Source organism: Myotis myotis, unplaced genomic scaffold, assembly GCF_014108235.1.
Source record: "Myotis myotis isolate mMyoMyo1 unplaced genomic scaffold, mMyoMyo1.p scaffold_m19_p_2, whole genome shotgun sequence".
Lineage (NCBI taxonomy): Eukaryota > Metazoa > Chordata > Mammalia > Chiroptera > Vespertilionidae > Myotis > Myotis myotis.
Genome location: NW_023416324.1, coordinates 139,388,161 through 139,532,339, shown reverse-complemented (window position 1 = coordinate 139,532,339; position 144,179 = coordinate 139,388,161). Strand labels below are relative to the sequence as shown.

Genomic DNA, 144,179 nt, shown 5'->3' with positions numbered 1-144,179 from the left:
CGACCAGGTCAGCAGGGGAGTGGTTAGGAGCCAGCAGTCTTGGATTGTGAAAGGGATGTCCCCCGAGGAGTCCCAGATTAGAGAAGGTGCAGGTCAGGCTGAGGGATACACACCCCGCTCCCCTGCACAAATTTTGTGCACTGGGCCTCTAGTGTATAATAAAAGCCTTAATGGTCATTCAAATAAATTCATGGACAAAATCCATGGCAATTGTTCTTTTCAAAGTAAATTCTCCCCTAAAATTATTTTCTGCTTCACTTGGTATATAAAAATTTAAACCTCAAAATAAGGGCCTCTGGAGAACTTTATATAGATAAATATGATCGGTGAAAGAGTGATGTCTCAAAACAGTTTTCTATGAAATGCTAAAGTAATCATACTGTTTGAGAAGACCACATCCCCAATGGCCATAAGCCTTCCCAGAAACAGTCAAGAATTACTGTTAACATCACTTCAAAAGGAAAATAAAAAATACTCTGCTTCATTTAAATGTTTAAATATGCATTCTATTTGGTTGAACGATATGACACTGCCATTGTTCCAATCAAATATGGTTGAGTACTCACTCCGTGGAAGACAGCCACCATGTTATGAGGACGCTGGAAAAGTCCACTGAGAATGACAACCAGGACCAACTGGCCAACCATGTGAGGGAACCATGTTGAGAGTAGCTCCATTAGGCCTTTAGATGACTGCAGCACTGACCAACATCTTGACTATAGTCTCATGAGCAACCTTGAACTAGAACCCCCCAAACCACTCCCAGATTCCTGACCACAGAAATTATAATAAAAAATGGAGGCCTTGAAAATTTGCCCAAGGTCACACTGTTCATCATAGATGGAGAAGAGATTAAATTTTCATCTGTCTGACCCTGGAGCCTGATCTCATTTGCTTTAAAAAGAGAGGTTATTTGGTAGTCACAAAACAGCAATGGATATGTAGAACACAGCACAGGGAACATAGTCAGTAATATTATAATGACTGTGTATGGGGACAGGTGGGTACTTGAAATAACAGGGGTAACAGCGGGGAGACCACTTTGTAAAGTATATGATTGTCTAACCATCTTGCTGTACACTTGAAACTAATACAAAATAATATTGAGTGTAAACTGTAATGGAAAAAATAAAACATAAAAATAAATAAGTGGAAACTTACAGAAGTAAAAACATCATAAGTTGGTTGGTTGGTTGTTTTTTTTTAAAGGGAGATCAGAAGACTCATTTTCCTCAAGGTTCAGATGCACTATCTGCATCTAACAATACAGAAACGGATGAAAGTGACATGTCAGAGTTCCCTGAGTCATGGAAGGGATAAATGTATACTAAAGTAACTAGAAGAAACTATAAGTAAGGAATAAAATTATGATGCTGCCAGCATTCGCTTGGCTTTATAGACATTAATCATTTACTTTACTGCATCTTATACAATGGAACATTGTTGAATTAATTGTATTTTGGTGCCAGTTAAGTAAAATGTACTGAATTTTTCAATGTAGATGTAATGAACTTTTGAAAAACCAAAAACTATTTTGTGCAGCTTTTCAAACTTAAAATGAAGAAGTCAATGAAGTATCTTGCAAAGTAAGTTATTGTACTGCATTGGCTGAAGACATGAACATTGCACATAAGTGACCAATAAAGCCTGATAGATTTTATTTTGCAGAATGCCTTCTAGATAAAAAGTCAGCTAAAGAAATCCTAGCACTGCCACTTCCCAATGATATGGTAAGTCATCCAATTGAATATTTAACTGAAAACATGAACACTTATCTTGTCTGCAAAATTGCATTTTTACCTTAGAAATGGACAGATCTGCAGACTGTCAAGACTTGCTATTTTGGCTGTCTTTATCAAGTATCAGCACCAGCTAATCAATGAAGCTATTTTATAAGAATGCCTGACAACAAACATAAGAGGTGATGAAATATTCAAAGTGTACAATAATTTTTAAAAAATATCACCCTTTATCCAGGAACAATTGTGTTAATTTGCACTAATGGTACAAAAGCAATAGGTAAAACCACTGGTGCCTTAACAACAAATCAAGGCAGTGGCAATAAAATAAACTTGTAGCCATTGTATTTCTCACCACCACCCGCTTGCAGGAAAAGAAGAAAAAAAAGAGTGGGAATAAAGGTCAGTTTTACTTAAGAAAGTAGTCCTCAATGAAACAGTAACGATCATTAATTTTATTAAATTTTGACCCTTGAAATATACATGTTTTAGAGAGAGTGGGAGGAGGAGAGACAGAGAGAGAGAAACATCCATGTGAGACAGACACATCTATTGGTTGCCTCCCACACACGCCCCAACCAGGGCCAAGGATTGAGCCTGAAACCAAGGTACGTGCCCCTGACCAGAATTGAACCATGGGCCGATGCTCTATCCACTGAGCCAAACCAGCAAGGGTGAAATATGCTTATTTTATTCTCTGATCAGTGTCTGGAAAAGTACTTGGTCTGTATGGTTGACATTTGTTCTAATCAAATAATGTTTTGAGTTGTGAGCTAAACTAGTCACTGTTTTCCATAAAACACCAACTTTACTTCCCACACAAAATGTGGTTATTCAGACTTGGATATTTGTCAGATTTATTTATTTTTTTTAATGACCAAAGTAAGCCTGTCATACCTAGGGACAACTGACAGTGTTTGTTGCTAATGATAAAATTCAAGCCTTCAAATGAAAATTAGAATTTGGGGATCTTAAGACTGACAACCTAAGCTTGATAGGTTCCAACTATTTAAAGACATTTTTGACAAGGTTAGTGATGATGTGTTATTAACAAATGTGATTTTTAAAAATTATATAGTGAACTGTGGCAACACTTGAAAAATGTATATAACTCATTCTTCTCAATTGCACATAGAACATTTTCTAGGATAGATCACATGTTTGGATACAAAACAAGTCTCAGTAAATTTAAGATCACATCAAGCATTTTCTCTAACTATCCTATATAATAAAAGCCTAATATGCAAATTGTCCCCTCGACTGGAGTTCCGCTGGGAGTTCGACCTCTCGGCCAGTTGCCATGATGCACACTGACCACCAGAGGGCAGATGCTCCAACTGATAGGTTAGCTTGTTGTGGGTGCTGGTGGGCTGGACTGGAAAGTGAGGTGTGAGGTGAGAGCCATCAGGAAGCTCCCAGGGTTTGGCCCGAGCCTGGGCAGAGGTGGGCGGGGACGGGAACCAGGAGGACCAGGTGGCACGCTGTGTAGCCCTCTGCAGCTGTGGCGTTCTCAGTGTGCAATTTATAATCTTCAGAGCTGCTTCTTTTTATTTGTTAAGTTTCACTAACTACTCCAGGGCAGTGGGTAGCACCATTGGGAGTGGGGGGAGGGGAAGAGGGAGAGACGGGCCAGGTGTGCCTGCCTGAGGCCAAGGGGCAGGCCTCGGGCTCCCGGAACACAGCAGAGAGGGGGGTGGGGCTGAGTCAGAGAAACCAAGTCCAAAACTTGAAAGGAAGCAGGAGGCAGCGAGGGGTGGAGGGTGACAGCTGCGCAGGGGCCTAGAAAAGCTGCTGGGTGGGGGCAGCCGAGGAGCCTGGTGCCTCTCCCATGGGACAGGCTCCACATCCCTCCCTCCTCCTCCCCATGACCCGTCACCCCAGCTCTCCTATGAAGCCCCTCCTGGGCTCACCCTGCACAGCCCCATCCACACAGCCTTTGGGGAGCTCAACCCCTGGAGGAGAAAGGGGAAGGCTGCAAACAGAAGGTCACAGGAGGAGGGGGCAGAGCAGGGCCCACCAAGTTAGATGGAGGGGAGGGAGGGAGAGACCCCACAGGACTGGGGACAGAGATGGGTGGAGAAGGAGGGCCATGCAGAAGTGTCCTCCTTGGTTGAAGTAGAAATCCTGACCCCATTTTACAGACCCCAGAAGAGTGTGTGTGTTGCGGGGGCAGGGAGGCAAAGAAAAGAGAGGGTGTGAGGGGACTGGATGGATGGAGAGCAGTGACATTTGATTCATAGCCTATTTAGGGGCTGGACACGCCCTGGAACCCTCCTGTGGCCCCTCCCGCAATCCCTCCCCAGCCACCTTCCCCAATCAGCCCTGATCAGGACTGGGCCAGATGGCCCTCATCGGCCCGGATTGCCAGCCAGGTGGAGGGCCGCACCCATGCATGAATTTCATGCACTGGGCCTCTAGTAATGATATAAAAGGAGAAATCAATTACAAGAGGGGGAAAAAAAGAAAAACACATATACATACAGGCTAAATAACATGTTACTAAACAATGAATGGGTTAATGATGAGATGAGATGAAAGAATAAATCAAAAGATATCTTGAAACAAATGAAAATAAGAACACAAGAACCCAAAATCTATGGAACACACTAAAAGCAGTCCTAAGAGGAAAATTCATAGCATTACAGGCCTACCTCAAGAAACAAGAAAAATCTCAAATAATCTAACTTCACACTTAAAGGAACTAGAAAAAGAACAACAAACAAAATTCAAAGTGAGTAGAAGAAAGGAAATAAAAAAGATCAGAGCAGAAATAAAAGAAATACGGTCTAAAAAAACAATACAAAATATAAATGAAACCAAGAGCTAGTTATTTAAAACAAACAAACAAACAAACCAAGATTGACCAACCTTTAACCAGACTCATTAAGAAAAAAAGAGAAAACCCAAGTAAATAAAATCAGAAACGAAATAGAAGTAACAACTGCCACCACAGAAATATAAAGGACTGCAAGAAAATATTACAAACAGCTATATGCCAAAAATCTGAACAATCTGGATGAAATAGACAAATTCCCAGAAACACAATCTTCCAAAACTAAATCAGGCAGAATTTAAAAATTAGACCTATTACAACTAATGAAATTGAAGCAATAATTTAAAAAACTCCCAGCAAACAAAAGTCCTGGACCAGGTGGCTTCACAGGTGATTTTTTTCCCCAAACATTCAAAGAAGAACTGACACCTACCCTTCTCAATCTATTCTCAAAAAATCCAAGAGGAGACAAGGCACCCAAACTCATTTTATGAGGTTAGCATTATCCTAATTCAAAAACTGGATAAAGACACTACAAAGAAAGAAAATTATAGGCCCCTCCCTGATGAACAAAAAGACTAAATTCCTCAACAAAATATTAGCAAACCAGATCCAGCAATACATTGAAAACATCATACACCATAATCAAGTGGGATTCTGGGGGTGCAAGGTTGGTACAATATTTGCAAATCAATAAATGTGATAAATCACATTAAAAAAATAAAGGATAAAAAAATCACATGATCACATCAATAGATACAGAAGATGCATTTGATAAAATCCAGCACCCATTTATGATTTAAAATATAAAACTCTCAGCAAAATGGAAATAGAGGGTTCATACCTCAAAATAATAATGGCCATATATGACAAACCAGCAGCCAACATCATACTCAATGGGCAAAAACTAAAAGTGGTCCCCTTAACATCAGGAACAAGACATGTCCCCTTTCACCACTCTTATTCAACATAATACTGAATGTTCTACCCTGAAGATTCCACATGAAAAACTAGAACGAATAAATGAATTTAGGAGAGGAGCAAGATACAAAATAAATATCCAGATTTTGCATTTTTATTCACCAATAACAAACTATCAGAATGGGAAACTAAGAAAATCCCATTTACAACTGCATCAAAAAATAAAATATGTAAGAATAGATTTAAACAAGGATGTAAAAGACCTATACTTGGAAAATTATAGGATACTGAAGAAATTGAAGAAGACAAATAAGTGGAAGCATATACTGTATTCATGGATAGTAAGAACTAACAGCATTAAAAATGTCCATACTATCTAAAACAATCTATACATTGTACTGTACATAGAAAACCCTAAAGACTCCATCAAAAAATTATTAGACTTAATAAATGAATTTGGCAATGTAGCAGAGTACAAAATTAATGCCAAGAAATCTATGGCATTTCTATACACCAATAATGAACCTACAGAAAGAGAGACTAAAAAAGCAATCCCATTTACCATCGCACCAAAAAAATTAAGATACCTAGGAATAAACTTAACTAAGGAGGTAAAAGACCTATATGCAGAAAACTATAGGACACTAAAAAAAGAGATAGAGGAAGACATAAATAGATGGAAGAACATACTGTGTTCATGGATTGGTAGAATCAACGTCATCAAAATGTCATCCATACTATCCAAAGCAATCTATAGTTTCAATGCACTCCCCATTAAAATACCAACGGCATATTTCACAGACCTAGAACAAACTCTCCAAAAATTCATCTGGAATAAAAAAATACCCCAAATAGCTGCAGCGATCCTGAGAAAGAAGAACAAAGTAGGTGGGATCTCAATACCAGATATCAAGCTGTATTACAAAGCCACTGTTCTCAAAACTTCCTGGTACTGGCACAAGAACAGACATATAGATCAATGGAATAGAATAGACAGTCTCTTCAGCCAAAACCGGTTTGGCTCAGTGGATGGAGCATCGGCCTGCGGACTGAAGGGTCCCGGGTTCGGTTCCGGTCAAGGGCATGTACCTGGGTTGCGGGCACATCCCCAGTGGGAGATGTGCAGGAGGCAGCTGGTCGATGTTTCTCTCTCATCGATGTTTCTGACTCTCTCTCTCTCTCCCTTCCTCTCTGTAAAAAATCAATAAAATATATTAAAAAAAAAAAAAAAAAAAAAAGACAGTCTCTTCAATAAATGGTGTTGGGAAAATTGGACAGATACATGAAAAAAAAAAAGAAAAGAAAAGAAACTAGACCACCAACTTACACCATTCACAAAAATAAACTCAAAATGGATAAAGGACTTAAACATAAGATGAGAAACCATAAAAATACTAGAGGAATCCACAGGCAGATATATGCCGAAGCAATTTCTTCACTGATACTGCTCCTAGGGCAATGGAAACTAAAGAGAATATAAACAAATGGGATTACATCAAAATAAAAAGCTTCTGCACAGCAAAAGAAACCATCAACAAAACAAGAATGTCCACTGCAGGGGAGAACATATTGGCCAATGTTATCACCGATAAGGGTTTAATCTCCAGTATTTACAGGGAACTCATCCAACTAAACAAAAAGAAGATAAACAACCCAATCAAAAAATGGGCAATGGACCTAAATAGAAACTTTTCAAAAGAAAACAAAGGAAGGCCAGGAGACATATGAAAACATGCTCAAAGTCACTAATCATCCGAGAGATGCGAATCAAAACGACAATGAGGTACCATTTCACACCTGTCAGAATGGCTATCATCAACAAATCAACAAACGACAAATGCTACTGAGGATGTGGAGAAAAAGGAACACTCGTGCACTGTTGGTGGGAATGCAGACTGGTGCAGCCACTGTGGAGAACAGTATGGAGTTTCCTCAAGAAAACCAAAAATGGAACTCCCATTTGACCCAGTGATCCCACTCCTAGGAATATACCCTGAGAAACTAGAAACACCAATTAGAAAGGATATATGCACCCCTATGTTCATAGCAGCACAATTCATCATAGCTAAGATTTGGAAACAGCGTAAGTGCCCATCAGTAGATGAGTGGATTAAAAAACTGTGGTACATCTACACAATGGAATACTACACTGCAGTAAAAAAGAAGGCGTTCTTACTATTTGCAACATCATGGATGGAACTGGAGAGCATTATGCTAAGTGAAATAAGCCAGTCAGAGAAGGATAAATACCACATGATCTCACTTATTTGTGGAATATAATGAACAACATATACTGATGAAAAAGGACAGATTCAGAGACGGAGAGGCATCGATTGGACTGTCGGGCCTTGGAGGGAAGGTAGGGGAGGGTGGGGGTAAGGGGGAGAGATCAACCAAAGGACTTGTATGCAAGCATAGAGGCCTAACCAATGGACACGGACAACAGGGGGGTGAAGGCATGAGTGGGGAGGGATAGGGGGTAATGTGGGGATAAGGACACATATGTAATAACTTAATCAATAAAAAATTTAAAAAAATAAATAAAGCAATCTATAGATTCAACACAATTCCTATCAAGATACTAATAGTGTATTTCACAGAACTAAAACAAATATTTCAAAAATTTTTATGAAACAACAAAAAAAACAAATAGCCATAACAATCTTGAAAAAGAAGAATAAAGTTGGGAGCTGATATCTCCAGCTGCCTAATATCAAACTATACTACAAGGCCATAGTAATCAAAACAGCATGGTATTGGCATTAAACCAGACATAACTATCAATGGAACAGAATAGAAAGCCCAGAAATAAACCCACGCCTTTATGGCCAATTAGCATTTAACAAAGGAGGCAAGAGCATACAACAGGGTAGACAGTATATTCAATAAATGGTGTTGGTAAATTTGGACAGATATGTGCAAAAAAAAAAAATGAAACTAAACCACCTTCTAAAACCACACACAAAAACTCAAAATGGATTAAAGACTTAAATGTAAGACTTGAAACCATACATATCCTAAAAGAACACATAGGCAGTAAAATCTCAGACATTTCTCATAGTGATATTTTTTCTGACATGTCTCCTCAGACCAGGCAAAGAAAAAAAAATAAACAAATGGGACTACATCAAACAAAAACGTTTTTGCAGAGCAAAGAAAACCATCAACAAAATAAAAAGGCAACCCAGTGAGTGGGAGAATATACTGGTATTCACCAATGATACATCTGATAAGGGGATAATATTCAAAATTTATAAAAAACTTATGGAACCCAACACACACACACACACACACACACACACACACACACAACTTAAAAATGGGCACTGGACCTAAGTGGACATTTCTCCAAAGAAGACATACAGATGGCCAATAGACATATTAAAAGATGCTCAATGTCAGTAATCATCAGAGAAATGCAAATTAAAACCTCACACCTGTCAGAATGGTTATATCAAGAAATCATCAAGTAACAAGTGCTGGCAAGGATGTGGAGAAAAGGCAACACTCGTGCACTGCTGGTGGGAATGCAGACTGGTGCAGCCACTATGGAGAACAGTATGGAGTTTCCTCAAAATACTAAAAATGGAACTGCCTCCTGACTTAGCAATTCCACTTCTGGGAATATATCTGAAAAAACCTAAAACTCTAATGTGAAAGAATATCGACACCTCTATGTTCATTGCAGTGTTATTTACAATAGCCAAGATTTGGAAGCAGCCCAAGTGCCCATCAGTAGATGAGTAGATTAAAAAAAAGCTGTGGTACATTTACACAATTGAATATTACTCAGCTGTACAATGAAAAAGAAAAAAAGAAGAAGGAAATCTTACCTTTTGAGCACAATGGATGGACCTGAAGAGTTATGTTAAGTGAAATAAGCCAGTCAGAGAAAGGCAAGTACCATATGATTTCACTTATATGTGGAATCTAATGAACAAAATAAACAAACATTCAAAATAGAATCAGACTCATAGAGACAGAGACCAGACTGATGGTTGCGATAGAGGAAGGGGGTGAGGAGGACTTGATGAAAAAGGTGAAGTGATTAAGTCAGTGGTTCTCAACCTGTGGGTCGTGACCCCTTTGTGGGTCAAATGACCTTTTCACAGAGGTCACCTAAGACCATCGGAAAACATATATATAATTACATATTGTTTTGTGATTAATCACTATGCTTTAATTATGTTCAATTTGTAACAATGAAAATACATGACAGAAGGAGATTTTTGACTTTGGGTGGTGAACACACAATACAATACACAGATGATGTATTATAGAATTATATACTTGAAACCTATATAATTTTATTGACCAATGCCATCCCAATACATTCAATGAAAATTTAAAAAATAAAATAAAAAGAAGCCCTGGCCGGTGTGGCTCAGTTGGTTGGAGCATTGTCGCATACACCAAAAGGTGGTGCATTCAATTCCCAGTCAGAATATATATCTGAGTTGTGGGTTCGATTCCACACATGGGAAGCAACCAACCAATGTTTCTCTCTCACATTGATATTTCTCTCTCTCTCTCTCTCTCTCTCTCTCTCTCTCTCTCTCTCTCTCTCTCTCTCCCCCCCCCTCTAAAATCAATATTTTAGAAAAAGAAAAATGTGTATAACTCAATTAACTAATATTTTCCAAAAGAACAATGCAATGCAAGATGTTCAAAAAATCGCACATTCTTTTCAAGGTACAAGAGAAACCAATGGGTATTAATATATGAGCGTAAAAACAGGTCATTGATATGGTTTCAGATTCCATACTGCATTTATCCTTAAGGAACGACCACTGATTTGGGCATAATACTAAAGAAAAATATCCACAATTATCTGAAAAGAATATTAAAACAACATTTCTTCCCTTTCCAACTACACATCTGTATAAGGCCAAATTTTCTTCATACACATCAAACAAAACAACATATGGCGACAAATTAAATGTAGAAATAGATATAAAAATGTGTCTTCCATAATGTCAGACATTAAGAGATTTGCAAAAAAATGTAAAATAATACTTTTCTTCTCAACAAATGTGCTTTTTTTTCAATTTAGAGAGTATAGTTTTAAAAATAGACTAGTAAAGATTTAAAAAAATTATTGATAGAATGTAGACAATATCAAATCATTTAAACTAATAATTCCAGATTGGGCTAATAATTGTTGAATACCTGGTTCTGGAACTTTCCTTTCCCCTTCATCTCAACTCAAACTTCTCTGAGACAGGCCTTCATCTCTCACCTGGGCCAAATGATTGCCCATCCAGCCTTGCCCACCTAAAACCATCCTCCAGACTACCATCAGCATGCCCATCTACAACAAATCTAAGAATTCTCTATTTAGGGATCCTTCGATGGCTCCCTACCGTATTTAGCATCGAGTTCAATCTGAGAATGGCAGCTGCAGCTGTCCAAGCCCTGCCTTCCCCACAGGCCTCATCTTCCTCATTGCCTGCAGTGATACCAAACTGAATTTAGTTCCCAAAGCTCTGGGACTTCGCTACTGTCTCTGCATTGAATGTGCTCCCCTTCCTCACCTGGTCAACTCATGTTCATCATCGCGAGGACTCGGCTTAACACCCAACACCCCTGAAGCCTACCCTGACCCTCACACCTCCCCACCTTCACTCGCACCCCCAATTTGGATTAAGGGCCCCTCTTCTGTGTCTCCATGCAGACTTCTAGCATGGCTCTTAACTGTGTTGAAATTATCCACTTATGAGTCTGTCTCTACTACACTATAATCTCCCAGGATCTGTATCCCTTGTAAGTAGCCAAGTACCTGCTACTTAGTGCCTATTTAATTGAATGATGGAAACAAATGTAAATGCTTCCAAACTTAGTCTATGTGCCCTACCACACAGAACAGACACTTTGGCCCCTTGAATTAGAATCCCTTTATTCTCAGCACCTGGATTGCTTACCCAACTTTTTTTATATCTCTTATAAAGATTAAAAAATCAGCTATCTTTTGCCCAGGATTATTTGGTTACTATCAACTTTATAAATAATGTAAAATGTTTTCAAGAGCTTTGAAAACAGATATTATGTAATATATTCATTTGTTTGATGCTTTCCCTCCCTGAAAAATAGTAATTTTTTTATCTCTGTAGCAATGTAAAACACTTTTTGAACTCTCAAGAAACATTTAATTTTCTGAGATTTTTTTAATGCAGAGAAACAAAGGAGACCATATATTTTCAAATTCATTTATTCTTCAATATGTTAGTAACTTCTAAATGACAGGTATTTTCTAAGCCCTGGGTCACAGCAAAATACCACAGAAACAAAACGCCCTGTCTTCATGGAGCTTATATCCAGAAGTATGAACATTCTGGTCATTTACGCAGATACTGTTACTATGACTGAAATACACCTGGTCAGTACTATCAGGAATAATATACTTCCCAAGAACACCTACAACATCTGGCCTCCCAGGCTCTGGCACAGGCAGCTGTAGCTAGAAAGAGTCATAACCTGCTTCCTTACAAATGCATATACATTATTTTCTATGTGTTAGCCTAGAAAGACCAAAAAGTTGTCTTTGCAAATAATTTCCTAGGTCCTGTTTGCAGCAAATTATTAACATCTGAGGAAATTTCTCAAAGCTGGTAAGCAGACCTGACTAGTAGCCTACTCATCATACTGATGAATGAACAAAGGGTTTCCACATCTTGGAATCTTTTCCTCAGTGTGGACAGAATGAACTTGAAAACACTTCTAAGTACGGTATGTGCCGTATGTACAACCTTACAGATCATGGACTGATTGTGTCAAGGCAAAGGTGACGCTGGAGCGTCCCTAGGACACCTCTCTGGAGCTTTCTCTTGCTGAAAGTATCTATAAAGAGGTGCCCTGTGCCCTAGCCAGTTTGGCTCAGTGGATAGTGTCGGCCTGCGGACCCAAGAGTCCCGGGTTTGATTCTGGGTCAAGGGCATGTACCTCGGTTGCAGGTTCCTCCCTGGCCCGGGTCCTGGGCCTTGTGCAGGAGGCAAGCAATCGATGTGTTTCTTTCACATTGATATTTCTCTTGGTCTTTCCCTCTCTCTTCCACTCTCTCTAAAAAGCAAAGGGAAAATATCCTCAAGTGAGGATTTTAAAAAAAGAGGTGCCATGTACCACTTTGTCCCATAATATTTTCTGAACCCCGTTGATGTGCCAGGGGAGGCATCCACTAGGTAAAGTACTCCCACCGCTTTCCAGTAGGTGCACAAGGCCTGCCTGCTGATGGGTGGGCAGAAGAGGTTCTGTGTCCAAGGCCGGGTCACACAGCTAAACATCCCCAATCATATGATATGATGGAGTAACGTTCGATGTTGGTCTGAAGGGCTACCTAGTGTCCCCTGCTCTCTAACAAAACATCCACATGAAAGCAGTCACTTCCCTAAAATTCACCCTAAATCGTTCTGAGCTCCAAGAGGTGCTTCCTGGTTTCTGTGTAATGATAAACTTTATCCGTAGAAGACACAGAGAGTAATATGAATGATGTAGGTGAGCTTCATCCAAAAGGGCAGAGCGTTACAAGTTCCGTGGCTGCTTCTGCTCTCTCTGCCTGTTGACAATGCAGAGGTTTCATTTCCACATACATGAATGAAACCAGCGTCATGAACACCGACTGTGGGGATGGCACCAGCTCTTGCCTCCTTTAAAGGACACTAAAATCTGAACTGCTTGAAACAGAATGGTGAAGAAAGAAAAGTATCTTCCCCCAACTCCCCTGTTCCTCCCTTTCCTCCACTCCATTCTCTTTTTTGTCACTTTCCCACACAAACCTTCAGATTCCAGACAGTTAAACACAGTCCAAAATTACTCTTCCCTACATATCCTTCGACAAAAAACTCGCATCCTCTGGGAAATTAGCTCAGCTTTCAGGAGAAAACTCTGATAAGCTGCTTCACATTGTAACGTAGATAAATAACTTCATTACCTTCCATGGGAATATTTACTTTTTAAGGAAAATAAATTTTTGAAGGCAATAACTCAAGCTCAAAGGACTGAATGTCTCATAGTTGAATTTGGGGATGTGAAGTAATTAAGCAAAGAAGATTTTTGACAGAAAGACCCTTCACTCTTCCTTTGGGTTGGACATTGGTACATGCATCATTTAGGTATTGATTAAACGTGCTTTTTTTTTTTCTAAAAGAAAAAGTTAAGTTTGAAAGGTGGGTTAATTTGAGCAAAACACCTTTTTAACATGGAAATAAGATACTATACTTATAAATGCTCAGTATATAGTTGCTTAATAAACATGATGATTGAAAAAACAAACAACATGATGACTGGATTGACTCATACACTGACTTATCTTTTTTAAAACTTCCAGATTCATAATCTCCTTTCCCCTTCCCCCTTAAACACAGATAACGTATTTTGTCAAATTAGATTAGGGACAAGAATATAATTTCATGCCTTACATGAATTCATGAATGCATTTTATCAAGAAGAATTTTGCTTCTAAAACTTTTAATTCAGACTTCTAAACTTGAGCTTTGGGGGCTTTGGGTTTTTTGGAGGGAAGGGAAGGTACTTTTTCACATATTCTATGGGGATTTATTTTGAGTTTCTATAAACAAGGACAGTAGCATGTGCAAGAGAGAAAGAGCTGAGGAAAAATGAGCTCAGATCGTGTGCAGAACAGACACACCCAAAATAATAAAATATGATAGACCCACAGTATAATAATATTTTGATATACTGATAAGCTTAATAACTACTACTATCCACCACGTACTGAATACTATGTCAGGTACTTTATGTATACTTTATTTCTAATGTAACTGATGCCTGAAAGAATGGCCAAAGATTAAGGTGAAATACACAATTATGAAATATTGCCAATTACAACCAACATTAGCAGACAAAATACAACAAACATGTATATCTATAAAAAGAATTCTGTAATTGAATGGATAATTTAACATTGGAATTAATGAGGAACTGAACTCTCATTTACTAAAAGACTGTAAATTTCACACATTAATGACGATTACTGGTTGAAACAATCACCTCACCTCCCTCAAAATTGCTTTTGTTTACATTTGCTGAATACTTTAGGCCAGGAGTTGGCTTGCATACTAAATCTGGCCTACTGCATAACCTGTCACCTAAGACTGGTTTTTACAGTTTTAAGTAATTATATTTTTAAATGATTATTTAAGTGTCTACATAATATCCTCCATCTTGTCTTAGTCCACAAAACCTAAAATGTATTTGGCCCATTATAGAAAAAGTTTGCCAACCCCTGCTTCAAGCAAAAGGCCCTGTAGTGTCATGTCTTTGAAGCCTGCAAACTCAGCTCTAGCACTTTCCAGCTATGTGACCTGGGCAAGTCCCCTAACCTCTGAGCCTCAGTTTACTCACACATGAGCTGTGATACTAGAATCTAAATCAAGTTGCTAAAATCATATGAGATAACGTACAAGGTATATAAAGTATCTGACATATCTTAGATGCGAAATGTTAGTTCTCTACCCATTTCCATAAGTTATTATGACCATTGAGTAAATCTCCACCCTATTTGTATATGTGAGTGGCTGGGAGAACCAGGGAAGGATGGGTTACATATTGGACAAAAAACCTGTCTAGTCGTGAGATAGAATAGTTAGAAGTGAGGAACATTCCTTGGCAAGTAGAATGGAGAAACTGAGACAGATGGCTGAACAAACTCACCAAGCAGTTTACAGCCAGATAATAAATCGCAAGGACTTATCTTCCCTAACCAAGGACACTTAGGAGCAAATGGTTTATACTTTCCAGATGGTGCTGGGAAAGACCCACATCAGTGACACTCTTTGAAGGTTAAACTGACCAGAGAATGTCCTTGAACCCTCTAGCTGTTCATTTTGATGAGTCAGCATATTAAAGGACACACCTGGAAAGCTGATGGATATTCTATTCTCCTTGGAGACCTCCCCTAAAATTCCTGGCTTTATAAAAAAGATAAACACTCTCAAGATAAAGGAAGGCAAAGCTCTGTCCTTGGAGCAGGCCCATGCCCCTCCTTCTCCCAGGGGTGTACTTTTGCTCTCTTTCTCCTAAACTCTAAGGGTCCTCACAGACTTGCAGCCATGGGAGCAGCAGTCACTGGCAGCTCATCCAGGGCTAACCCCCTGAAACTGTCTCCCAAGCCCCCTTTTTTCTGACTTTCCAGTGAGCTGAAGCAGCCCCTCCTTGGCCCACCCCTGTCACTGTGACTTTTACTTCTCAGTGAGTCCACGCAACCCCACCAAGTCTAGCTCACTTCTTTCCTATAACTTTTCTACAGAGTCAAAGCAGCCCCACTGAGGCTCCCTCCTGTTGCTTCTTCTACCCTAAATCCTTCCTTGTTTCACTATCTGCAGCTTTAATAAACATACTCTCAAAATCACCTGACTCGTGTTGTGAAATCTTTCCTGCAGGAAGTCAAGAACCCACATACTACCGGCCAGCCTGAGGCGCACCTACTCTGGGCACGGTCCTCTTCCGGGGATAGGCATACCTTGCTGTCTGCCTAGCATTTTTCTCTCAGAGCACTTTCACATTTGTGCAATCAAACTGGTTAGGAAGGAGCTCAATGCATTTTTTTAAAAATCATAATTGAAGAATTTGTAAGTCAGAAAACATTATCCTCCTATATAATAAAAAGCTAATATGCAAATGGTCATCACACCCTCATGCCATCACACCTTAATGGCTCAGGCACTCAATACCAGGGAGAGAGGAATGGGGACCAGTCAGGCTGCAGCCCGGGAGAGGGACAAGCCACCCACCCCACAGTCCTGGGCAACAGTGCCTGCGGCTGGAGCCTGGGTGAAGCCACCCACCCACAGTCCCCTGTGGCTGTGGCTAGCCCCGGTGAAGCCAGCCTGGGTCCTGGGTGCCTGCGGCTGGCCAGAGGAGGAAATCCTGGGTCCCGGGTGCAGGGTGAGGCAGAGGAAGTTAGGGGCAATCAGGCCAGCAGGGGAGCAGTTAGGGACGATCAGACAGGCAGGCAGAGGTGGTTAGGGGCAATCAGGCAGGCAGGCAGAGGGGTTAGAGGCGCTCAGGAAGGCAGGCAGGCGAGCTGTTAGGAGCCAGCGGTCCCGGATTGCGAGAGGCAGTCAGACATCCCCGGAGGGGTCCTGGATTGGAGAGGGTGCAGGCTGGGCTGAGGGACTTCCCCCCCGCCACTGTGCATGAATTTCGTGCACTGGGCCTCAAGTAATGAACTAATCCTAAAGATGCACTAAACAGGTCATAAGGTTCAGTAACCAGGTTTTCTTGTTAGCAACCTTGCATTTTTCTCTATTTCCAACAAGCATGCTCAGATTTCACCTCTTAACCTCATGCTGGGTTTTACAGACTTGCCCTGTTGCCCTGCAGGGTCCTCTTCCCATCAGCCTGCATCATCCTCTACAGTTTTAAAGTCCCCAAAGTTCTAACAAACTGTCTGGGGGACCAAAAGAGAAGGTAGATAGAAACAAAGGCACCTTTTAGTTTCAGGTGTTCTGTTCACTTGGGCCCTCAGGATCTGTGACCAGCAATTCTCAACCCTTTTCTTTTCCTGGCACAGCTGAGAGGTCTGACACACGTCATCAGCAAGGTGCTCTCTGGCTAGTACAACCTTCTTGGTGTTGTGTGGCCCTTGAAAACACTTCCCCCGTGATTTCAATAATCTTTTAAGGAGGAACTTCCCACCTGTTAGAGAATTATTGCTTTTAATTACTTTACCCAGTAATTCTAGTACCATTTATACCACTCAGGCTATCTGAGACAGAGAGGCTAGATTTCATAAGGTCTTTTCCTGTGAGAAATAGAAACAGATTCAGATTTACCTTTGATTATGATTCCTTAGAATAAAGAGAAAGGGGTGGATTTGGTTTAAATGCCTACCTTATCTATACCTGATTTTATGAGACACCATACAAGAGCCAGCAGTCTTCTTGGAGAAAATTACAGAGAAAGGGGACAGACATGTTTGTATGGACTGCTGGACCTAAACAGATACAATGAGATGGGAATCTTTAAAGACGGGTATTGTGACTAACATGACAGAAATCAAGGACTTTGAAAATAACCTTCTATAAAAATTACAAAAAAAAAAAAAGTATATGCAAACAGATAATCTGATAAGAGTGACCAGACTGTTGAAATGCCTGGCTTTTTAAAGAAAGTCACACCTACTTTCTCATAAAGAAATGCTGTTGCAGAGAAGGGACTAGGGTATCTTGATTTCAGGGAGCACAATTTAAGGGAAAACAAAACTAAGTTTTTAGGTTGTATATTTCAAGATTCTCAAGTATATGTGTCTGTGTGTTCACTTATCTAAAGGTATTTGTTAAAGAACAACATTTGATTTTAAGAAAAGATAAAAAGGCAATATCCAGCAATCATCAATTAAGTTCTATTGATCATAAAAATTAAACTAATCATAGATTCATTCAGCAAATATTGATTGAGCAGCTACAATGTTCTGCACTCTCTCCCAGGTATGGGACATACAGTACTGAACAAAGAGGCAGGTTGTGTTGTTGTGAAGCTTACATTCTACTAGGAAAGATAGACAATAATCAAATAGCTATGATGTAATTTCAAGTGGTGATAATGTGCTATGAAAAAAAAAAACACAAAAAAACAAAGCAAGGCAAAGGGAGAGAGCCCCAGGTGCTATTTTAGCTAGAGAGGTCCTGGAAAACCTCCATACTGTCTTCCAAATTTATGTGACAGCAATGCCTTTTGAGCCCAGAGAATTCCTGCTTCCTGTCTTATTTGAACTCTGAGCAAGCTTTCCTAGTCCCACAAGTTCAACCCCGACTCCTGATTCCTATCTCCTGCTCTGACCTTATCTCTGAGTTCTAATTCCATGGTGCCAAGAGGATAACCTACAGGTTGAAAACCAAACTTGCCATATTCTCCCTTTGTTCCTCTACCCCCACCAACACACTATCTTCATTTTCTAGAAATTTCTAGAGGACTTAAAGGTTTGACTCTTCCTGCTCCTTTATTCCACTGTAGAAAAGTCCTAATAGTTCCTTCTCCAAAATGCTTCCCACCTCCCCCATAGCCCTCATTCTCACTACCATCACAAGAGCAGCTAGCTGGAAGTTTCAGAGAGCCAAGACATTCATCTTTTCTCCTGCTTGACCATAACTAGACCCCCCCGACCTCCCACATCAAAGTTAAATTCCTATGTCTGCTTTTCACATCCTCTAAAATATGTCTGCATCAACTCTCACTGTTATCCACTGAACTGTGACCCTCCCACAAAACTCATAAATTAAAACCCTAACTCCCAGTACCTCAGGATGTGTCTGTATTTGGAGACAGGGCCTTTACAGAGGTAATTAAAGTAAAACGAGGCCATTGGGATGTGCTGTAATGCAATCTGACTGGAGTCCTTAGAAGAGAGACATCAGAGATGCACATGCAGAGAAAAGGCCGTATGTGGACATGGGAGAAGGCAGCTATCTGCAAGCCAAGGAGGCTTCAGGAGAAACCAACCCTGCTGGCACTTTGATCTTGGACTTCCAGCCTCCAGAACTGTGAGGAAATAAACTTCTGTTACTTAAGCCACCCACACTGTGCTGTTGTGTTATGGCAGCCCTACCAAATGAATGCCCTATCAGATCATACCTCTACTTCCTAATCAACATGAAGTCCTCATGAATTCTGGAAAATAGCACACTAATTCTTGTCCCAAACATTTATCCAAGACGGAATTATTGCCTGTAATATATATATATATATATATATATATATATATATATATATATATATATATAGTCTTCATCTCTTATATAAAAGCATAGGGCTTTGAAGTCAAACAAACCTAGCTCCATTCACTTAATAGCCATGTGACTTTAATTAACTTCTTTAAGACTGTTTTCTCACCCATAAAATGGGTGCATAAACTCATTCAATGAGAATGTGGGTTAAGCCCGGCCAGCGCGGCTCAGTGATTGAGCATTGACCTATGAACCAGGAGGTCATGGTTCAGTCACAGCTTAATCCTGGTCAGGGCACATGCCGGGATTGTGTGCTCAATCCCCAGTGTAGGGTGTGCAGGAGGCAACTGATCAATGATTCTCTCTCATCATTGATGTTTCTAACTCTCTCTCCAAAATCAATATATATAGATATAGATATAGATATAGATATAGATATAGATATAGATATAGATATAGATATAGATATAGATATGGTATAGAATGTGGGTTAAATGCTAACCCACATAAAGAACAACAACTGGTATACCGTATACACGCAATGATGGTAGTTAAAATTATTATCCATTTATCAAAGTGCCCTTTGATATTTGATTGCTAAGCATTCTAGCCTCTTTGGACCACCAGCCCAACTTGAAGAGAATGTAGAGGAAGGGGAGTGTCATGTTGATGCCACCTGAGAATGCTGGGGTTAAGGTAATAAGCCATGGGAATCCATTCAGGGTTTTTGAACTAAGTAAAGGCATGATCAAAACCTTGCTTTAGGAAGGAAAGTGGCAGCTGTGAGTAGGTGATCTGCAATAGCCAAGATGACAGGTCATGAGGACTGAACTAGAGCAGGGTCTTATGGGAATAGAAAGGGGGGAAGTGTTTAGAAATGTTACAAATATACCCCCTATAATCTATAGGATTGGCAACAGACTGAACACAGAAAGAGAGGAGTGTAACTCCAAGGCCTTCAGATCCATAGAGTGGTAACACCATGGGCAGAAACATAAAAGCCAGCTGAAGGAGATGGGGAGGCACAGTGATTGATTTTAACCTTCACATTCCATTCGCAGGGCTGCTCCTGCCACTGCACGGCACCCCATTATCTGCAGTCTGACCAGGGCAGCCTCTGCTAAAACTTCAAGAAGGCATTTCAACTAATTCACATAGAGACACAAACAGTAACCTTTCCCAAAGGCTTGCAATTTAAGAGAGGCCCCCCAGAATGAACCACCATGAAATCTGGATAACTGACAAACAGGTGGAGAGAGCCTGTTCTTTAACATTATCCCCGCACATTCCCCCTCCTGTCTGCTGCCAACATTTCGTCTGGCTACAATCTGGCACCATCCCCAGATTTTAACATTAATGCTGTGTTAAGAACCTCTTCCCATCCTAACGCTGGGTGCTATTCTACACCACAGATAAACAAACAAAACCCGTTTTCACTGGCTGTTTAAAATACATGAAACATCAGCAGAGGACAACAGGGCTGAGAAGGTCCATGAAATATCAGCAAGTGCCATCCTTCAGAAGTCCCCCTTCCTCTCTGATGACACTAGAGATGCCAAGGGTACATGCAGCCCTGTCTTCCACCCCCAATTAAACCCACCTCCTTTACCCTTGACAGAGGTATAACACAGAAAAGTCTTACAGTCTTCAGAACAGTTTTTCACAGATTAGAAAAAAAAATAATTCTTTCACCCTCTTCCCCCTTCTTGGTTATCTCGGTTACTTGTTCAACCAAAACTCCCATAGTGACCAGGTGCTTACACTGCAGAGGTGAGGAAGAGGTGGAAGAAAGGAAGAGAAGGGTGACAATCTGAACTCAGACAGCTCTACTCAAGGTGTTCGGGGCTCTTCATTCACATCTGTGGTCCACCTATGTGGCTCTGACCCTTTAAACCTCCCGCAAACCTCTCTGGGTTCCTTTTAACTGTGGGATTGCATGGCAAGCGGTCCACATTTTCAAAAGGACCTGATCCATATATTCTAAGTTCATTACCTCAGTGATTCTAAGAGGACTTACTCCCAGCCATGCACTTGTTTGTAAGTGTGCACACTGTAGTATGTGGACACACAAGGGGGAGTGTCTCCGGGAGGTTAACCTGTTTTAATAGTCATGGTGCTGAATCATTCAGCAGGCTGTTTACTCTAACTTCAGATCACTTTCGGTCATATTTTCATGGTGTACACACTTTTTCACGGCAATCTGTCAAACACTCTACAAAAAATGAGTAAATAAATCATGGTGCAGCTGCCATAGAAAATGGTATAGAAGTTTCTCAAAATATTAAACATAGAATTACTATCTGATCCAGCAATTCCACTTCCAGGCATACATCTAAAAGAACTGGAAGCAGGGACTCAAACAGATACTGTACACCCGTGTCAATAGCAGCACTATTCATAATAGCGAAAAGGTGAAAGCAACCCAAATGTCCATCGAGGGATTAGAGGATAAACAAAATGGGGTGTGTACATAGACAATGGGATATCATTCAGCCTTAAAAAGGAAGAAATTTCTGTCACATGCATCTGCATGGATGGACCTTGAGGATACTATGCGAGTGAAATAAACCAGTCACAAAAGGACAAATATTGTATGATCCACGTATAGGAAGTACCTAGAGTCATCAAATACATAAAGATAGAAAGTAGAAGGTGGTTGCCCAGGGCAGGGAGAGGGAGGAGTGGGGGATGACTGTTTCCTGGGTATGGAGTTTCAGTTTGAGAAGATGAAGAACGTCAGGGGATGACTAGTAGTGACAGTTGCGCATCATTGCGAATGTACTTCATGCCACTGAACTGTACACTTAAAAATGGTTAAGATGACACATTTTTATGCATATTTTATCACAATTTCTTAAAATATTCAACACATAGGAAAAAATGTTTCTGAAAAAAAATCATCCCTCCTTTGGAAGCAAGTATTTTAAAAATCCATAACAACAATGGAGACATAAAGCAAAACACTAAGACACACAGGCCAGGGAAAAAGCTTTTCAGCCTCAATCGAGTAAGTTATGTGTAGAGCACTTACAGCTGTGTCTCAACCTGGCTCTCGTCCCTCCCCCGAAGGAGACTTTCAGACATTTTTTTCCCCCCAATTGCACCTTGATGAAATTTTAAAAACACAGATAGCCTATGTATCAGTGGTTCTCAACCTTCCTAATGCCGCAACCCTTTAATACAGTTCCTCATGTTGTGGTGACCCCCAATTTCATTGTTACAAATTGAACATAATTACAGCATAGTGATTAATCACAAAAACAATATGTAATTATGTATGTTTTCCGATGGTCTTAGGAGACCCCTGTGAAAGGGTCGTTCGACCCTCAAAGGGGTCGCGACCCACAGGTTGAGAACCGCTGCTATATATGTTAATGTACTGTAGTCCTTCAGACAGCCAGGCAGCCACAAACCATTGTAATATCTAAGATATTTCCAACTAAGAACCAATTTTGCCCTCAGGGACAATAGCACCCTCTTGGACAAGGCATGATTTACAGGATTATCCACTCCGGTGCCATGACAAATAGTAATTTCGACTGAAATAATCAGAGGACTGGGGATGCTCACATACTAATCAATGGTAAAATGTGTCCAAAAGTCTTATGCCAATATTAAAAATACCTACACACTGCTAAGCATCTAAGCAAAAAGTGAGAACTTTATTTTTAATGTCTTCAAATATCTGGAAATGGCCATTGTATGAAAATACCATCTACATGATTAACAACATTTTTGGAAGTATTTGGTGTTATGTATCATAGCATTACCATTGCTGTTTAACATAACCATAACAATTATTTTCCTATATCAGTGATTTTTAAACATTTTCTTTTTTTGTTAATCCTTACCCAAGGATATTTTTCCATTCATTTTTAGAGATAGTGGAAAGGAGGGGGAGAGACAGAGCGAGAGAAACATCTATGTGAAGAGACACACTGGTTGTCTCCTGCACACTCCCCAACCAGGGATGGGGATCCAGCCTGCAAGTGAGGTACATGCCCTTGACCAGAATCGAACCCAGGACCCTTCAGTCCACAAGCTGACACTCTATCCACTGACCCAAATCAGCTATGGCAATTTTCAACCTTGTTCATCTCATGGCACACGTAAACTGATTACTAAAATTCTGGGGCACACCAAAAAATATGTTTTGCCTATCTGACCAAAAAAGGGTATAATTTTAATTCATCCACCCGGGATGAGTATTGTTGTGTTGGCTGCTGTCTTTTTTTTTTTTTTTTAATTTGACAATCTAAGGGAAAAGAGGTCAGTGCCCTGACTAAATTAGTCAGGTATTGCATATTTTAAAATTTTTTGTAGCCCTACCAGTGTGGTTCAGTGGTTAGAGTGGTGGCCCGTGCAACAAACCATCTCAGGTTTGGTTCTCTCTCTATCTATCTATCTATCTCTCTATCTCTATCTCTATCTCTCTTTCCCCCAGCCCTTCAACTCTCTCTAAAAAAATCAATGGAGCCCTAACTGGTTTGGCTCAGTGGATAGAGCATCGGCCTGGGGACTGAAGGGTCCCAAGTTTAATTCTGGTCAAAAGCACATGCCCGGGTTGCAGGTTTGATCCCCAGTAGGGGGCATGCAGGAGACAGCCAATCAATGATTCTCTCTTATCATTAAAGTTTCTATCTCTCTCTCCCTCTCTGAAGTCAATAAAAGTATATATTTTTAAAAATCAATGGATAAAAACATCCTTGGGTGAGGATTAACAAAAACTTTTTGCAATACACCAGTTGAAAATCACTACCCTACAAGGTCAAATGACATGCAGATTTCATAGAAAAACTACATAATTTTTCTTACTAACTAGAACTTAAGGAGCCTTATAATTTTGCAACTTAAAGGGTGGACTTTAGGTCAACAACATCAGCATCACGTGGGAGTCTGCTAACAGTGCAGAATGACAAGCTCCACCCCAGACCTACTGAAACATCTGTAGTTCAACAAGATCTGCAGGTAATTCTGATGCACATTTAAGTTTGAGAAGCACAGCCTTAAAAAACAAATATCTAAGTTATTCCTTAACTCTTCAGAGAATTTTATTTTTTAATCATCCAAGTAGATGTATTACTCCACTAATGGGCCTATGGAAAAGGCAACCTAGAAAAGAATCATGTAAAATAAAACCTTTTTTAAAAAAAAACAACACCGGATATAAAACACACAAATTCCTATTGTGACGGGGGGAACTGCCTCTGAAAGAAGTTAATTCATATAATTAACTCACTCTGCAACAGCAGGGAGGATAGAGCAGTGAATGGTTGGCCAAGTGCCCACAGCTCCTCTCTCCAGAAGCAGCAACAGGGGCCCTGCACCGAGGTGAGACTAGGAATGCTCTTCCAAGCCTCAGCCTTCCAGCACAGAAGGAAATGTCCCGAGAGGAGCAAGGTGAACAAGCAGCACGGTTCCTCTTTATTTATAATCCCAGCTATTGTGTCCAAAACTGGTTTAATAAGAGGCTGCCTCTCCCCAAACATTTGCCCAACCACTCCCATCAACTCCACCATATAGCCTCTCTTTTTGAGGAATGAAAATTTTCCTGCAGTCTTTTTAAATATAAAGGGTTATGTGGGTATCACCTGCAACTTCATGGATTAAATCTGAACAGGGAGTCAGTGGTAACCAGGTGTGAGCTAGGGAAAGGGAGAGACCCTCGGGCAAGCATGTCAAACTCACAGGCCACATGCCTTGTTTAAGCTGCCTGGAGTTTGACATGCTTGCCCAAGGGAGTTTAGAGCCCTGGCTAAAGGCTGGCCTCTCCTCATTGTACCTCTGCTGACATACCAGTGGCCTGGTGGGGAGGGCACTGGCTGTGGCGACAAGCCCTCTCATTCAAATTCAAGCTCTGTCACTTCCTATCTGGGGGACCTTGAACCAACTGACCAATCCCTCTAAGCCTCCAATCCTCACCTGTAAAAGAAGGCTAATTATGTCTACTTTAGATGCTATTACAAGGGCTAAATGAGATCTTGCTGGTCAACTCCCAAAATAAGTGTTTAATAAATATAAATTCCCCATGCACTAACTTCCCCAAGGAGCATAAAATATTTTCATCCACTAAGTCTGGAAGGAAACTGTTTTACCTCACAGAAGGTCCCAAATTAAAGGAACAGGAAGTGCTTTCATCAGAAACCACACACGCTAGCTTTAATGGCACCTTCACAAAAACTGTAGGGGTCATGAGGCTCTCTGAGTCCTTTCAAGATTACATAACCCTGAAACTGTCAGTCAGCAAAGAGTTGAATTCCCCTCTAAGATGTATTTTTCATGTGTCCTCTCATGGAAAGTAGTGGAAATTCAAATTGGTTTAAAAGATACTAAATCACACACACACAAAAATCTTAGTTCACAAGAAATCACAGTAAAATGCCTATAAGTGATTGAGAAGCTCTAAGAATCATAGAAATTTTAGTAACCAACCCACTGCCCATTTTGACATGACTATATCAGCCAAGGCCCAGGTAACATCTGGAAATATCCTCCTTACCCTTGAGAGTTCAGCATTAGGCCAAGAAAGCCAAAAGGTGACGTTCTGCCTCCTGATCTTCCTGTTAACCTGGGGGGCAGGGGTGGGGTCAAGAGACAGATGGATCAGTATCAGCTATGAGCCAAAAGGAAATGGTTTTCTCAGGAGCAATTCATTGTGGATCTCAGAACAATTCTAAAGTCTTTCCCCTTGGTAGCTCTCTGTTGCTCTTTAACCTCTGAGAGGATTTCTTTTGTGTTCTGAGAGCAGGATGGATGGATTTCAGGACAAAATAGAATGAGACAGGTTTGCCTCCATGTCCTCAGAAAAAGCCTGTATCTGGTCAACTAAATTATGCTGCCCATGGTCATCACTTCCATGCTGCGGAGGATGCCACCAGATGTTTCACATAATGTGTGCCATGCTCTGATTTCTTATGCTAACTCACCCCAGACGGACTCTTCTGTTGGCCCAGGGCTCCTCGCCTGAAGCCTGCCCACCTGTGTCTTTAGTCCACACAACATGTTGTATTGGAGAGAGATGGTGGATCGTTCACTGTCCTCTGAAGCCACATAAAAAGATGTCAGTGTTAAACAGCATATTTAGATGATCTGTGTGGCCAATCCCCTCCTCTATCGGGGATTACTAAGGGCAGTGAATAAACTTTGGAAAATGTTCTCTCCTTTTACTGTCTAAAAACGTAGCATCTAAGAGAAGAAGAAGAAAAAAATCCACCTGACCAGATAATGTATTTCTTCAGATGCCAGATTTAAATTGGGGGAATATATATTACCAAGAGCTTAAAATTTACATATTAAATGTCATCCTCTTTGGGACACCCCCACCCCACAGCAGCCAGCTCACTAATCCATCTCACCTAGCAATGTGCTTTTATGTGCATAAAATCCCTTAACATACTTTATACAGATTTTTATAAATCTGGGGGCCCACCAAGTCATTAAATTTCAGATCTTCCTCATTCTCAGTGAGGTCTTGTAATATCTGTCTTTAATATTACAGAAGTAATATAAGAATTAATAAAAGCGTGATAGAAAACATTTCCATCTAGCTCAGCCGGTGTGGCTCAGTGGTTGAGCATCGACCTTGAATCAGGAGGTCACAGTTCAATTCCCGGTTGCGGGCTCGATCCCCAGGATGGGGTGTGCAGGAGGCAGCCAATCAATGATGTTGTCCCATCATTGATGTTTCTATCTCTCCCTCTCCCTTCCTCTCTGAAATCAATAAAAATATTTAAAAAATAAAACATTTCCACCTTCTCGGGTATATTTTCCCATAAAGGAATAGTTTTATGCCTACCCTTGGTGAGAAAGTATATCTCTAAACCCACACTCAAACTTGGAGACTCCTGCCGTGGGGTATCACTGTTCTTTCTCACTGACTAGATAAATTGTTACATTAGATTTATGCTCCTTTCATCACTCTCCCATCCATCTCCTCCAACAGCATCTCAGTCCTTCCTGAGCCTTCAAGGCAAACAGAAATGATTCATAACCACTACCAAATTACAAACACATCCCAGATTTTCTCTCCCCCCAAAAACTGCCCCCCCAATATTTTGCCCCAAAACAAAGATGCTTATCCAGATATCAGAAAGTGATTCCAAAGGAAAGACTGAAAATGGAAAAAGGAAAAAAAAAAAAAAAAGGCTTAGCATTTAAGATTCTTTTCATACTAGATATCAAATAATAAAAATATACCTTTGAAGAGTCAAGCCATACAAATACGTAAAGGCAAATCAATAGTTTCCAGCTGTAATCAGCGATAATAACCCAAGTACGTGAGAGCATGAGAAAGACGACCAGTTAGTTTCCTTTTGAGGTTACATGATAAGCAGCAGCAGTCAGGCAGCCCTTTTCTCTAAGAACTGGGTGCCCGACCTCATGGCAAGAGGCCAGTCCCTCTCCTGCTCCCCTTTATAGGGCTCTAGAGCGGGGTCGGGGTCGTGGTGGGGGGGCGGGGGCGGGGGCGGAGCCGGGGAAGCGCAGGAGCTGTTCTCTGAAATACAGAAAACGGGCAAACCCTCCTCCGAAAGGAGCTGCGTGGGCACGGGGGGGGGGGGGGGGGGGGGGGGGGGGGCGAGGGGGCGGGAGGGGCAGCGAGGGCTGGGTTTGTGGATTTTTTCTGCATATTGGAAATTCCCAGGCCGAGAAGGTACCGGCTCGCGTCCCGGACATTCCCCTCGAGGGCGGGCTCCAAGACCTGGCCTGGAACCACGCAGAGGAATCAGAAACAAATCTATCAAAACATTTTTTTTAGGGACGCCTTTAAAAATATCTCAGTGAATTCACTGTCAGGCATCCGCGTTGCCTCATTAGATTCGCCTTCTCTTATTTCAGTTTTTCTGTTTGGCCTCTGAATGTGTGTGTGTGGGGGGGGGGAGACTTTCTACAACACAGCTTTTTAAATATGGCAATCAAAAAAGGACTTCACTGACAAATGAAAGGACAAGGAATCTGCGACAAAGTAGTGGTCCTGTAACATGAAGATGACGTTATTGGAGGGGGGGGAGGGGCGGGGGGGAGCAGAGTGGGTGAATTTAAAAAGAATGAACCACAGCACAATACCGAAAGGATTTCTTCTATGACATTTGGTTTCTTTTCCTCCTGGGACACTTTCTACCGTAATCTCTGTGCTGCTTTCTCCCCAGCTCCCGTCCCCCACACCGACCCCACCCACAAGTGGCACAATCCAGCTTTATAATTAGACAGGAAATGCCTGGTCCTCCAGTAGGAATGGGCATTTAGAGTTATATACCAGCAGGTACTTAAAACTAGCCCAACACAAGGTCCTTCTTAAAAGAAGCCTAACTTTCATTGAATGCAGAATACCTAAAAGCAAAATATAATACACTTAAGTTCACACTTTTTTGAAGTTAAAATGTAAGTGGACTTTGAAGAAAAGGTTAGACTGCAGTTGGTGAGGTGCACCTTGTGCTTCTACCTTCTGTATCCTATAAAGCTCTGTCCTCAAAACCATCTTTTCTTCCACGCCCTGCCCCACTGCCCCAAGATTCCTAGGTGCCCCTAGCACTCAGGGAGTGGGTCTCATTTCCAAAGAGAAAAAGAGCACACTGAGGGTCAGGCATTCTAAGTGCACCAAGAAGGTACTGCAGACATAAACACTTGGGAGAATAATGCTTAACACAAGAGCATAAGTATAGTGAAAGTGGCATAAGTGACTGTTAAAAAGCTGAATCTACCAAGACCCACAAAGATAATGTTCAGCACCTGTGTTTTTTATTGGGGGGGGGGGGGGGAGAGCTTGTTTTTGTTGTTTGCTTTGGATGTTTATTTCCCTGTACCTCTCTCAGTAATAGCTATTTCCTTCAACAGGGCCCAGAAGCAGACTAATCTCTGGCATATAACATATGAATATGTAAAGGCTCACCATATGTAGTCTTGTCAAGAACCCAAATGTATCGATCTGAATTTTAACACAGTACCTGAAGCCAGGAACTGTCAGTCAATTGGTTTTTAATAAGAAAATGGCTGTTTAGAATGGTAAAATGGATCATATTGGAACACCAAAGGTCTTTTTTATATATTTGCTAAAGAAAGGTTACTCTTAATAGGATGACATCTTTAAAATATAATTTGCATAGAAGCGTCTTATGGATTTTCCCTTTCACAAGTAGCACCAAATCAATCATCTGAATTCTAGAATATGAGGAGATCCACTAAATGATAGTCATGCTGTCTGATTCCAAAATAAAAATCCATAATTTAACTCAATTAAATTGTATATAAATCACTGTTTCAATATTTTATTAGAAGCTTCAATGTCCAATCATAATGGCCAACTTGTATAAATAACATCATTTGCTGAACTTTTGGTAAGACTTTTATAATTAAGTTATGAAGATTATTTAACATAGAAAAATATTTGTATGGTAAAAAACCAAAAATTACATATTCTGTGATTACTGCTATGTGGTTAAAAAAAAAAAAAAAAAACAACTGTAAGAAAATATACCTGAGTGGGGGCGATGGGGGGAGGCAATGGGGTGGATAAGAACACATATTCAGTACCTTAATCAATAAAGAATAAAAATTCTAAAAAAAGAAAATATACCAAAATGGTAATGGTCATTGCATTCAGATCATAGAATTATGGATTCTATGTGTAGACTTTCTTCCAGATTTTAAAAATTATGATGAAAACAGTCATGGGATGTAAAGTACAGCATAGGGAATACAGCCAGTAATACTGTAATAACTGTATGTGGTATCAGTTATTGGAATTATTGGAATGATCACTTTGTGAATTACATAAATGTCTAATCACTATGTTGTATACCTAAAACTAATTTAATACTGTATGTCAACTGTAATTGAAAAACAGAAAATTATTTTAAAAAAAGATGTTTACCTTTATAATGGAAAATATGTATTTAAAAGCAACTATATTATTTGGATGGCATGTTAATATTCACAACCATGTGGTACTGACCTACAAAGCTTTTCAGAAGAAATTAAAATATATTTAATTGTTCTGGAAAAGATTTAGATAACATTTCAAATTCTACACTTATGCATTTTTTTAAACTTCCACACCAGAGATTAGAAAGACAAATTAGAAGAGGGACTGAGAATACTTCAAGAAACTGTATCATCAAATCTTTAGGACCTTATGTCGGTCACTAAATAAAAAATAACAGAAACTGGACAAGATCACAAGAAATCATTTGCACAACAAGTAGCATCACTCCAAAGCCCTAGAGAGACTGTGTCCTCTCTCTCCATGAAATTCTCCTAGGGAGATGATGACTTAGCCATCTCTAGCAATCCTTGAGAAAATGCTCAAAACTTCTTTCATGAAAAAGAAAACTTCTCTTTACCAAAGTCCAACAAGTTGTAGCCGAGAAGGGTTATGGACTCTCATATGCCTTAGTTCAAATCCCAAACTCCAGTTCTCATCTCTAAAATGAAGTTAATATCACCCACATGATTAGATCATGGTCAGAATTGTTATGGGTAAAGCCCCTTAAATAACAGACAAGGAACATTATTTCCTGTTCTATCTTCCCTCTTCTCTGTCAGTATTTCTCAAAGTGTAGCATACCACTACTGAATCTGTATTAACTGGGCACTTGTCACCAAAGTTGATTCCATAATTCCCAGGAGGCATAGCCTCTAATTCTGCATTTTTATCAAGTATTCCATGTGATCCTTAGACATTCTAAAACTTAAATACCATTAAAATTAAGCTACTGTAACTTATTAAATACTTGGTCCTCTTCAAACTCAGAAGATAATTTAACAGTCTTTTCCCGTAGATATATATTTTATAAACTTGAAGGTGGACCTCAAGGCTAGGAAAGGAAGACCTTAGACTTTCTGTTTTAAGTATTAAAAATTTTATTTGACCCAATCTTCTAAGAGTGTATTTTTCCATGCTTTACGCACCTGCTTCAGCTCTAAAGGCTCCGCAGTTTCTTCCCGTGTCCATTTAGGGTAACCAGAACTGAACTATAATCTATGGTGGCTCAAAAAGAAAAGAGTACTTACTAAATGGTCCCAAATTAACTTAAACTCATTTAAATTTAGTCAAGTACCATTTATTTTAAGATAGCCAGTAAAAACAGCAGCTTTTGACTTCCAAGCATGAGAGAATTATCTGTATATTATGCCCAAATCAAGAAAAACCTGTCATAGGATTCAATATCTAACCTTAATTTCTAATTAATTTTGATTTCTAATTCTGGTATCCAGTTGAAAATGATATAGTAGGCAGTTAGACAGGCATGAGCAAAGCAGGTCAGGTATAGAAGGTCATCAGGGCAGAAAGCCTGGGTACCTAGCAATGGGCAAAACTGGGAGGACAAGTATTACATGATGGGATTTTGCCCCCAGAGTTCCCTTTCCTTCCCTGGGATATGGATGGTCATGGGGTGTAGACCCCCTGACCTTCATATTTCTGGTCATGTGGTTCAGACCCTCCTCGATCTCTCCTTCCCTGGCACGCGGCTAGTCATGTGGTAGACACGTTAGAGGAGGCACAAGGCAGGGCCAAAGAATAGCCTCATAGGCCTCCCATACAAACCCTTGCACGACCACTTCCGTAAGCATTAGGCCCCCAAGACAATGAGCTTCTGACCTGCATCAAATAATCTTAGGAGCAAAGCCACAGAGACAGAGTTTCTGTCAAACTAGAGATAACATGTAGGCCTCAGTTGTGTTTCAGCTCCAGGCCTAGAAAAGCAGCAAAGCCAGGCAGGATTGATGCCATGGCTGACGTCAGGACCAGCTGCAATGACTAATGACCCCCTGCACTGGCACCAACCATGACCTTGAAAGGACACATCTGGAAAGCTGATATATATTCTATTGAGATCCTCCCTTGAGCCCTCCAGATTAAAACCCTTAAGACAAAGGATTCAAATGATGTTATAAATACCCAAATGCGCCTTGACAGAAGAAAGGTTCCCACTCCTCCCCTCTCCCCCCAACTCTACTGCATGCCTGTGCCTTTCCCTACCCCCTTCTTTCCCCAGGTGGGCTCTCTTGGGAGCACACCTGAGCCTTTCCCTCCTTCTCCCATGCATATTTTCTTTGCCTTTTTTTTTCTCCTAAAATTCAAGGGCCCTTCTTTTCTTTTACCTGGGTAACTTGTTTACTGAGTCCACATAGGCCAGCTGGCTCACTTCTTCTATGACTCACTTATTCAACCCCTGTTACTTTCTAAATAAATTTTTGCTTGTATTTGAGTTTCTTGGGTCTGATTTCTTTCCTTAGCCACACTCAAGGACCAAAGTCTAACATCTGGAACAAAAATACCAAGAACAACAACAAAAAAAAAACCCCACTTGAAATAGATGGAAATACTTTTCACAACTTTATAATAAACAATAGCACTCTATACATAAAAGTCAATTCTTGAAACCCTCAAATTTCAGAACAGAAAAATTCGTTTCTGTTTACAGTCTTCACTTTTCCGGTTCCAAAAGTAGTTATTTTAGAGTAAGTATTCATAATGTAAAGTTTAGCTGAATTAAATAAGTTAACAATCACCCCATGCAAATATCAACTGAACACAAAGATTTTATGCATACTGTTTTCATAGCTCCCTTTTGATTTTTTTTCTAGATAAAAGCAGGACATTGTAAATATTTCACTAAAAATTCTGAGCAAGGACACTGGTCATTTCAAGTAATTCAGAAAAAGTAGATTATCAAGAGAAACTCTGAGACACGGGCGTCTTCAGTGTGTTACAGGAGCCACTGATTATAAGCCTGGTTAGTTGGCCCCGTTGAAGAGGGACCAACGGTGCCGCTCGTGCTGATGTGCTCAATCGCTTTTGCCGGATAAGCTACAAACACTCCACTGTCCCTTCCATTTAGATCGGAACATTTCCCACACTGTTTAGCACAGTAATCTCCTCTCCCAGGAGAACCTAGTTGAAACACACTTATTTGCGTCTTTGGTTAAAAGGGCAATCAGTGTGTGGATGCTGTTAATGGTTCTCCGTAACTAAGTCAAGCCTGGAAAATATCCTATACATAGATACAATGTAACCTGTGTTTTCTAAACTCTTCACAAGTCGTTATCTAAAGTCCAGCTCTTAAAATTTTTTTTACACATCAACGATGGCCGTTATCTCCACAGGGACATCCATTAACTTTCTGTAATGCAGGTGATGGAAAAGGTCACTGAAAGTAATTCCTTCAGTCCTCTTCACGGCAGGCTAGGTCTCCAAGGGGCACACAAAGGACAAGAACATGTCTAGTTGGTTCTTCACAATAACTTCATCCGGATGTAGCTTATGCGGTAGATAATGGGCTAGGGTCATCTCCCAGGCATCAACGAGATATACTCCAATCCCTGAGAACATCTTCCGAAGGACGGTGTCCAGCTGAAAGTTGTACCAGTCACTGCTGAAAAGGCTCGCCTCAGGCCCCAGCTCTTGGACGTTGGCTGTCCGGATAACTACCACGGTCTTAGGGCTTCGATCCAAGAGCTGGACCACTGCTCGACGGATGTTCCTGAGCCTCCGGATATACACTTCCAAGGGGAAGGTGCTGAAATGAGACCACACAGCGATGGCCACCACGGTGTTCTTCCCTCCCACAATACCATTCAGCTCATTGGCCACATAATGGAGCTCACTGCTGAAGACAGTGGTGAAGCGGATGGGTGGACCGTGGCAGCGGTACTTGAGCAGGATGTTGTGCTTTTGGTCCACCGCAAGGAAGGGACCCACTTTCTTGGGGCTACCCAAGTTAAACTCCACTAAATCTGAAATGAGGAAAACTCAAATTCAGAAAAATGTTCAAACCAAGCATATATATTTTTATTATTCTTTACTTGGTGTGCTTCAGAACAGTTTTTAAAGTAAAAGTACAACAAAAAGGTACAATACAAATGTAAAGGGAATGCCTACTTCACTGCACTTTGGCCTTCTTTACCTCAATGGACCTTAATACTAACATAGTTATTATCATTTAAGTCACTCCATAAACATGATATTACAAATAATATCAGTGATAGATTCTATGCCTATGTCTATAACTCAAAAGCAAAATAATCAGCTTACCTCTATTAGGTCAAGAAATCTACCTGTTTGCACTGATTGTTGAATATCTAAAAATCAACTTAACATTTACATATTATTATTCTAACAGATAAATATTTCTTCCAGAGCAAGGGCTATAATTTCTGCTTTTTAAAGAACACATAATAGTAACCAAATACCTCTTATTGTTATAGGCCAAAGAAAGGAGGTAGTCCACCCTACAGATGGACAATCATGTTAATATCTTAGAGAACTTCTATCTCTGTCATAAGAATAACAAAGACTACAACACAAGTTCTGATTCCCTTCTCTTCCTCCCCTGGATCTAAGTTGTGTTTCAAAGTCCAGCTCCTCTAAGATCTTCTGAAGAGCCCAGGAATCACTGATACCTTGTTACTCCTAAAAAACTATACAATAATCACTTAATATGCCCCATGAGGAAAGAAGGCCAGTCTCATATTCCTAAATATTCTTATAGAAAACAGACTAAGTAACTTCTGGCAACCCAATTCAATGAACATTACCTAAGTACATATTCAGTGAGCCACTACAGGGCTAGAAGCCAGCAATGCTCAGAAGAATTCATAGGCCTCGCCCTCAAGGAGCTTCCAATCAATCTGAAGAAGTACATCAAACTAAAATCCTATATAATAAAAGCCCAATATGCTAAGTGTCCAGTCATCCGTTCAACCAATCAAAGCGTAATATGCTAATGATATGCTAAGGCCGCCTAACTGCTCGCTATGATGTGCACTGACCACCAGGGGGCAGATGCTCTGACCAGTAGGTTAGCTTGCTGCTGGGACTGAGTGTGGTCCCTCCCCGGCTGGCCAACCTCCCGCATCCCTCCCCGGCCCCGAATGTGCACCAGTGGGGTCCCTTGGCCTGACCTGTGTCCTCTCGCAATCCGGGACCCCTTGGGGGAAGGCAGAGAGAGCTGGTTTCAGCCCAATCCCTCAGGCCAGGCTGAGGGACCCCACAGGCCAGGCCGAGGGCCTCTAGTTGTACTATATTACTCTTGAGGGTTAAAGGCTTCATTCTCCCCACCCTGAATCCCAGGCTCCTCTTCTAGATTTTTCTACCTAATTCACTACTATTTAGTATTTAACCCCATTTAAATTGAATACTAGTAAAAACTCAATCTACCATTCTTTCTTTAGATTAAGATCAAGCACCATTACAGAGCTTTATCAGGTGAAAATCTCTGCAAAGGGTATGGTAGAAAATGACCAAGACAATGTGATTACTGATATGAAAGGAAATACCAAACTACATCATTAGAATTAAAAATCAAGCAACACATGGAAGGCCTTGCCCGGTCAACATCAAGCCCTCATGCCACGTGAATTACTTCCTTTCTTTTGATTTTTAATTTATTCTTTATTGACTAGAACTCAGCTATGTCTGTTTCAATAAAAAAAATATATATACAAGCAAAACAAAAACTGGAATTAACTTTTCACTCTTTGGAGTCACATCTATTTCCTCCTTTCCTTCTAAAAATTAAATCTGAAGCCCCTTTGAGAAGCAAATGAATTGTCCAGGGTCACACAGCTAATCAGTGGTAAAACTTCAACAAGAACCCAGTACTTCCATCAATACATCACAACCCCAATATTGATAAAAAAAAAAAAAAAAAAAAAGCTATCACACAGCTTTCCAGGGTTAGGATACCTCTTTAGCCTGACAAGAAATAACTTTTTTTTTACTTGATGCTTTCCTTCAGGTACCCAAGTAAGTCTGCATAAAAGCTGATTTCATGCATGTCTAAAGGTTATGAAACAGAAAGCAAAGTACCAACCTGGAACAAAGGTAGTTAGGTATTCAAACCACTGCCTGATTGTTGAGTCACCAAATAAATAGACCACTTTCCTTTGCAAGCATTCTGTAACATTGTCAGGGTCATTAAACTGGCGTATCTTAAAGTTTCTAGGCTTCCACTGATCTCTGTAATAATGCCCCGAAGGAAAAGTTCCTGAGCCTTGAGATAGATCTAGGTTGTTAGATTCTGAAAAGAAAAAAGAAAAAATTGAGATAGATATTTTGAGATTCTCCTCCAATAAACCATAATGTTCCAAGAAACACAATTATGCCCCAATATTTGTTAGCCTGATACCATATGGGTACATTTCCTGCCATCACATCTCAAAGAAATCCCAAACTTCCCCCTTATTACAAATTGTTCTCCTTTGTACAGAAATAGGAAGATCTGAAATGGCTGTGAGGGTGTTGGTGTACAGAAGGGGAAAGGGAATTTTTCTTTTTTTGAGCATTCTCTCTGATTATGCATGTTTTTATCAAAGCCAAAAATAAAGGCAGGCAAATACCAAGGAAATGTGTAGATATAAGCATTGTCCAGCATATCCCAGGATAGGAGAAGAGCTTCTCATCCAAATGCCTGTGAGGCAAGTAACAATTTAAATTCACATTCTATGTATGCATACTAATAGTACACTATTTCTCAGTCCATTCAAAGGAAAGTTTTAACCCATGGGTCCTACAATCAAATATTAATTCAGGAAACCACCGGAGAATCAAGCCAATGACATACAGTCTAAATAATTATTCCCCACAATACAAAAGGTTCAGGAGGTCTCTATGCACAATGAACAATATTAAAAGTACATGAGCAGTGAGTATTTGTGATTGCAGCCCAGCTACACATGATGACGCAGTGCCAAGACACCTTTCAGAGGAAGAGTCAACATCCTTCTGCCCTAACATCTCCTTTGGAAAATGCCACTGTGGAAACAACAAGCTTTTCTTGCTTCAAAACAGACAGGAACTATTAATATTTCTTACAAGTTTACTTTGCAGCAGACACTGTTGTAGGCAACTAAATGTATTATCTCACAAGATGCTCATGGTAGGTCCTATCATTATCCCTACCTTTCAGAACAGTTAAGCAACATGACCTAGGCCACAGAGCAGGCAAGTAGCAAAGCCAGGAAGAGATGATCCAAGCAGGTGAGCCCCAAAGCCCATGTTCTTAACCACTGTGCTACATCACCTCTCAAAATGTGATGCTTATAGCCCTGGCTCGGTAGCTCAGCTGCTTGGAGTGCCAACCTAAAAGGTTGCGGGTTCAATTCCCGGTCAGGGCACATATCTAGATTGAGGGTTCAATCCTCAGTCAGGGCATGTACATGAGGCAACTGGTCAGTGTTGATCAACGTCTCTCTCTCTCAATGTTGATCAATGTTTTTCTCTCTCTGCCGGGAGCCAGTCCATCCTTGCTGTTTCAAAGGACCTGGCATATATGGCATACTGTTCTTAATATGTTTGCTCACCTTCTTGGCACTATGTGTTTTAACCAAGGTCACCTCTCTGAGAAAGGTTGTTTCCCCAGGTAGGGATTTTCCCCTGAAGTTAGGGAGGGAATAAAACCTCTTAACTAAGTGCCAGGCGGGTAATTAATCACTTTAACTATGAACAATGATGCTTAAGCTACATAATCTTTACTCCCTGGAATGGAGATAAGAAACGCCCTAACCTTTATAATAGAGATTGATAGGATTGAATCAACTGGTATAAATACAGATGTAATGAGACAGAAAGAGACAGAACTTAGAACACAGGACTAAGAAGACAGAACCTACACAGAACCCAGAGACAGAAGAACTTCGCTGGAGAAAACATGGCAAAAGATCCTGGACTGAACCTGACTACAGAAATTGGCAAGAGAACCTGACTAGAACCTGGTGACTGAACCTGGCTGGAGAACCTGGAGAACCTGGCTGGAGAACCTAGCAAGAGAACATGGACACAGAACCTGGCTGGAGATCCGAACCAGAACTTCGCTGGAGATCCTGACCAGAACCTGGCTAGAGATCCTGGCTAGGCTGCTGATCAACTGAATGCTGTCTCTGTGTCATTCCTTCTTCGCTGACTCCGTCTACGCCTTTGGGGACCCCTGGACCCGCTGGGGCTGGACCCCGGCATCTCTCTCTCTTACTTTCTCTCTTTTCCTCTCTCTCTAAAATCAATGAAACATATTTTCCAGTGAGGATTAAAAAAAAAGAGGATGTTTGTAGATGTCAACCATTTTCATTTTGGCCTTTTCCTGAAGGCCAATATTCATTTCTAACACTTATTCAAACATACAATCTTCAAAAAATCACCAATTATTTTATAACACTTCCTTGCACACCCCAAGATTCAAACATTGATCATAATCTAATAATTCTATTGTCTCATCTGTTAAACCAAAACTCAAAATCCAAATGCTTATAGGACTCAAAAATTTTAGTCCCCTACTTATGACTATTTTCACTAATTTGATTTCTTGATATTATTCATATTACTAAAAATTATTTTGGTTTTATTCACTTCAAGAAAGATGCCCTGTTTGACTGATAGTGCATATTTAATCTTTTTTCTAAGGCATCTGCTAATTTTTTTGAGAGAGGAAAGGAGAGAGATAGAGATAGAGAGAAAAACATAGATGTGTGAGAGAAACATTAATCAGTGGCCTCCTGCACACCCTCCGACCAGGGAAAGAACCACAACCTGGGTATGTGCCCTGACCAAGACTCAAACCTGCCACCTTTTGGTATACAGGACAATAACCCAACCAACTGAGCCACGCCGACCAGGGCAATTTAAATTTTTTAATCCTCACCCAAGGACACATTTCCATTCATTTTAGAGAAAGAGAAACATCAATGTGAGAAACATCCATCAGTTGCCTCCCATAGGTGCCCTACTAGGGACTGAACCTACAACCTAGGTATGTGCCCTGATCGGGAAATCAAACCCACAACCTTTTGGTGTACTGGAGGATGCTCCAACCAACTGAGCCACACCTTCTAGGGCTGCATCTGCTAATTTTTTGCAGGTTCAGGGCCTAAATTAAAAAGTAAATAGGTTTTCTAAAAGTTTTATTTGGCAAATGTCATTATCAAAAACAAATAACAACAAAAGAATATATTCTACCTCCCATTTAGTTGTTATCAGAATTGAGGGGATCAAAACTGCCAATATGCCTGAGAGGTCTATGAATCATGTGCTGTGGAAGTTTATACTTCAGAATTGAGTTCTCATTCAGTACAATCCCTATCAACACAGACAGTGGCAGAAGGGAGAGTGGCCAGATACAGCTTGGACCGGGCTCCATCCAGATGGTTCTGCTCACACAGGAAATCTATAATTTCCTGACCCCTTTGTTGCCCTAAGATTTTTCAAACTGTGGAACTTTGAATGAATGATAAAGCATAGCAATTGCCAGACCTTGGTAGGTACATGGATATTTATTAAATAAACTAGCGGCCGGGTGCATGAAATTCATGCACATTAAAAGGGGATTAATTAGGAATTCCAGTGGCGCAATCGGTTAGCATGCGGTACTTATAAAAGGGGATTAATTAGAGGAAATATTTTAATATTGCTATTTGCCCTTTCTCTATAATAGAAGTGTCAGAGATGAAAGAAAATTAGTAAAATGTATATGAAAATCTTCCTCCTATCAGAGTCTGGAGCACACCACAGGATCCAACAACAAGTCCCCGCCCACCCACAGCACCTCAAAATCACGTGAGACCCAGCCGGCCCCACCCCATTGGGCATGATCCAGACCCGGCTGGCCCCACCCCTGTCAAGCCCCAACAGGCAGGGGGCACAGTCTCAGGTCCCCAGACCCAGCACCAGGTGGGGGGCGCAGCCTCAGGTCCTCCAACACACCCTCAGGTCCCCCCACCAAGTGCCGTGGTGGGGGGCGCAGCCTGAGGTCCCTTGGCCTGACGCCAGGGTGGGCAGCCAGGCACCAAGGTGGGCGGCACACATTGAGGTCTCCTATCAAGCCCTGATGGGCGGGGGGGCACAGTCTGAGGCCACCCGGCCTGGCACGGAGGTGGGGTATGTAGCCTGAGGTCCCCCAGGCTGGGCCGGGGCAGGAGGTGTGCCTTGAGGTCCCCCGTCAAGCCCCACCAGGTAGGGGGCATGGCCTGAGGTCTCCCATCAAGCCCTGCCAGGTGGGGGGTGTGGCCTGAGGTCCCCTCCCCCGGGCCAGCACCACGAAGCCTCAGGTCCCTGCTGATTGCTCGTTAAGGCTCATTACGGGAACCTGGCCTCTGCCATGGGAGCTGCCATCTTGTGTTACGGAATTCCCACCTCCACTGTGGGCACAGCCATCTTATGTTACAGAAACCCTGCCTCTGCTGTGGGCGCCACCATCTTTGTGATGGTATGACGGTCAATTTGCATATTCCCTCTTTATTAGATAGGATGAGAGGATGGATGAATGAAGGGATAAAGATGAACCAAGTTGATGGCTAAAGAAGAAGCTCTCTTTATTGAAATACATATTTGGCTTATTCAAAACCAATTTCTCAACATGTACCAAGTGTGGCTTTACCATATTACCACACCTTACTCAAAGCACACCTTATCTGCAGGTCAAGGCTACACAGGCCAGAGAGCACCAGCGCAGACACCCGGAGCCCATGAAAACATTTAGTAGGATAGGAATTAAAAGTGATTTTGGCCCAGCCGGTGAACAAAGACAGTGGTTTGATTCCCAGTCAGGGCACATGCCCAGGTTTCAGGCTCAATCCCTAGTAGGGGGCATGTAGGAGACAGCCGATTGATGTATCTCTCTCTCATCGATGTTTCTATCTCTCTATTCCTCTCCCTTCCTCTAAAATCAATAAAAACATTTTTTATAAAGTGATTTTGAAGTTATAATTTTTACCAAGGTTAACTCAGTACACTCAGCTCTTCTATGTCAAATATATGTTATAAAGAAAAGCGTATATCACACAGAAAACAATGACCATTTCTATTCAAATGTTAATTATACTTACTATCAGAGTTAAGACAAGCAAAGCAAATCAATTACTAAATCTGACCTTAATTCTTTAGACTTGCAGCTCTAGATAATAGAATGTATTTTTAAGTGAAATGTATGTACCTACATTGCCCTCTTATGGTCAGCTTGGACAACAACATTTCTTGACTGACAGAATTTTAATAAGCAGTCAAAAGTTATTTACAAAGTCAGCCTTTCTTGGAATTCAAAATGCATTTTCACTTAAGATAACTGAGATATGAAAATCTATTAAATCAATAATATAACCCTTAGTGCACTATACATGTGGGATAAAAATAATTTCAAAAATAAAACAGTTTACACAGAAGTGGTTGTAAAGGCAGAAATAAAGATCTTTATGCAAAACAGAAGGGATAGTTTTGATTATTCACATGTAAGGTCCCTGCTTCTCTAAATGCCTTGGCTTCTCTCTCAAAACCACAGCTTAAATTTTCCTCAAAGGGTGTCATCCCATGTCATTCATTAGCCATAATGAGGGCCATGTGGGCCACAAATGGGACAAAATGAGAGAGAGAAAAGCAGAGAGATAAGTTTCCCTAAGTTATCTAGAAAGAGCCGGAGAGAGATACAGTGCAAATTAAAGATGGGGTATATTTATGTGTACATACACCCCTTAATTTCCTGGCCTGGAATTATCCATAGGAGAAAGAACAGTAAAGACATGCCACAGGGGAGCGCATGGTCCATAACAGGAAAGAAAGCCAAGACAGAGAAGAAACAGAATCAAATAACTCCTTGACAAGGGAACACAATGAGCACAGGCATGCTTGGGTGCCATCTCAGGGAGAAAAGGAATTAGGACTGTGTGTCAAGCTGCTTAGGTACAAACAGTCAAGTGCAGGGGATATAGAAGGTCCTAGCTACACAGTAGCCATAATAGCTTGAATTTGAATTTACCTTGAATCCCTCTATAAAACCTTGGGAATTTGTGGGGGTTTTTTCTTTATATTTTAGTCCCCTAAAGGCTGATAAGCATTTTACGGAGGAAAGCTAAAAATACTGTATAGGAAGAAATATCTGCAGATACAGAGCATGTTGAAAGGGACCTCAAAGAATAGCTAGTCCAAATATCTTTTAAAGGTGAAAAAAGCAAAGTATAAAAGGCAGAGACCACATAGAGACTGGTAGGAAGGTCAGAGGCATGAAAGGGCTGGCCAGGCTCCCACAGGCAATAGCTGAAGTTCCAGAGGGATATCTCACCTGTGGGGGATTCCAATGAGAACTCTGGGGTCTAAACCCCAAGCTTGGCCCCACAGCCCAGAGCACCAGAACTGAGAAGGTGCCCACACAACATCTGGCTGTGAAAAGCAGCAGGGTTGCTATCTGCCAGGGAGAGACTGCTGAAAACACAGGCACCCTCTCAAGGAACAATGCACAAAATTTCGTGTACAGCCACTCACCTTGAGCTCAGACAGAGAGAGGGTAAAGTGGACTAGAGCTGTGTAAACAGAAGCAAGGGTTTGGGGCTCTGGGGTTAGAGCTCAGAAGACAGACACTCCAGTTTCCTGTGCTTACTAGTAGTCATTCCCTCATACTCCAGACCCTTCCAGCCAATAAGGTGGGGAGCGGGCCTAAGTCATCAGTCAGACATCACCCAAGGGCTCCCGGACTGCAAAAGGGCACAGGCCGGGCTGATGGACTAACCTCCCCCACATCCCCCACTCCCGAGTGCACGAATGTCGTGCACTGGGTCTCTAGTATAATACTAAAGGTAATGATCCAATAAGAGAATATAACCCTGGTAAAACATATATGCATCCAATATCGGAGCACCTAAAATATAAAAACACTTCTGGAGGACTTTAAGGGAGAGATCAACAGCAATACAGTCCTAGTAGAGCAGTGGTTCTCAACCTTGGCTGCACATTAGAATCACCTGGGAATCTTTTTAAAATCCTGATTCCTGGGCCTCATCCTCCGGAAATTCTGTTTCTTTGTTATGGGGTGGGGCCACAACATTAGTAACAAAGAAACAGAATTTTCGGAGAATGAGGCCCAGAAATCAGGATTTTAAAAATATTCCCAGATGATTCTAATGCGCAGCCAAGGTTGAGAACCACTGTAGTAGAGGAATTTAACACCCTGCTGACTTCAATGGAGAGATCTTACAAACAAAATTTAACAAGGTGCCGAAACCGGTTTGGCTCAGTGGATGGAGGATTGGCCTGCGGACTGAAGGGTCCCAGGTTCGATTCCGGTCAAGGGCATGTACCTGGGTTGCGGGCATATCCCCAGTGGGAGATGTGCAGGAGGCAGCTGATCGATGTTTCTCTCTCATCGATGTTTCTAACTCTCTATCTCTCTCCCTTTCTCTCTGTAAAAATTCAATAAAATATATTTTAAAAAAAAATTTAACAAGGAAACAGTGACTCTAAATGACACACTGGATCAGATGGATTTAATTGACATTTATAGAACATTTCACCCCAAATCTGCAAAATATACATTTTTCTCAAGTGCATATAGGTCATTGTCAGAGACAGACCACATGTTAGGACACCAAAAAAGTCTCTACAAGTTCAAGAAGAATGAAATCATATCAAACATCTTCTCAGATCACAATGGAATAAAATTAGAAATCAACTACAGTAAAAACACTCAAAACAATGAGTGGGTTACCAATGATATAAAGAAAGAAATAAAAAAAACTTCCTGGAAACAAATGAAAATGAACATTCATCACAAAATCTCTAGGACACAGCAAAGGCAGCCCTTAAGAGGGAAGTTAATAGCACTACAGGCCTATCCTAAAAAACAAGAAAAACTAATAAAAAACTATTTAACCATACAACTTAAAGAATTAGAAGGAGAACACCAAGAAAAGCCCAGAGTAAGTATGAGGGAGAAAATAATAAAGACTCGAGCAGAAGTAAATGGCACGGAGGCTGAAAAAACAATACAAAATACAATGAAACCAAGAGCTGGTTCTTTGAAAAGATCAACAAGATTGATGAACCCTTAGCCAGACTCATCAAGAAACAAAGAGGACTCAAATAAATAAAATTAGAAAGTGGTGAAGTAAACTCTGACACTACAGAAATACAAAGGATTGTACGAAAATAAATACTATGAACAACTATATGCCAACAAGACAATGTGGATGAAATGGACAAATTCCTAGAAAATTACAATCTCCCAAAACTGAATTAGGAAGAATCAGAAAACCAGAATAGGCCAATAACAACTGGTGAAATTGAAGCAGGAATAAAAACCTCCCAGCAAACAAAAGCCCTGGTTCACGGATTAGTAAAATTAAAACATCCATACTACCCAAAGCAATCTATAGATTCAATGAAATCCCTATTAATATACCAACGGCATATTTCAAGAACTACAACAAACACTCCAAAAATATATATGGAATCAAAAAAGACCCCAAATAGCTGTAGCAATGTTGAGAAGGAACAACAAAGTTGGAGGGATCTCAATAACAGATATGAAGTTATACTACAAAGCGAATGCAATCAAAATAGCCTGGTGCTGGCACAAGAACAGACATATAGGTTAATGGAACAGAACAGAGAACCCAGAAATTGACCAAAGACATTATGCTCAATTAATATTTGACAAAGGAGGCAAGAACATACAATGAAGTAAAGACAGTCTCTTCAATAAATTGTGTTGGCAAAATTGGACAGATACTTGCAAAAAAATGAAACTAGACCACCAACTTACACCATACACAAAAATAAACTAAAAATGGATAAAAGACTTAAATATAAGTCATGAAACCATAAAAATCCTAGAACAAGCCATAGGCAGCAAAATCTCAGACATCTCTCGTAGCAATATGCTTGGGGATACATCTCCTAGGGCAAAGGAAACTAAGGAGAAAATAAACAAATGGGGCTACATCAAAATAAAAAGCTTCTGCACAGCAAAAGAAACCATCAACATAATTAAAAGGGAGCCCCACTGTATGGGAGAACATATCTGGCAAGATACATCTGATAAAGAGTTAATATCCAAATATAAAAGGAACTCACACAACTTAACAAAAGGAAGACACACAATCCAATTTAAAAATGGGCAAAGGACCTAAATAGTGTGACACTTCTCCAAAGTGGACATACAGATGGCCAAGAGATATGAAAAAATGCTCAAAATCACTGATCACCAGAGAGATGCAAATTAAAATGGCAATGAGGTAACATCTCACACCTGTCAGAATGGCTATCATCCCCAAAACGGGATGTTAGTTGGATTTTGTATGTAGGATATGAGCCCTTTGATGTCCTAAGTTGATTGGACCTGCACCTTGGTTTCATTATCTATAAAGTGAGTAAGCTCCTAGTTATTTTAAAGGGTTGTGAAAATCCAATACTATAATAGTGTGGTGGCACATTTTTTAATAGTAAAAGGCTCTACTGGAGTGCGGGAAATATTCTCTATATTCTAAACATTCTTTATCTTATTAGTTTTCTATTGCTGTGCAACACAGCAGCACCAATTTAGTGGTTTAAAAACAAGGGGCACTTATTACCCCACAGTCCTGTAGGTCAAGGGTGGGGTGTGGTATAGTTGGGTTCCCTGCTCGGCCTCACAGACTGCCCTCAGGGTATCAGCAGGGCTGTGCTCCTGTCTGAAGCCTCCGGAAAAGAGCCAGCTTCCAAGCTCATTCACGTCGGCCTAACTCAGTTCTTTGAGGTTATAAGGAATTTACTTGCTCTTACTTTCCCTGTGACTGAGTTTCTCCTTTCCTGCTCTGCCATTCCTTCTCAGCCAGGAATGCCCTTCCGCTCCTAGGAGCTGCCCACATTCCTTGCCACGTGGCCTCCTTCATCTTTAAAGACAGAAACCAAGAATCTCTCTCACATGGAATCCTCACACTTTCAATCTTTTATCAGGAAAAAACTGGTCCCTGTTTAGGGCTTATCTGATTAGGTCAGATTTACCCAGGATTATCTCTTTTGAAAGTCAATTTTGTCATATAATCGAAGGGATTAATAAGAGCATGGATCACCGGGAGTCACTTCAGAATTTGGCCAGGTTACAAAGATATGTACAAATGCAAAACTATATGATGTGTGTGTGCTCTATTATGTATAAGGTATATTTCAATAGATAAAGAAAAACAGTAAAGAGCTATAAAGATGTTAATATTTATTCTGCGACTATTAGATCTAGTCCTATCCTAAACCATCAGTAAACTGCTCAAAAACTATGAGCTCCAGTTTAGTTGTTGGTAAAGTTAGAAGCCATCAAGGTTCCTAAGCCATGAGCGTATGATAGTCTGGGGACCTCAGGCGGTTCTTATTAAAATTCAACAGTAATCGGGACCCTGGGAAAGCCTGTCAGAAACCAGATGCTTGCCCTTGATAAGGCAGTAGTCTAATTAAAAGGTGTGCTGCTTTGCTTTTGCCTGGAGTTATACCCATGCATGGGGCTAGCACTGGCAATCTCAAATAATCCACCAAACTCTAAGTGTGCACATTAGAATAATTTTACCTTGTAGGAAAATCATTTAACTAATTTTAATATATAAAGAGGTGATATGCAAATTAGGCCGGGACACCGTAGGGACAGGAGGTTGTGTGCACAGGTGAAGCCTGGAGCGGCAGCTCCAGCGGCCCGGAGCGGACACAGGCGGGGGGGCCATGGCGGAAGTCAGGCGCGGGTCCCAGGCGCAGGGTGCCTCCTCACATGGGGGGCGGGGAGGTGGGGCACCTCCGTGTGAGCGATTTCAATCGTGCACTGGGCCTCTAGTACATAAATAACAAAATTTCAAAGGGGAAAAGAACCCTTCCAAAATATTGGGTTCATAAGTGAAATAATAAAAGGAGAAACTCTTTTTGTGAACTCTTCTAAGATCAGGACAAAAAAAAATACAAGATGGGCCTGAAATATCTTGTTGTACCTGGGAAGGAAATCATCAAAAAACAAACAAAAAAATGATAAGAGCATGTCAAAAGGACACAGAAGCCAAACCAAAAAAGTTCCCGATTGCCAAAATATTTTGAACAAAAAAATATTGAACTGAATTATAACCCAAAGAGTGAAATAAATAATCATGAGTTTATATTGACAAATCAATGGGAAAGAAGGAAAAATACCAATTAACAAATGTCTTAAGAATGAGATATATAGCACTCATTAGAACACCACAGAAATAACTGCCACATGCAAGATCTACTGATGAATCTAAAGTCAGTGGGTGAAAGTGTAGGCAGAAACAGAATGTGTATGTAGTCTCTGCATTAGTTTCCTGTGGCTGCTGTAACAAATTACCACAAATTCAGTGGCTTAAAACACCATAAGTTATTCTCTTTCAGTTTTGGAGGCCAGATGTTCAAAATCAGTTACCACTGGGCCAAAACCAAGGTGTCAGCAGAGTCACACTCTCTCTGGAAGATGTGGCTATTGAGCATGTGTGACTCAGGAATTAATTTTTTTTTTTAAAGAACTCATGGACATGGACAAGTGTGGTGAGTGTGTGTTGGGGGGAGGTGGAGGAGAGTATAGAGGGGATAAGTGGAAAAAAATAAAATTAAGTAAAAAATTAAATTTAAAAAGAATTAATTTTAAATTTTTATTTAATTTTAATTAATTTACATTTAAATAGCCACATATGGCTAATACCTACCATAATGGACAGAACAGTTCTAAAGGCTCTTAAGAAGCCAAAGAGAGAGGGAGTGGGGAAAAGACAACTTTTACATGAGTATAAATAGCAAAAGCCAAGATTATGCACATAAGGTCTAACTGATTTACTTGAATCTAACAGCTCTTTCAGTATTTTCTATTATGCTCAGAAGTAACCATGTCACATTTAAAGGGAGGGAAGGGCTTTGTAACATCAGTGAAACTACAGAGCTTCAACCCACTTAGCAAGAAAAGCAACAAATCATAGAGCTCATTCCTTTTTACCTTTTATTCTCCTGGGAACTACAGTCACCCAATCAGGTCCGCTGGAGTTGATTGGCATTTTTATATTGACACCACTTTAAGAGGAATAAAAAGAGTACAGACTTAGATTCAGGAATAGTTTATTTTCCAATATGTATCTTTATTTACAAATAAAAAATGGATATGATTTCATAGAGGCTCAGTAAGGTGAAATAGTCTCATAAATATTAATCAACACAATTAATCATCAGTAACTAGGTCTCCAGCAATAAACAGGTCTTATAATCTGGATAGGAATTAAATAGATTAATTTTTCACTGCTTAGCTCTTAACCCAAACTTCCAAAATGACAAATTCTGGTCTGAATTGCTTACTACCCTCAGACTCAGAGAAGGCTCACACTGGTGAGAATATCTATATTGTCACTACCTAGTCCCTAGTTCTCAGGCTGCAAGCCTGTGCAGCAGTTAAATCACATGCCAGATTCCTTCGGCCTTGCCCAGAACTGAGATGAGTCCTACTGTAGACTCTTGGCCCCAGACATGTGCTCATGCAGTACTTTGTTCATCATTACTATGGTTTTTCAGGGTCTGTTCCCCCTACTAAAACATGAGCTCTTTGAAGACACGGATTGTGTCTCCCTAACCTTTTGTTTTCAGTACCTACTAGCACAGGCCCTGGACTAGAGTCTGTGCTTAGAAAATATTTGATGGAGGGCTGTGTGAAAAGTGGGAGAGACTAGAGCCCAAGAGAAAAATATTGAAAACCAGGTGAATTCTTCCAGAAACTTGGTCACAATAATTAGGTCTTTTACACTTAAGCCAAAAACAAATTTAAAAAAATAAAATGCTGCCTTGACCGGTTTGGCTCAGTGGATAGAGCATCAGCCTGCGGACCGAAGGATCCAGGTTCAATTCTGGTCAAGGGCATGAAGCTTGGTGGCGGGCATGTACCTTGGTGGCGGGCACATCCCCAGTGAGGGGTGTGCAGGAGGCAGCTGATCGATGCTTCTCTCTCATGGATGTTTCTAACTCTCTATCCCTCTCCCTTCCTCTCTATAAAAAAAATCAATAAAGTATATTTAAAATAAAATAAAATGCTAACTTTCCAAACTCTTGATATGGGAACTTGCAGTAATGATTTTTTGTTTCATCAAAAGTCAATTCAAAAGAGATCTGTTCTTCCATAATGCCTAAACTTTACTATATGCCAGGCACTCCTAGATGTCAGGTACAGTGGGGCCTTGACTTACGAGTTTAATTCGTTCCGTGAAGGAGCTCGTAACTCAAATTACTCGTATGTCAAATCATAAAGTGAACGAGTGAGACACATGATGCTGGGCTGATGTTGTGGCGTTCACTGTGACGTTCGCTGCACCAACTAGCGGTGGGTTATCTGAAGCTGGCTTGTAACCCGAATTTTAGCTCGCAACTCAAAGCAAAAAATCGGCCGAGGGACGCTCGTATCTCGAAAGACTCGTTAGTCGGGACACTCGTAAGTCAAGGCCCCACTGTATATAATAGTAAACAAACTCCACAGCATCTCCTCCTTTATGGAAATGACATTTAATGGGGGAGAGAGGCAAAATAACAATTAAGGAAGTATAGGGGGTTACATTAGAGAATAACAAAATTTCATAGGTTAAATAACTGACACTTAAGAGAGCACACAACTTTTAAAAGGGCACACATAAACTGCGCTCATGAATTTAGAAGTTTAAGGGAAGGAAACAAAGAAAACTTTACCTCTGCAATTTTCCTGTAAAAATGTTTAACTCACTCTAGTCATGGAGAAACAATAAAGCAGCAAATCCAAATTAAGGGACATTCTACAAAATAGTGAGATCAAAATTCTTAACACTGTAAAAAACAAATAAACTGGAGACCTCTTCTGGACTAAAGGAGATTAAAGAGATAATTAAACACATTGTGTGTAAACATTGACTCAGTTAGTTAAAATAAAAAAGGTAGCTATGAAGCATATTATTGGGACAACTACAGAAACTTGGATATGGGCTACATATTAAATAATATCATATCAATGCTAAATGTCCAAAGTATGATAACTGTGTTATGGTTATATGTTGGAGAAAGTCCATGTTCCTAGAGATGCATACTCATGGGGTTCAGTGCCATGATGTTTTCCACTTACTCTCAAATGGTCTGGGTGGAAAAATTATACACAGACACACACATATACACACACATACAGAGGGAAAGAGATGGATAGCATTTGTGGTAAAACATTAACAATGGTGAATCTAAGTTAAAGATATAAGGGTGCTCATTGTTATTATTCTTGCAGAGTTTTTAAAGATTTGAAGTTTTTTTTAATACAAAGTAAAAAAGAAATATAAATCATGCTAAAATAAAGGGAAGCTTTGTATGTGATAATTTCATTTTTTCAAAAGGTTTTCCCTTGTATTAATAGTATCTTCTAAGCAAAGTATTGTTGTTTTCCAAAACCAATACTTCTTTTTCCTTAAGAGTGAAAAACAAGCATTAGATCACCTTATTTATGCATTATTTAAGAACCCTGAGAACAAGATTAAGCTTCTTAATCCTTTCTGAATTAAGCAACATTATGAGCCACCAAGAAAAGAAGTAAAAATGGGTATCAGCTCACCATATTCAGGCCATAAGTTCAAAACAGTATACACAAAGATCTTTCAAGTGATCAATTTCAATCTTTCTCTTTCAGTTAGCCTGGTGCAAAGTTTCAGAATTTTAACAGAGTAAACAATGCAAAACATAAAATTGGTATCAGGACTCTGTCAAATATTCGGCTTCTATGTCACCTCAAATAGTTTTTCCAGCAAAATCCCAGGTAAGTAGAATTTCTCTTTTTCTAAAATATATTTTTATTGATTTCAGAGAGGAAGGGAGAGGGAGAGAGACAGGAACATCAATGATGAGAAAGAATCATTGATCGGCTGTCTCCTGCATACCCCCACTGGGGATCGAGCCTGCAACCCAGGCATATGCCCTTGACCGGAATCGAACCCTCGACCCTTCAGTCCACAGGCTGATGCTCTAACCACTGAGCCAAATCCGCTAGGGCAAGTAGAATTTCTTAATAATTCTACTACAAAGTGCCATTAGCCAGCCTCATCCAGGATTTGCAAGAAAGGGCAGGGACAGAAATTATTTTATCCTGCTAGAGTCACAGCTGTTTTTGTGTTTGTTTGTTTGTCTTAGTGGTAGGATTTATGTTAGACATATTTTAAATTTGACACTAATTTCATTCTCTAACCTTTCTCTCACCTGGAATCCAAGTAAATTATTAGCTATGCTTTCTCCTCTGTTAGGCCACTAAGTAGACTGACAACACAACTCATAAATGAGCAGTTTTCATTCATAGACGAAAAGTGCACAGAAATAAAATAATTTGTTCATAGTCATCAATAAATAGCATGCCTGAGATCGAACACAGGATTAGAACTAAAGCTAAAGTCCTTCTGCACATCTCAAAGCCAGTACAATAAATACATTGAGTAGTGCTCCCTCTGCTGGCCTTCTAAAAGCATAGCATGAGTCCATCAACTGCGTGGATAAACTGTTAGGAGCAGAGCGACTCCAGAAGAAGCTCCTGTAGACCATATCCCTTACGGTAGGAAATTTTACCACATTAAGTAATGACTGGACATAAAATATATTTTTCAGGGTGCCCAATGTAATCAACAAAAATCTCTCTCTACCAAAGAATGTTTAAAAAGTATGTTTCATTAAAAATTAAAAAAACATGGGAGCATGAGTGTGTGGGGGGGGAGGTTGGGGGTTAATGGGGGGGATGAGGACACATTTGTAATACCTTAACTAATAAAAAAAAAAAAAAATTAAACATTTTGTTCTTTCAAATAATTGTACTTTTGACCATGTAGCTTTTATTAACTTTTTATATCTTAGAAATATTATTTTTTTTCAGCACTACATGGAATGTTGAAGAAAATAGAAAGTTTAATTCATACTAACGTGGATTCCATTCTGCACATTAGTACATATATTGATCATTATGCTAAAAGAGTTTTATACTTACATTCAAGAATATAAAACTGTTAACTTAAAATATATAGTTTGCTGTGGTATTTCCTGGCTTCCCATGCTCATCATTAAATTAACCCAGCAATGTTGCTATATTCATAGTCTTCTTCCTATTAATAAATGTTTATATGATTTTAACCACTGATATGTCGCTTAAAATTATTTTTTAGCTCTGGCCAGTGGCTCAGTTGGTTGGAGCATCATCCCATACACTGAAAGGTTGCGGGTTCGATTCCTGGTCAGAACACATTTCTAAGTTGCAGGTTCGATCCAGGTAGGGGAGCCTGTGGGAGGCAACTGATTAATGTTTCCCTCTCACATTGATGTTTCTCTCTCTTTCTCTCTCTCCCCCCTTCCTCTCTCTAAAAATCAATTTATAAAGAACGCATATCCTTGGGTGCAGATTTTTAAAAAGCTTAAAAAAGTTATTTGAGTTATTTTAGTTTACCAGACAATGAAGCTAAAACACTGGCCTGACTATAAGACCTCTTATCAGCCCTGTGGGGTGATTTGTATATGTTGTTAATTAATGATCTTGCTTATAGAGCTACAGATGTGCTACATAGTTCTGAAATGAAACACAGATATGAGGGTAAAAAAAATGAAAATTCAAGGGTAAAAGGTCTTTAATTTGAACCGAAATAAACGCTAAGCTTCACTTTTAAAAAAACAATCACAAAGCATAAATCTGTGTTTACTTTCTTATTCACCACCTCTCCTGAACTGGGCCAAGTCTAGAGGATGTAAGTAGCACATAATCAAAGCAAGAGAGCCTCCCAGGTGTGACAATGTCTCCTAAGTGGGACACAGACAGTAAAAAAAGACTGTAGATCCTCTCCCTGCACCCCCCCCCCCCCCCCCCCCCCCGCCAGATGCATGTACCTCTGGAAGAAAGCGCTCTCGGCAGCGGTCAGGAGGCCCTTCTGGTAGCCGCCTTTGAAATGGTTGATTCTGCTGCTGCAAGGAAGCTTCTTTGGTTTGAAGCAGAACCAGGGCTCGCCCGTGTACAGATCTGTAAAGTTACACAGGGGCAAGAGCCGAGGAAGACACACGTTGCACTCAGTAGTTTCAGAAATTCTTCCTGAACGAAAGAGACTCTTGAAATAGACCCTGTCTGGTTTCTCTTCCTGTAGGTGCTGAAGAACTCTGATCCCTTCACTGGGGTGGACCAGAGAGACGGACACTGTAACTTTGCCGGGCCAGAGCAAAGTAAAGAAGACCTTGTAAAAGCCATTCTGGTAGTCCACCACCCTGCCCACAGCCCCTGCCTGCAGCTTCGGGGAGTGGATTCTGGCCTGCAGGTAGTCTCCACCATACTTCTTGGGCTGTCTCTGAAAATCCTGTACGTGAACCAGCACCTCTAGCTGGCTTCCCACCTTGAAGAAGTCTGCAGAGTTCAAGATGACAAAGTAGCTGGAAGAAGGGTCACTGCTCTTCACAAAGGGGACAGGGCCCACGTCAGGGATCTGCCTCTGTAAGGCGGTCAGCAAGGAGTCCTCCTCCGCGCGCTCCTGGCTGGAGAGAGTCTGATGTTCGTAGCCGCAGTACGGGTTCCAGCTAGTCCCTATCACCTGAGAGGAAACAAACTGTCCGCTGCTGTCAATGAATGTGGCCGAGACAGTCTCACGGTCCAAATACTGAAAAGAAAAACACAAAATCAGAAACCATCACTGCAATAAATCTCCTTATATTCAACCAAATAAATCTCTACTTCTGTTAGAATTTTAATAAACCTACGTGGGAGGACACTGTTTCAAAAAGCAAAGCTCACTAGCTTTACAGGGCTATGTTATTGTAACATAGTGAAATCAAAAAGGAAGAGTCGTAGAGGGATCCCCACACTTTTGTGCGATTTTACCTCCAGGAGCTCAATCAGGTTCCAAAGTAAATACTGGAGAAAAATCCCCCCAGTTCTTCCAATAGACGTGAATAGGTATCATTCTGAAATGTACCGGAGCACTCTGTTCTTAGCAAGGCCTGACCTCCAGAGAAACTATTTTACCAGAGGCTAACCCACTGGGGTTTTATCAGAGCCTAACCGAACCCGGATGAGGGACGTACCCAACTGCAGACCATTCTAACCATTCTGTCCAACTTAAGGCGCGTGGGGAGGGCTAAGAAGCACTTTTAAGTTCACAGTCCAGAGGCACAGGCTCACTAACTGACTGAGACTTAGTCACAGGGTTCGAAAATGGTTCATCTCCCCCACACCTTACCACCACTCCACTAAAAGCCTATTTGTAGGAGCTTCCCCAGTACATCCTGTCCAGCTTTCAATAAAAAAATTATGAGATATACTAAAAGGCAAAAAAAACACAGATTGGAAAGACATATCAAGCATGAGAAACAGATTCAGATACAGAAGGGATGCTGGAATAATCAGATCAGATACTCAAAGCAACAATGATTCATATGCTAAGGCAAGCATGTCAAACTTGGAGCCCCTGGGCCGCATGCCTTGTTTATTTGGCCCGTGTTAGCCTTTGAGTTTGACCTGCTTGTGCTAGGGGCTCTACTGGAAAAAGCAGACAACATGCAAAAACAGATGGGCAATGTAAAAAGAAAAATGTACATTCCAAGAAAGTCAAAAAGAAATACTAGACAGAGCAGAGAGGATTTTTAGGGCAGGCAAAATACTCTGTATGACATTATAATGGATGATGCATGTCATTATCAGTTGTCCAAACTCACAGAATGTATAATACCAGGAGTGAACTCTAAGGTAAACAATAGACTTTGGATGATTATAATGTATCAATGTAGGTTCATTCTTGGTAAAAAAAAAAAAAAAAAAAATGATGATAATAATGGGGGAGGCTATGCATGTATGGGGGCAGGGAGCGTATGGGAAATATCTGTAATCTTTCTGTTGGGTAAACCCTGCCAGTTGGTTTTTCCTTTTTTGTAATACAAGAGCCTAACTTCAACTTTAATTGACCAGGCATTTTAAAGAGGCATCCACTTCAAAGATGGCTATCTAAACACACACACACACACACACACACACACACACACACACACACAACTAGATAAAGAGCCAGGCAGCCCTGCCTCTCCCCGCCCCAGTCTTTGATTTAGATAACTGACTATTTAGGCCACTTCTTTTCCTCTTTCCACACTTTCAATTCTCACTCTTATGTTTTGCATTCACCAATAAAAAGTGCTAGACGCCAGGTCCCACCCTTAACACCAATAAAAGTAGAACTCCAGGTCCACAGTCCCTCTCTTTCTCTACTCACAGCCTCATGGTAGGGGGCCTGACATACAATGTATCCCTCTCTCCTGGGACTTATGAGTAATAAACCTTGTTCTTTTTTCTAAGTTTCATGATGGTTATTGCTGTGTCCTGCAATCATAAGAACCACAAGGGCCAGTCCAGCCACAACACTGATTATCAAAAACTGAGACTGGCACAAAACACTTCCTCTCTATTTTGTTGCAAGCATAAAACTTCCCCAAGATATAATGTCTTTAAAATAAAAATTAAAAGAAATGCCAGAGCTCAAAAACACTATAAAGGGCTCAGCTGAAGAAAGAACCTCTGAGCTTGAGGCTATGTCCACAGAAACTTCTAAAACTAAAAAGCAAAGAGGAAAAAAGAATAAAAAATGGGAACACAATATTCAAAAGCTGTAGGACAAATCTCCCACACATATACATTTCAAATTGCTGCATAACCTTTTTAGTACTTAACCCATGAAACAGCTGAGTTAAATTGCAAGGGGGGGGGGGGAAGACCAAAAAACCCCCAAAAAACAGTAACAACAAAGCAAAACCAAAAATTACTCTCCTCAACAGCTAATATTACCTGTTACAAAACACTTAAATAAGACCTGGGCTCCCCATCCATGTCAAACCACTTCAAAGTACTTTATAAATTAAAAATAATCCCACACAAGCTAAAATTACTCCCAAACACAAGAGAATTTTTAATGATCTTCTTGGACTCTGTATTATCTTAACTCTCATTTTCTCCCACAAAACTTTTACTTTTGAAATTCAAAATATAATAATAACTGAACACAATTTTTAATACAGGTCTAATGGAATTCTTTGCAGGGCAATACTTCAAGGTTAATGTTCCTTTTCTATTGCAAATGTTCATCTTTATAAATCACTAGAGGCCTGGTGCACAAATTTGTGCACGGGTGGGGTCCCTCAGCATGGCCGGCAATCAGGGCTGATCAGGGCATCTCACCCAGTCCCAATTGGGGCCAATTGGGGCCAATTGGGGCCGGCTGGTTGGGGGGGTAAGGGCCACAGGAGGCTGGCCAGCCAGGGGGAGGGGCCATGGGAGGCTCTGATCTGGGCGATCGGGGCTGGCCAGCCAGGGTAAGGGACCGTGGGAGGTTGGCCAGCCACAGGAGGTTGGCCAGCCACGGGAGGTTGTCTATGGGAGTGCACTGACCACCAGGGGGAAGTTCCTGCATTGAGCGTCTTCCCCCAGGTGGTCAGTGCACATCATAGCAACTGGTCGACCGGTCGTTCTGGTCGTTCGGTCATAATGGTTGCTTAGAGTTTTATATATATAGATTCTTACCTCTTGGGCTATATCAAAACAGGTGATGGACCAGATTTTACACTTACATGCAGATATTTTCAACTGGAAGGATTTCACTATTTCATGCAAATAGGAATGAGAAAAAAAAAAAGCTAGAGTACCAATACTCATATCAAACACAATAGACTTTTAAACAAAGGTTATAAGAGACAAAGGACATTTTTTTTTACAAAGGACATTTTATAGTGATAAAGAGATCAATCCAACAAGGGGATATAACCCTTATAAACATTTATGTACCCAACATAGGAGCACCTAAAAATATAAATTAAAAATTGGACAATAATACAGTTATTGTAGGGAACTTTAACACCCCATTGCTATCAAAAGATAGATCTTCCAGACAGAAAATAAACAAAGAATCAGTGGCCTTAAATTACACATTCGACAAGATGAACTTAATTGATATTTTTAGAGCTTTTTAGCCCAAAGCAACAGAATATGCATTCTGTCCAAGCACAGAGGGAACATTTTCCAGGATAGACTACGTATTAGGCCACAAAACAAACATCAATACATTTCAAAAGACTGAAATCGTATCAAGCATTTTCCCAACCACAATGGTAATAAAACTAGAAATCAATTACAAGAAGAAAACTGAAAAACACACAAAGACATGGAGACTAAATAACATTTTACTGAACAATGAATGGGTTAACAATAAGATCAAGGAAGAAATCAAAAGATACCTCGAGACAAATGAAAATAAAAACACAACAATCCAAAATCTATGAGACACAGCTAAGCAATCCTAAGAGAAAAATTTATAGCAATACAAGCCTGCCTCAAAAAAAAAAAAGAAAATTTTCCAATAATAACCTAACCTTACACCTAAAGGGATGAGAAAAAGAACAACAAACAAAGCCCAAAGTGAACAGAAGTAAGGAAATAATAAAGATTAGAGCAGAAATAAACAAAATAGTCTAAAAAAATACAAAAGATCAATGAAATCAAGAGCTGGTCAAACAGATTAAAGCTCTTGGGAATCTCACAAGAGGGGTTACCATCTGAATTAGATGTTTCAGTGACCCCGGAAGGCATGGGCTGGGCATTCTGACACCAACAGCAAAAGGAGCAAATGCCCCTTGGATTTTGGTCCCAACTATACAATGGGGCAGAGATCAGTTCCACCTCAGAAAGCAGCCATTTACTTTTAAGAACATCACTCCCAATTAAGGGGTGGAGAGAAAAATTATTTACAAGACCCACTTCAGCTGTTGTCCCAGCCTATACCCGCAGAAATGGCATGCATATTTGCAACAGCACAGAGCTCTCTCCACAAGTTCCTTGGGCAATGTGTTACATGCCATTCTAGGATCAATTTTTACAAGACCACTGCAGCCCCTACTGTAGAGCCCCCACAAGAGATGCCCCATGAATGAAAGAAGGTATTGTCCCCGTGCCCAAAAAAGCATGGTATTTTAAAAGCATAGCTACATGCCCTTTTGCCATCTTCCACCTGACACAAGTGGGCAAAGGTCATTGCCAAGGCAGTTAGGAAAATAAATTTGGCAGATGCCAGCATGGGGTTCTCTCCCTACCAGTGCTTGGGAACTGTTACACGAGATGTTCCACTGATCACATCCATTAGAAAGCTACGGCCTGATGCCTTAACACCAGAGCTGAAAAGGGGCCACGTCCACTACTATTCAGAGCTCCTGGAGACATTGAACCAAGGGAGGGGACACTTGAATGCGGGTTGGCTGGCAACTTCCCCCAGGTTGGATACAGTATTTCTTGCCAGTCAATCAGGTACATGGTCCCCACTGACGCTGCTGGAATCTGAGGCTAAACGTTGTGTATGACCACAATGGACTGGCTGTGTTTGCTCCATTGGATGAACCACGCCACACACAGACACATATGGTGGCTCCCATCCATTACCTGTCAAATAACGCACAAGGTTTTAGATACTGAGTGGACAGAAAAAGAAAACAAATCTTTAAAGGCTGGTGCCCCTCTGACTCCCAAAGAAGGTATCTGGATATGTGGCACACATATATGGCCTTATCTCCCTTATGGATAGACTGGTCACTGCACATGGGGCTTCCCTACCTTACCAAGGAAAATTTATGAGACTTTACCAGAACCCCCCCAAAACTTAAGCTGCTTTCAAGTCCCAGGGGACTCATAGTCTGTCTTGGAAGGAGTGGCTTGTTTGCATTGTCTCACCCCAATATACCAGTGTTAGTACAAAGCTAGAAATTCAAGCCTTGCCTAAGTTCACAGCAACTGCCTGAAATGATTCTAGACAGAGCATTTTCTTGCAGAACCAACCAAGAAACAGGGCAAAGGAAAAATGAGGTTTTGAAAAGTAGAATGGCTTTACATATTCTCACTATAGCACAAGCAGGACCTGTGCGCTCATTAAACAAGAATGTACCTATATACTTTCTTAGGAATCTAACACTACTGACCTCTTATCCCATATGAAAAATGCTATCAATAAGGCTGATCAGATTGCCTTCGTGGACTCATTTAGTCGCTGGCTTGCTTCTCTCCCTGGGGATTGTCTTATGCCTAGTAGGCTTACTCTGCTCCTATTGCTGCTTGTATTACTGCTGTGCTTTAAGCACGCAGACCACCTCCTGATATCTGGCCCTAGGGACTCCGAGGAAGACAGGCAGATAAGATTGTGTGGGCCGCAAAGATGTCAGAGGTGGAATGATTGATGTCGATGTGAACAAAACTAACTTCATTTCATTTCATTTTTTTAAGTTTCATTCTGAGTCCTTTGACCAACCTCACTGTCCTTAGCCAGCTTCCTTGTTGATGATTATTCTGATTTTCCAAGTTCCTGAAAATGCAGCCATAAATATTTTTGTTAGCAATACCCAGGGTCCACAGTTGACATTCAGCATTCGTTAAAAATTGAATGCCCTGACAATCGAAATAAATATCAAACTGGTAACCAGTAACGTGTTTTCAGATTTCAGCAGTTTACAAATGAAATGCTTTGCATTCTAAGTGGCCAATAAAAATAAATCCTGAATTTATTTGAAGGTACTTTCCCCAATCAGAACCTGTAACTTGAGCTTTCAGGCAAACATCGAGTCTTCTCTCTAGGTTCACAGAACCAGCCACTTATTAAAAAATTGAAAAATATTTAACATACAATATTGTGTGAGTTTAAGGTGAACAGATATTGATTTGATCCACTTATATGACGGTTATCATCTATCACAAGACCACCAGGGGGTATGTCCCCTGGTGCTACTGCATTCTTTGTCTTGTCAGTCATTAGCACCCAAGTTAGTACAGTGGGGCCTTGACTTACGAGTGTCCCAACTAACGAATTTTTCGAGATACGCGCCGTCTCTGGGCCGATTTTTTGCTTTGAGTTGCGAGCTAAAATTCGGGTTACAAGCCAGCTGCAGATACCCCACCGCTAGCTGGCGCAGTGAACGTCACAGTGAACGCCACATCAGCCCAGCATTCAATTCACTGTAATGGTGAAAATTGATTTGACATACGAGTAATTTGAGTTACGGGCTCCGTCATGGAACGAATTAATAAACTCGTAAGTCAAGGCCCCACTGTACTATGTTTAAGTACTGTTAACAGGGGTCTGCTAGCAGAGAATATCTGCACAGACTGCTCAGTCATTTATTGTGCTCCAACCCAATATAAATGACCCTATCATAATCCTGTTATAATATATGGACTCGTCTGCTTCGTTTGTAGGTCTTAAGATACCTTCTCCTTATGGTGGCCATCACATCTTTCTCCACCATCGCACAACCCTTGGCTGCCCGCCTCCACCTTGTCTCCCAGGCCATCCAGCGTCCTAGCACAGTCCGGTGATAACAGAATTACACAAGGAAAAGCAGCTTCCTGTCCTGGACAAACCAAGTTCCTTGTGCCTGATCCTGTCCACCTGGGTGAGTTCATCAGGGTCATCAGCAGCACTTACAGCCTTCGTCCTGACTGTGAAGACACAGCATGGTGCTCGTGTCCACACCAATTTCGGAAGTGTGTGAAGGTGAGGAGAGTGAGGATGGAGTCCCATGTGTGGTAAGTGCCTTTCAGGAGACATCTGGAACCAGAATGTTGATGTGAGACTAGAAAAAGGCAGCTATTCTACAATTTCTGTAAACCCTGACCGAGAAAATAACAAGAGATGTAACGGAGGTTGAACAGTTCATCAAACCACAGATCAGTAGTGTTCCTTCCTAGAGTCTTAGAAAATTGTTTTTGTACATCAAGCAGAAAAATCGAGCTTGAAATGAGCACACACAGCCTTGGGAGACTATCTTATTTAGCCTGGGTTATCATGTTTTCAGGTTTCAGCAGTTTACAAATGAAATGCTTTGCATTCTAAGTGGCCAATAAAAATAAATCCTGAATTTATTTGAAGGTACTTTCCCTAATCAGAACCTGTAACTTGAGCTTTCAGGCAAACATCAAGTCTTCTCTCTAGGTTCACAGAACCGGCCACTTCTTTAAAAATTGAAAAATATTTGACATACAATATTGTGTGTGAGTTTAAGGTGAACATATATTGACTTCATGCATTTATATGACAGTATGACTGCCACTGTAGTGTGGCGAACCCGTCTGACAGTGGGTGTTTGGCTGGAGCCCAGGAGGCCAGGCTGGGCTCAGTGCCTGCAGAGCTGGCTGGGGACAGGCATATGATGGGAAATGACACAGCTTCCAGAAAGTTTGGGCACAGAGAAGAGAACAAGCCTGCGGGCAGATGGAAGACGTGGGACCAAGTGAAGGACAGAAGCATGTTGAGTCATTGCTTCCAGAAAGAGTCCACTGAGAAGCAGGGCTGCAGTATGGGGCGTGAACAGCCTGGGTCTCTGAGAAGGCAGGGTGGCTCCGGATGTGGGAGAGGCACTTCTTACCATGAGGGGACCTGGGCTTCTCCAACCCATCCTCTCAGCTTGACCCTGGCATCCACAGTTGGCATATGGCATTGGTTAAAAATTGAAGAAACATCATGGTTGTTGCACAAATACTAATATGCTACCTTAAAACATTCCCAATGATGTAGATACTACAGAAAAAGTAGTTAAGCCCCTAACAATGTAACTTCAAAATGTCAAAATGAGGATTTAATTTGTGGTGAAATAATAAAATATGAGTGAACAATAATTTTTATTAAAAATGTGTGAATATGGTGTCTTGCTAGTTCACACTATCTCCACCCCAGGAGGTAACCCACATTCCATGCAGCTCCCTTTCTGTGTTGTTCTAGGGTGGGAGTGCCCAGGGATGTCACCCCTGCCTGTTTAGGCCTGTCCAAAATCTTCCAGGAGCCCCTGCACCTGCCCATACAAGTTCTCAAGAACAGCGGTCGCCAACCTTTCGGACCTCAGGGACCACCAGTGGTCCTCAGACCACCAGTTAGCAACTGCTGCTCCAGAGCATGGACCTCGGCCTGCCGCCCACACCACTGCGAGGCCAGCTATTGTAATGTCTCCCCCTCCTGCTCCAGGGCACAGGGCCTGTCTGTGCTCAGGGCCTGGGTTTCCTTCAGATCTTGCTCCCAGTCCCCCGCCTCAACTAGTGGCATGTCCAGGAAGGCCTGGTCCTTATCAAAGGCCCCCCAGGTGATATGCCACTAGGACATTAGGCTCAAGTGGGTCCCAGGAAGTTGGGCAGCAGGAGTCATCGACTGCCCTCGGTGGGGGGGCGGGGGGGGGACATCCAGGTGGGACACCTTGCTCTTAAGGTTCTTAAGTGCACCGGGTCACAGGACCCTGTGAGTGCTGTTCTGCAGGGGCCCTCAACTGGGTGTTGAGTCTACTGAGAGGTCATATAGAGGTGAGCTGAGGTCCAGGGCACTCTCATTGTTGTAAGTGGCTGCATTCTGTGGAACAAAACACCAAGGAGGAATCCAAGGGGCAGCCCTTGAAGGTTCCCAGGTGAACCTGGGCACATGAAGCTTTGACTGCAGTTCTGGGGTTGCCCTGGACTGGGTTGAGTACACTGAGTCCCTGGAGGTGGGCAGGGATCCAGGAGACTCTCAGCGGCTACCCTTGGTGGAAATGGAAGTCCAAGGAGATCTCGGATTTGAGGTCTGGAAGCAGTCCAAGGTTGAGACGAGTTGCAGGTGTAGTGCCAAGCTACCCTCTGCTGAGTGTGGTGTAAGGGGCAGGGCATTGGGTTGGAGGTCTCAGGGGGCCTCTCCTGTTTGGTAAAGGTCCACCGGCACTCCTGCATCCGCCCCCTCCGGACCAATGGGAGTGCCAGGGTAAATAGCCTAGCCAGGCTGGCCGCAGAATGGGATGAAGCTCAGACTTGGACCAGGGAGGAGCAGGAAGGTGGGTGCCAACATGAAGGTATAGCACAAGGGAGTGAGCAAGTGGTATGCCATCCAGGGAGGCACGTGACAAGGGGAAGATCGAGGTGACCAGCAGGAGGACCTGCAGCGGGCACGCCATCTCTCTGCTCATTATGGCCTTGGGCCTTTACCTGGGGCTTTTATAGCCACGACACCCTGAGTCAGAGGGCCTGCTCCACATCCCCTCACACCCCCCATGCACAGGTGCCAGCAGCTAGAGACCAGCTGCCAGGTTTTGCCCCCTGCAGCACCTGAACTTCTCTCTCTCAATGTAGTCTCTCTTTTTTTCATTGTCTAAAGTTTTACATATGTCTCCTTTTCCCCTAATTAACACCCCCCTCCCCAAGCCATTCCCAACCCAGGCAAGCCCCCACCTCCCCAGTGTCTGTGTCCATTGGTTATGCTAATATGCATTCATACATATTTGGTTGCTCTCTAAACCGCCCCCCCCCCCCACTCCCCTACCATTTGTCTCTGGATCTATTCTTGTTCATCTCAATGTAATCTTTATTTCACAAGTGGAGCATGGAGTAAGAGGGTCCCAGAGCAAGCAAGGGACAGGCTCTTGGTTATGTGGTGTAGGTCCTTAGTTCAGGTGTTTCCATGGTGATACTACAGGCTCCCTGGATGCTGATGTTACAGCTGCTCCTTTTGCTACTCGATGTCACTATGGAGGTTGAGTGCTGGGTAGACAGGCTGCAGGTGGCCTAGGGCAAGGACAGAGGAGGGGAGACTCCAAGAGGAAGGGTCATCATATTGAAGGTCCAGGGAGTGGGCTGCCAATCTGAGATGGAAATGCTGTACCTAGACAGCACCCCATCACCCCTCTTAGGCAGTTGTCTGCCTCCTCCCCATCACTGTGGTCTTCATTGAAGATTTTAGTCCCACTCACTGCTGGTACCACTACATCCCTGTCATCATTTTCAATGACTTTCACATCCACAAATGCACATGTGATGGCCACACCCCCTCAGGTGTCGCCTGGAGAGGTGGAGCCACAGGAGGGCGATGGAGCAGAAAGATGGCAACAGGGCCCTCCCTAATCACAGATAATCCAGACTTCTTTACATGAGAGAAAACTGCCCAGTCGTTACTATGCTGGCATTTTGTGCTATGCAGACACAATGACTCAAGGCTGCTTCCCCATTCCATAGCCCCCTGGGGAAGGGATCTACTGGACCTGCATCTCCCCACCAGCTTCTTCAGTGCCAGGCATGGGGTTCCTCACCTGTCTAGAGTCACAACTTCTAAAGGCTATAGAAACTTTTTCATTCTCCAACTGTCCCACCTCCTTCACTCCACTGGGCCTCGGCACGTGCTCTTCCTCATCCTGGAGTGTTGGCACCTGGCTAGTCCTACCCATCACTGCACTCTCAGTCATTTCCTTTGGAGTGTCCTCCGGAGCCCCCAGGAGGGCTTACCACTTGCTCACTCCCTTGTATGTGTGGGACTGCCTGATGCATGGCTTCTTTCCTCATGACACCGATCAACCTGAAAGCAAGCAGCCCTGTTTAGATTCCCCTCTGTACATCTCCCCCACCCCTGCCTCAGCACAGTCCCAGCACAAAGAAGGTGCTCACACCTGCAGAGATGTGGTGCATGAGTCTTCACGTTTCTGCTTCTGTGGGGTCAAGACCTCAGTCACAAGGTCCTTGCATAGATTTTCCACCCAGGCCTTTCCTCACTATAATTTCTGGCAGGTGACCACTGCAACCTAGAAACTGGGCATGACGAGAGAGCCAGCTCCTGGGGCTATGGGGAGAACCCCATGAAGAGCACATAAAATGCTCCGCTCCTTGCCTGCCACAGACCACCTCCTCATCTATCACAGCCCCTAACCAGATACACAGTACTCCAGATTCCCTTTGCCCAGGTCCTTGCTAGCTTGAGGAAATTCTTCCACTTTCCATTCACAGAGGTGGCTGATGAAGGAGGTTCCAGGACAATACACAGCTAGTACAGTGTCCAGCAGTGCTGGAAGCAACCCATTGTCTACATTATCAGGAATGTGTAAACAAGGAACCCAGAAGACTGATGGACCTTGAGCTTTGGCAAGGGCCAAAGCTATGCACCAATTGTTTAGTCAAGACAACGATGGCTCAAGAAATTTCCTGACCTAATAGTCTCAAAGTAAGTCTTTACTAATATTTACTGACCTTTAAGATAGTCTGTCTGCTACCAGAATTGTTGGCCTGACTAAGGGCAATATGTGTATCTAAAATTGAATAAAAGGCTGGCAGAGCCTGGGCACCAGTGAAGCCTTTCCTCTTGAGAAAGACTCTCCGCCTGGCCCCTTGTAATTTCAAATTCATATTTCTTGTCCAGTCTCTTCATTTGTGCACGGCCCTTCTCCAGGTCCCGGACCCAAGCCACACAGCAGAAAATAGGGAAATACACAGCAACTGTATCCCACCTTCCTGTCTTCTAGATGGAGATACCCTTCTCTTCCTCAAGAAGATACAGGTTAGATCCTGTGGTGCTGGATCCCCAGGGCAAGTGAAGTTATTAGGGGTGATCAGGGTAGATGATAAGAGCCTGAAGGCCAGTGGGGAGGATAGCCTATAGAGAAAGAAGATCCTGAATGAGACAAACTGTGGGCACAGTCTGAAGAGATGCAGACCCAGGAACACCAGAAGGATCTGAGCTCTGCCCCAGTTGGCTTGACCACAGCTAGACAATGGGTAGGGGAGACATCAGGGATTGGTGAGTGGACTGTAGGTGCTGCTGGTGAAGTGGACCCTAGGAGAGAGATTGGGGGTCATTGAGCAGCACTGGAGGGGTTGAGGTGAGAGCCCTGGGGTTCAATTGGGACTGGTCAAAAGGCAGAAGAGGCATGGGTGGGAGAATCATGGGCCTTCCTATGCTTGGTCCAGTAAGAACTCCTGCTGATCTTTCAGGGCTCAGTGCAAGTAGCCCTCCTCCCTGCTCTCCCAAGCATGTCAGTCCAGCTGGGCCTTGCCGGGCCAAGTCACGGCACTCCCTCCACTACTGCCACTCCCTGGGTATATGAGGAGAGGCAAGGTCATCATCTCCATTGTCCATCAAACCTCCATGCGGTGGCACTACTATAACCTACACTTTCCATCAACCCTTTTACCTTCCCAACTCCCCATTGGGAAGAGTTTGTCAGGTTTTCCATTTTTCATCAACCCATTTCACCCTTCAAGCCAATCAGGAAGAAGTCACTGCTCAATATTCTCCCAACTCCCATCATCCTCCCAACAACTCTCAGAGAGTTACATCATAATCTCCATTTTCCATCAAGGTACAGCAAATCATAACTTCATTATACCACAATCGAATTCAACCTGCCAACCACACATAGGGCAGGTATACTATCATCTCAATTATACCTCAACCACTTCTTCCACAGAAGCATATGCAAACTCAATGTGCTATCAACTCAATTTACTGTCCAGGTCCCCCATGAGGAGCCACTGTAATCTTCTCATTTTCCATCAATTCAATTCACTCTCACAATAACCTGTGGGAAACAGACTGTCATAATCTCCATTTTCAGTGAACTGGTTTCACCTTCCTAATCACCCCTGAGGAAGGCAGAGCATAATCTCAATTTAAATCAATACTATCCCTCCTCTCAGAGCATAATTTCCATCTTACATCAATTTTCTTCATTTCCATCTACTAATGGGGGAGGTGCTATCACAGTCTCCATTTCCCGAGGGAGGAAAGCAGGCACTCAGAAGATGAACTCCTTCACACAGGCACCCAGCTGGTAAGTGGAGGCTGCAGAACAAAAACTTGGCATTGGGCTCTGGCAACCATCCTCTACAGCCTGCTGGTGACATGAGTGTTCCATAGCAACCTTAAAAAATGTATATAGATGTGCTGCCAAAAATGCCTAAAAATATCTGAAAAGGAAATTGGAAATTATCTGAGCAGAGCCCAGCAATTGGGGATGGGAGCAGAGATGGGAAGAAACAATTTTAAAGGCCTCATGGCAAAGTGAGGAGCATGTGGAGGAGGAGGAGCTTCCCAAGGATTTCAACCGGATGCAGGTTCTGATGGGAGAGGCTCATACTTGGATCCCAGCTCATCTGTTGAAGGTGGTTAGCTATGTCCCCATCCACCCCAGACCCTGAAGTTTACCCAAGGAAGACACCTGTTTACTCAGGAGCCACACTGTTCAAGGGTGGCCACGTTCTTACAAGACCATTCTTTGAAAATTCTGGCATGATCAGCACTCCCTGAGTTATAAGCATCCTTTTTGGTCAAATGGATATTCACTGCTGCACAGAAATCTCAGATATTATCTCACTTAACAGTCTAAGCTAGAAATGGGCAACTGAGGGTTTAAGGGACCCAGGGAAACTTCCTCAACACGCCCAGCAAGTGTTCACAAGCTGCAGACATCATCTCTCCTGAGTCTGTGGATTCACTTCTTTGTCTCATGTCAGGGGACCCAGTGGCTCTCTGCTTCCTGCTCAGACCTGTAATCACTTTTTGCATGCACTGCCTCCCCCTAGTGCTGTATGGAGGATGAGACCATTCTGGCTCAGTGAGAAAGGCTTCTACCTACCCCACTACCCTCTAACCAGACCAACCTCCATGGCACCCAGAAGCTCTGGAGGCCCCTTCACCCCTTCCATCTTGATCAAGGTCTGCCCTGCCATCCGCCGACCTCCATAAGGTGTTCCTCCACTAGTCAATGCCACTGTGTCACCAGCCCCATTTTCTTTGGCCTGTCTGGACCCCCCACTGTATATACTGTGGCAGAAAACAGAATGGGCCATTTTCTGTAAAACACCAAATAACTCCAGGAACCCAAAAGTAGATTTAGGGAGGCAAAACTCAAGGTAAGCATGATCAAATAGGCTAAAACAATGGGGCAGCTCAGAGAGTATCTGTGCTGGAGTGGGTGAAGGTAGAGCCTAGAGTAAGAAGGTCCTGAGGAATGGCAGGAGCTTTGACCAAGAGCCAGGCCAGCTGATCTCTGTGCCCCCTCCCCACCAGCCAAGACTAGCAATGAAGAGGGTCTTCCTTCAAGTGGGCCATGGGAAGCTGGGGCTGGAGAAACAGTGAGAATACAATAGCTGGGGACCTGTGGGGCTAACCTACACCATCCCCCACCCCACACCGTGCAAGGAGGAGGAGTTACATCCTCAAGCCAAGAGCAGGTTGACATAGTAAAGAACTTGTTGTCTATAAAAAGTAATTTTTTGAAAAGAGCTTGGCTGATTGGAGAATGTAGTTGAAGGACAGATTAGTGAGCTGGACAATCACACTGAGAAATATTTCTAGAACCCAATACACAAGGATAAAGAGATAGGTCATAAAAAAAGACAAATTTAAGTGGCTCCAGCATCCACACACTAGGCATGATGCATGGTGCTGGGTAGCACAAAGGGGCAGGACCCAAAGGAACAGGATTTTCTGAGATTCCCAAGCCCAGGTAGGCAGGTTGAAAGGACCTGCCAACTGTGCAGGGCTAATTGAAACAGGGCAAAGGGAACAGGAACAAGCTCTCACATGGTGCCAAAAGCCCTCCCTCAAGGAGCTTTGTTAGCTTTTGAAAGGCTCCATCACTCACCTCATTCAGGGCTCTCCTCAGAGAGACCTTCCTGCATAACCCTGGCACCTTTCTCTACTGTCTTTCTTTATGGCAGTTGTCACTGCCTGGCATTATATGATTTATTGGTTTGGCTCACTTGTTTGTGCCCCATGGCTTATCATGTTCACAGTTACATGCCCAGCACTACTAGAGCAGTCCCACCACAAACTAGAAGTCCAATAGATATTTTTTTATAAACAAACAGAGGCTATATATTCATCTAAAAAAGCCATTAGAGACAAAAACTGCACTACCTACAAATTAGCAACACTGAATATGGCAAGGGAGCAATATTTCCAAGTGCTGAGGGAAAAGATCATGAGCTAGAATTTTATAGCCAGCCAAATGTTCATTCAAGAGTAACTGGGAGATAAATCTATTTCCTGACATACAAGGATTTCAAAAGTTTATATTCATGGTTTCTATAAGAACTGTTAAAGGATACACTCAGAAGAAGAAAACTGAATCTGGGATGCAAGAAGCAACGGTGAACAAAGAAACTACTAACATTTACAATTAAGTTTAAGGGCATATTAGTAAGGTACATGAGTTTAGTAATAAGGATTTTTTTAAACAACGATTTGTAACTTTAATAATCATGATTTCATTTTAATAATGATAATAGTTTTAAATGATATCTACATGGATGAGGCATGTGAGCTAAAGTCATTGGGGGCAACCTCTCTTTAGCACAGAAAAAGCTTAACAGCAATGTATCTTATTTAACATCCCCTACAGTGGCAAGTGCTCATCCTCAGATTTCTACACATGACATAATGCAGACTGGGGGCCTTGGTAATCTCCAGCAGCACAAATGGAGAGCTGTGGAGGAAGGTGGGTGAGCTGAAAAAGCACCAAACCAGGTGTTGGAAATTGATTGTGTCCTCCAATAAGATATATTGATATGCTCACCTTTAGGATCTCAGAAAGTGACCTTAACTGGAGAGAGAGATCTTGCAGATATAATTAGTTAAGATGAGGTCATGCTATAATAGGTTGAGTCCTAAATCCAATATGAATGGTGGCCTTATAAGAAAAGGAGAGAATGCCTTGGGCTACCAGAAATGGAAGAGGCACATCCTCCCAGAGAGCTTCCAGAGGGAGCCCAGCCCTGCAGACACCTTAAAAAGAACTTATACAACTCAGTAATAACAACAAAATCCAGTTTAAAAATGAACAGAGCCCTAAGAGCTGGCTGATGGAGTAGCTGTAAATCAGGAGATCCATGATGCCTCTAAGTGCTGGACCTAAGTGATGCCTCTCCCAGGGCTGGACCTAAATGGACACAGACCTCAGGTCCTGCCCTTCATCTCTTTCCCATTACACATTACCACACAACCTAGCTGCTGCCCCCTGGAGCAAGAGCACACAGATCCACAGAATTAGACAGTGATGGAGTAAGACCACTGTAAAACATGGGTAACAAATTGAACCCATATACTAATGCTGAATTGTGACAAAGATGAGCCAAAACCTGAAAATAAGATGGTAAACACACTAAACAAGGTAATAGAAATACTCACAACATAAAGCAAAACCAACACTTCATAAAAATAAAGAGATATTAGATATTAAAACTAGAATAATATAAATGACAACTACTATAGATGGATGGAGCTGAACGGTGATTTGTGAGGTGGAAGGTGAGATGAGGGAGGTCCACTGAAAACAGAAAAGAGAGGTCAGCAACATGGCAAATAGAAATAGAAGTGTTGACATTTGGATGACGACAAGTCTCTCAATGAGAGAAAAAGAGAAAAATAAATATAAATATTTGAGAAGACAATGAGTAATAAATTTACCAATATTACAGAAAGATGAAAGACCTCAGAATAAAGGGTTGAAGGAGTACCAAACAGGAATGGTAAGAAAAACTCCATACTAAGGCTCATTATAATGAGACAAAGAAATATGCAAAAAGCTCACAGAAAGAACAATTTGCCTACAACAGAGTAACAATCAGGTTGACATCAGACTTTCAGCAGAATTGAAGGGTTCAAAAATAATATAAAATAATGGTTTATAGTAGTGAAGGAAAATAAGCTTGAACCTAGAACTTTATATATGTCTAAGTTGCTGTTCAAGTGAGACGGCAAAGTAGATATTCTTAGGCACACAAAATCTTAGCATACAAAGACCCATATTGAAAACAATCTTGGAGGAAATACTCAAATATGAAGAGAGTCAAATCAAGGACATTACAACAAGGAATATAGGAATAAAGGTGCTTTGCCAACAAATTCAGAACCATATTAAAGAAAAGGGTGTGTGTGTGCGTGTCCAGATTTAAAAATCTAGACATATCTGCTTGGTGGGAGGAAGTGACAATAAAAAAAATGGGAAAAGGAACTAAATAGACATTTTTCCAAAGAAGACATCCAAATGGCCAACAGGTACATGAAAAGATGCTCAACATCACTAATCCTCAGAGAAATGCAAGTCAATTACCACAATGAGATAACACCTCACACTTGTTGGAACAGCTATCATCAAGAAGATAGATGCATCGGCAAGGATGTGGGCAAAAGGGAACCCTTGTACACAGTTGGTGGGAATGTAAATGAGCTCCTATGGAAAATAGTATGGAGGTCCTTCAACAAATCAAAATAGAATTACTACCATATGATCCAGCAATCCCACTTCTGGGTATACATCCAAAAGAAATGAAAAAACGTTTCTAAAAGATACCTGTACACGCGTTTATTGTAGCATTACTCACAACAGCCAAGATATGGAAACAACCTAGTGTTTACTGATGAATAAAGAAAATGCGGGCGGACGAATGGCGACCCGTGCGCGTCCTCTGCGTCCTTGTGCGTTTGCCAGCGCCTGGCTGCCCCGCGCCTCCAAGGTCCAGTGTTGCTCGGGGCCCGGAAGCCCGCGGACGTGTCACGATGAGCCTGACCCAGAACCTGCGGGAGGTGATGAAGGCCATCAGCGGGGTCCCCGGTTTTGACAAAGTTTTGGAAAAGGTGACGCTGGTCTCGGTGGCTCCTGGGAAGGTGACCTGTGAGCTGAGAGTCGAGGAGGAGCACACCAACAAGCTGGGCACGCTCCACGGGGGGCTGACGGCCACCCTGGTGGACAGCATCTCCACCATGGCCCTGCTCTGCACGGAGAGGGCCCTGCCGGGCGTCAGCGTGGACATGAACATCACGTACATGTCACCGGCGAAAATAGGCGAAGTGGTGGTGATCACAGCACAGATCCTGAAGCAAGGGAGGACGCTGGCCTTTGCCTCCGTGGACCTGACCAACAAGACGACCGGGAAGCTGGTAGCTCAGGGCAGACACACCAAGCACCTGGGGAGCTGAGGACGAAGGCCTCCCCACCCGGCGGGGGGAGTGGGACAGCTTCTTGTGCCTCCCTAATAAATCAGCACAACCAGCAGCAGCGAGAAATAGTGTTTTTAGGGGAAAGAGCAGAGACCATGTGGGATAGTGGGTGGCTCCTTTTTTTTTTTTTTTTTTTTTTTTCTTAAATGATAAGCCTCTTCAGTGTTAGCTTCTAACCATATGTATGCTACTGGGATGAAAAATTCTTAGCTCAGTGTTTTGAAAACGTAGGCAAAGAAATGAACAGGGCCACTTTGAGATAGGATTGCCTTAAAACTGACTTCTAATATTAATCTAGAGAAACAGAAATTAATGGTTAATCCTTAATGGTTAATCCTTCTCAGCTTTAAAATGCCATCTTACATTTCATTTTTTAATTTCAGTTTCAAGATTATGGAATTTCAGCCCTGGCCCGGTAGCTCATTTAGTTAGAGCATCGTTTCAACACGCCAAGGTTGTGGGTTCGATTTCGGTCAGGGCACATACAAGAATCACCAATGAATGCGTAAGTGTGTGGGACCAGTCAGTCTCTCCCTTCCTCTCACTCTAAAAATAAAGATTATGGAACTTCAAAGCAGACTGAGTGATGAGGCCTAGACTATCCCCAAGAAAGCTGGAGGCAAAGCACAGATGATATAAGAGCGTGGTGTGCTGCCCTTCCGATGACGTGTCAGGGGGCTGGCTTATTTCCCATTGGGGACGGGCATCCGTTAGAAATGTGATACATCACATAAACAAATTGAAAGAAAAAAACCACATGGTCATATCAATTCATGCAGAAAAAGCATTTGACAAAATTCAACACCCATTTTTGATAAAAACTCTCAGCAAGGTGGGAGTAGAAGGATCATACCTCAACATAATAAAAGCCATATATGACAGGCCCACAGCCAACATCATACTCAATGGACAAAAACTAACACCATTTCCCCTAAGAACAGGAACAAGACAGGGATGTCCCCTCTCACCACTCCTGTTCAACACAGTACTGGAAGTGTTAGCCATTGCAATTCGGCAAGAAGAAGAAATAAAAGGCATCCAAATTGGAAAAGAGGAAGTAAAACTGTCCTTATTTACAGACGACATGATATTATACATACAAAACCCTAGAGACTCCATCAAAAAGCTACTAGACTTAATACATGAATTTGGCAATGAAGCAGGATACAAAGTTAACCCCAAGAAATCTGAGGCATTTCTATACACCAATAGTGAACTTTCAGAAAGAGAGATTATAAAAACAATCCCGTTTACCATCGCACCAAAAAAATTAAGCTACCTAGGAATAAACTTAACTAAAGAGGTAAAAGACCTCTACTCAGAAAACTACAGGATGTTGAAAAAAGATATAGAGGAAGACATAAACAGATGGAAGAACATACCGTGTTCATGGATTGGTAGAATCAACATCATTAAAATGTCCATACTACCCAAAGCAATCTATAAATTCAACGCACTTCCCATTAAAATACCAACGGCATACTTCAGAGATCTAGAACGAACTCTCCAAAAATTCATCTGGAATAAAAAAAAGACCCCGAATAGCTGCAGCAATCCTGAAAAAGAACAAAGTAGGTGGGATCTCAATACCAGATATCAAGTTGTATTACAAAGCCACTGTTCTCAAAACTGCCTGGTACTGGCACAAGAATAGGCATATAGATCAATGGAATAGAATAGAGAGCCCAGAAATTGGCCCGAACCAATATGTTCAATTAATATTTGACAAAGGAGGCAAGACCATACAATGGAGCCAAGATAGTCTCTTCAATAAATGGTGTTGGGAAAATTGGACAGATATATGCAAGAAAATGAAACTAGACCACCAACTTACACCATACACAAAAATAAACTCAAAATGGATAAAGGACTTAAATGTACGACAGGAAACCATAAAAATTCTAGAAGAATCCAAAGGCAACAAAATCTCAGACATATGCTGAAGCAATTTCTTCACTGATACAGCTCCTAGGGCACTGGAAACTAAAGAAAAAATGAACAAATGGGACTACATCAAAATAAAAAGCTTCTGCACAGCAAAAGAAACCATCAACAAAACAATGAGAAAACCCACTGTGTGGGAAAATATATTTGCCAATGTCATATCTGATAAGGGCCTAATCTCCAAAATTTATAGGGAACTCATACAACTTAACAAAAGGAAGATAAACAATCCAATCAAAAAATGGGCAAAGGACCTAAATAGACACCTTTCAAAAGAGGACATTCAGAAAGCCAAGAGACATATGAAAACATGCTCAAAGTCACTAATCATCCGAGAGATGCAAATCAAAACAACAATGAGGTACCATCTCACACCTGTCAGACTGGCTATCATCAACAAATCAACAAACGACAAGTGCTGGAGAGGATGTGGAGAAAAAGGAACACTTGTGCACTGCTGGTGGGAATGCAGACTGGTGCAGCCACTATGGAAGACAGTATGGAGTTTCCTTAAAAAACTGAAAATGGAACTCCCATTTGACCCTGTGATCCCACTTCTAGGAATATATCCCAAGAAACCAGAAACACCAATCAGAAAGGATATACGCACCCCTATGTTCATAGCAGCACAATTCACCATAGCTAAGATCTGGAAACAGCCTAAGTGCCCATCAGTAGATGAATGGATTAGAAAACTGTGGTACATCTACACGATGGAATACTATGCTGCTCTAAAAAGGAAGGAACTCTTACCATTTGCAACGTCATGGATGGAACTGGAGAGCATTATGCTAAGTGAAATAAGCCAGTCAATGAAGGAAAAATACCACATGATCTCACTCATTCATGGATAATAGAGACCATTATAAACTTTTGAACAATAATAGATACAGAGGCAGAGCTGCCTCAAACAGATTGTCAAACTGCAGCGGGAAGGCCGGGGAGGGGTGGGGAGCAGGAGGTAGGGAGGTAAGAGATCAACTAAAGGACTTGTATGCATGCATATAAGCATAACCAATGGACATAAGACACTGGGGGATAGGGGAGGCTGGGGGACTGTCTAGGGCGGGGGGATAAAATGGACACATATGTAATACCCTTTGTAATACTTTAAGCAATAAAAAAAAAAAAGAAAGAAAATGCGGCGTGTGTGTGCGTGCGTGTGCGTGTGTGTGTGTGTGTGTGTGTGTAATGGAAGATTATTGGGTCATAACAGAGGACATCCTGCAGCTTGTGACAACATGGATGAACCTGGATCGTGAGGGCACTGTGCTAAGTGAGATGAATCAGACAGAGAAAGACGAATAATGTATGACATCACTTATATTTGGAATCTAAAAAGGCTGAACTAGTAAGAACTGGGGCTGGAGGGTGGGGGAATTTGGGAGATGTTGATCAACTAGATCAGTAAGTCCTAGAGATTTAATGCATAGTGATTACAGTCAACAATACTGTGTTATAACTGCAAAGTTGCTAAGAGACAAGATCTTAATGGTTTATACCAGAGAAAAGAAATAATTTTGTGATATGATAGAGGTGTTAGCTAACATGGTAGTAATCATACTGTAATATATCAATATATCAAGTCAACACACTGTACACCTTAAACCTACACATTTATATGTCAATTATATCTCAATTTAAATTTTGCCTTACCTACTACCTAGGAAATATCCCAGCCTCCCTTTCGTTTTTAGTTGTTATGAGGATATAATCATTGATGTAAACCATTAAGGACCAAACTGTACACAATGCACTCACACATACCCCCTCTCCTTCCTACCCTATTCCTCTCTTCCTTTCCCACTCTCACTCTTATTCCTTCGGTATCTCCACTGACCCATGCAGTCACCCAAGAATCTCCAGACACTTGGTGCTAAGCCACCTGAATTTTACTCACAAATGAAAAGGAATGCAAAAAGGTCAATTTGCTTAATTTTCCTAAAAGACAACTCTATCCCACGCCAGTGATAAGGGCAACTTCAGGGCCTGCGATCTTTTTAGATGCAGAGCCAAGAGGAAACACCAGTGGTCCCTCCTGGAGCCACTGTAAGCTGTGGACTAGGTTGTCAGTCCCACATCTGTTTCACTCTTTGTCTACTGAAAAACAGCACTGCTGTTTGCTGGTATGCAGCTCTGACTGACTGATCAAGGGATAATCCCAAATGACTGTTTCAGGAATGGGCATGACGCAACTTGAGAATATAAAGATGTTGTTCAAGGTTTCTCATGGATGCATGCAGCCCAATCCAGATACCACCAGTGCTCTGCAAATGAAAAGATGCAGGTAATCTCTTAAAGAAGGGTTTTGCGGGAATAAATTGTTTCTTAAGATGGGGATATACAGCCGAAACCGGTTTGGCTCAGTGGATAGAGCGTCGGCCTGCGGACTGAAAGGTCCCAGGTTCGATTCCGGTCAAGGGCATGTACCTGGATTGTGGGCACATCCCCAGCAGGAGATGTGCAGGAGACAGCTGATCGATGTTTCTCTCTCATCGATGTTTCTAACTCTCTATCTCTCTCCCTTTCTCTCTGTAAAAAAAATCAATAAAATATATTAAAAAAAAAAAAAAAAAAGATGGGGATATACAAGAAAGCAGCCACCTCTTAATATAGCTGCATCCTACAATCCAACCACAAGAGAGATAAAAGCCACAGATAAAAACTAACAAAGGAGGGCACAGCTGAGAAACTTATGGAGAAACAGCCTAAACTACACCCAACTATGCCCAATCTACCTCCTGACTTCCATTCTAAATGAATAACATTTCTCAATATTATACTAGTACTGTTTCTATAATCAGCTATGTTCATAGCAGCACAATTCACCATAGTTAAGATCTGGAAACAGCCTAAGTGCCCATCAGTAGATGAGTGGATTAAAAAACTGTGGTACATCTACACGATGGAATACTACGCTGCGGTAAAAAAAAAGGAGTTCTTACCATTTGCAACAGCATGGATGGAGCTGGATAGCATTATGCTAAGTGAAATAAGCCAGTCAGAGAAAGATAAATATCACATGATCTCACTCATTTGTGGAATATAATGAACAACATAAACTGATTTAAAAAAAAAAGATCCAGAGACAGAGAAGCATCGATCAGACCGTCAAACCTCAGAGGGAAGGTAGGGGAGGGTGGGGGTAAGGGGGAGAGATCAACCAAAGAGCTTATATGCAAGCATATAGGCCTAACCAATGGACACAGACAACAGGGGGGTGAGGGCATGAGTGGGGGGGATGGGGGTAATATGGGGATAAGGACACCTATGTAATAACTTAATCAATAAAAAAATTTTTAAAAAAAGAAATATATATATATATATATATTTAAAATATCAATGAGTAAGGGGAAAAAACACAAATAAAATACAGGCCATGTTCAATGAGAGCTTATCCCTGAAATACTAGACAATTCTCCCTATAATCTTTTGCTGGATATCCTATCTAATAAAAGAGTAATATGCAAATTAACCATCACTCTGCAACAAAGATGGCAGTACCCATAGCGGTGGAGGGGTGGATGCTGACGGCATTGCCCTGGTGATGCAGGCCCAGCGTCCTGCACCATGGCCCCGCGGAGGGAGGGGCCTCTGGCCATGTGGAGGGAGGGGCCAGGGTCCCAGCATCCTGCGCCCCAGCTGCACTGAGGGAGGGGCCTCTGGCCAGAGGCCAGGGCACAGGACGCTGGGCTCATGGTTGCCCTCAGCTATGAGCCCAGCATCCTGCACCTGGCCACACAGAGGGAAGGCCTCTGGCCAGAGGCTGGGGAACAGGATGCTGGCATCATTGCAGGCCGGGCTGAGGGACCCCCCGTCCTGTGCACGAATTTCATGCACTGGGCCTCTGGTCTATAATAATAAAAGTGTAATATGCTAATTAGACTGGACGTCCTTTCGGACTAAGCCAGGGCTGCAACCATCATGGCTGCAAGGGAGGGATCCAGACAGCCGCAGGAGAGAGGGATCCAGACAGTTGCCTGCGGCTGTGAGGGTCTACTCTTGCATGAATTTCGTGCCTTGGGCCTCTAGTTGGTACATAACCTCCTCCTCATATGATGTGATATTTTTAATTAAAATTTAGTCCGTGGCCCTATCCGGTTTGGCTCAGTGGATAGAGCATCAGCCTATGGACTGAAGGATCCCAGGTTTGATTCCAGTCAAGGGTACATGCCTGGGCTGTGGGCTCAATTCCCAGTGTGGGGCATGCAGGAGGCAGCCAATCAATGAGTTTCTTGCATCATTGATGTTTCTATCTGTCTCTCCCTCTCCCTTCCTCTTTGAAATCAATAAAAATATATTTTAAAACTGAGCCAGTGCTTTTTATAGAATGCTCAGATACTCTAACACAAGAAGAATATTATAATAAGGATCAGAAACATAGAATGGAAAGGGGATAAGGGAGGAGAGACTGCCAAATTTCAGAGCCTTTCCCTCTCCCCTCCACCAAGCTTCTTTATAAAAAATCAATTATAATCACAGTAATATACTGAACAGTTTAAAAGTCATGATAATATCCTCAACCTGGACAAGATGACCTCTTAGGCAAGGGAAAATATTTTATCTCACTCCACTAAATGAGCTACTTATTATTTTTGGTATCAGAATTGTCCTAATCATTTACTACAGCTGCCTCACTTCTCCATTGTTGTTCAGTTTGTGCAGATAATTAGAGCTGACAATGTTAGCTGACATGAGGTCCAGAAGTTTCCAAGAACTAACACAGGAATATTAGGGGAATTTGATAACATTCTTTACTGACTCTAACACTAATGATGTGAAACTCTGGCCTACCCTCTCGAGTTTTTCTTTCTCCCTTTTCCTATGTCGAAAAACCAATGATAATAACAACACACAATGCACCATGCCCCTCATCCCACATAGACTTGTATGATCCATTTGTGCTCTAGATCCCATCCCCTCCTCCTCCCCTTGGTCTATTAGTCCTTCTCCTCTCCAGCTTCTCTATTATCTCCTTTCCTCAAGATTAAGTCCCTCAGACTTCTACATCTAGTCAAGACAGAGAAACAGTGAGATTGGCCTCTCCATCTGAGACAAATTTTTTAAAAAAAGAATATGTATAAAACAATGGTTGTCCTCACATTGGACATCAGACAACAAAAGACAATTATGCCTGAAAGGAAATGAAGGAGATGATAATTGTAACGGCCATTTGCTTACAGCCTTGAGAGCGGTTCTAAGCTGCTGCACAAGATGGGGAGCCCAGGTGCAGCCTGGTAAACTACTTCAGTTGAGGCGATGGAACTGAGAGTCTTAAAAGACCAAGCTGATCAGAGTCCACAGGACAGTTGCACAGAGAGGAAACTCAAGGGATCTCCAGAGAGTCCCACTCAAGTACTCAGCAGAGTTCTTAAGGGCCTGTGTATAATTGTAACAGGAACCCAAGTTTGGCTGCCTGCCACCACAAAAACCAAACTCATGAGACAGATGCTGCTGAAAAAGGAAGTGATTTTATTCAAGTGCCAGTCACCTGAGGAGATGGGACTCTTGTCCCAAAATCCATCTCAACATCTCAATGCAGGCAGAGGGTTTTACAAGGAGGGAGAGGCTCACGCATTTGTGGATTATAATGAACAACGTAAACCGATGAACAAAAACAGATGTAGAGACAGGGAAGCATCAATCAGATGCTCAAAACTCAGAGGGAAAGCAGGGGAGGATGGGGGTGAGGGGGAAAGATCAACCAAAGGACTTGTATGTATGCATATAAGCATAAGTGATGGATGTGGACAACAGGGGGTGAGGGTGAGGGCAGGATTGGGGGGATGAGAGGACATTGGGGGGATAAGGACACATTTGTAATATCTTATTAAATAAAGGGAAAAAAATTAAAAAAATAAAGTACAGATGAATTTTTAAAAAATGTATAGGGGGTGGGGAGAGGTAGGAGGGAGTACAGGGGTGATAAATGGTGATGGAAGGAGATTTGACTTGGGGTGGTGGTGAACACACAATACAATATACAGAATGGTACACCTGAAAGCTATATAATTTTATTAACCAATGTCACCCCAATAAATTCAATAAAAAAACTTAATGAGCCTCAAAAAAAAAAAAAAAAAAAAAAGAGGCAAAACAGAACAAATAAATCAAGGGGAGGGGATTGAAAAGTTCTCTATGTGCAGGCCAGCACAGTCCATTCCAGTAAGGACCTCGAATCTGGTCAAGTGATGATCTAGTGTGTGACATCCTGGTCTTCATCATCCTCGTTCTACAACATCCTAGTTCTATGGCTGAAGGTCAGCAGATCTTCTGGAACTGGTACAATTGAAGGTCAGAGTCTGCATCTTCAACTAAAAGGTCCCCTCCTTGAAAAGGCTTTCCTCCATCACCCTAACGCTACTCTAGAGTAGTAGCCTGCTTTCCTTTCTTTATAGAATTTTTTACAATTTCTAATTATCCTTTATTATATGATTATAATTACTTAGTACTGTTATTTTTCTCACATGCGTATTTAGAACATGAGTTCCACAAGTGAAGAAATCATGTCTGTTGTCTTTACCACTATACCCTTGGTGACTAGCACAGTTTATAACTATTGTGGGCTCTCAAATACTTAATGAATTAATGTAAACAAGAACTGTGACTAGGATAAGTTTCCTGATGATCAACATTTCCCAAGGTAGTTACTAGTAGTCCCCAAATCCCATGATTTGGTTCCCCTTAGTTATAAAGAGTATACTGAGTACTCACCTCTACCTGAGTAACATTGATGACCAGCACCACCACCGTCAACACTGCAAGCAGACAGCAGAAAAGCCGTAGTTTATAGAAACTGATCCACATTATCTGGCTGTGCCTTGATCGCCCATGGCTAACACCATGCTACCCTCACTTCTCAAAACTCCATGTCTTTATTTTTCTGAGCTGCAGGTGAGCTTTCAGTTTCACTTGCTTCTTCTCTGCTAGCGTCCTTAAGAGTTCTTGGTATAAAGGAGGAGCTGGGATTCATTTAAGCAGCACATTTTTCTTCAGAGGACTCCTGCAAACAGGGAAGATCAGAAAACAGGGTAAGAGGAAAGATACCATATTTCCTGTTCTTTAACCTTACAAAAGCCCAAAGTCATGCGGGGAAAGAAAACAGCCAGGGCACAGTAACATCTATTCCATATCCAGACAATTTACTGAAACCCAACCCCAGTCTACTGTATAAATACAATGATATTGGTCCTACTACCTATTTAGGTCTTAACTTTTAAGAGAGCAAAGTAACTGTTGAATTTCTACAGAAGTCTAAGTTAAAAAAATCACTTCAATTCTATTATAGTGCAAGTCATATAACACTACTGGAGTAATTATATTTAAAAAGCATTAAGAGCCCTAACCGGTTTGGCTCAATGGATAGAGCGTCGGCCTGCGGACTCAAGGGTCCCAGGTTTGATTCCGGTCAAGGGCATGTACCTTGGTTGCAGACACATAGCCAGTAGGGAGTGTGCAGGGGGTAGCTGATTGATGTTTCTCTCTCATCGATGTTTCTCTCTATCCCTCTCCCTTCTTCTCTGTAAGAAATCAATAAAATATTTTTTTAAAAAAAAGCATTAAGAGGAAACATTTGTGATTTTATGTGGAGTTCTGGAATACTGTGCAAGCCCCCTGACATACTCTAAAAAACAAGAGTGCTGCCCCTCTGTATGGCAGAAATCAGGAAACACCCTTTGGGTCTCCAGCTCCTCCAACACATATGTGGTCCCTATGTTCCTTCAGCTGAGTAACAAGCAACAGAAGTAAAGACACCGGCCCTGAAGATACAGGGGAGGAAAGCTAAGCTTGCAGAGGGACAGGACATCCAAATCCTTCATCACATCTGTTGGTGGAAGAGGACTTCAGAGTCTGCCGCTCCTGTTCGCCATGTAATGAATGCAAAATGCTCTTCCCAGTTGCTATTTTGATATAGGTAAGCAGATAAAGTGCTGGCATTTTACTCCCAGTGAGGCTTTCCTGGAGGGCAGGATGGAGAGGTAAAGGAGAAAAGGGTGAACAATCAGAATGCAGATCTCAGAATACCTCAGCTGCACCATCACTCCCTGCAGCTTTGTGTTGGAACTGGTAAGCCCCCTATTTCCTCACTCACCTACGCCCCCTGTGTAATTCATTCCCATACCACAAGGACCATAACAACCCTTCCTCACCCCAGCTTCATAAAGGAGACAAGGCTAAGCTATTGCAACATACTCTCCATCCTCAAAATTCCCACAGCACTTACTATTTTCACTTCTCAGCTGATCTTTCTATTTTTATTGTCTATTTTTATTGTATTTCTTGTCTCCCCAATTAGACTATACCATTTATAGCTATATTTTTAAAAAATCAAAATATCGTTAAAAAAAACTTAATGATAACAGTGTATCATACTTTTTGACTCTCTCACAGTACTTAGCTCTTTCCATGATATAAGTTGATTCAATACTCTGTATTGCACACTGTACTAAGTACCAGAAATTCCCCTGGAAAAGCTTATACTCGTATTAGGCAATTAAACAGGAATAAATTAAGCACTCAAAGCCACTTCCAGAGGGATGCCAAATGCTGTGAAAGGCTGCACTTAACCATTTCATAATCCCCCAACAGTGCCTCACTCCAAAACCCAGGTACCCACCATAAAGTGCCCCTAAATTCTGGAAAGGAAATGGCTGTGAAACAGGAAAAACACTGTCACCAGGGCCGCAACTGCTCCTCTGTAGAAACCCTTCTCAAGAAGTTGGCCCAAACAATCTGGTTTCCCTGATGGCCAGAGAGGAAGAAGACCAGAGATGAGACTCCACAGGAATAAGCTGCACCACAGTAGGCATGGCCATGTGCTGTGTGACCACCATCGGAATGGCAGTGTAATTCAGAGCCAGTCAGCAGCACAGCAGTGGTCAGTGGTGCAGAAGGATGGCAAGGGCAGCAGACCCCAGATCTAAAGGAACTGCAAGGTCACAGGCAGCAATGCAAATATGCAAGAAGCCCCTCATGGCCAGACTTTTACTGAACATCATTATGGAAGATAATGTCAGGGAAAGATCTGACTTCCTGCTACAAGCAAGTAGAGCATAAAGATAAGAGAGACCATTTGTGCTTCTAACTAGATGTAGCCTGAGGAGACCTCTCCTTGAGAACACATATACTAAAATGTTGACAGTTGCCACATTTGGGCAGTTTTCATTTTTCTCCTTCAACTTTATCTTTATGTCCTCATCTTTCACCAAGAAATAAAAAATCACAAATATTAAAAATAAAGCTGGTTTCTAAAAGTAAAGATAAGACAGAAAGAGAAACAAGGCATTAAATATGATATGGGAAAACAATTCAATTTAAAATAAAAGATTTAAAACTTTAAAACAAAGGCTATATAAGAAACAAAGAAGGACACTGTATAATAAGGGGATCAATCCAACAAAAGGCTACAACCTTTATAAACATTTATGCACTCAATATAGGAGCACCTAAACATATGTCAAATCTTGATGGACATGAAGAAACAGATCAACAATAATACAGATCATAAATATATCAGTGGATATATCTTTCCGACAGGAAATAAGGAAACAGTTTATTTATAAACTAAAGGCCCGGTGCACAATATCCGTGCACTGGGGGGCGGGGGGAAGGGGTGTCCCTCAACCCAGACTGCACCCTCTCCAATCAGGGACCCCTTGGGGGATGTCCAACTGTCTAAATCAGCAGTCGGATATCTCTCTCACAATCCAGGACTGCTGGCTCCCAACCGCTCACCTGCCTGCCTGCCTGATTGCCCCAACCGCTTTTGCCTGCCAGTCTGATCACCACCTAACCACTCCCCTGCCAGCCCGATCGACACCTAACTGCTCCCCTGCTGGCCTGATTGACCACAGCTACCCTCCCCTGCCAGCCCGATTGCCTCCAACTGCCCTCCCCTGCCGGCCCGGTCACCCCAAACTGCCCTCCCCTGCCAGCCCGGTAGCCCCCAACTGCCCTCCCCTGCCAGCCTGGTCACCCCTAACTGCCCTCCCTGCCAGCCATCTTGTGGCGGCCATCTTATGCCTACATGGGGGTGGCCATCTTGTGCGAGGGTGTGATGGTCAATTTGCATATTACCTCTTTATTATATAGGATTATACAATAGACCAGATGAATTGAATTGACATATTCTGAAGATTTCAACCCAAAGTAGCAGAATACACATTCTTTTCAAATGTACATGAAACATTTTATAGGATAGATCACATGTTAGGAGACAAAATTAATGTCAATGGCCTGGCTAGTGTGGCTCAGTGGTTGAACGTCAAACTATGAACCAGGAGGTCACAGTTCAATTCCCAATCAGGGAACATCTCAGGTGGGTTACTGGTTCAATCCCCAGTACATGATTCTCCCTCATCACTGATGATTCTATCTCTCTCTTCCTCTCCCTTCCTCTCTTTGGAATCAATAAAAACATTTAAAAAGAACTAATCTCAATAAATTTCAAAAGACTGAAATCATGTCAACCATCTTCTCTGACTACAATGGTATAAAACTATAAATCAATTACAAGGAAAAAAAAACTTAAAAGACAAACACATAAAGGCTAGCTCTAACCGGTTTGACTCAGTGGATAGAACGTCAGCCTGCAGACTAAAGGGTCCCATGTTCGATTCCGGTCAAGGGCATGTACCTTGGTTGCGGGCACATCCCCTGTAGGAGATGTGCAAGAGGCAGCTGATCGATGTTTCTCTCTCATCGATGTTTCTAACTCTCTATCCCTCTCCCTTCCTCTCTGTGAAAAAATCAATAAAATATATTTTAAAAAATACACACACATAAAGGCTAAATAATGTTACTAAACAATGAATGGATTAACGAAATCAAGGAAGACATAAAAAGATACCTTGAGACAAATGAAAATGAAAAAACAACAATGCAAAATCATGGGACACAGTGAAAGCAGTCTCAATAGGGAAATTCATACCAATTCAGGTCTACCTCAAGAAACAATAAAACTCTCAAATAAATTATCTAACCTTGTACCTAAGGAACCAGATAAAGATACTATAAAGGCCGAAACCGGTTTGGCTCAGTGGATAGAGCATCGGCCTGCGGACTGAAAGGTCCCAGGTTCGATTCCGGTCAAGGGCATGTACCTGGGTTGCGGGCACATCCCCAGTGGGAGATGTGCGGGAGGCAGCTGATCGACGTTTCTCTCTCATCGATGTTTCTAGCTCTCTATTTCTCTCCCTTCCTCTCTGTAAAAAATCAATAAAATATATTTAAAAAAAAAAAAAAGATACTATAAAGAAAGAAAACTATAGTCCAATATCCCCAATGAACACAGATGCAAAAATCCTCAACAAAATATTTTAAAAACAAATTCAGCAATACAGTAAAAAGATCATTCACCACGATCAAGTCAGATTTATTCCTGGGATGCAAGGTTTGTACAGTATCTTCAAATAAATTAATGTGATACAGCACATAAACAAAATGAAGAATAAAAATTATATGATCATATCAATCAATAAATACAGAAAAAGCACTTTTAAAAGTGCAGAAACCATTTATGATAAAAATTCTCAACAAAGTGGGACTAGAGGGAACATACCTCAAAATAATAAAGGCTATATATGAAAAACAGCTAACATCATACTCAATGGGGAAAACTAGAAGTGTCACCGTTAAGATCAGGAATAAGACAGGAATGTCCATTTTCACCACTCTTATTCAACATAATACTGGAAGACCTAGTCATAGCAATCAGATAAGAAGAAGAAATTAAAGGCATCCAAATTGGAAAGAAAGAAGTAAAGCTGTCATTATATGTGAAAGACATAATTGTAAATAGAGAACCCTAAATACCCCACCAAAATACTACTGGAACTGATAAATGAATTCAGTAAAGTAACAGGATACAAAAATAAATATTCAGAAATCAGTTGCATTTTTATACACCAACTAGAGGCCCGGTGCATAAATTTGTGAACGGGTGGGGTCCGGCCAGCCCGTCCCAATCAGGGCCAATCGGGCTGGCCCTTCCCCCGATCAGGGTCGGGGGGACCAATCGGGGGTGGGGCCAGCTTGGGGGAGGGTGCCACAGGTGGTTGGCAGGCCGGCCCTGCCCCCGATTGAGATAATGGGGGGCTGATTGGGGGCGGGGGAAGGGCCAGCCAGGGGAAAGGGCCTGGAGAAGACCCACTGAGCTGGAGCTGAGCATGGGCCCCAGGCTTCTCAGGGAGGACGGCCTCAGCAAGGAAACAGAAACCACCAGAAGGCTCTGCAAACAGGCCCTGAGCTCCCTTTGGCCAGGTGGACTCAGAGCTGGTGTCTCTGTGTGTACATTAGACACAGCCCAGCACTCGCCTTTGTCTCTTGCTCAAATCCATTGCATCAAAAAACTTGTTCCCCTTCTTCTCTTTGGGCCCTTACAACAAACACAGGCCAATTGGAGGACACAGGCCCCAGTGGCAGAGCCAGGCCCCAGAATCACCTGCAATTTAGGCCTAAGACAACTGGGTAGCAATCTCCACGGAACAGAACATACTGTTTTAGAGTCTTAATTCTCCCCTAAAATGTGCCCAGCTGCTCCTCTTTAGCCGGGATAGACTGAACTAAGGAACCAAAGACCGAGTTTCCGAGAAACACCGACGAGGAGAACCAAGATGGCGGCATAGGTTAACGCCGGAGTTTGCTGCTTTGAACAACTACTTCAAAAGTGAAACTAAAAGACGGAAGGGACATCACCCAGAACCACAGGAACGCTGGCTGAGTGGAAGTCCTACAACTAGGAGGAAAGAGAAACGCATACGGACACTCAGAGGAGGCGCAGTGCTGAAGTCAAATTCTGAGGTGCGGAGTGCGCGAGCGGGCTGGCCGCGGAGGGCTCGGTTGGAGTTTTCAATCGGGAGGGAGTCGCAGACTCTGAGCTCCAGATACAGGCGAGTCTTTAGGGACCCAGACTCAAACGGGAGAAGCAGGACTGTCTGGCTTCGGTCAGAGCGAGTGCAGCTTTCTCTCCGAGCTTTGCAGCGGGTGCTGGGACTCAGAGAGGCAGAGCCCCTGGGGACAGGACTGAGAGCCGCCATAACTGCTCTCTCCGGCCCACCCTGTTGATCCTGTGCGACCCGCCCCGCCCAAGCCCTGCAACAGGCATTTGCCGGATAGCCTCAGGCAAAGGCTAGATTAGCACCTCCCTAGAGGACAGAAGTTCTCTCACTGCTGACACAGCTGATTCTCATAGCCACCTGGCCTGGAGGTCAAACCCTCCCTGGTATTAGCTACAACAATCAAGGTTTAATTATAAGACTGTGAACAAAGACCACTAGGGGGTGCACCAAGGAAGCATAACAAAATGCGGAGACAAAGAAACAGGACAAAATTGTCAATGGAAGATATAGAGTTCAGAACCACACTTTTAAGGTCTCTCAAGAACTGTTTAGAAGCCGCCGATAAACTTAATGAGATCTACAAGAAAACTAATGAGACCCTCGATGCTATATTGGGGAACCAACTAGAAATTAAGCATACACGGACTGAAACAACGAATATTATACAGACTCCCGACAGCAGACCAGAGGAGCGCAAGAATCAAGTCAATGATTTGAAATGCGAGGAAGCAAAAAACACCCAACCGGAAAAGCAAAATGAAAAAAGAATCCAAAAATGCGAGGATAGTGTAAGGAGCCTCTGGGACAGCTTCAAGCGTACCAACATCAGAATTATAGGGGTGCCAGAAGATGAGAGAGAGCAAGATATTGAAAACCTATTTGAAGAAATAATGACAGAAAACTTCCCCCACCTGGTGAAAGAAATGGACTTACAGGTCCAAGAAGCGCGGAGAACGCCAAACAAAAGGAATCCAAAGAGGACCACACCAAGACACATCATAATTAAAATGCCAAGAGCAAAAGATAAAGAGAGAATCTTAAAAACAGCAAGAGAAAGAAACTCAGTTACCTACAAGGGAATACCCATACGACTGTCAGCTGATTTCTCAACAGAAACCATGCAGGCCAGAAGGGAGTGGCAAGAAATATTCAAAGTGATGAATACCAAGAACCTACAACCAAGATTACTTTATCCAGCAAAGCTATCATTCAGAATTGAAGGTCAGATAAAGAGCTTCACAGATAAGGAAAAGCTAAAGGAGTTCATCACCACCAAACCAGGATTATATGAAATGCTGAAAGGTATCCTTTAAGAAGAGGAAGAGGAAGAAAAAGGTAAAGATACAAATTATGAACAACAAACATGCATCTATCAACAAGTGAATCTAAGAATCAAGTGAATAAATAATCTGATGAACAGAATGAACTGGTGATTATAATAGAATCAGGGACATAGAAAGGGAATGGACTGACTATTCTTCGGGGGGAAAGGGGTGTGGGAGATGCGGGAAGAGACTGGACAAAAATCGTGCACCTATGGATGAGGACAGTGGGTGGGGAGTGAGGGCGGAGGGTGGGGCGGGAACTGGGAGGAGGGGAGTTATGGGGGGGAAAAAGAGGAACAAATGTAATAATCTGAACAATAAAGATTTAATTAAAAAAAAAAAAAAAAAAAAAAAAAAAAAAAAAAAAAAAGACCGAGTTTCCTTTGAGGTGGGATCCACCGGGAGCCAGCAGGTGGCAAGGCCCCTCACAGGCAGCTGTCTTCCCCCCAAGCTCAGTGTGCTCTGAGCCGGTCCGTTTCTGGGGGTGCCAGGTCCTGGCCTGCTGGTCCTGCTGGTCGGGCGGCAGGTCCACAGGATTTCTCTCTGCCACCATCCTGGCCTCCCAGCAATACCCTCCGGCCCGGTGCGCCAGGCAGCTGTCGCTAGAGCCGGGACTCAGAGAGCAAAGGAGCTGGCCCATGCTGAGAGGGACCTGCAGTGGCCAGGCCACGTCCTCCACCCCACTTCTGTCTCACTCGTGTGGATCAGTCCAAAGCCCGCTGCCCGAGACTGGTGCCACGTGGGGAGGGTCGCAGCAGGGAGAGGGGCGCCCTGACCTGCCAGCCTTGGTGACAAGCATCTCAATGCCCAGCTGATTGAATTCATCCCACAGAGGCTTCATCTCAAGCTGCATGCTCACACTGGCCACCATCATGTTCTTTACCAGCACCTTGGCGGCGGCCACACAACTAGCCCTGGGGCCCTCGGGATCGGCAGCGGCCCTGGTGGCAGCCCCTGCAGCCAGCACATCATAACAACCAGTCGTTCAGCCATACAGTCGCTGGGCTTTTATTATATAGACTAGTGGTGGCCCAGTGCACGAAATTTGTGCATGGGGGTTGTCCCTCAGCCCGGCCTGCACCCTCTCCAATCTGGGACCCCTCGGGGGATGTCTGACTGCCAGTGGGATCAGGCCTAAACCGGCAGTCAGACATCCTTCTCGCAATTTGGGACTGCTGGCTCCTAACTGCTCACCTGCCTGCCTGCCTGATCACCTCTAACCATTCTGCCTACTGGCCTGCTCACCCCCACTGCCTCCCCTGCCAGCCTGCTCACCCCCAACTGCCCCCCCCACCAGCCTGCTCAGCCCCAACTGAGCCCCTGCCGACCTGATTGCCCCCAAATGACCCCCCGCTGGCCTGCTCGCCCCCAACTGCCCCACCCGCCAGGCTGATCACCCCCAACTGCCCCCCTGCCGACCTCACCCCCAACTGTCCCCCTGCCAGCCTGATCACCCCCAACTGCCCTCCCTTCCTGGCCTGATCACCCCTAACCACCTCTGCCTCGGCCCCACCACCATGGCTTGGTCCAGAAGAACGTCCGGAAGGTCTCCTGGAAGGTCTCCTGGCCTAATTAACATATTACCCTTTTATTAGTATAGGTAATGAACTATCATAAAGAGAAACTTTAAAAAATCCCCAGTTACAACTGCATCAAAAATAAAGTAACATAAATAGAGTAAATTTAACCAAGTAGGTAAAAGACCTATACTAGAAAAATTACAAGACATTGAAGAAGTTACAAATGAATGAAAGCAAATACCATATTCATGGATAAAAACAATTAACATAATTAAAATGCCCCATACCACCCAAAGCAATCTACAGATTCAACAAAATTCCCATCAAACTACCAATGGAATTTTTCACAGAACTAGAATAAATAATTTAAAAATTTATATGAAACCACAAAAGATCAAGAATAGCCACAGCAATCTTGAGAAAGAAGAACAAAGTTGGAGGTATCAAAGAACAAAATTGGAGGTAAATGCAGTATTCACCTCCTCCCACAACCACATCTAAACTACAGAATAACCATCATTCAAACCACCTCAAATCAAGCTGAATGGAAGTTCTACAACTACAAAATTAAAGAAGCCACATCAAGTCTGGTAAGAGGGGCAGAGACATAGATGGGCTGGTCCCACACCCATGTGTGGTGGATAAAAATCAGGGCAGATATGTCAACTGTGTAGATTCCCCCCGAGGAGCATGGGGTCCCAGTCCTATACCAGGCCCCCAGCTTAAGGTTTCAGTGCCAGGAAGAGAAGTCTCCGTAACTTCTGGCTGTAAAAACTAGTGTGGATTGAGGAGGGAGGCTGAGGCTGCTGGAGTCCCAGGTAGTTCCTCTTAAAGGGCTCGTGCATGGACTTGCTCAGACTACTCTTTCTGAGCTCCAGCACAGGGGCAGCAACTTGAGAGGTACCAGACACATAGTGAAAGAAACTGAATTGTTTGACATCAGGGCGAGAGCTGGAGGGACAGCTTTCTCCCAGACAGAAATGCTGGCAAAAGCCATTATTCCTTTGATGAGCCATTCCCCCACAGAGCCAGCAGAGGGGTGCCATATTTGAGAGTCCATCAATCTAGCTCCTGCTGTTTGCCCCACCCTGGTGATTCCCAGAGATGCTGCTCCACCCAACTTTTGAGCCCATTCAAGCTGTTTCCAGTGGCTTTACCATAGGAATGGTCTGTCTTGGCTCAGGCTTCAGATTTTCCTAAAAATATCTCAAACAAGCAGCCATCTAGGCTCAATAATTCCCATACCTCTCACTAAGTGGCCCCAGGCCAGACACTAGCAGCAGCCAGCCTTGGTTTACAGCATGGCCTTACCTGGGCACCTCCAAGCCCAGCACAAGAAGCATCCATCTGCAGATCTCTTTGTAGGTTATGCCTTTGTAGCACAGGTGGTGGCTGACCTTAGCCTGCACCTCCCAGGAGGTCTCAGAGCCAGCACACCCAGTGGACAGCTTCAGACCACATCGAAGCACCACCAACCAATCACCTGTACAAGTGACACACTCAAAGGGTGGACTCAATGGGTACCAGAGCCCTGCTGAAGTAAGTCCTGCTCTGTGTGGTAGGCCCCTGCACAGCTGATCCACCAAGGTGGTTAAAGGTCAGGGGTCAGTGGTCACAGCCAGTCCTTGCAGCTGATCAGCCTGAGTAAATCCCTCCCATTAGCATGCCAACAGCAATCTAGACTCAATTATAACGGAAGGATAGACAACCCACGAGGAGTGTACACTGTGGGAAGAGCTCAGGAGATTTATCTCAGTGCAGTGGCAGATGCAATGGCATGAGCGCACTCCACCTATACAAGCTTCCTCGGCACACCAGGAAGTGGCAGCACCCGCCTGAGTAAGCTCCCTAGAGCCCCTACATAGTACCCTATCTTTCCTACTATTGGTTGCCCTAAGGATGGTGTAAACTTCTGATTGGTCTGGAATGTTATATATGTCGCTGCACTTAAACAATAAAGTCAGATCTGCATCTTGAACCGGTCTCCGGAGTTGGGCATGCTTCATTAGGACTCTGTCGGCCTCACCCCCGCGGGACCCCCTGCCTCATTCTGGCGCCACAAGCAGGGACCCCGGCAAGAAAGAAAGAAAAAAAGAAAAAAAGAAAGAAAGAGAAAGAAAGAAAGAAAGAAAGAAAGAAAGAAAGAAAGAAAGAAAGAAAGAAAGAAGAAAGAAAGATAGAAAGAAAGAAAGAAAGAAAGAAAGAAAGAAAGAAAGAAAGAAAGAAAGAAAGAAAGAAAGCGTTGAGTCGGGTGAGTGCCCCTCTGTAACAATGGAAAACCTTCCCCCCTCAGCCCGAGCCCCTCAGGCTCGGGCACTCCACACGCTGTTACAGAGCAGGTGAGTAAAGGTAATGGAAAGAGAGCTTCAAAAGCTCTGGGCTATCCTAATAGCATTTAACCCCTGGCTCTCCACCACCAGCGGTGCGGACGGACGGGGGAACAAAAGACCCTTTCCCTCCCTATTCCCCTCCAGAGCCCTCTGCCCCCGCAGATTCCTGGGCTGTTTTCAACAAGCCAAAAGTAGTTTCTCAAAGCTCAAGGAAGGCTGAAACGGAGACAGAAAAAACCTCAAGCGAGGTGAAAGCAGGGAAGTCACACCAGGAGGATACCTGCCGGAGTCACTCCCTCGCTCCCCTTCCAGAGCGAACAAAAAGTTTAACTGCCCAGCGGCCCCCAAGTAATCCTTTCGTGGGGGACAAGGATGATAATCCATGGACAGGGATATATCAATCCTTGTGTAGCCAGAGAGATAAAGCAAAGAAGTCCTTAGGGCTAGAGACCCCTGGACTCTTTCCTGTGAATATTAACCCCACAGCTTCAGCAAATGCCACAGGATCTGCAACAGTATTCCCGATATCCAAATGGTTAATGCAGAGAAAGAAAAGAAAAAAAAAAGGAGAGAGAGGCTGTTGCCATGGAGAGAGAGTTCTTTGTTGGTTTTTGCTTATCTAAGATATGCATCTAAGGTATGCGGGTCTCGACCCTAGCTGCTAGCAGGCAAACTTATCTCTGTCCAGTTTTCTTCTCTTTAACCCTTCCAATACTAAAATAGACTAATACAATATACTTAAGATTACATAAGAAAGGAAGCACCTACTCTTATTGATCTAAAGAAATACTGAATGTTTAACTTGCCAGCTAAGAGTTTAAAATTCTAGTTAAATTGAATTGGGAAAAATTATAATTGTGGTAACTAAATGCCTAAAGTATAAAAAGAAAATCTTGTCAGTTTTAATTTAATTGATATCTCTTAATAATTATAAAAAGTACTATAACCAAGGAATGACTTTGAGATATTTCATGGGCCCTGAAATGTTTTCAAAAGTTTATTCTCTCTTCTTAAAGGATTTTTTAATAAAGCCAATTTAATATGCTTGAAATCACATGGAAAGCTTTATTAAATAAAATTAATAAATATATATCTTGAGTTTTTGCCTTTAAGAAAGGGCAAAACAAGTTATTTTATATAATATTTCTTAAAATACAGCAGTAGAATTTTAAAATATAATTTAAAACAACAAAAGCTCTCTGTTCATGCTGAGATTGAAGCCTCATAGTGGCTAGTACCATAAATCTCCCAGATAACAGAGACTTTGCTAACAGCAGCTACCCTATATCTAAATCCAGCCTAACACCAGGAATGCTCAGGGCCTTCTCAAAGGATGCAAAATAATCCTTTCCATTAATATTTACAGTGGTAAACTAAAATTGTTGTTAGAGTATTAAATTTGACAGTAAAATAGTAGTCAAGTTTTCAGATTAATTAAAAATTGGCTCAAGAAGTATTAACCAAAATTTTCATTTTGTGGTAAAACATGCTATGAACCTAAAGCAGTCATATTTTGCCGGGAGCCGGTACATCCTTGCTGTTTCAAGGAAACTGGCATATATGGCATACTGTTCTTAATATGTTTGCTCACCTTCTTGGCACTATGTGTTTTAACCAAGGTCACCTCTCTGAGAAAGGTTGTTTCCCCAGGTAGGGATTTTCCCCCTGAAGTTAGGGAGGGAATAAAACCCCTTAACTAAGTGCCAGGCGGGTAATTAATCACTTTAACTACGAACAATCATGCTTAAGCTACATAATCTTCACTCCCTGGAATGGAGATAAGAAACGCCCTAACCTTTGGAATAGAGATTGATAGGATTGGAATCAACTGGTATAAATACAGATGTAACAAGACAACAGGACACAGAACCTAGACACAGAACCTAGACACAGAACCTACACAGAACCTAGAGACAGAAGAACTTCGCTGGAGAGAACATGGCAAAAGATCCTGGACAGAAACTGGAGACAGAACCTAGAGACAGAACCTAGCGAGAGAACATGGCAAAAGATCCTGGACAGAAACTGGCAACACAACCTAGAAACAGAACCTAGCAAGAGAACATGGCAAAAGATCTTGGACAGAACCTGGCTACAGAACCTGGCTGGAGAACCTACAGAACCTGGATAGGACATGGCAAGAGAACCTGACTAGAACCTGGTGACTGAACCTGGCTGGAGAACCAAACCAGAACTTGGCTGGAGATCCTAACCAGAACTTTGCTGGAGATCCAGACCAGAACTTGGCTGGAGATCCTGGCTAGAGATCCTGGCTAGGCTGCTGATCAACTGAACGCTGTCTCTGTGTCATTCCTTCTTCGCCGACTCCGTCCACACCTTTGGGGACCCCTGGACCTGCTGGGGCTGGACCCCAGCAATATTTTTGTGCAAAAAATTAAAATTTAAAGTTATCTAGACTACATTATACATTTTCCAAAAATATCTCCTAATAATTAAATTAAAAAAGGGAGGGTAGTGGAAAAATACCATGTAAGGAAAAATATCCTGTAAATAATTTACATCTAGAAAAATTTTTCATTTATAATGCTAACAGCAAAACACCCATGAAAAACCTACGTGGTGTCAAAATAAGCCAAAGGAAATTCATTTAAGCAAAAATAAATAGAACTCCAAGTAAAGTTTCCTTTATTAACCTTTGGTCAAGAATACGTTTGTATATTTTCAGAAAACAACTCCAAGACCATGTGGATTCCTGCAACAGAGAGGAATTATCAGGAATGCTCCAGCCATGAAGATAAGAAGAAAAACAATCCAGAGATAGAGGCAGCTAGCTTGCACAAGCTATATCCTCATTTAACCCTCTCTAGCTGCAAGCATCTCATACGGGCATGCAAAACCTGCAGCCCCCTATTGCCTTTAGGCCCCCTCCAGTCACAAGGGATCAACCCCTGGGGGCTCCAACCTAATGCCTTATAGCAAGCAGATGTAACCCATACTAGACAAAATAAAGAGTTAAAAATCCAGCTTACAAAAGAAAAAGAAGGGGGAAATACAGGCACGCCCCAACAACTATTACAACAGGCCTTATTAACTCTCAATTATTTTCATTTTGCCCCTGACGGTCTTCCTCCCATTTTCAAACATTGGGGAGGTCTCAGGGACGTACCAACACCTCTCCCCTTGGTCCGGTGGAGAGATCCACTAACCAGGGCTTGGAAGGGCCCTGACCCACTCTTAACCCAAGGGAGAGGGTTTGCTTGTGTTTTTCCAGAAGGTGAGAAAAATCCCGCGTGGAATCCTGCCCGTAACATCAAACCCTGCACCACCAGCGATGAGCCGTAGACCACCACCACCATCGCCCCCAGTAGAGGAAATGGAGGACCTGGACATAGAGGACAGCCAGCCCCGGCGGCGGAGACGACCAAGACATCGACGAGCCCACAACATTACCTGGGGAGACATCAAGAATCTACAGGACCAAGCTGCACGCATGGTACCAGAAGGCAATCCGTCAGCAGGGACATTATTCCTATTAATATGTGCCATCATAACAGCGAACTCTCAGGCACGAGCACAACATGTATGGGCAGCCATACCTCATCCAGGGGTGCTCATGCCTGTTAGCGCCGACAACCTACAATTCCCCGCTGTCCAAGTGTCTAACTGCTCTGTGGGCTTACCCTGTGATGGAGCAGAACTGGTCACATTGCCATAGAACGGGACACTATGGGATGATAGCAGTAGCCCTAACCTCCTTAAGTGGACTCTAGATAATGGGACTGCCTCGGGACAAGGGTGGATATACCTAGCACCTCATGCAATAATACCCGAGTGAAACCGTTGAGTTTAGTTTCTTAAGTGATGCCATCAGCCGTCTAACCTCCTGGTTAAACCCAGCCAACCTCCTCATTTGGGAAGTCATAATAGTAGGATTCATCGTAGAAATAGTATTATTTTGCTGTTTATACAACATGTTTAATAAGCTAAATGCCCAGCAAGCCATGATCATACACGTCCAGCAGGTGCTAATAAGAAAAGAAGGGGGAGATGTGGGAAGAGCTCAGGAGATTTATCTCAGTGCAGTGGCAGATGCAATGGCGTGAGCGCACTCCGCCTATACAAGCTTCCTCGGCACACCAGGAAGTGGCAGCGCCCGCCTGAGTAAGCCCTCTAGAGCCCCTACATAGTGCCCTATCTTTCCTACCATTGGTTGCCCTAAGGATGGTGTAAACTTCTGATTGGTCTGGAACGTTATATATGTCGCTGCACTTAAACAATAAAGTCAGATCTGCGTCTTGAACCGGTCTCCGGAGTCGGGCATGCTTCGTTAGGACTCTGTTGGCCTCACCCCCGCGGGACCCCCTGCCTCAGTACACCTCAAGTGCCCAGCTGGGGTGGTTAGGGAGGCTGTACCACCAGAGCTTCAGGACATCTACTATATTAGGGCACAATATGAAGCAGAGGAGGCATAGCAGCTTGACTTAATACATAGAAACAAACACAGGGAGGTGGTCAAAATGAGGAGACAAAGAAACATGTTTCAAATGAAAGAACAGGACAAAACTCTAGAAAAAGAACTAAACAAAATGGAGACAGTCCACCGGATACAGAGTTCACAACACCAGTTATAAGGGTGCCTGAGGAACTTAGTGAGGACCACAACAGCATAAAAAAGAACCAGTCAAAAATGAAGGATGCACTAACTGAAATAAAGAATAATTTAAAGGGAATCAACGGTAAAGCAGATGAAGCTGAGAATCAAACCATCAATTTGGAATATAAGGAAGCAAAAAGCACCCAATCAGAACAGCAAAAAGAAAAAAAGAGTCCTAACTGGTTAGGCTCTCTGGATAGAGCATCAGTCCATGGACTGAAGGGTCCCGGGTTCAATTCTGGTAAAAGGCATGTGCCTCAGTTGCAGGCTCAATTCCTGGCCCTGGTCAGGGCGCATGTGGGAGGCAACCAATTGATGTAGCTCTCTCACATCAATGTTTTTCTTTCTCTGTCTCTCCCCCTCCCTTCCACTCTTTCTAAAAATCAATGAGGAAAATATCCTCTGGTGAGGATTAACAACAACAACAACAAGAATCCAAAAAAATGAGAATACTGTAAGGAACCTCTGGGACAACTTCAAGTGTACCAACATTCGCATCATGGAATGTGAAGAGCAGGAAGGAAAAGAGGCAGAGCGAGAAACTGAAAACTTATTTGAAAAACTAATGACAGACAACTTCCCTAACTTGGTGAAGGAAATAGACATATAAGTCCAGGAAGCACAGAGAGTCTCAAACAAGGTGAACCCTAAAGATTTGTATTCTTTCCTGACCTATCTTGTCTTTATCTGACCCTAATCCCCTCTTCCTGCAGAATCAATCTGAGGGAGGAGATAGAAGAAGCAATAAACACTGACCAGTTTTGGCTTTGCCAGGCTGGCCAAGCAGCCTGCCCAGAGAGGGCGCTGAGAAAGGATGTGTAAGATGGGACCTGTGGTCCTGATGAGTGAGAAAGGACGCTTTACCCCATCTTGGAGTCACATAACTGAGTCCTAGGGTCTAATATGATTGCTCTTTCTGTCAGCTCCAAGGAATGATGTCCTTACTATAAAGCCAAAGCCATTTTAGGGGCCAGGAGCATGAGCCACAGCGGGAAGGCTGTGAAACCCATGGCCACTGGCCACAGTCCTGCATTCTATGCTGGCCTGTGCAGAGATGGCATGTGCTTGGCCATACATCCCCTCTGCCCCCACCCATGCTATTGGTTTTGTGTCCTGGCTGGGAATGGGGGTTCTTCCCAGGGTGAGTCTCTAAACACAGCATAATGTGAGCAGCCTAAGCCCCTTGAAAGGTTTCTTCCTTTCTTTCTTGTTGGGTAACTTAGCACCAGCTCTTGGGCAAGGATGTGAGTTCCTCTTCAGGGCTTTGGTTTTCATTCTGTTTGGCAAGGCCCTTAGGAGGCTCTGCTTATCTGAATTCTTTTCCAAAGGAATGCCATCAGGAAGGGAATGTTTAGCCAGCCTAATAAATAACAAAGCAGCATAGGTACTTAGCACCCGCTCATTCAGGAAGGGATATAAGTTATCAAGTTCAACTCTCAACTACTCTTACAATAAGCCCTTAAGTGGCTGTTCATGGCTGATTCCACAGAGCCTATGGGCAAATGCCAGGCCAGGGTTAAAAGGCACTCGACAAAGGACTAAAATGACATGATGGGGCAGGGAAATGTGACTCTAATCAGGCATTTTACACTTGTCACAGTCATGAATGTATAAAGACTTTCAGGTGAGGCACCCTCATGATCAGCTTTAAATGGTTCTTCCAGCCCTCAATGAAATAGTAAGATGAAGACAAATCCATTTCTTTGGCCAGATTCTGGCTTTGGCTTTGTGCCTTTCTCACAGAGCCTGGAATAATTCTAAGGCCACTGGCCTACTTTCTCAACTGTCCTCCTGAAGTTCTTTAATACTCAAAGTCCCCAGCTCCCCACTTAAGTACTTTAATAACTGTCCTTTGAAGTTCACAGTTCCTGCAGCCTCTTTACTGCTTTGACACTGTTGTCTCAGTGGAGACTAGTCTGTCTTCCTGGGACTCTAGACACTTTTCCCTGACTGAAAATATCTCCTTGTTTAAGAAAAATACTAACATTGAGCTCAGTGAAGTAATCTTAGCTTTTTAAATCAGACTTTGCGGTGTAAGGACTTGGAGAATTTTGCTTTTCCTAGTCCCATTCAGAAAGTACTCTTGGTTGAATGAATTTTTCAACTCTGAGCAGCCCAGGGGAAAAGTAAACAAAAAGTGTGGGTGAAGGTCAAACTTTCTCATCAGTTTATCCGAAAACTGGAAGCCTGCTGTTAAGGACACAAATGAGTATTGGGTTTTATTCAGTTTGTTATCTGACCAGGGTTTGCCTAATGGATGGCATAGGTCCTGGCATGAGGGAACTTATTCTGTATCATACAACTACAATTCTTTGTTGTTCTGCATAGGTGATGGAAACAAACACTAATTTCTAATAAAATTGTTACATTGGAAAGAAAAAAAAAATAGATGAATCCTAAGAGGCCCACACCAAGACAGATCATAATTAAAATGCAAAAAGTTAAAGACAAAGAGAGAATCTTAAAAGCAGCAAGAAAAAAGCAGTTAGTTACCTACCAGGGAAGTCTCATAAGACTATCATCTGATTTCTCAACAGAAACTTTGCAGGCCAAAAGGGAGTGGCAAGAAATATTCAAAGTGATGAAAAGCACAGTCCTACAACCAAGATTACTCTATCCTGCAAAGCTATCATTTAGAATTAATGGACATATAAAGAGCTTCCCAGACAAGAAAAAACTAAAGGAGTTTATCACCACCAAACCAGTATTACATGAAATGTTGAAGGGTTTTCTTGAATAAGATAAAAAATGTGAATAATACAATGGCAATAAATATATATCTATCAACAATTAAACTACAAACAAAATGAACAAGGAACAGATTCATAGAGAACTTTATGTTCGTTGACAGATGGGGGGAAGGGAGAATGGGAAGAGATTAACCAAAGAACTTATATGCATATATGCATAACACTAATATGCAAAGTGTCCCCACGGGAGTTTGACCGGGAGACCAGGAGTTCTATCACTCGCTATGATGTACACTGACCACCAGGGGTGGCATGGAACGAAGGGAGGCCCCGGCCAGCAGCCGGCAGCCAGGGAAGGGGGGGCCCGGCCAGCAGCTGGCAGCTGGAAGGCCCCGATCAGCCCTGATCGCCAGCCAGGCCTAGGGGCCCTACCAGTGCACAAATTTCATGCACCAGGCCTCTAGTTTATATATATAAAAGGCTAATATGCTAAGTGTCCATCCAGGTACTGATGTCACGTAGCAACGCCTGGCTTCCTCTCCCTAGCTACAACTAGCCTCCTTGCAGTTTCTTCAGCCCAGGAACACAACTTGCTTTATAGCCAGGTGGAAACATTTTATACTTTAACCAAATGTCTATGAAGCATTTTCCCATGCCTCATCTCATTTGATCCTCACAGAAGTCCTAGAGTAGGTAGATAGGAGATTCAATGGAATCCTATTTTCTTTTCATTAGCTGGAAGACAGAGATTTAGAAAACTCAGAAACTTAACTTGACTGAAAAGAAGAAATGGTGGACCTTGAAAATGACTTCAGGTTTTCTCACTGCACAGAATATAGTCAAACACTGATGCAGTTAAATTTACTTTACCCTTTGTTTTTCCTGCATGATGTACAATAATAATCTGTTGATATTTACTGCTGTGTTGCTGACAATTACCTGAAAGAGAAGTTGGGGTGCTTCACTGGGCTGGAAAAAATTTAGCTAAATCAGAAAGCAGGTCTAATTGAGCAAGTTTATTCTATATCTATAAAAGGCTAAGTTGACTCGTGCATGTGTGATACATATAAAGCTCTCCCGGGCGCCAATCGCACATGTGTGTTCTGATCTGTCATTGTCAATCGTGAATTTGGTTGACATTTCTATTATAGAGAAAGGGCGAATAGCAATATTAAAATATTCTTCTAATTAATTTCCTTTCAATTGGCACAAATTCATGCACCGAGCCACTATCTTATCTCATAAGATAATTACAAAGTGATTGCTTATGTCACCTGGAATTACAATTGACAATAGCACAAATGAAATACCTGAGTTCAGTACTGGACAGAAAACTAGGCAGCAACCTCATCCTCTAGGGAGCTAATGTTCTTAGACAACCATTCCACAAAGAATACCAACCATATATCCAGTTTCTGGAACAGTTCCCATTCTAAATCCTATGACCTGTAACTAACTGTACTTGTCAGAGCAAGTGTCTGCAATTGCAATTTTAATTTGGAATATACGGACCCCTACATAAAAGACAAAAAGCACAGATTTACATGGAATAAACCAAAACTTAAATGTTTATATCTCAACTTTTCAAAGAGCAGTTATATGTTTCATAAGGTACTGAGTAAGACCTTGAAACTTAACAGGTCGGGGTCTAAAGAAACAGAAACACATCCAAGACCATGACAATGATGAGTCAACCAAATAAAGTCAATCCTGGGACAAAGATGAAACAGGAACAGAGGTGTGCAGGACTTGTTTTCCCAGATCCAATTGTTCTCCTTCACACACCCTCACCTCACAGGCTTTCATTTGGGGGGGGAGGGGTGGGCGCAGGCAGAAAAGTAAAGAAATCAGTTAAGTAAGTCACAGATTAGTAACTGATGTAAGAAAAAACAGGACATGTTGATAGATGATGGTCTTCAACCTTGCATGCACATTAATCTCATCTTGGAAGCTTTTAAAAATACCAATGCCTCGAGGACACATGACCAAATGTATCAGACACTAAAGCAAACGACAGTTAAAATTGGAAGGCCTTTCTAATTGGTGTTTCTAGTTTGATAAAGATAAGTATCACATGATCTCACTCATTTGTGGAATAAAATAAAGAACATAAAATGATGAACAAAAACAGATCCAGAGACAGAGAAGCATCTCTGAAAGGGAAGGTAGGGAAGGGTGGGGGTAAGGGGGAGAGATCAACCAAAGGACTTGTATGCATGCATATAAGCCTAACCAATGGACACAGACACCAGGGGGTGAGGGCATGAATGGGTCGGGGGCAATGGGGGGATAAGGACACATATGTAATACCTTAACCATTAAAAAAAAAAATTGGAAGGCCAATGGACTTTGATATTCAGCAGGGCTGAGTCCTGCTGTGATTGCAAAGGGCTCCAGGAGATTCCGACCTGATAATCTTTACATTGTATACCAGTGATGGCGAACCTTTTGAGCTCAACGTGTCAGCATTTTGAAAAACCCTAACTTAACTCTGGTGCCGTGTCACATATAGAAATTTTTTGATATTTGCAACCATAGTAAAACAAAGACTTATATTTTTTATATTTATTTTATATATTTAAATGCCATTTAACAAAGAAAAATCAACCAAAAAAAATGAGTTCACGTGTCACCTCTGACACGTGTGTCATAGGTTCGCCATCACTGTTGTATACCAAACTTTACCTTTGATCTGCCTGTATGCATTGCTAAAAGGCAAATGTGTATTCAATTGAATAAAAAGCAAACGGGACCCAGAAGTTGGTGCGTCTCTTCAAGAAAGAGGCTCCCACTGGCCCCTAATGCCTTCTAAATTCCTATTTCTTGTATAGCATTTTTATTTATGCTTCGGCCCCTCCTTCAGATCCTGAACCTCGCTGCGAAGCTCGTGACAAGACACAATCTGTGGGAGTCGGGTCCAAGAAACAGCTTTTAATAAAGGTCTGGAGATGATTATAATGGGCAGCCGGGTAGCAGAACCACTAGTACAGGGTCGCCAGGGTGTGTTATTTGTAATGCTTGGTCAGGGATGATCTTTCTGAAATGTTTGAATTGAAACTTACATTGTATCCTCAGGACACCCAATTCCGGGGCACAGGGGACAGATAGCCAAGCCCGCTTTAGAGATCTACCCCTTTGTTTCCATTCTCAGTAACAAATAACAGCACTTTATCAGGCCCAGAGACTGTGAAGATAACAGACATGGAGAGAAGATACTCAACAATCAAAGAGAAGCAGAACCCGACACTATGGAAAAATCGTGCGCTACCACCTCCGCTGTGGAATCAGACAATTTATCGGGGTCGGGGAATCCTGCCAGGTTCAAGCACACCCTGATGTTCCAGATGATAATTAACTACAGTGTGGATGGGGGAGACTCATCAGAGCAATGTGACTCTTAATCTTGAGGAAATGTAACAGCAGTCTTTCTTTAGAGTAAATAATGAAAAGCAATAAAAAGTTTACAAACAGGCAAGTACACATAATTAAAAAACAACAACAGCAACCCTGTCAGAATCCCTCTTCCCACCTACGGGCCTTGGATGGAGCAGAGATGGGCAACAGGCCACAGGGTCTCCACGTCAAGTCAAACTCGTTCTACCCACTACGACCTGAACCAGAGGTCAGTAAGGCCAGAATAGTCCGCCGCGCGGGGACCCAGAGCAGCGATGAGACCAGAGATGAAGCTGCAGGGGCGGCGGCCAGGGGTGCCTAGCGCCGGTCCCCAGGTCGGGCTCCGCGGCGCTGCGGCTGCACTGCACATGCCCGCGTTGCAGCGAGTCGAGAAGACGGAGGATGGAGATGCTCGCCCAGCCAGGACCGGCCACGGCTCGATCTACCCCGTCCCAGGCTGCGGCAGCCGGGGCTGCAACCCAGCCCCCGCCGAGGGCCGGAGCCTCTCCTGCCAGGCGCCCACGCCCCCAGCCCTGCCTCCTGCGGCTGCACTTCCTCGGCTCTAGGCCGGGGACCCGGACTCAGAGGCTGTGCGCGCGGAGGAAGGACCTTGGAAGCCGAGGGGAGCGCGCGAGGAGCCGGCAATGGACGGCAGAGGCAGGCCGGACGCCCGCACACAACCCGCAGACCCGCACTCACCAGCGCGATCGCCCGCCGCCATGCGCTCCCCCGCGCAGGTGGGTGACCGATGCAGAGCTCAGGCGCCGCGATGCGGGCCGCTGGGCCGGGCGGCACGAACACGCTACGTCTCACCCAACCCCAGCCCACGATTGGTCGCGCTTCGGGAGGGGCGGGCCGAGGACCTGGACCGGCGCCGCCGGGGCCACCAAGCGCGGAGGCGGGGGAAGGGGCGGGGCCGGGAGCCCAGGCCCCGCAGTTGTCATTTTAGGGCTCCGCGCGCGCTGGCGGTCCTGCAGCTCTTGCCCGGGGGCCTGGATTCTGGGCCAAGCTCCTCCCTGCCTTCACACACTCAGGGTTTCCCCTGGAACATCCATTTCAAGTCTTTCCTTTTCTGCGAAGTGACCAAAGCGGAGACGCCCCTACTTGTGGTGGAATGTGTTATAGTTCCCCGTGTCAAAGAAATACGATTTACTAACTAGGGGCCACACTATCTGTACTTAGAAATAAATTAGATGACAAATGAAAAGTGCCCAAACACAGTGTCCCAAATCTCTTCCTCTTGAATTCCCTATCTCAGGTTATGACACAGCATAACAAATTTTTAAATGTTGCATATATGATAACCTAATTTAGAGAGATGGGAAAAAATGAGAACATACATAAATGTATGTATGCTATGATATAAAACCAAAGAAAGTGGTCATTTCTGACTTGTCTGAAAAAAAAAATAGTTTAGCGGTTCTCAACCTGTGGGTCACGACTCCTTTGGAGGTTGAATGACCCTTTCACAGGGGTCGCCTGAGACCATCCTGCATATCAGATATTTACATTACGATTCATAACAGTAGCAACATTACAGTTATGAAGTAGGAATGAAAATAATTTTATGGTTGTGTCACAACATGAGGAACTGTATTTAAAGGGCCAGAAGGTTGAGAACCAATGGATGGTAATGTTACGAAACTTTATTTCTTTCAGTAAAGCAAAGCAAAGCATGGTTCCTAAGATTAGATAAGCCAGCGGTTCTCAACCTGTCAGTCGCGAACAATGAAAATACATCCTGCATATCAGATATTTACATTACGATTCATAACAGTAGCAAAATTACAGTTATGAAGTAGCAATGAAAATAATTTTATGAGAAACCAAGATGGCAACATAGGTAAACACAGGAGATTGCTGCCTCGAACAACCACTTCAAAAATACAACTAAAAGACGGAACGGACATCATCTAGAACCACAGGAAGGCTGGCTGAGTGGAAATTCCACAACTAGAAGGAAAGAGAAAAGCATACCGAGACTCAGAGGAGGCGCAGTGCAGCAGTAAAATACTAAGGTGAGGAGGTGCATGCAGAGAGGGCTGGCGGCTGAGGGCGCGGTTGTCGTTTTCAATCAGGAGGGAGTCTCAGGCACTGAGCTCCAGTTCTGGGCGAGTTTCTGGGGACCCAGACTCATACGGGAGAAGCAGGACTGTCTGGCAGCGGTCGGAACTCGAGGGCAGCTTTCTCTCGGGGGGGCATGCAGCCATTGCCCAGACACTGAGAAGCGGAGCCTCTGAGAGCAGCCATAACTGCTAGCACCGCCCTGTTGATCCCATGGGACCCACCCCGCCCAAGCCCTGCAGGGAGGCTTTTGCTGGATAGCCTAAGGCAGAGGCTAGATTAGCACCTCCCTAGAGATCCAGGAGCCAGGAGCCACCCAGAGTTCAGAGTGGGACCATCCAGTTTGCAGCTCTGTGGAACCATAAAGGACACACTCAAGGGGCAGACCCAGTGAGCACCAAAGCCCCATTGAAGCAAGTCTTGCCCCAGAGGGGTGTCTCCAGCACAGAAGTTCTCCCACTTCAGACACAGCTGATTTTCATAGCGAATTGGCCTGGAGGTCAATTCCTCCCAGTGATACCTACAACAATCAAGGCTTAACTACAACAAGACTGTGCACAAAGACCATAAGGGGGTGCACCAAGAGTGTCCTCCTCAGGTAATTGGGGAGGCTGAACCACTGGGCCCTAGAGGACATTTAGCACAGAAAACCACTTTATCAACACAGGGAAGCATTAAAAAATGCGGAGACAAAGAAAAAGGACACAAATGACAGAAATGGAGGAAAGCAAATGATTGGATATAGAGTTCAAAACCACACTTTTAAGGTTTTTCAAGAATTTTCTAGAAACTGCCAATAAACTTAATGAGACTTACAAGAAATCTAATGAGACCCTCGAGGCTGTAGTAAAGGACCAACTAGAAATTAAGCATACACTGACTGAAATAAAGAATATTTTACAGAATCCCAACAGCAGACTAGAGGATCACAAGAATCAAGTCAAAGATTTGAAATACGAAGAAGCAAAAAAAACCCAACCGGAAAAGCAAAATGAAAAAAGAATCCAAAAATACGAAGATAGTGTAAGGAGCCTCTGGGACAGCTTCAAGCGTACCAACATCCGAATTATAGGGGTGCCAGAAGAAGAGAGAGAGCAAGATATTGAAAACCTATTTGAAGAAATCATGACAGAAAACTTCCCCTACCTGGTGAAAGAAATAGACTTCCAAGTCCAGGAAGCGCAGAGAACCCCAAACAAATGAATCCAAAGAGGACCACACCAAGACACATCATAATTAAAATGCCAAGAGCAAAAGACAAAGAGAGAATCTTAAAAGCAGCAAGAGAAAGAAACTCAGTTACCTACAAGGGAGCACCCATACGACTGTCAGCTGATTTCTCAACAGAAACTTTGCAGGCCAGAAGGGAATGGCAAGAAATATTCAAAGTGATGAATGCCAAGAACCTACAACCAAGATTACTTTATCCAGCAAAGCTATCATTCAGAATTGAAGGTCAGATAAAGAGCTTCACAGATAAGAAAAAGCTAAAGGAGTTCATCACCACCAAACCAGTATTATATGAAATGCTGAAAGGTATCCTTTAAGAAGAGGAAGAAGAAGAAAAAGGTAAAGATACAAATTATGAACAACAAATGCACATCTATCAACAAGTGAATCTGAAAATCAAATGAAGAGTCTGATGAACAGAATGAACTGGTGATTATAATAGAATTAGGGGCATAGAAAGGGAGTGGACTGACTATTCTTGGGGGAGAAAGGGGTGAGGGAGATGCGGGAAGAGACTGGACAACAATCATGCACCTATGGATGAGGACAGTGGGAGGGGAGTGAGGGAGGAGGGTGGGGTGGGAACTGGGAGGAGGGGAGTTATGGGGGGAAAAAAGAGGAACAACTGTAATAATCTGAACAATAAAGATTTAATTAATAAAAAAATAAAAAATAAAATAAAACAAAAAAAAAGAAAATAATTTTATGGTTGGGGGTCACCACAACATGAGGAACTGTATTAAAGGGTCGCCACATGAGGAAGGTTGAGAACCACTTAAAGCAAATTAAACCTGTTTCTGATGCAGCTAACCTGGGGGCTGTTCACCAGCAAATCTGGCTACCTCTTGAATGGCAAAAGCTTGTAGAACTGAGTTCATGTCAGTTCCTGATTTCGTTCCTTTGCTTCCTCCTTTTGAACAAGAAACTGAAATTAGGGCCCCAAGAGCCATCGAAGAAGCATTCAAAATAAGTGACTGTTGTCACATTAGATACTGTTCTTAAGTGAACATGGAACATTCTGAAAGATAGACCACATGGTAGGACACAAAACAAGTTTCTGCAAGTTCAAGAAGATTGGAGTCATATCAAACATCTTCTTGGATCTCAATGGCATGAAACCAGAAGTCAACCACTATAAAAAATAAACTCAAAAACATTCAAACACATAGAAGCTAAATAGCATGTTATTAAACAGTGAATGGATCACCAATGAGATCAAGAAAGAAATAAAAATGAAAATGAACACACAACAACCCAAAATCTATGAGATACAGCAAAAGTAGTCCCGAGAGGAAAGTAATGCTATGGCATTACAGGCCTACCTCAAGAAACAAGAAAAAGCTCTAATAAACTATCTAACACCACAACTGAAAGAATTAGAAAGAGAAGTGCAAGAAAAGCCCAGAGGAAGTAGAAGGAAGGAAATAATGAAGATCAGAGCAGAAATAAATGACATAGAGACTAAAAAAACAATATAAAGGATCAATGAAACCAAGAGAATGTTCTTTGAAAATAAAAACAAGATTAATGAACATTTAGCCAGAAAAGCTGAATTGGCTGATAACAACTAATGAAATTGAAGCAGTAATCAAAAAAACTCTTAGCAAACAAAAGTCCTGGACCAGATGACTTCACAGGCAAATTTTACCAAACATTCAGAGCAGAATTAACACCTATTCTCTTCAAACTATTTCAAAAAATTCAAGCTCTTTTTACGAGATCAGCATTACCCTAATCCCCAAGCCAGATAAAGACACTAGAAATAAAGAAAATTATAGGCCAATATCTCTGATGAACATAGATGCTAAAATCCTCAGCAAAATATCAGATCCAACAATGCATGAGCAACTGGGATTTATTCCATGGATGCAAGGCTGGCACAATAAATGCAAAGCCATAAATTTGCTATGTCACATAAACAAAATGAAGGATAAAACTCACAAGTTCATATCAATAGATGCAGAAAAAGCATTTGACAAAATCCAGCACCCATTTTTTATTAAACCTCTCAACAAAGTGGGAATAGAATATACATCAACTTAATAAAAGGCATATATGACAAACCTACAGTCAACATCATAGTCAATGGTCAAAAACTAAAAGCGTTTCCCTTGAGTACAGGGACAAGATAGTCCCAGCCACAGCTCTGAGACAAGAAAACATAAAAGGCATCCAAATTGGAAAGGAGGAAGTTAAACTGTCATTTTTCATAGTTGACATAATATTGTACATAGAAAACCCTAAAGACCACACCAAAAACTACTAGATTTAATAAATGAATTTGGAAAAGAAGCAGCATACAAAAATTAACAAGAAAATTGATGGAAATATTTATACACCATAATGAACTCTCAGAAAGAGAAATTTAGAAATCAATCCAATATAACACTGCAACAACACCACCACCAAAATAAGATACCTAGAATAAACTTAACCAAGGTAGTAAAAGATCTGTATTCAGAAAGCTATATTACATTAGAAAAAGAAATAGAGGAAGATACAGACAAGTGGAAGCATATATAGCGTTCATGGATAGAGAGAATTAATGTCATTAAGATGTCCATACTACCCAAAGCAATTCTTATTAAAATACCATCAGTATACTTCACATATATAGAACAAATATTCTAAAAATGTATATGGAACCAAACAGACCCTGACTAGCTGCAGCAATCTTGAGAAAGAACAAAGTTGGAGATATCACAGTATTAGATATCAAACTAGACTACAATGCCTGGTACTGGCACAAGAACGAGAATACAGATCAATGTAACAGAACAGAGATCCCAGAAATCAACCCACATTATTATGGTCAATTAATATTTGACAAACCTGCCCAGGATGCCAGGAGCCAAGCCCTGATGGTCCCTTCCTCAGGAGTGCACCCCAGTCTTAAAGCAGCACTGTTCCCTCATCTCCACATGGTCTCTCAAGCTGCCAGCTGTGCTGCCCACCTGGGCTTCCACCTGAGACTGGTGGATGTCTCCCTAGGCTGGGCTGTTCCTCCTCCACATGCTGTACACAGCGGTCAGCTCCTGTATGGATGATCTCTCCAAATGTAAAGAACATAAGATTTGCTGCAACACACCAAGAAATGGGGCTTCTTCATAGTCACAGAATGTTTGGATTCTCTCTTAGCAGCGATGACAGAAATGTGCTTAAGAGATGCATCTTTGACTCAAATCGAATCTTCACCAAACCACATTTTTCAGATTTTTTGTGATTATTATAAATATAGTAATCTATGTCTTACATTAATTAACTGCACACCTGGCAAGTGCATTTGGCACTTAGCATAAAACATTATATTTTATTCTCTTCTTAAATACTCTATTTTAATTTAAATATTCTAATTAAAAATATATGCAGCTTTGCAGTAAAGATTTTTTTAATTTTTTAAGATATTTTATTGATTTTTCATCGAGAGGAAGAGAGAGGGACAGAGAGTTAGAAACATTGATGAGAGAAACATCGATCAGCTGGGATGAAACATCCCCAGCAGGGATGCAACCAAGGTACTTGCCCTTGACCAGAATCGAACCTTCAGTCCACAGGCCAATGCTCTATCTGAGCCAAACCAGTTAGGGCTGCAGTAAAGGGTTTTTTTTGTTTGTTTTTTTAAAATATATTTTATTGAATTTTTTACAGAGAGGAAGGGAGAGGGATAGAGAGTTAGAAACATCAATGAGAGAGAAACATCTATCAGCTGCCTCCTGCACACCCCCTACTGGGGAGGTGCCCACAACCAAGGTACATGCCCTTGACCAGAATTGAACTTGGATCCTTCGGTCCGCAGGCTGACGCTCTATCCACTGAGCCAAACTGGTTAGGGCTGCAGTAAAGGTTTTTAATTGTCCAAAAAGTCACTGAAATTTGGAGGTTTGTACAGCATATAGTATTTGCATATTGCCCTTTTATTATATAGGATAGAAGCCTGGTGCATGGGTGGGGGCCAGCTGGTTTGCCCTGAAGGTTATCCCGGATCAGGGTGGGGGTCCTACTGGGGTGCCTGGCCAGCCTGGGTGAGTGGCTGATGGCTGTTTTCAAGCTGGCCACACCCGCTTCAGGGTGGGGTGTTGAGGGATGTTTAATGAACCGAAGACACAGAGATAAGACGAGCACACAGGCGATGGATGCCAGGCAGAGGGCTACAGCTCGCTCAGGCATGTAGCAAACTCTGTACCCTCAACCATTGCTTTTATTGGGGTTTCGCATGAGGTTAGTGCGTCAGCAGTTAATCAACAAAATTTTGTTTTGTTCTATATTACAATAGCGCATTGAAGACACTTGCAGCTGTGCATTCCCTTTTCTGCTCTACCCACAACTTTTTTTTTTTTTTTTTTTTTTTTTTTTTTTTTTTTTTTTTTTTGCTTTAAAACGAAGCTTTTATACAGAGTTATACATCTATGTACAAGCAGCTCTGAAGGCCAGAGAAGCAACTCACATTTTGGAACCTTGGAGGCTCTCCAGATTACACTGGGTTTCAAACTAGTTCTTAAACAAACCTTAGGGAACAGCACCTAGAGCAGGGGTCCTCAAACTACAGCCCGCGGGCCACCGAAAACATTTGTTTTTTCACTTCAAAATAAGCTATGTGCAGTGTGCATAGGAATTTGTTCATAGTTGTTTTTTTTTAAAACTATAGCCCGGCCCTCCAACGGTCAGAGGGCCAGTGAACGGGCCCCCTGTTTAAAAAGTTTGAGGACCCCTGACCTAGAGCCTTGGCCTTAGAAGTGTGCAGGAGAAATGAAGTCAAGAGTCAAGATTGCTTCACATTCTGGAAAACATAGTGGCAACACACAACACTCCTGGATTGCGGGAAATCAAATCGTGGGAGGGACATGATTGGAAGGAAACCCCTAGCATGGACGAATTCCAGGCGCCTCGAAGGGGTACCCGTGGCAGCCACCTCTGGGTCGCCTGCCATCTCATCAAAGCTTGACAGAGAAGGAAGAGCCACAGGAGCAGCCCTTCTCCGCCTGCGGGTTGTTCAGAACTTGGAAGGAGCTTCGGATCAGCTCCTGGCAGAAGTCCACGTGGGCGCCTTTCACGAAGGCCAACCTATCAGAGTCAACCACCACTCGGCCCCGCCCTGTTCGAATACCCTGTCGTCGGGGTGGATCACTGTGTCCAGCGAAAATCGGTACTGGAATCCGGAGCATTCACCCCCCTCCACCTCCAGCCTGAGGAATTCTGCCCCTTGGGTGATCTCCAGGAGCCTCTGGACGCAGCTGTTGGTGAGGTGAACCTGGCCTTCGTCAGCCTCGGGGCTGGAGGACAACGCTTCCTGTAGCACCGGAGGTCGGGCGGACGCAGCGAGGAGCCTGCTCCTCCGCCAGGGGGTGACCGCTCTCAGGGCCGCCACCGTTAGGGACAAGCCCCTGGCGGCCGCCATCTTCCTCAGCAAACCCCCTACCCACAACTTTTTAATCTTATCTTTTCTCAGGGAGGTAAATGTTCTGGGAACTCAGCATGACTCGCTTGCAAGTCACATGGTTGTTCCTGATAGAACATTCACCTCTTCTTAGAAGGACTTCAGATCCGTGTTTACAAATGTCCAGCTACAGTGGGGGTCCCCACTGGGGTGTCTGGTCATCCTAGATGAGGGGCTGATGGCTGTTTGCAGGCTGGCCAAGCACCCCAGCGGGGACCCTCACCCCATGAGGGTGTGGCCAGCCTGGGTGAGGGGCTAAGGGCTGTTTGCAGGCTGGCCACAGCCCCTTCAGGGTGGGGGTCCCCGCTGGGGTGCCTGGCCAGCCTGGGTGAGGGGCTGAGGGTCGGTTTCAGGCTGGCCAAGCCCCCCGGCAACCCAAGCTTCCAGCCACTCCTTTTTTTCTTTTTTTTTTCTTTTTTCAGCAGGTATCTGGGATTTATTTATCTTTTATAATTGAAACTTTGTAGCCTTGAGCAGATCTCAGGGCAGGTGGGAAGCTTGGCTTCCTCCATCGCCAGGGGCAACCCAAGCCTCCTGCTAGCTCCAGCTCCATGTCCACCGCCATATTTGTGATGGAGTGATGGTTAATTTGCATATTACTCTTTTATTAGATAGGATGGTATTTGTGTATCTAAATGTATCAAAACAGAGCAAGTACCATAAAAAGGTGTAAATGATTAAAAATATAGTACAGCTGTAGAGTGTACTTAGCATAAAGGAGCTTTTAGAATCAGAAGTTGCTCTGGGTAAATTAGTGAGTGGTGAGTGAATGTGAATGCCTAGGACATATTGTACACTACTTCAGATTTTATAAAAACTGTACACTTTGCCTTGCCAACATGGGTCAGTGGTTGAGCATTGACCTGTGAACCAGAAGGTCATATTTCCATTTCCAGTCAGGGCATACAGGCATGCAGGAAGCAACTAATCAATGATTCTCTCTCATCATTGATGTTTCTCTCTCTCCCTCTCCCTTCCTCTCTGAAATCAATGAAAACATATTAAAAAAATCTGTACACTTATGCTGCACTAAATAAAAAAAACACAGAATTAAATCAAGCACAAGAAATATGATTTGATCAAGACACATGGTAAACATGAGATATATGAGATGCTGCTAGCATAACACAGCATATTGTTTCACAGCAAACTTTTTATTAGTAGAAAGAGTACACTCTAAAATACAATGAAAAGTACAGTAACACATAAACCACTAATATAATTGTTTATCATCAAGTATTATGTACTGTACATAATTGTATGTGCTATATACTTTATAGGACTGACAACGCAGTAAGTTTACATGAACATTACCACAAACACATAAAGCCTTTACCACAGTTATGTCACTATGCAATAGGAATTTTTCATCTCCATTATAATCTTACTAGAGCCGTGGTCGGCAAACGGCGGCTTGCAAGCCACATGTGGCTCCTTGGCCTCTTGAGTGTGGCTCTTCCACAAAATACCATGTGCGGGCGCGTGTACAGTGATATTGAAACTTCGTGGCCCATGTGCAGGAGTCGGTTTCCGGCCTGGGCGAGTCTATTTTGAAGAAGTACTGTTGATATTTGGCTCTGTTGACTAATGAGTTTGCCGACCACTGTACTAGAGGCCCAGTGCATGAAAATTTGTACACTCTCGGGGCGGGGGCGGGGGGGTCCCTCAGCCGGGACTGCGCCCTCTCACAGTCTGGGACCCCTCGAGGGATGTCTGACTGATGACTGATGGCTCCGTGGGGGGATCAGGCCTAAGCTGGCAGTCAGACATCCCTCTGGCAGCCCGGGAGCCCTTAGGGATGTCCAACTAACGGCATAAGCCCTTAGCGCTGCACCGCCACTGCACTGGCCAGCTGTGAGCCGGCTTCTGGCTGAGCAGCACTCCCCCTGTGGAAGCACACTGACCACCAGGGGGCAGCTCCTGTGTTGAGTGTCTGCCCCCTGGTGGTCAGTGCGCATCATAGCAACTGGTCGTTTCCAGTTGTTCCACCCTTAGGGTCAATTTGCATATTACCCTTTATTATATAGGATGGGACCCCTGTTGTATATGCATGCAGTCCATTGTTGAGCAAAATGTCATTATGCAGCAGATGACTGTGTATGTGTCAGACTTTATCAAACTGTCCACTTCATTTTTTAAAAATATTTTTATTGATTTCAGAGAGGAAGGGAGACAGAGAGAGAAACATCAATGATTAGAATTATTGATTAGCTGCCTCCTGCATGCCCCATATTGGAGATTGAGCTCACAATCTGGGAATGTGACCTGGCTAAGGATAGAACCGTGACCTCCTGGTTCATAGGTCGATACTCAACCACTGAGTCACACTGGCTGGGCTAAATTGTCCACTTCAAGTAAGTGCAGTTCACAATATATCAATTATATTTCATTAAAAATTTTGTTAAAATTTAAGGTTAGATATGTCATTTTTTTGTGATTTTCTACTCTAATTATTTGATCAACGAACTATATTAGTCTGCTCAGGCTGCCATAACAAAGCACCACCGATTGAGTGGCTAAAACAGAAATGTATTTTCTCATATTTCTGGAAGCTGGAAGTCCAAGATCAAGGTAACAGCAAGGTTGGTTTCTGGTGAGAGCTTTGTACATGGGCCTGCAGATGGGTAGGTTTTTTTTCCACTGTATCCTCCAGTGACCTTTCTTTTCTCTGGGTGTGCATGGAGAAAAAAATTGCTTGTATCTCTTCATTTCCTTATAGAAACATGAGAAATACTGGGTTAGGGTCCCACACTTTGACCTCTTTTAACCTTCATTACCTCCTTCAAGCCCTTCTCTCCAAATAGTTACATTGGGGGTTAGAGCTTCAAGATATGAATTTGGCAGGGAATACAATCAGTCCATAACAGGAACAAACTACAGGTCCTAATTATGTAAAATAAGAGGGCTTTTACCCAACTTATTCACTTACCCCTAAAACTTTTAGCATCTACTGTTTCAACAGCATCCTAGTGTCACCTGTGCTCCTGGAGGGATCACATCTGCTCTTCTCTACCCAGAGTATTCCAGTAACTATCCTAAAAGTAATTAAATCGATACCAAATGAAAGTAAATGAGCATTCCTTCCATTTCACATCCATTATCCATTTTCTTAAGGGTGGGACTATTTTATTGTAAATTCACTTACATGGCAACATTACTCAGAACTCTCTTTGGTAGACTTCTGTCTGTAGTTTGTTCTGATTTTTAATTGCTCATTAATTATAAGCACAATAACAACCATTACTAATTATAATAAACAGATAATCACTCAAACAAATGTACAAATTTTTTATTTAGAATTAGAGACTCAAATACAAATTAAATAAGTACAATATATGAAGCCTTCATAAAAGCAGACCAAACCCCTTCAACTCATCTATTTCTACAACAAAATTAAAACCTAAAAAGAGTCCAAAATCCAAGTATTTTTAAATTATTATTTTCAACATTAAATTACAAAACACTCAAATAGATTTAATTAGAAAATGAACACAGCTACTGCAGAGGTAATCCTGCTAGCTATTCACTAAAATGAATTAAGAAATTAAAATTTAGTATGATTTCTATTCACAAATAAATCACCTCATTTAAAAAAGACAATTATTTCTCTCCAGACTGAGGTCTACTTTACTTGACTTTTTAAAAAAACTATCATCTATCTATCTATCTATCTATCTATCTATCTATCATCTATCTACCTTTTTATTGATTTCAGAGAGGAAAGGAGAGTGCGAGAGATGGAAACATCAATGATGACGATGATTGATTGGATACCTCCTGCACGCCCTACACTGGGGATCGAGCCTGCAACCTGGGCATGTGCCTGACCAGAAATTGAACTGTGATCTCCTGGTTCAGAAGTCGATGCTCAATCACTGAGCCACGCTGGCTGGGCTGTTTATTTGACTTTTAATTTTAATATGGCACAATAGATTTGATCAGCAAAAGCAGTATCACTAAAAATGTTTACAATGTTCTTTAGACTCTGCTTTACTTCATGAATGAGAGGGGTCATATATATTTAAAAGTTAAAACATTACAATATATAGATACCTCTTAATAAGGTGCATGGCAAAATAAAAATATACATTAAATAATAAAATCTTTTTATATAATTTATGAACAGAAAATTGATCAGACACATTTTATGTCTTCCCTTTTTACTAGGTCTTAAATCTCCAGAAAAAAAAAAAGTCATATTATTGTTATAAATCCAATTCTAAGAATTTGCATCAAAAAAGGCAGCAAGGGAGATAGTATAATTTTTACGTCCATATTGTTTTTGAATATATTTATAAAAATGGAACTAGACTTGTCTTAAGGAGAAAACCGAAAAATACACTATTATGGTGTTTGTATATTTAAAATAATCCAAAACAAAAGAAAAATTTACACTCAAAGAAGGAATCCTCATCATTCAAAAATATAATTATTTGCATCTATACAAATAATTGAGGTTTTCCTAAAACATGAACATCTGAGCCTTAAACTTATAAAACCAAATTATATCATACTAGAGGCCTGATGCACAAAATTCATGCAAGAGTAGGCCTTCCTTCCCCTGGCTGCCAGCACTGGCTTTCCTCTGGCACCCAGGACCCTGGCTTCCCTCCAGGACCCCAGTTTCCCTTGCAGCCCTGGCTTCATCTGGAAGGTTGTCCAGAAGGATGTCCAGAAGGACGTCTGGTCTAATTAGCATTTATGCTTTTATTATTAGAGATATGGATCAACTATTATAATTGGAGCTTTCTGCAAACCAGGAGAGTTAAAACTTTGGCATCTGTTGTTCTGTAAAACTGAAGATGAAATATAATCAAACTCAGCATTTCACTAGAAAATTTTATATGTCTCAGAAACTTGTTATACTTGTCATCAAATAAATGGACTCCAAGATTCAGCTATTCTTTAAAATGTTTTGTTTCTACTATTGCTCTTTAAAAACCATTTTAAATCAAATTAAATTTCTTAGAGAAAATTCACTCAGAGTTCTGAATGAATTGTGTGTTTCTTTTTTTAAAAAAACTTTGTCTTGAGGGGTAGAGTTCTAGCTCTCAGAAATTTCTGTTCTCTTTCAAAGAGAATGGAAAATACATGAGATTTTCTTACTGACTCACTAAATATAAAGATTAATAGTGTATAATAAACTTTGGAACACAATTTTTAAGTTTTCAGTTTATTTACTACTAACTAGCTATAACATCACACAAGTTATTTAATCTCTCTGTGCCTTAATATCATCTTTACCAAAGACATTAGGATGAATAATCTCTAAGGTTCCTTCCAATTCTCACATGGTATAATTTTGTGCTTCTGCAGAGGTATCTACTTAATGCATTGACTTTTCCATAAATCAAGAGAACTAATATGAACTAAAATAACACAGCTGAATTAAATTTCTCCTATAAGAAAAAACACAAAGACCGTGTTAAAGGTCAACTTCCCAAACTCTATTAGACCCATTCCCTCTCTAGTCAGACCAATGAACAGCCCATAGAATTAAAAACCAAATATTTTAGTTAAATAAATAATTTTAAATTACATTGTAAGCCTATTAAATATTTAAAATATATTAACTCTATGCCAGTTTTCTAATTTACATTATTTTCATTCTATCTACATTCAAGATAATCTGTAAAGTTAATGTAGGGGGCTACTTAATATTCTTGCACTTCAAAACACTAGTAAAGTTAAATCAGTGGTTCCCAACCTTTTTTTGGCCATTCCTCTGCCCCCCCGCCCCCAACACACACCTAAACATCTCTAAAATCCTGATGCCGCGCCCCCCCCCGCCCCCCGCCCAGTGACATATAATTCTTATTATTCACAAAGTGAACTCCTATTCACGTGGAGGAAGCCTAAAAGGCCATTAACTTGGTCTAAACCAGCTTCTAAAGAACATGGCTTCCATGAAAGAGAAAAATAAAAGAACAAAAAGGACAGTTGAAGTACTGAGGAAGAAATCACTAAGAAGTTGTTTAAAAAAATAATAATATGAAGTGATATGAAAAAACAGCAAAGTTTCAAAACATAATAGAGAGTTGAAATGCATAAATATGTCACAATATATATTTATATACTGTATATGAGGCCCCTAGAAGCATGAGAAATGCAAAAAATTCACGGTTAATAACTCATTCTTGAATTGCCCCCTTGTGGTTAAATAGAAGGAGGAGTTAAATATAATGAAGAGCAGGATATTAGTCACATATGATATCAATTTTAAATATATTTTTATTGATTTCAGAGATGAAGAGAGAGGGAGATAGAAACATCAATGATGAGAGAGATCATTGATTCGCTGCCTCCTGTGTACCCCTTTCTAGGGATCGAGCCTGCAACCCAGGCATGTGTCCTGACTGGGAATCGAACAGTGACCTCTTGGTTCATAGGCCCATGCTCAACCACTGAGAACACTGGCTGGGCTATTCTGTCAATTTTAAAATATAAGTATGCTGAATACTATTTATCCGCTAGAAAAACAAAGGAAAGGTAAAAAAGGAAATCTTACTGACAAATGCTCACGCTCAAATGAATATAGCTGTGTTTTGCCATTTCTTAAAAAAAGAGAAGAGGGACAAGATGTTGGCAGTAACCTTAACCTACTTAATCAATACTAAACCAGGACATTTCAGGAGCTTTAGTGAGAAATTAATGAATCATTTAGCAGCATTTTTGGAACCAGTGTAGTGCAATTTGATTTTTCTTTGTCTAACAATGGGCAGCAATGAGGCACTTAACTGTAAAATAGAAAAATAGGGACTATTTAAGAAATTAAAAATCATTCATAAAAGATTATTAGCATTATTCAAAAAGCAAAAAAATCTATTTTTATTTAACATGCTTTCAACATTACACAAGCTTCACTAGGAAAAATACTTTTGAACATAAGACTGCTGTTCAGTTTATAAGAGACAGCAAATAATTCCTTTTCAAGAGATTTTTGGATTTCTGAGAATGAAATTCAAGTCTTCTTAACCTGAGTGCTACATATTTATAAACTGAGAAAAATACATCTTACCCATACTGGAGAAATGTTTCTAACTATCAGCAAAGAATAACATGTGATCCCTGACCTTATTCTTGAAGGATCAGAAGTTTTTATTATATATAACTTTAAAGAAGGGGACCTATGACTGTCACAGAATAAATAGGTATTTAGCACCTAAATTTAGAGAATAAGTATTGCCTTCATTTCAAATAGTTGTATGTCCACAGATTGGGGAAAATCAGATATGAATTGTTTAATTGTATTAGAACATTCTCAAAGATTAAAATATCAAGCTTCCAAAAAATTATCCTTCATTTGCATATACATGTACTTGTAATATTCAAACACAATATTATCACTTCTTCTCAGAGTTACAGATACATATTCTTTTTAACAAGTAAAAATAAGTGAGGTTTATTTCTTTTTATTCACTGTTAAACTGTTTTGCAAATGTGGCACCTTTTTCAGAGATTTAGATAGAAAATAGTTCTTAAAAAAAAGTCACCATATTCTACCACTAGTATCATTTTAAATGTTCTTCATTAAGACACAGAAATCAAACATGAACTAAATGACACAGATCTTCTGCTGAAATACAAATGCAAATATAAAGCAGTATACAAGATGAACAGACATGAATTTCTGGCAATATATTGGCACACACATACTTATCTGTGAGGTAAAAAAAAGGACTGAATGAAAAGATAACAAAGGTTTGTCATGACATTTTTCCAAATGAATAAAGCCTAGTGTATTTGCTTTCTTCATATCTGAGAGAAATATTCTTATATTGCCTCTTTAAATAAGCTTGATTTTAATTATGGATGGAACATTTGGCTTCATATGTTAAAACTGATACATGATATACACTAAAGTTTTCCATGAGACAATTTAATCATCCCTACTGAAAAATTCTATAATCTTACCTTCTTCCCCTATTTGCTTATAAAAAAGTTTTCCTTGACTCATAAGGGAGGAAAAAAGGCTTAAAACACAAGGTCTTCCCTGAAGGAGGCTGGCAAATTTCAATACTTCACAATCCTCACATATGTTGTTTACCTTTATTTTAACTAACTGCATTCTTAACCACACAATTAATTTCCTCACACAGAGGAGTCAAATTCTCTTATTTATATCTTTAAGGTAAATTTTTCTATCTTATTTAAGATATTCTAATATATTTTTGAAAGCAAATGAATACATAAAAAAGCAGAAACACTACTGATGCAATCAGTTAAGAAATAAAGTGCCTATAGCTTCCAATATAAATATTGCTTGATACATTACAGCTAAGTAAAAAAGGCTAACCCAGTCGATATGAAGATTGACTTCAGTATCTAGAATGTGGAAAATATGAGACAAGAATATACATTCTATATAAATAATAACAAAAGTGAGGGTATATTCAAATTCCCCTTCAAAAAAAGAAAGAAAGAAAAGCAACTGAAAATATTCCTACGAAAAATTAAGTGGATTCTGCTTCCAAAGCACCCAGGCATGCTATACAGTAATACCAACATGCAATACCTGAAATGCAGAATCACACTCTGACTGCTGCCCTTCAACTTCCGCATTTAATTTACGATCCTCTGGTGTCTGGCTGATTTCATCTTGCAAAGCAGGAGATATGACATGAATACCATCTACAGAAGCATTGTCAGACAAGGCATCTAACTTTTCAGGGGATTGAGCTATGTGATGCGTACTATCTCCTGCCCCTTCAGCAAAATTTGTCCTCTCCTCTGAGTCTTCCAGCTGTTGAACTGAAGTTAAATACTGTTCAAGCAGATTATTATCCTGCTCACTGCTTGAGCTTTCCTTACTCCACTCACCATGTTCTTCACTAACGTCCGCTATACCTGACTTTCTGTGATGCCTGACTGTGTCAGTAGAATTCCCTATTATCGAACTTTCAGTGCTTTCTCTGGAACTTTTTTCAAAATCCAAAGAATCCTGCAAACAGTGAACTTCTTCTGCTAGGGAGGAATGAAAACCAGAGTCTGGAAATTCCGGTAAGTATTTCTTTTGAGGAGCTTCATCAGGAGCAACAAACCAGTCCAAATTTTGATCAGAAGAGGGCTCCTGGCTTTGGGGGAATAACGGAGGTTCAGATGGCACCAGAGTAGTTGATATAGGAGGAGCATTGGTATGCCAGGTACTTAGACGCTGGTCCACAGTCTGTTGCCAAGCTTGCAGAGACCTTACCTATGAACCAAAGGATGTAGTTTTATTATAAAAGTCATGCCTATTTTATAATTGTCCTTTGAGCTTTATTCCCAACACACATTAAGTTGGTAAATGGAGGCAGCAAAACTGGAACTAGAAGCATCCTGACTTTCCTTACCCTTTTCAAAGCACCTCTCATCTAAACCAGGCTGGCACAATGGTACACTTCCTTGGTCCAAAGCAATTCTCTTGCTTTTACTGGAAAAACAATCAGAAGTACAACAGCACATGTCTAGCTGACTAAGGGGTCAATAATGTACTCAATATACACTGAGGTCCACATAATTAGACAGATTAGAGTCTACTAATATAAGTAGGTTCTCTAATATAAGTAGAGTTTCATTTTAGATATCCATTTGGGATAAGAGTTTAAATATTATCTAACAATATTGTATATACAACTAAAAAATACCTCCAAACACCCTGAGTTCTTGGTAAGATGACCTTTACATTTTTCAAGTACAATGAAGATGTCAAAATTTTACTATAACATCTACAACAAAAAAAGGTAATATGTAGAATTTTTTAGTTTCCCTTTGACTATCCTCCAAGGTAATCATTGATAGCGGTTTGATATTTATCCTTCCAGACATTTTACTATATATTTTCAAATACAAAGTGAGTTTTTAAAATCAAGTGGAGCATCAAGTTCTGCAATTTGCTGTTTTTCACTGAACAGCGTTATCTTGGAGATCTTTCCATGTCAGCCCAGTTATTTTTAACTATTCCATAGCATCCCACAGTATTGTTATTATAACATTTAGTTAAGCACACCCCTAGTAACAGTAATTATAAAACCTTAAAAAAGTTTTTTGAATTTTACAGTATTAAGACCCTATTACAAGAAATTCTTATATAAAAATATTTCCAAGGAATTATCTTAAAAAATATTTGATGGAATATAATTATAGTAAAATCAACTGTCTGCACTGTCCCTAAAGTGTGTTATTATAAGATTCAAACTTTCTCTCCCAAGAAGTCATGTATAGTTTTAGGGCATGCATATTGTAACTATCAAAAATCATGTTAGTCACTTTTCATTCAAATATTACCAAAGGATAAGACAAGATAATTACATAAAACTTCAAATTGGGTTTTTATACCTATGTATTGAAAAGTTATAACAACATCCCTCAATTTAGTCACTTGCTTCATCTTTATACTTCTTTATCTTCCTGTCAAAATTATAATAATATTTTTCAGATTAAGTAAAATGTAACAAAGATCACTTCCTAGTTCCAAGTTAGTGGCAAAGAGTACAAATTACATCCTTGACCTAGGGGAAGGGTGCTTAGTATGCCTAACTACTCTATGACTACCTAAATAAATATAGAACTTTTCTTTGTTCACACATTAGGTAAATCAGCAGGAAGAAGTTTACCTGGTTCCAAAGGAATTTGACAGCCTCTTCTTGTACAAAATTTTTAATACGTTCTTCATCTCTTTCTTTTCTTAATCTATAATAATTCAAATTCCATTATTGACATAAGGAAGGGTGCTTTGACTTGCACTTCTTGTAACAACTAATAAGCACATGCACTGCAGACATTAAAAACCAAATAACAGACCTTTCTACTTTTAAAATATCTAAGCTGGAACAAGTTTTAAACTATGACTGAACAAATAAGTCAAATGAGATGGGACTGAAATTCATATTATATTGGTTCCACAAAGTATTGCCAGTGATGAAAAATACAATATTAAATGGCTCTTTATTTGGCCTCAATTTCCCACCCAAACACACGAGAGGCATCAGCTGCAGAAAGGAGTTAAGGAATAGGATAACAGCGAGAAACACCCTCTAGATTAGCAGGACTAATCCCACAAACTTCAGTTTGCCCCAGTTCCTCATGAGCTTCTTGCTCTCACCAATAAGCCACCTCCACCTCATCCCATCACTTCCCCTTACTCATTCAAGTCAGATCCTGGGCTCACTGCCACCCTCTCCATACTTATGCCTATCACACATCTAAGGCTCCCCTACAGTCTTATCTCCCAGACTGTAACCATCATCTATCTTGTTGTGAATCTCTGACCCAATTCCTCACATTCTCTAGCCCCCCAAGCTCTTCTTCTGTGCCATCTGAGACTCCTGAATTGTAATTAGCCAGCTCCCTTATACAGGGTAGTAGGCTTACAGTTGTTCATGTGGAAAATAATACAATAATTAATCAATAATAATACAATAATGAATTCTGTATTTTTGAGTATTCACAATTGTAAGCCTACTTCTGCCCCACCCTGTATAGTCAACCTCTTAGGTGAACTTTTCCTTGACCAAATCAGACACACTTCTGAGGGCATTGTAGCCCTCTCAAGTGAAAGATATCTTTTTCACTTGTCCATTAGGGTCAGGAGACTACTTCTCACTGATGTGTACAAGCTATTCTTTACCTTCCTCCTTGAGGAACTAAATCTCCCCAAACTCTTTTCAAATGTTGATTTCCCATTATCTGCCTCCATTCACTGAAGTCTCAGCACAGTCTTTCTCACTGCCCCATTCCCATCATCATTTGTGGAGACCTCAACATTCCCATGGATGCTCTAAGAATAATCCACCCTCCTCACTCCTTCTCATTGTCTCATTTGAGTCCCAGTCATTTATTTTGACTACACCATTTTAAAAAAATGGTCTAAAGTACCCACACAAACCACTACCTCCCATCTTCCCAGTTCACCTGCACCCGTCCTCCACCCCAGTGCAACAATCTAGACATCTAATCTTCACCTAGACCTGGTTCATAGGTGGATGCTCAACCACTGAACCACACCAGTCGGGCTCTTACCTCGTTTAAATGCCAAGACCCATCATTATAATAATCACCCCCAAATACCTTCAACTCCTTGCCCTTCCCTCTTTCCCCTTCCATACACACCTAGGAAAAATCATTCCTGTATAGACCAAAGTAACCACCCCCATCAGAATAGAACGGCAGAGAACTGAGGAAAATCATACAACCTGACCTATTGTTTTAAGTTTTCCTCACACTGTCCAGCAATTCTCCTCCATTCCCCTTATAAGTTCATTTTTAAAATGAATACCTCACACCTCTCTCCATAAACCTTCCACACCCTCACTCCTCTCTTCATTTTTAAATGTTGACCACATCTTATACGTCACGATTCAAGAAGGAGAGGCATCCATCACACAGGACTTGCCCATTCCTCAGCATCAAACCTATACCTTATATCTGCTCCAGCCTCAGCCCACTCCCTCTACTTGCACACTGGATCCCTTCCTCTCTAATCTTTTCAAAAACTTCAAGCCTGCATGTCTTTCTTTCCTCTGCACCATCAGTTCTTCCCTCTTTATTGAATCATTTCCATCAATACATAAACATGCTCTTTATCTCCTATCTTTAATTTTTCCCCCCTTAACTCCATATTCTCCTCCAGCTCTTCTCTTCCTCACAGCAACACATCCCAAAAGAGTTAGCTACACTCACTTTCTACCTCTCCTTCACTCTCAACCTATCCCAAACTGCCATCATCCCACAATGCCACCGAAGCTGTTCTTCAGAACCTCACTGGGCAGGAAAGGTTAATTCAGCAGCCTGGAGTGTTCAAACTCTATGTATTCTAAAGACAGAAGTGCCCTTGATTGGCTCCCAGGAGGTAACCTGAAAGCCCTTGGAATGTCCCATCTGGTAAGAGTATCTGTATACATAGGTGGGACTTTGAACTAAACCAGATAGTTTATGCTAACGCTGTGCTTTCTAGTGAATAAGTGTTTTGTTTTTTAAGTTTTACTTATTGATTTTAGAGAGAGAGAGAAGACAGAAACATCAGTTTGTTCTTCAACTTACTTACGCATTCATTGGTTGATTCTTGTATGTACCCTGACTGGAGATCAAACTCACAACCTTGGCGTATTGGGGCAACACTCTAGTCAACTGAACTACCTGGCCAGGGCTGGTGAGTAAGTGTTTTTGCTCACCCTGTATCAGTCTGAATAGTGAAGGTCAGTCACTGTCTATATGGCTGAGCCCTAATAAAAACCCTGGGTATGAAGACTTGAGAGTGATTTCCCTCGTTGGCAGTGCTTCCCAGGTATTGTCACACATCGTTGCTGGGAGAATCAAGCCCTGCCTGTACAACTCCACCAGGAGAGGACACCGAGAAACTTGTGCCAGGTCTCTCCTGGACTCTGCCCCATCCATCTTTCTCCTATGCTGACTTTAATGTGTATCCTAACCTTTCATTATAATAAACCATAATCATGAACAGAATAGCTTTCCAGAGTCCTTTTAGCAAATCACCAAACCTGAAGATAGTCTTGGAGCCCCAACACAGCCACCAATAACCCCAGCTTCTCAATCTAATGCACACTTCTCTATCCTCCCTACAGCACCTCTCTTCTCTCCCAAAACATTCCCCGTTGGAGCTGCGACCACTCCAGCGGTTTTTACCACTCTGGCTGTTCCTTCTCAGTCTCATTTACTGCCTTCTCCTCTCCCACCTGACACTATTAATAGAAGTTGCTGGCTGGAATACTAATACTCAAAATAAATTTTGAAATCCTAATTTTTCTGAGTCAGCAGTCAGTAAAACAAGTGAGCCACAGAATTAAGGCATAATTCCTACCATTGCCCCAGTATTTTAACCCCTTTTAAATTCCTGCTCTTTTCTTTAATTCTCAGGTCACCTAGTTAGTTCTATGTAGACTTTCTCATTTTTATACTTATCCAGTTTTTCTACATTTTCTGTACCTTTGTGTGTTTAGGTTTAGAGATGCCTTATAAGGCATGTACTCACTCAGCATTACTGCTATGCTGCATCTATGTACCGACATGGAGATGCATGTGACAGTGTCTGCCCTCGAGATGCTTTCAGTGTATTGTAGGAGACAAGTTAGCCAAGTGTGGCAACGTGGTATGAATGTGTCCTGAGCACAACAGCACTGATTCAGTGTTCCGAATCAGCTCTAAGAATGACGCCCCCAAAGCAACAGAACAGCACCTGACAGGTCTTTTGACTCACCTCCTGACTTCATCGGTGAGGCAGACAATGTGCTCCTGCATTCTGCGCAGCCGGATTTCATAGCGCACGCCTTTAGCTTGAGGGCTATAGTTCCTGGCATAAAAGCCCCGCCAACAGGCCTGCAGTGTGGTGGCTGCTTCATTCAGTTTCTGAAGGGCAACTTGATCTTGTCCCAAAGCAACAGAGCTCTGGGGGAAAGCCCTGCAAGGAAGCTCTTCTGAAGCAGTTTCAGATATGGTTTCTTTTCTGTCTGGTTTTGTATGTAAGACACTGTGTCCAACTGGCTCGGGAGAAGATAAAAGGCTGTGCATGTCAACTTTCGAGAGAGCACTGGCTACTGCTGGCTCAGGGCAAGGTACCAGCCCACCTTTCTCACTGCCCTCTGCACTGACTGCACTTTTCATCATCTGAACAGAATTCTCATTTGTAGCCCACAAAGCTTTTTCCTCTTCTTTACCCAATTCCTGGTCTTCCTGCCCTTTCACGGCGTCATTTGTACCATCTTCTAGGCCCAAGTCAATGCCTTGAAGCCGCAGCTCAACTGTAGGTGATACTGGGGAGAGTCCTGATGCAACCGGCATAAAAGTAGACTCTGAAGAGAGAAGACTACAGTTCAACTTGTCCTCATCTGTCTGTATGTCTTCCAGGTGCAGGTCATTTCGAGAATACTTTGTAGTATGTAGAGAGGCTGGAAAGTTACTCCTAACGGCATATAATTGATCATCATTACTGCTTATCCCAACCCAAGAATTTACTTGGATGACGGGGTCTAAAAGAATCAACAGAGTATCATTGAAACCACAACATATGTAAAGTTTTTGTTTTTTTTAAATTTCAGCTCCATCAAGGTGTAATTGACATACAAAATTGTAAGATATTGTAAGTATATATTGTGGTGATTTAACATATGTATATGTTGTGAAAGATTCCTGACATCTGGTTAATTAAAACATCAATCACCTCACATATTGTTTGTGTGAGTTAAGATGTATTTTTCAGTTACATCTTTTTAAGAAAATTTAATCCTTGAAATAGAGTAAAATGCAATAAAATGCCTTCATTGATTCCTCCAATAAGCCTAAAACATCAAACCAAATATTTTTAAGAAAATAAATTCTTTCAATAATCATAAGAATAATCAAAGTATCAGATCAATACAAAAAGTGAAGTGCTCTGAATTTTTAAAAATTAGAAAAAATATTTATGATATACATACCTACATATATATGTATGAGTGTGTATACACATATATATAAAATATAAGATCCAAATGACCACTTAAGTTAAAAAACTAATAAAAATTATGAAAATATGCACCTTTTCTGTTTTACGATGCTCAACGGATCAAATAACTTGAAGAAAACAGATGAATTACTTTCTTACCGCACTCCTGGACTGTCTGGCAATCTTGAAGGGGGCTTGAATACTCTGGCGCCTTTGTTTCAGTAGGAGGAAGACAAGACAACTCTTCATTTTGGCTTTGGTTCATTAACTGCCTCTGATGAAACCTAAAAGTCAACAACATCGGATGTGATTTAACAAACACCCAGAAAAGCAAGCTTTTATGCTTCCTATCAGAAAGGTAGAAGTTTACAATCTTCAAAGATAACTCTAATCACCACCAAATTACAAAGTCTCATTCGGAAGCACTGGATAGGAAGGGTTAAGGAACTTATTTTTAAATCACATAGGCAGACAACTCATATACATACACTTGTACAAACATTTAAAGCAGGATCTCTGATTTAAAAAATAAAAGTAACTACTTAATGCTTCTAGCTATATTTCTTTTCTTCTTCTTTTCTGCTCATTCCCCGCCGCCCCCCCACACACACACACACACCCATCCCTTCCCCCTCCCCTCTCCCCTCCAGAGCTGTCTGCCTGCTTTCTTTGCTTGGTAGTTCAGTTAATTCATTAAATTCTACATATGAGTGAAATCATGATACTTGTCTTTCTCTGACTGGCTTATTTCACTTAGCATAATGTTCTCTAGGTCCATCTGTGCTGTTGCAAAGGATAAAATGTTCTTGCTTTTTACGGCAGAGTAGCATTACATTGTGTAAATATACCACAGTTTTTCTTGTCTACTGATGGACACTTGGGCTGCTTTAAATCTTGGCTATCTAAAAGGGTAATATGCTAATTAGACCAGGAGACCTTCTGGACATCCTTCCGGACAAGGCCATGGTGGTGGGGCTGAGGCAGAGGAGGTTAGGGGTGATCAGGCCAGGAGGGGAGGGCAGTTGGGGGCGATCAGGCTGGTGGGTTGGGGCAGTTGGGGTTGAGCAGGCCGGCAGGGGGGAACAGTTGGGGGCAAGCAGGCCAGCAGGGGTGGCAGTTGGGGGCAAGCAGGCCGGTAGTGGGGGGCAGTTGGGGGCAAGCAGGCTGGTGGGGGGGCATTTGGGGGTGAGCAGACTGCAAGGGGGCAGTTGGGGGTGAGTAGGCTGGCAGGGCGGGTAGTTGGGACAAGCAGGCCGGCAGGGGGGGCAGTTGGGGGCGATTAGGCCAACGGGGGTGGGAGGGTAGTTGGGGGTGAGCAGGCCAGCTGGGTAGGCAGTTGGGGGCAATCAGGCCGGCGGGAGGGGGGGGCAGTTGGGGGGAGAGCAGAATGGCAGAGTGGTTAGGGGCAATTGTACAGGCAGGTGAGCGGTTAGGAGCCAGTGGTCCCGGATTATGAGAGGGATGTCCCAGATTGGAGAGGGTGCAGGCCGGACTGAGGGACAGCCCCCTCACCACCACGAATTTCGTGCACCAGGCCACCAGTTGTAAATAACGCTGCAATGAACATAGGGGTACATATATTTTTTCAAATTGGTGTTTTGGGTTTCTTTGGATAAATTCCCAGAAGTGGAATCCCTGGGTCATAAGGCCGTTCCATTTTTAATTTTTTGAGGTAACTCCATACTGCTTTCCACAGTGGCTGCACCAGTCTGCATTCCCACCAACAGTGCACAAAGATTCCCTTTTCTCCATATCCTCAGTAACACTTGTTGTTAGCTATACTTCTTAATGTATTTAAAAACCCAAAAGGAACACCTACATTAAAAGAACAGATCCATTTTTTAAAAAATTCCATCCTCCCATACTGCTTGGCTCTCCCCAGGCATGATTAGCAATGTGGCTGCTGTGGAGCAAACGGGATTGCACTGTGTGGTTCAGTTCCCTGCCCGAATGCTGCAGTGACAAGGGGCCAAAACGCTCAGAAATGTGGGCTGCATATGGATGGAACTGGAGAGCATTATGCTAAGTGAAATAAGCCAGTCAGAGAAGGATAAATACCATATGATCTCACTCATTTGTGGAATATAATGATCAACATACACTGATGAACAAGGACTGATCCAGAGACAGAGAGGCATTGATTGGACTGTCGGGCCTCAGAGGGAAGGTAGGGGAGGGTGGGGGTAAGGGGGAGAGATCAACCAAAGGACTTATATGCAAGCATATAGCCCTAACCAATGGACACGGACAATGGGGGGGTGAGGGCATGAGCGGGGGGTAGGGGATAATGTGGGGATAAGGACACATATGTAATATCTTAATCAATAAAAAATATATTAAAAAAAAAAAAAGGAAATGTGGCCTGCAGCACTGGCCTCAGTCCCACTGACCCCGCAGCAAAGACTCAGAGGTATTTTCACTGTGAATTCATCAGCTGCTATAAACAAGTGGGCTCACCTCTGCTTGCTCAGAATCTTCTCTAGCTTGGCATCCTCTGCTGTTTGAAGACCCAGTGTAGAAGTGAGAGGACAGACCAGAGCTAGATACTGGACAAGCTGGACATGCTGGCCAGGCCGATATGCTCTCCCCTTGCCTTGACTATAGAGCCATTCAGCTTTCAAACTGGAATTGGGGGACATAAAGAGAAGGTGACACCAGGTAGATAGTACTAGTATACAATTTTAAGCAACATGATCTCCCATCTTAATTACCTTTATAGCATTTGTTGGATGTTTTTCATAAATAAAACTCACTCAACTTTTTAATCGATCCTTCTGATTCACTCCCCTTACTCTTAACATGACTCAAACCTTTTTTCTTGTTTAGGGGCATTTCCATAGATTTATACTAATGGTTCGAAATATTTCAAAATTATTTTCAAAGAAGCAATACGTATTCCCTCCATTCACTGTTAAACTGAAGTACCCAAATATATTACAGATGACATGTGATAATAGTATTATAGTTATTTCTTGAAGAGCCTTTATCTTTTAGAGATATATACTGAAATATTCATATGAAATTATATGTAATCTGAGATCTGCTTAAAAGTAACACAGGAGAAGAGGAAGTAGGTGAAGTATGTTTAAATGAACAAGGTTGGCCATGAGTTGAAAACCACTAAAGTTAGATATTGGATTTGTGGGAGGTCATTCTATTAGTTTATTTTTTCACTAGAGGCCCTGTGCATGGATTCGTACATGGGTGGGGTTCCTCGGCCTGGACAGTGATCAAGGCCAATCGAGGCCCAGCCAGGGGGAGGGACCGCAGGAGGTTGGCTGGCTGCAGGAGGTTGGCCAGCCACAGGAGGTTGGCTGTGGGAGCACACTGACCACCAGGGGGCAGCTCCTGCATTGAGTATCTGCCCCCTGGTGGTCAGTGCGTCATCATAGCGACTGGTCGACCAGTTGTTCAGTCAACAAGTTGTAAGGGTCACTTAGGCTTTTATATATATAGACACATGTTTGAATTGGTTTATTTATTTATTTTTGTTTAACATGCCATTGCCTTAATTTTGCCATTCTTAAACCTGGCCCTCAACTTGAAGTTGAGGTTGGATCATTTTGATATACTTTGTTTCTCTGTTTTTATACAATTAGCTAAGCATTGCAGATAGTTTGAAAATCACTGCCAATTCACGACTATTTCCTTGGACCTTCATATCAAGGTATCCACATCATACAAACTGTACTGTCCAAAACTGTCAAGCCACCCAAGGTCTATTATGGACTGAAGAGAAACTGTCCTCTTGATAACTGGTTAAATCCTGCAAAAGAGTCATGGTGCAATACAATATAACACGTTTAGTTAGCGATCTTCCAGGGTCACAAGAAAGACAGGACTGCTTTCCTTCAGTGAGATATGTGGTATGCCAAGTAGATTAACTCAAGTCAGGTAACCCATTCTTAGTCAAATAAAATGTTTATTCTATTTCATAAAAACAGTTAAAATAAAGATCATTCAGAATCTTCATGAAATCTGCTCTAAGTTTCCATAAGTTCTGCCAAGCAAATCACTTGCTGAAAAGCTCTCCCTTCAAAAAGGTCCACAGCAAATGGCAACTGCCAACTTGAACATAACCAGCGAGCAACACTTCCATGTGGTAGACGGCGTGTAGTCTGGGACGAAGGAGCAACAAAAGTAAAAAGACAAAGAAGGCTCAGGCTCCAGTGCCCCACAGTTTAAGTGTGAGAAAAACCATAAACTGTGGAGCATCAGTGAATGTAAAATGTTTTTCTTGCCTTTGCTTTTCATTCATCAAAAACATACCACTACACAAATGTATGAATCCATAAAATTTTCTCCTGGGTAAAAAACTCCCTGCCAATTAAGATACCATTGCCAACAAAAAGAAAAACAAAATTAACATTCATTCAGCTATAACATGACTTTCAAATCACTGGAATATGATATTTCTCTTGAAATTAAAGGAACAGTTTACATAATATAACAGAAGTAACAACTATTAAAAGAGAAAATGAAAACAACCTGCTCTTTAAAAAAAAAAAAAAAGAGTATTGAATAAAATGATACTGGTATTTGCTTTTAAAATACTCTAACAAGCCATAACTGGTTTGGCTCAGTGGACAGAGCGCCGGCCTATAGACTTAAGGGTCCCAGGTTTGATTCTGGTCAAGGGCATGTACTTTGGTTGCGGGCACATCCCCAGTGGGAGGTATGCAGGATCGATGTTTCTAACTCTCTATCCCTCTCCCTTCCTCTCTGTAAAAATCAATAAAATATTAAAAAATAAATAAAAATAAAATAAAATACTCTTAACAAAAAAAGTGGGGGATAGATGAAACAGGATCGGCAAAATGCTGGTAACTCTGGAGGCTGCATGGTGGGTACTGAGATGTTCCTATGTTAGGTACTCTCTCTACTTCCCTATATTTTGAATATCTTTTCAAAAAAAAGAGAAACATCTCCAAAGTTCTGCTTCCTAACTAGGCTCTGATCTCTAAGCAACAGAGGCGTAGTTGTGTCCTGTAAATAGTTAAACAGATGGAAACAAATTCAGAAAGAAATCCAAATTCTCAGGTGCTATACAAAGGTGCTGGTCTTTCCACGGCTGCCCTTCTCCCACAGAAAGCACTAGCCAAAGCACCACAGGGGAGTGACTGCTCAGTGACTCTTTCTATGACACACACACTTAAGATGTGGCTACCTGAAGTCATCCGAGAAACTAGGATACTTCTCATGAGGGAGAAAATTTAACCTGGATGTTTTTAGGAAATAACAGGCTGAGTACATATGAAAACTGGAAAGTCCTTCCTATCCTCAGGACAATCCCCCAGATTGACCAGGAGGACGTTTTGAACACTGCGCAGGCTACTCAATGATTTTTAAGACAATAGTTCTCCCTTAGCCTAATTCCTCCCCCCTGAATAGCATATTTCCAGAGATACTTTAAAACATGGGAGTACAGTGTAGACTCCAGGGTTGTCGCAGACATCACCTGCAATAGCATTTTTCTCACTAGTGTGGCATCAATAACAATCTAGATTCTTTAGCCTGAATATTTCTCTTTACCCATTCTTCCATGGACTGGCATTTGGGTCATTTCCCAAATGTTCCAAAGAGCTCCCAGTGTTTGAAGCTATTATGAATAGGCTGCTATGGACACGCTTGTACATATCTTTTGGTAGACAGAGCACCCATTTCTGTAGGGTATAGACCAGAAGTCAAATTGTTGGGCTACAGGGAATGTATCTGTATGTTTAGCTTCAGTAAATACTGCCAGTTTTTCAAAGTGATTGAATCACGTACATTCCTAGAACAGTGTATGAGAGTCCCAATTGCTCCACATACTCACCAACACTTATTTGTGAGTATTGTCCATCCTTTTAATTTCAGCTACTCTGGCGGGAGCTGGTTGATTTACAGACTCCATAATAACCAGGAAAGATAATAATCTTTCTGGATTATCAAAAAGTCAAAATAGCCCTAGCTGGTTAGGCTCGGTGGTTAGAGTGTTGGCCTGCGGACTAAAGGGTCACAGGTTAGATCCTGGTCAAGTGCACGTATCTCGGTTGCAGGCTCAATCTCATGCCCCAGTCAGAGTGTGTGCAGGAGGCAACCAATCGATGTTTCTCTCTGTTTCTCCCCCTCCCTTCCATTCTTTCTAAAAAATCAGTAGAAAAATATCGTCAGGTGAGGATTAACAACAACAACAACAACTAAAAGCCAATACAATGGTTATCTCTAGCAGGGAGGGGAGTTTTATGATGGGGGTGGGGCAAAGGAGATCTCTGGAGTGCTGGCTGTTCCATACTCTCAGTGGGGATGATATGGGTATTTGTAAATATCATTTTTGAGACTAGACCTGAATTATGAAACTTTGTTTTCTTTTTAATCTGGGGGAAAAGAACTCATCTGAGAAAGGGTTGTTATTGTGCTGCCCTCCCCCTCTGCCTCCCTCCAGACTTTAGTGCAGGACCCTCACACAAAGGGAGGCTACCCAAGTGAATGCACTGTTCCCTACCCCCTAGAGTCTCTGAAGTTAAACATTTGTAAAACATTACACAGGAAGTTCAAAGAAGTACAAATTTCCTGAAAGTCACCTATTAAAACCACTTTCACAGTGTAGAAACATAGCCTTTGCATTATTATTCAGACTTAACAAATATTTTGTTTCTTAACACTTGCTTTAGTTCCTTCAAATCACTTCAATCCCTACTCCCTATCCAAAAGTAATGACTTATCATTTATTAAGCACCTAGTGTATGACCAGGTGCTATTTATAGCCTCTATCCTCATTACCTTGAAAGTGAGGTAGTACTCCCCACGTTTGACAGATGGGAGACTAAGGCTTGGAGAAGCCAAGGGCCCTGCCCAGGCCACACAGCTAATGGGCGGCAGGGAAAGATGATGAAGCCTTCTCTTGTCTCTCTTCACCAGGGCTCATCTCCCTTTCAGGTCTCTCTTTATGCCAGACTCTCATTTCTAACCATCCCTCCATGCTGCCTCCCACATGTGAAAATGTTGCCTACTCCCACAGAAAAATCCAAAAACTTCTTTCGCTTAAAGAAAGATCTGGAGAAGATAATCCAAGTAAATCCATATTCCAGCTTTAGAACTACCCACAGTTGGAAACAAAATAAGGTTCATGCGTACATGGCAACACTTACTACAGGATAAAAGAAAAAGCCACACTTTTTGGTAGGCAAACTAGACTTGACATATGTCCCCCACCCCGCACCAGCACCACCACTGTGTAGCTCCTGGCTGCTATTCCTCACTGCCCCTCGCCCGATTCAGCAACTAGACGAAACTGCAGGGAAAAGAAAAGGAAAACCCTGTGATCTACCACTCATCCCCTCATTAGGAAACCCCTCAAGGGCCTGCTGCCAGTCTCCAGGACAGAAGAGCAAAAAAAGGTGAGGAAGAATGTATGTGCTGAGTCTATAATGGCATGTATATGCATTGAGAGGAGGAAGTGAAATGAGGCACAGAGATGAGAATAAACTCATTTCAGTTCTCACAATCCCCTAACTCCAACCACTTTGCCCACATCCTAGTTCCTTACCTCCCCTAAGCCTCTAATTCCACTGATCATGTGCCAGCATCCAAAAGACCCCACCAGGCAGGGTCCCAACTCCAAGGTGCGAAAACCATCAATGATCTACAGATGAGGGAGTCCTCATTTCTACTGCTTCCCAGGTAGGAAAAGGGGAGGACCAATCAGCATGTCTGCTACCAGCTCCCAACTGGAACTGCATACATTTTCCCACAGAGTCTCTGTTATAAAGGGTAGTTGGGTCCTAAGTTATTTTTAATTCTGCCTTACGTATCTGGTGAATTGCAAGCTTTTGTGGGACTGATCTGAGACCCAACCTCTGGAACTGAAATTCTTTTGTAGAAAGGATAGAAAATCCTAAGTGAACAGCACAGAGTCTGCTATATGACTGCACAAGGATATTTATTTTAAATGCACATTTAAATAAATATTCAGTTTATTAATCTGTCAAAAGCTAGAAATGGTCTTTTTAGTAACTTGCATAGTAAATGTGATGTTAAAAAGGTCATGTTCACCTTTCTTTCTGAGAAATCACATATCCATCCAGGACTCTGAGGCTTAAGCACCAGCTGACGATGTACGGCCGATAGTCGAACCCTGGAATGGAAGGTGTTGCCATCACACAAGGATTGCTCATGATCGACAACTGTTCCAATTCAGTTAAGGATGCCAAAAAAGAGATCTGGAACAAAGGATATGTCTGTTGAACAAATCGGACTATTCAGTGTCAAGCGCAAGGCTTTCGTGATTACACATCTTTGGCAATTTGAGAATGTAACAATTCCCCTCTTGTTCTGAAAAGCGACAAGTAACACTCTTATATTATCCACCGACTTCCAAATTCCAACGATATGGCCATCTGCCCTTGCTGCACAATGCCGCTTAGAAAGCATCAGCACTGCTTCCCAGCAGACAACTGAAAGCCTAATAGCAGCCAGAGGATGGTGCACAGTGTGCCTTAACCTTTTTAGTGTAGATGTCCCTCTACCTCCAATCACTTACAAATGGAATAACTGCACATTACATATGAAACTATGCTTTCATGATCCACTGACATTAAGAAAAAAATGCAAAGAAAAATAATGATCAGCTAGAGCCAGTGTTTCATCTTGATGCAGTTTCTTCCAAGAGGCTCACAGTCCAACAGTGAGCTCACAACTTTCTCCTGTGTTTCTCCTCCTTTCTCACAAATTTGCAGCTTCTTGGTTTCCAGAGAACACCCTCAAATTTTACCTCATTTAAGTCCCGAATTCCATTTTCCGCCAAAGAAAGGATAGCAAGACTCCTCGGTAGATAAGCTGGTACCATTCTAAGAGAGGTGATGATGTTTCCATGTAAAAGCAGGGTCTTAAAAGTAAAAACAACATGACTTACAAATGAAAAGATTATAAATGAATGGGTCTATTTTGACAAAAACCAAAATGGTATGTGTGAAAACAGGGACCTATTTTATTATACATCTCATAGCAGACAAATCAAAGACTTAGTGGTAGAAGAGTCATGGGTTGTTGTCTGGTCCTCTCTCTTTTCTTGTCCACATTCTAAGCCTAAGAAAGTTTGCAGACTTGTCCAAGAACACATGCTAGGTGTAGCAACTAGCATTTCATGAGATTTAGTTTATTAAAACTTGAGCAATTTCCAACAAACGGTTCATTACTTTTTAAAACATCAATATAGAGGTTGAGAAAGAAACAGAAAGAAAACACTTATTAAAACAACCATGTATAAAGCAAATTTTCCAAAAGAGAAGGAGGAAGGGAGAAAGAAAGGGAGGGAGGAAGAGCGGAAGGGAGGGAGGAGAAGAGAGAAAGAGAGGGAGGGAACACACAATCCATAATTTGCTCTAATTCCCCTGATCATGTGCCAGCGTCCAAAAGATCCCATTAGGCAGGGATCCCAACTCCAAGGTGCAAAAACTATCCATGATCTAGAGATGAGAGAGTCCTCATTCCTACTGCTTCAGGAAAAAGGGCGGACCAATCAGCATGTCCGCTACCAGCTCCAAACTGGAACTCTGCATGCATTTTCCCACAGAGTCTCTGTATTCTCTTGGAAACTAAAAGATTGATCAAGCTATCATGTGCTACTCGCAGATGAAGCTCACTCAAGGTCAGCAACAATGAGGAACCAAAATCTCTCTGAACACCCAGATTCTGATAAGATAATCATGCCTCCATTTCAGAAAAAAAAAAGTTTAATCATTTTCAGTTCATTTGAATTCTCTTAGTATCTGACTAAATCAAATTGTTTAGAGTAACTACTGCATGTTCTGCTAAAGATGTGGGGAAAGCTGAGATATATCACTTCTTCTAAAGCTTAATGAGTTCATCTAATATTAATATCCAATGAAGCAAAAATATGGAAAATGCCTACATATGTCTTTTGAAGCTGTGAGTTCAACTGTTACTTATTTGGTTGCATGATATATTTTCCTCCATAAAATGTGCTATATGGTACAGGTTTATTTTTTAAAATTAAAGTGAAGATAATTTTGATAACTTAATAATACCTGTTCCTAAAAAACAACAGCAATTCCGAGCGTCAAGAACACAGGCTCATGTTCAGGAATAATTATGCTCAACCTCGCCAATATGCTATGTACTTACTGCAAAGCTGTAGCAGGCTGGTTGGACATGAAGGGAATTTCATTTTGAAGGATAGTAAATAAGAATTAACCCTAATTACAATCACCAGTTTTAATTACATCAGTTATAGACACTAAAAACAAAAAGTTTCACACTGTAATAGAATTTTTATTGTAATGAACACAGTCTGTTCTTCATATGTAGCAGGCTGCTTTAAAGTCAAACAGATAACTTTCTATTGGCATTTTAGTATAAAATTTCAGAAATGACATAGAACACACACTTACCTTCAGTGATACCAATTTAGATATATCACCTATCTGGGGTAAGTTATTGTCTGATAAATCGAGGTGCTGTAGAGCTGTGCAGCTACTGATTTGCTCCATGGCCTAGCACAAGAAAATTATTATGTCAGTTCACGCAAACAAAATCAAAATAAAGCAACTTGCTTGGTTTCTTGTAGCTGAGTCTCCTGCCTCCTCTGCTTATTTATTTATTTATTTTTAAAAATATATTCTTTATTGATTTCAGAGAGGAAGGGAGAAGGAGAGATAGAAACATCAATGATGAGAGAGAATCATCGATCGGCTGCCTCCTGCAGGCCCCCTCCTGGGGATTAAGCCCCCAACCCGGGCATGTGCCCTTGACTGGAATCAAACCTGGGACCCTTCAGTCCGCAGGCCAACGCTCTATCCACTGAGCCAAACCAGCTAGGGCTCCTCTGCTATTACTGGAAGCAGAGGAGTGGTGTTTAGCAAGAAAAAGAGAAAACAATGCTAACAGAATTTGGCAAAATGTTATGGAGCAAGCTCCCACCTTCATTATTGCTCTCAGAGTAGAGGATCACATCATCCCAGATATTCAGAAATTAAAGAAACCATAGTGATGTCACATGATAGCTGAGAGGGCAAGGATGTTACAAGTTAAGAGGGGAGCCAAACTCCCTGGATTCACATCCTGACTGTAATCCTGGCTGTGTGACCTCAGGCAAGTTACTTAACTTCTCTACTCTTTGGTTTCCTCATCTATATAATGGGCATAATGACACTACCTACCTCATAGGCTGTCATGAGACTGAGTTAATACAGTTAAACTGCTTAGAATAGTACCTAGGCTAAATTAATTGTTCAATAAAAGTCAGCTGTTAATAATATCATTTAATCCATCCCCTCATCTAGCATATCAAAATGTAAGACACAGAGATATTTATTAACTTGCCCAAAATTATAGAGCTCCTAAATGGTGGAAGCAGGATTAGAATTCAGAACCCCACTTTTAAAACAGTGTATTCTCCACTATACCATTAAAATTTACTTAAAGCTTAATGAAGCATAATATAGTCTTTCTCCTAACATTTCATTCTGTTTGATCCATTTTTCTAAGTATAAAATAGATTCCTTGTTCACATTTAAAAGAATATTATACTGTGTTATGTGTTTCAAAATAAGGTTTTTTTAGTTTATGTTAACTGAAATTATCCCTGCACAGTGTGAGCGGGAACTTTCATTTTTTTACTCTATTCATTTCTAAACTGCTTGAATTTATTTTTTACAGTGAATACTTTTGTAAATTGAAAAAACCTCAAACATAATTACTTAAAAAACCCCACAAAACAAAAAAACCCAGTTCACCTTGAGATTATTTCCTGCCAAATTCAGCCACTCCAAATGTACTAGTTCTTTTAGCCCTTCCACATAGCCAATGCTATTATGAGGCAAATTTAACACCCGGAGTTGGGTCAGTTTGGCTACACCCATCATCCGTACCAGCCGATTATTAGCCACTGACAACTGTGGAAAGGAAACATATCATTACTCTTCGGAATAAAATATATAGATTATTTTCACATTAGGGTGCTTAAAAAGATTTGTTTATATAGCCAAACATGTCCAAATATATAAACCCAATCTGTACTTTTCACATATGCTGTTTAGGTATATATTCTAGAGCAGGGGTCCTCAAACTTTTTAAACAGGGGGCCAGTTCACTGTCCCTCAGACCGTTGGAGGGCCGGACTATAGTTTAAAAAAAAACTATGAACAAATTCCTATGCAAACAGCAGCGGCAAAAACACCCGGCGGGCCGGATAAACGTTTAGTTTGAGGACCCCTACTCTAGAGTAACTATTAGCTTGTTGGTGCTGCTGCTGCTACTCCTAAGCAATGGAAAATACACATAACCCTCAGCAATAGCATCTCCTCCAATTACTAAAGGGAAAGCACTGTTAACACAGCAACTACTTGAGAATACAAGCTCCACAGAATGCAGTCCTTAAATTGTCTCAGTCAAAATCTAGAACAGTGCCAGACATATATGGGGCACCCAATTACATTTGTTGCATGAATGAACCCTTTGCCCCTATCATGAGGTACAAGGCTATCTTAACACAATATTTTGCTAACATAAAATGTTGGCTTTTTAAAAACAAATGCCTCTTTTTCTAGTCCACCCTAAATGTAGCACATATGTGTTCATCTTCAGGAGAAACTGTCATGTAAAGATTTAAGGCAACATTTACTACTTTCCAAGCCTGCACAGTTACTTTTTGCTTGGTTATTTTATTAGATATAATAAACTGGTTCTAATATAACTATTTCTCCAGATACAATACCTACCTGTATTAATCGACTGCATTTCTCAAGATTTTCCAATTTGATAATCTGATTTTTATCCAAAATCAAAGTATGAATGTCAGCATCACAAGGTAAGTTTGCACTTAATTTCTGTAGCCCCTTCCCTGACCAATTGACCACTAACCCTAGAAAAGAGAAAGGAAACTATTAGAAAACACAAATACTACCCCTGAGCACAGGGATGGAATATATATATATATATATATATATATATATATATATATATATAAATAAAAGCCTCAGCAATCGAACAACTGGTCGACCAGTTGTTATGCTGCTCAAGTTCTATGATGAAATACTTTTGAATTCTTCACAGTTAAACATAAACTAGTATTTCCACATTCTGTGGCTAAGTAATGATAGTATTTTTAAGTGGAACTCATCTTTTGCTAGAGATTAACGTACATACAGTCCAACCACCAGTATATCCTATAGCAGTGATGGCGAATCTATGACATGCGTGTCAGAGGTGACACGCGAACTCATTTTTTTGGTTGATTTTTCTTTGTTAAATGGCATTTAAATATATAAAATAAATATAAAAAATATAAGTCTTTGTTTTACTATGGTTGCAAATATCAAAAAATTTCTATATGTGACACGGCACCAGAGTTAAGTTAGGGTTTTTCAAAATGCTGACACGCCGAGCTCAAAAGGTTCGCCATCACTGTCCTATAGTGTCCCAAATCAAAGTATATACTTCAGTTAATTTATCCACAAAATGGGAATAATGCACCTAATTCATTAAATTGATGCGGGGGGGGGGGGGGGGGATGAAAAGAGAGCACTTAGCCCCATCCCTAGCTCACAGCACTCACTAAAGTAATTCGGTACAAAAGATGTTCAAATTCTGGCTCCACTACTTCACCACTGTGGTGTCTTGGGCAAGTTACTGATCTCTTTGGGGCTCACTTTTCTAATCTGTAAGACAGATTTGATAATAATACCTGTCTTATCATGGTGTATACAAAGAAAACAAGATGATGTAAAATAAAATAAAATAAAAAGCAATGGAAACGTCTTCTAGCTCACATAAAACGTGCTCTATAAATGTTTTAATTGCTCCTACTCTAAGCTGCCTTGGGAGGGTTGGGGAGGTGGAGTTTTTGAGAAGCAGATATCAGAGGGAGGCGGGGCCCTGAGAAACTGCCAATTTCACAATTATACCCAAATTAAGACTACGGAGGGAAATAATTACTCGAGAACGCGCTCCTGAAGAGATGCAATGTTTTCCCACTGTCTCTAATGGCTTCTAGCATTTGGGGTTGGGGGCTGGAGGGAGTCATGGGATTTTGAGAATTTGGAGCAAGCTGTGTACTGGGTCCCAAGAAAACGCACAGCTTTTGCACACAATTCCAAGGAGTCCACAGACTGCTTAGAACCACCGATTGCCCCCTGTCCCCCCAAATATAATGAGCCCCTGTTCTAAGCCGTGGAGAAAGGCTCCACTCCACAGCCGGGCCCTCAAACTGACTGCAGAGCCGAGCCTCAGAACTGGAAGCGCTGTAACCAAAACAAAGGAGCTCGGTTCCCGCGGCTCCAGGTCACAGACGCACCCGCGCCCCGCGCCCCGCACCCCGCCGGGCAGCGACCAAACGCGGCCCGCGGGTCCCGTCTGCAGAAGCAGGGGTGCAGAACTGTAGGCTCTGGATCACCCCCAGATTTTATCAGAGCCACCGGACACTTCCAAGAAAGGGTTCAAAGCCAGTCTAGGGAGCTGTGTTTGATAGAGGGTGTCCCGAATGTTCTAGAACTGAGGGAAAGGGGGACAGTAACGTGAGAGCGGGAGATCCTGCAGTTTTCACTTGGGCACCCAGAACTCAAAGTAGACACCCTAGAAAGGTCACCGCAGTCCGAAACCCACCACCCAAGTAGACTAAGGAGCGCGGGATCCGGGGTGCCGGCGCGCAAAGAGCCTTGGGGGCTGTAGTCCCCCGCCCGGGCCTCGCCTCAACGCTGCAGAGCTAGGCAGAGCACGGAGACTACAACTCCCAGAGGGCAGCGCGCCTCCGCGATGTCCACAGGCTCCCATCAAAAGAACTGGTCCAGAACTGCACCCCTAAACCCAGGCTTCTTTTCTCTACCAGGTAATTATTTACTTCAGTTCCACAGAGTAAGGCTTAGGACTCAGGGGTGAGGATCGCCTTACCTTCTCCAGGAGGCAAAGCCGCGTCCACACGCGCTGCCGCCATACTTCCCGCTTGCTAATAACCCCAAGCAACCGTCCTCCAGCGGCTCCACTTGTAGTCGGGCGGAGGGGCGGGAAACTACAGCTCCCAGGATGCACGGCGCTCAGACGGCCCAATTGGCTGCCTACACCTGATGCTGAAAACCCCGGATTAGAATCTGAGCTGCAGAGAGTTTAGGAACCCTGGTCAACTCCCTTATTCAGGTGAGCAAACTTTATCGTTAGATGATCCCTTTATGACCTTTTGTAGGTATTTGCGAAATTTGACACTTTTACTGTCGGGCTGATTAGATGATCTCTACTTAATGCAGACCAAATTTGAGAGCTCATTTGCAGGAGTCTTTTATTGAATCTCCCTTCTTTGGACAATTCTGTATAAATGGAAAGTTTCCAACTCTGCTCTGGGTATGTGTTGGACGATCTTGTTGAGACCATCAAAATGGATAGATTTTATCTGAAAATTTAGTGAAAGCATGCTGGGATAGAAACTTTTCTCCAAGGTAGCAGGGTAATGAATGAGCTGGGAGAGGGATCCTGGAAGCCCGGGAGGGTACCTGAGGAGCACAGGTTCGTACAAGTTTACAGCAATAGCAGAACCAGAATTTTTTGTCTGGTTTATCTGACCTGGGATCCTGAGAAAAGGGACAAAGGATTTATTTAGTGAGGTTAGCTAAGTATAGTCATGGCTCTTAAAAAGAGAATCGCTGGATGTTCCTGGGCACAGTCCTACATGCCCAGGTGAAATCAGATACTATGGCTTTTGCATCTAAAATCATATCGCTACTCTTTAACTGAATTGCCTCATCTTGTATATATGCTACACAAGCTCACATTCGTTTGGAAGCTACTTCTAACCGATACCATGAACAACTCAACAAGCTAGCATTTTGGGCAGGCCCGAGTCCACAAGACAGTCAGTCTGTCCTTCCCATCAGCACAGTATATCTGATCTATGTGGCAGCTGATCACCCAGACTCATCTCCCCCATCTGTCATCTGCCCACTGCTACTGGCAGGGTCTAAGTAAAACAACACCTTTTATCGTGTTAATCCCCTTCTCACAAACTTCTCTCTTGAAATGGAGCTTTCAAGGGCCACCAGAATCTGGCCTCACCCTACTTGCCACCATTCATTCCACTAGTTTCTACTTAGTGTTTCTGAGTTAGGGATTGAAAAATGAAACATGCTTTAGAAAGGTTAAGCTGCTCGTATAACAAGGGTGAATTGAAAAATAGAATAGTGGCAGGAAGGAGACTATTGTATAGTGGATGGTAACCTTTAACAGAGCAGTTTCAGGAGAGTATTATATACAAGATTAGATAACACAAAGTTAAGAGACGAGGTGGAAAGGAAACAGCGTTTGTGGATAGCTAAACTTTTCTCGACAAAACAAAGGAAGTTCTCTAATCAGGATGAGAACTTATATTTGAAAGAAGTAAGTACAATGAAGTGTGGTTTGTTTTGCTATCAAATCCAATGGCAACGCATTATGTTTTTTAGGCAATGAACCTCTATCTGTGCGACAAGAATACAATATATGTCGACATCACAAGACCAAGAAGTTTTCACAGTATCCTCAAATTAAAGAAAACTGTCAGAAAAATTAACTGGGATATCTCATCATAGTGAAATTTCTTCACAAAAAAGAAGAAAATGGGAGGAAGGAAGAAAAGGAAGGAAGGAAGGAAGGAAGGAAGGAAGGAAGGAAGGAAGGAAGGAAGGAAGGAAATAAATGAGGCTGCAGCCATAGTAAGTTTCCAAGTGGCTTGTTAGCCATGCAGTATTGTTATTTACTTATGGCACATGGATTAAATGATAATTCATTGTAGCAGCTGAAGAAATGTACAGTAATCAGAAAAAATAAACCTGATTAAGACCATTAGCCTTTGGGTGAGAACAGCTGCTTAAAGTGTTGAGGCCACTGGGAACAACATCAATAGTCAATTTAAAGTATTTAGTGAAGGCAAGTTATTTTGAGTGGTTTTCTGAGTTCTTAATAAGTTGACAGGTGTTACTGATAATGCTCATTTGTACTTGTTTATTCAAAGAGTCAATGTTTGGAGTGACTGAATACTTAGCCTCTGTGAATCGGCTGCCGGCAACCAGTGAAAATATTTTTTAAAAAATTTGAGAAAACTCTAATTAAAACACCTAAGGTGAAGTCAGCTATAATGTGTTACAATTCATGTAAGTAGAAACAGGCTTATTTTGACAGGTTTCCACTTGTGAAAATGTACGGAGTTTAAATCCTATGGTTATGACATTATTGTACTATATTATCAATTAACATGTATTTTGTGGAAAACATTTTAATTTTCACTGAATCACTGAACCAGTAGTTTCAACAATAAACTTAATTTGCTCTCATGGACTTAACTGTTGTCACTACACATATTTTGTCACAATCAGCAGCTAAATATCCTGACTTACCCTACCACACAGCATTTGATGACTTACTAGTGGTAACATTTTCTTGTGAGTTTTGTTTTTTAGCTCAGAGCCAGGATTGAAATTTTTTTCTGAGAAGAACCTCCTTTAACCACTATTATGGAACACTAACTGGGTGGCTTTAGAATTCATTTTTTGCTCATTGTGATCATTCAATGATATTTCTTAATGAATTCAACTCAACTTGTAAGACAACACAGCCCTTACATGCAAAATTTACTCTGTGGTAAAGGCATTTTGACAATAAAAGCAAGATCTCCATTCCCACACAGATTTGAAGTTTTATTTTTCATGCTCAAACTACAGTTTTAGCAGTATATTATAGAGACCTCAATGCAAATGCAAAAAAAATTTTTATATTTTAAGACCCATTTACTTGTGCCATTGAGCAGCTTTCACTTAACTTTA

The 144,179-nt window shown here is 41.8% G+C and overlaps 3 protein-coding genes and 1 pseudogene across 5 annotated transcripts; 1 reads left to right on the top strand and 3 right to left on the bottom strand.

Moving 5' to 3' along the window:
- Nucleotides 1-31,152: 31,152 nt before the first annotated feature.
- Nucleotides 31,153-103,071, bottom strand: NXPE3 (neurexophilin and PC-esterase domain family member 3). Of its 3 annotated transcripts, none has more exons than XM_036351313.1 (7): nt 102,953-103,038; nt 80,964-81,500; nt 80,256-80,544; nt 52,717-53,471; nt 47,816-47,889; nt 35,924-36,130; nt 31,153-33,845 (listed from the first exon to the last, which is right to left on the bottom strand). In XM_036351313.1, the coding sequence occupies exons 3-7, from the start codon at nt 80,346-80,348 to the stop codon at nt 33,295-33,297; spliced, it is 1,680 nt and encodes a 559-aa protein (XP_036207206.1). In that variant the 5' UTR covers nt 80,349-80,544; nt 80,964-81,500; nt 102,953-103,038; the 3' UTR covers nt 31,153-33,294. The 3 variants fall into 3 exon arrangements, with proteins under 3 accessions (XP_036207206.1, XP_036207207.1, XP_036207205.1); XM_036351314.1 differs by having other exon boundaries at nt 81,365-81,500; XM_036351312.1 differs by lacking the exon at nt 80,964-81,500 and having other exon boundaries at nt 102,953-103,071.
- Nucleotides 71,016-71,650, top strand: LOC118676815 (acyl-coenzyme A thioesterase 13-like). Its single transcript, XM_036351315.1, has one exon. It carries the CDS (start codon nt 71,031-71,033, stop codon nt 71,574-71,576), a length of 546 nt encoding a protein of 181 aa, XP_036207208.1. The 5' UTR covers nt 71,016-71,030; the 3' UTR covers nt 71,577-71,650.
- A 7,388-nt stretch (nt 103,072-110,459) lies between the features above and the next one.
- LOC118677526 lies at nt 110,460-110,960 on the bottom strand (annotated as a pseudogene).
- A 6,825-nt stretch (nt 110,961-117,785) lies between these two features.
- CEP97 (centrosomal protein 97) lies at nt 117,786-141,410 on the bottom strand. The gene is made up of 11 exons (XM_036351886.1): nt 141,286-141,410; nt 139,119-139,261; nt 138,135-138,293; nt 136,791-136,892; nt 135,152-135,265; nt 134,434-134,600; nt 128,857-129,021; nt 126,559-126,683; nt 125,176-125,944; nt 121,577-121,652; nt 117,786-120,174 (listed from the first exon to the last, which is right to left on the bottom strand). Exons 1-11 carry the CDS (start codon nt 141,326-141,328, stop codon nt 119,470-119,472), a joined length of 2,568 nt encoding a protein of 855 aa, XP_036207779.1. The 5' UTR covers nt 141,329-141,410; the 3' UTR covers nt 117,786-119,469.
- Nucleotides 141,411-144,179: the final 2,769 nt, after the last annotated feature.

Bases quoted from the DNA above. Each gene is read 5' to 3' on its own strand.
- NXPE3 (XM_036351312.1), bottom strand. From the start codon at position 80,348: ATGTGGATCAGTTTCTATAAACTACGGCTTTTCTGCTGTCTGCTTGCA. The intron at 47,890-52,716 runs GTACATGCATCT...TTCCTCTTAAAG, and splicing joins GAGAGCGCTTTCTTCCAGAG to TGGTGTCAATATAAAAATGC. The intron at 33,846-35,923 runs GTTGGTACTTTG...TCCTCATTTCAG, and splicing joins CCTAACTACCTTTGTTCCAG to ATTTAGTGGAGTTTAACTTG.
- LOC118676815 (XM_036351315.1), top strand. From the start codon at position 71,031: ATGCGGGCGGACGAATGGCGACCCGTGCGCGTCCTCTGCGTCCTTGTG.
- CEP97 (XM_036351886.1), bottom strand. From the start codon at position 141,328: ATGGCGGCAGCGCGTGTGGACGCGGCTTTGCCTCCTGGAGAAG. The intron at 136,893-138,134 runs GTGAACTGGGTT...TTCTTGTGCTAG, and splicing joins TGGCAGGAAATAATCTCAAG to GCCATGGAGCAAATCAGTAG. The intron at 125,945-126,558 runs GTAAGAAAGTAA...TGATTCTTTTAG, and splicing joins CCAGACAGTCCAGGAGTGCG to ACCCCGTCATCCAAGTAAAT.